General features: G+C 42.6%; 1 protein-coding gene across 1 annotated transcript; it reads right to left on the minus strand.

Moving 5' to 3' along the window:
* Positions 1 to 6031: 6031 nt before the first annotated feature.
* On the minus strand, positions 6032 to 94484 carry DNAAF9 (dynein axonemal assembly factor 9). Its single transcript, XM_063457592.1, has 37 exons — positions 94264 to 94484; positions 67209 to 67288; positions 66151 to 66270; positions 65913 to 66037; positions 65418 to 65514; positions 64127 to 64233; positions 62800 to 62877; positions 61623 to 61721; positions 59718 to 59773; positions 57681 to 57816; positions 56216 to 56297; positions 56021 to 56057; positions 51480 to 51567; positions 50739 to 50815; positions 50020 to 50064; positions 49395 to 49440; positions 45138 to 45249; positions 40681 to 40751; positions 39686 to 39736; positions 38852 to 38939; positions 38124 to 38227; positions 32951 to 33097; positions 28912 to 29003; positions 23995 to 24096; positions 23365 to 23482; positions 22205 to 22293; positions 20742 to 20900; positions 19674 to 19799; positions 18342 to 18379; positions 16689 to 16824; positions 15467 to 15553; positions 13364 to 13470; positions 12907 to 12981; positions 12429 to 12634; positions 12156 to 12221; positions 11318 to 11411; positions 6032 to 10613 (listed from the first exon to the last, which is right to left on the minus strand). Exons 1-37 carry the CDS (start codon positions 94329 to 94331, stop codon positions 10501 to 10503), a joined length of 3522 nt encoding a protein of 1173 aa, XP_063313662.1. The 5' UTR covers positions 94332 to 94484; the 3' UTR covers positions 6032 to 10500.
* Positions 94485 to 144179: the final 49695 nt, after the last annotated feature.

Consider the following 144179-nt stretch of genomic DNA (forward strand, 5'->3'; position numbering starts at 1 on the left):
ATTCACTAAAATGAGAATTCCAAGTGAATTACACATTTATGTCGAAAATAGCGAACTAGAAGCAAAAGCTAACTTGGTTCCAGTTGTGTTATTTTTACTCGGAAATACATTTTTAATTCTCACTTTAGTAAGTAGCTCTGTGAGTGACAGGGACAGCAAGATAACTCTATCCCAGGAAACTGTTGTAGGGTTCTTTAACTTTATTCAGGTAGCATTACATTAGCTGACATGTTTTTATATCAGGTGTGTACTAATAACGACACCACAAGCAGGGCTTCAACACCGTCCTAGAGTAATGAGTAGTAGGGCTTAAGGTAGATGAGAATAGAGAGAAACGAGAGGTTGTGGAGACAGTACAGAGATAGAAGAGGTGGGGAGAGAGACAGTGGAGGTAGCACGAAATTGTGAGCAAGGCAAAGTGGGTGTAAAGGGAGATATAGCTGTTGCTTATATTGCGGTCTGCTGCTATGTCTTGTTCTAACTCTTTACCTGACCAAGTCCCCAGTCCTCCACAACTATTTGCGTTCTATTATGGTTCTCGAACCAAAGCATGTTTCTATATTTCTCCTTAGGAATTGTGTTGTTCCAAGAAGAACCTCAGACATCTAGTGGAAAACTTTACCCAATGCTTCAACCTCTGGGAAAATGATAGCCATTTAAAAACCTCTGCCGTGACATTTACATCTTACTTCCAAGAGCTCTTTCCACCTTAGTCATAAGTGAGGAAGTTCTAACCTGAAGATACCGCCAATTGCGGTTCTCAGGCTTCAAGTCTTCCAATGTTCTCTCAGTTTAAAGTGTTTTACAAATAATGCCTATATTATCATATAGTATATTGAATGTCCTGAGCTCCTGCCTATATTTATACACCAACAGTAGTACCTAAACCTATAATCACTGGTAGAGGTTAACACCGTGAGGGAGTTTAAGCATGCCTGGGATAGGCATTAGAATATCCTAGATATAAGATAAGGCCAGGGATATTTAGAATAATGGGCAGACTGGATCGGCCAAATGGGTCTTTTCTGCCGTCACATTCTATGTTTCATTAAAAAAAGAGAACAATACAGCGTTATAAAGACAATCCAGAAGGAGATGGGTGCATTAAATAAATGACTGGGGCTGAATGGCTGCATCTATTGTTATAAACAAGCAAAACACAATGACAAATATAATAAATACTTATTGTTTTCACCTTGCGTAACCTTTTCAGCTATGTAGCCTCTCTGATGGCACGAAAAGACCATGACAGATATCTAGGGAACAAGCACAGAGTAAAGTTCCCACATCTCTCGTCCACATGCAGGACACTGAGACACCTACAGCTGAGCAGAGCATTTCGTGACATAGCACTTTGTCACTACACAGATTACAGCCAACCACCCGCGTACAAGGCAGCACTGGATGTACTGACAACAGGAGCCAAGGTCAAAAATAGGTCTTCACAGGACGCTAATCCTGTTGTTCACACATCTACATAATATAGATTAAAAACAGATCCCAAGAGAAGAGAAATTGTAAAAATACCATCTAGCTACAAGTTCAGACCTTATATGGTGAAGCAGAAGCACAGACAACTTAATGTAGTTTATGAAATATTATATATTTCTGAATGCCACCAGCATACAAGTAATTTGCCTTCTTCTCAGATAACTTAATTTCTCGTAATGAGCTGTGCTGTCGGTATTTATCTTTTACACAAGCAAACATGATAAAAACAACTAATTTTATTACATGCATCTCTGCTCTCTTCTTTCCTTGCATGTAATTTATAGAAACTGGTAGGAGATAAACTGAAAGTAGAACTCTCAGCAGTTTCCAAATCAGTCTCTACTTGGGAAAAATACTGATCATGTAGAACCTCGAAAGAATCTCATGAAAGATAATGTCGATGAATGTAGAGTGTACAACAATCCCAATCACCATGAGTCCTCGGTGACGGAGATTCTAGCAAATAGTAAATTAACTCATGGGTATCACTGCCCACTCACATCAGAAAGGACAAGGAATAACAGTCTTGGTACTAGCTCCCATATCCAATAAAAAAAAAAAAAATAGTGGGTATATAATCCTGCCATCGTGATTAATCAGGAAAAAAACATTGTAGCAAGTGTGCAAACAATTTTCCTTTTTCCAAATTAATAACCATGACCGCACTAACCAATACGTAATACCAAGGTAATTGCCAAGTTCAAAAAAAATTTTGGGGCCCAATCAAAATGTGATAACCTCTCTTCTCAAGGCTACATCCAAGGCCAGTTCCCAATACCATCTTTTATCGGCTTAATCCTATATCCCTCACCCCCTGATCCTGGCATTTTAATACTTTATCTCTCTTCACTTTCTCCATCCCCCTAACATTTGCATATCTCTCTCTCCACTTCTTATGAAACCTATTGTGTCCCCCTCCCCCCCCTCATAAGCCCAACTACTCACTATTCTAGTAGTGTGGCTGGTAGTAATGTGTTAAAGATGCCATGTTTTGATTAGCTGCTGCTTTGTAGGAAATGTAGTACAAGGATCCTCCAGCTAGTAGCTGGCCACCTTAAAACTTCACTTCCTGACCATCTTCATTTCAGTAAATAACCTTGGCTGGTAAGCTCTAGTTTGTTGGCATGAACAAGAAGTGCCTACGTGGACTTCCAACACAGCTTCTGTGGCATAAATTGTGGAGATAAAAAAAAAAGGTCAAGAACAAAAAACGTATCTTCCATTCTCTGAATGAAGGCTTGTTTATTAGCTAAAAAAAAACAAAAAACATATACATCGTTATGAAAAAGGGACAAGTGGAATAATGCTTCTGGACATGTAACGTAGAGGCAGACTTCATATATCCAGTGTAGCCATCAACAGCACTCATATCTGGAACTTAATAGAAGATGTACAAGGACTTATCTAGCCACTCGCCTATAACCTCCAAAATGTGACTTATTTGTTATAAAGAGGTCCCATACTAAGTAACCGGAGTAACTGGTATACCATTAATAAACCATACTTATGCTAGTCAGTAATCTACAATACGGACAGACTTACCGGAGACAGCAAACAAAAAAAACTAAAAGGAGTACAGGCTGCGTGATGCATTGAAAGGACTGCATGCTTTGGGACTCCAGAAATTAAGACTGCTAGGGAAGGAGCAGTCCTATTTATTCTAATTTCAGAGTTCTATTTCCTATCCTATCTGCTATAAACTGACAGTAAACCCATTAGTTTATACTACCATAGTTAGTAATCAGAAATATTACTAAATGTGGACTCGAACTTGGGGACAGTCAACACTGTGAATTGTAGGAGGCCAGTTTGTGATCTGTTAGGCCATCAGAATAGGACCATGCCATGGGAGGAAGATCAATGGGTGAGCATTATTGTACCCTTTGCAGCTCCAAAATAGGAATAATAATATTTCAGATACCTCAAAGGCGAAGTTCTCTGGGTACAACCTCAGGTTGAGATATTATTCAGAATGTGTAATTCATTAGAACTCTAAGAGCAGCTCAGAATTGAAAACAGGCTTATCACACAGAAAGACCAAACAATCAATAATGTCAGCCATTAAGTTCTCTTTTTGCTTATCTTCATATTTTATGGTTTACAAACCTGGAAATGTCATCCAAAACAACAGACTGCAGTGGGAACATACCAGACATTGTGGTTGATCAAAGTTGCCATGCGAGTACTGCCCATATTATTGGTGCCGTGCTGGTGGGTTTATAGGCGTCCAGTAGGGGCTGTAGGTGGCAGGTGAGTGTTGCATTTGTTGTGGGGTTTTGTGGTGGAATCTCAGTTAAAAATAAATTTAGTAGGCCGAGATTACCACGTGGCATGCGTACGTGCATATGCTGATGTATCGGTCGGTTGGTTGCACGAGGCAAAGATACGATCAGTAGTGTACGGAGCATGTGCAAGAATACCGGATGTAGTATTCCCCTCCTCCATTGTGCTGGACAAGCCATGCGGTCAAGCAGGAAGTTAATTCTTATTTGTTTTGATTGGTTAAGAGAATGTGCGGGTGGAGCTTAATATGGGAGGAGTTATGTGCCTATATAAGGAGCCTGCACTATTGTCCGGGGCTCAGAACTTGTTGTATTTTGGTGACATTAGTCCCTCTGAGTCCCGATCGGTGAACCGAATAAAGAATCTCTTCCTTCCTGAAGAAACCTGTGTCCATCTCTCTGTGCTTGGCTTCCGTCAGTTTCTCCGGTATCAGTTTAAGGGGATTGAATGCCATGTTTGAGAGAGTGCCCAATGTTGGTTACATTCTATTCGATATTATTATTGCTGGATTCTATTACAAGAAATAAACATAACTCTAGGATACTAAACAAGATGTTTTCCTGATGACATCTACAAGGAAATTGCTATTCCATGTCCATAGATAGATTTACCTTTCATACTGGAATCTAATTCTTTAATAAGCTCTAACAACTTCAATAATTTTTTTAGTTTTTTAACTCATTGCGAAAAATTTTGCTGAAATGTTTTATACAACCTGTGTATACTAAACTATATATAGATCGATAGGATCTCAATAGAAAAATAGGCCTACAATGACATTCAGGTTTCTGAATTCTATTCCTCCTACCCGTTGCAGCTCTTCATATATAAACTACTTTTGACAAATCTCTTTGAATTTATTTGCTTTGTCACATATTCTGTAGGAGTATACAGTATATATTCTTCATATATCCTAGTAGTTTCAAGTTGTCTGATGACCTGATACAACTCTGTAGGGTCTTTTTCCTTCCATGGTTGGGCTATTGCAGCTGTTATAATATGCTTAGCAAAGACTTTTCCCGGTCCCCGTACCTGATGGTGAAACCGGTTAAGCAAATTTCCGGGGACATTGGCATGTCATAATCCATTGTTTTGTGAATTTTTAAAAATGCTGGCATCTCCAAAAAATATGGATCTGTATATATTAAAGCTATACACTGTGAAACAAGATACAATCACAGTCACTTTTTGATTTGGTTCCCAGTGTCCTAAACGTCTTCAGACTTGAGCCATTTGTCCAACTCCTTGAGCCAAGTTTCTATAGGAAAAGTACGCTTCAGCTCTTTCTCCCAATTTAGCATACAGCTTAATTTAGAAAAGTTTACGGCTTCCTGTAAACTTCTATAACATATAGATAATAATTGTGTTTGCTTATTTTGTGAGAGGAGCACTTTTCCAAACTGGTTAATTAAAACTGTATTTTCTCATTATATCTTTAATCCTTAAATATGTAAAAGGTTGGAATTTAACAACCTCCGCCCCCCCCCACCTCCTCCCTCCCCCAACTGGTATTTTACAAATGTAAAACATTTGCCAAATTCAAGGAAGCACCACAGATAGACATAAAATATTTTATTGTTATTCAGAATTACAATAGAGTTAAAAGTGTAAAAATCAGATCTGCACAACTGCAAGTAAAAACATTTAAAAGTAATACAAAAATAAATGTAAAGGTAAATTTGGAACCATTTTCTATACTAAATAGCAATAAATATAATAGTTAGCAAACAAAAAAGCATCAATCACACAGTTCAGTTTTACTGAAGTTACAGTAGTGTCTGTGGAAAAAAAATGCCATTAAAATTAAACATTGCAAAACAAAACAAAAACAAAACAAAAAAAACCAGCTGAAACTCAGCAATAAAACTAAAATAATTTTTAAAAAAAATAAAAATGAATTTTGGCACACACTTCAGTGAGACATTTTTAGATTAGCATATAACAGTGAGAAAAACAGTTGGTTTTTCTCACTTGTAGTTTGAGGTACATCTTTCTAATTTAAACGACCAACGCGTTTCAGAGTCACAGTTTCTATGAATCTACTCCTAAGTTACAAGTGTCCCTTCTTGTGAACACCAGGACGGTGTCCTACAGGTTGGAGCTGTGCAAAATAAAAATCAGTAAGTAAAGATCATGGAAACTCGTGGGAACGCCTGCGTGGAATCAGAGTCAACCATTCGCTATTGAATTTTCAAATTTTTCACTAAAAACAATAACAGAATTATAATAAAAAAAAAAAACAAAGCAGCATAAAATGTTTTCTTTTTTTGCAGAGGACAGGAAAAAAATAAAAAAAATAATAAGGTGCAAACGTTCCCTTTTCCTGTTAAATTTGTCACATTGTTTTTCCCTCCCTATAACTTCAGCAAGTTTTGTCGCACTCACTCAGTGATAAAAACACAAGCTGCCAATGAGAAGGTCGGCAAAGCATTAAAACTCCTTGAGGACTCATTTAGCACATGGCGGTTTTCAAACCACTTTCGATGTCGTTACACTTTGCTACAAAGATAAAAGACACAGCTTAATGGCACTTGCTGTACTCATTAGAACACATTTATCTGAAAGTAGTCTAAAGATTTAAAAATTATTTTTTTACATAGTCATAACTAGGTAAATAATTAAACTCCAAACAAGTTATAGGAGACCTAGCAAGAGCACTATATAAAATCCTGCCTTACCGGAAAACTGGATACGAACGGTCTGTTCAGCATGGACCCACAAACATGGCCCCACTGATGTGTTTCTTTCAACTTATTTTCCCATGATGCTCAACCAGTGTGCATCATGGGACATTTAGTTAACACAAAAAATATGTAGTTAGACATTTAGGCAAATATGGTTTTCCAAGCCTAGCCAACTGCAGGTCCTTTTGTTCCAGTCAACTTCATTAATTGTTTTCTAGAGCTCAGTCCTCAAAGAGTTTGTGTTTCTGTATTTTTTTTTTTTTTTTACGTTTTCTTTAATCCTACAGATATAGAATGTGCTAAAAAAAAAAAAGAAAAAAAAAAAAGCTTATCGAAGGTAAACTTTAAACCCTTTCACCAGCACCATATTCTCCCTCCAAAGTGAGGGGCTAGCCATTACAATCAATGGTCATTCACAATATGTCTTCTCATGACACTTGAATGACACCTAATGCAAGGCACTGCTAACTCGAAAAAAATAAGTAGCATAATCACAGTTTTCTGTAATTCCTACCCAAAAAAAAAATCACAGCTCTAAAATGAGGTAAGCTAAATTGTATTTTGATTCTAAGTATATAAAATTTCTTCACAGAAGTATTAGCCGTCTGGTGAAAGGTTTTGTTTTTCTCTATTACAGCAAACAACTACAGAACGATTCAAGGTGCTTTTTTTGGGCTGCCTTGGTGATATTAACTCTACTCTTTAAAAACTAGATCACATATGCCATTTTAATCTTAAAATATAAATTTATTCATGGATCAATTCTAGACTTCTTTAAACTCTAAAGTATTACAAATCTTTAAAAAATGGCGTCTTCAACCAAAAGCTGCACAAAAATGTAGTTTTTAAAGAGTTCTGCATTGTAAACATAAGCTCTTTATAGATATGAGCTACTGCAGACAAAGCTGCACTCTATCCTAAATGGTATAGAGGTAAAGCAGGAATGAGCAACGGTCTTCGTCCAAGGACGGTGGTGAACTTTGCTAGAGGGTAGCAGGTGGTCCATGTAATTAAGGGCTTGGTCAACCTGTGGACCTCCAGTTATCAATGAACCCCACTTAGGAGGCCAGCTTTGCTCATCCCTGCTTTAGAAGAACATAGAAGACATACAACTTACATTTGGTGTCTTCCCTAATCTAAATAAATAGGAATAACTACGGTCACTGTATGGCTTGTTAATACGAATTCCTCCATTTAGAGATTAGCAGTGTTATAGAGTCAACATTGTGCTCAGAATTTGAGAATGCAGCGTCCTCTTTCCAAAATATATGCTTTTTGTCCGAGAAATTAGTCATCTAAAAAATAATCTAAGACAACTGATTATGCAGCTGAATCAATCAAAAAACATTAACGTTGGTATTAAATCAGAATAATCTACTGCGATAATTCAATCTGACCTTGCATGCATGCATCTTTGATCTAACCTAGACGCAGCTGTTAAAGAGTTAAAAATTAGGCTGCTATCAAATGTTTCTGCGGTGGTTTTTAGAACTTCTGCTAATCCCTATGTATAGCACGAGGCACTATATAAACGGCACCCATGCATAGATAATGCACAAACATTTCTAGTGAAATGCGTTGACTGGGATTTGAGACTACACACCAGTCTGTGCTCTAGTGATGCGCAAATAACGTCACACTTTTAAAATACTATTCTTCTTAAAAGTGATTGAGATTCAAAGCTGGCACAGATGGATCAAATGCACAAATGTGTATTCACTTATATTTCAACACCTGCTACTTCTCCCCAAACATGATGCCAACCCATTTCAACACTGGCATGCACCATGGCTTTAACATTAAAGGGGAATTTCTACCTTAAACATACAAAACACGTTAAAATATACAGTCTGCATTATTCGGGTAATTTAAAAGTAGTTTCCATGAAAGAAAATGACAATGAATCCAGCCCATGCAAATGGATTTTTGGAAAAATCTCCACCAATGACATTTGCGAATTTGGATATACAGCTGCAGACGTACAAATTGTGAACACAGAGACCTTGCTCTGCCTTTATTGTGATCAACACGAAACTAACTGTATAGAGAAAGAGACACAGAAAAAGTAAACGTGAAGATTGAGCACACAAAGATAAAAAGTAAGAGTCAAACGCTGGTAAAACAAGAGGCATAATCTGACAGAGTTATCGAATGAGAACACTCACAGAAGGACAAAGTGGGAAACGTAGAAAGATGACAAACACAAAGACATACCCATATACAAGGACACACAGAAAACTACAATCAGAATATCATGGCTCAGCATAAGACTTCCTTGCAAAACAAGGAAACCAAACTCCATTTTGGGTAGGACTCAATGTCATGCTGCACCAAAATAACGTATTCTTTGGATGTTGAAAACAACAATTAGACAGTCCATTTTAACATACTTTATATTGAAAGTCTAATGCATGGAAATTCCCATTTAAAAATCCTCACAATGTTCTAAACATATAAAACTATATGAAAATTATATTAAAAAAACATAAGTAATGAAAGGCTATGAGGCCCTATTCAAGGAAGCAGCAAGAACTACTTGATGGATCTCAGTCAACGAGCAAGTTCTCCAAGAAAATCATTGGAATTGTAAACCTCCACAACAACTGAAGAACAGCAAGTAAGCCCCACCTCCCACAAAGAATGAATCTATGTACGGGGCAAGGGATATCTCGCACTGTAACACAGACATTCCTTGAATAAAGCCACACGGGTGATTAATTCCACCTGAACCAGCACATTGTGGTAGACATGTGCTCCTTGTTACTGGCTTTCACCCTGAGAGCCAGTAAATATGGCAATTGGTGCTTCTAACTGATGGGGTGCCAGAATATCTCACAATCAATCCAAGATGGGAGCTCCCAGGCCAGTTACACATTATACGGTACATATTATTTCAACCCCATTTTTACCAGGGTATCCGGTTGATTCATTATAGCTACATGAGTTTCTCTAGATTTTATTGCGGTTTCTACCTGAATCTCATGTATTCTCAGGAATATTAGTCCTTGTGCAAAATGAATTCAGCAGGGGGGTGTCCACAATTTCCCTGCAAATCTCCCCATTACAGGTAGAAAAACAAACAAACAAAAATAAAACACAAAGGCCCTGTTTGGGCACCCCCCTTTATAGCATGTGATATTCCACTCTAATAGAGTTTATAACAGGCCTGTCTGGCACTACAGGCTATGGATATAAATAATGTATTAATACCGAACCAAACAGCCAATCCATTGTTCTCTTTATCCCCAAAGTGTCATGTTTGGATACCTTGGGGATACGATGGAAATGACTGCTTTTTACACAACCCTTCTCCGTTAGAACGTTAAATGTGTGTATACTCAGAATGTTAAAGAAGAGTTGCTTGAAATGTATCATAAAAAAATTATAGCTCAACAAAAAGGTGCACAAAATGACTGACTGAACATATAATTGTGGTCCCATAGTTAAATGTGATAGGAACATTATCCATGAACATAGAAAGTTGGGAACAGATGCGTATAAGTCCAGAGAGTTCCTGAAATTTCTCAAGAACAGCTTACTCCTCCCAGCTGCTAACCTACACATTTATAGAATGTAATCGTTTTAATTACCGCCGTCAATCCTTAGACAGTATTACATATTTTAGCAAACTCTGCCTATATATGCACACACGTCTGCACACCAGAAAACAAAAATGGAAATGGTGCAGGCGAGGAGATATTCGTAGATTGATAAAACTATTGATTTGCGGTTAATTAGCAAGATAGAAGAGATGCCGAGCTCTATACCAGTGGTGGATTGGTAGACTCCCACAGCGAGTGATTTGCCTATTGGCCGCCTCGGATCTAAATTTATTAGTGAAGTAACCAATTGTTTAACAACATAACAATTGCAAAAGATGTGCTACATAGAACAAAGAAACTCGACCAGAGACCAAGAATAAGAAATGTGTAAGGCTTTGTAAAGAACTCGTGGGGAATAGCTTCCTGCATGTGCTCATTTTTCTGTCACTGTGGGAATGGCACAAACGTGAATGAGTAAATGACAAGGGACCATGTGACCTTCAGAGCTTCTGCCCAAAAATGTCATAGTATTCTTGAAGTTCCAGTTCCCGGTTGTATTTTTCGATTTCTTGGTTTGCTTCATTTACATACTCGTATATAAACTGGTCCATTACTGAGTAAACAAACCATTAAGGAAATTGATTTAAGCAGAACTTTGAGAAGCATTTGGATAAGGGTATGTTCAACACAGAGTTTGGGACCAAATAGAGATTTGGGGAGCTCTTGTGACGCATTAAACAGAGTAAAGTTGTATAGGCCTCCTGTAATGTGTGAATCCAATAAAGATTTCTAAGCCTCGTGTAATGTATCCACTCAACAAAGGCATCTGGGCCTGTAAAATAAAGGTCAAGTAAAGGTATATTGGCCTCCTGTAAAACATAGATCAAGCCAAGACATCTGGGTCTCTTGTAATTAATATAACACAGGCCTAATAATCTGTAAGTCTTCAGGGGCTCAGGAGTGTTTATTACATATAGACCACGCTAAAACCTCTAGGCCTCTTACAATGAGGAAACAAAAGGCAATGGGCAGCCTTAACAGAATACATTCATGATAATTCAGTGTCAGAACATAAAACAAGAAAGGCCAAGATTGCCCAAGTTAGGCTGAACACTGGACTAGGGGGTCATTTATTAGGTATTTCTCCCAGCTGCTCTCTACCCATAAAAACGAGGTTTGTAATAATTAATATGAACTCCCATTAGCAGAGCTGTATTTATTTATTTTTCTTTCTAACCAAGACACACCGTTAATACCTTAAACTACGTAGCATTATAACTGTCAAAGACGATGAACATCTAATATTTGAAAGGATACATGGATGATAATCCATTTTTTCACCAAGAAAATTCACAAACTGTGTTCCATTGTAGAAGTATCCGCTAGGAAGGGGATCCAAGTGCCGCTTTGCCTGTCAATCACAATTGTTAAAACATCATTAAATAGATTTTAATCAGTGAACGCTCAAGTATATTACATTGATACAACATTATGATTATTGCCAAGCTGCAAAGCCTGGGAACGTACAGCAAATAAAGTAAAATAAAACAGATCTTTTAGTTAGCCTCTGTTTAAGGCATTAGTTAGGTAATTAATAATATATGCAAAGATACACTCCAGCCTGTAGGAGCCCTGGCAATATTTGCACATTAAAACTCAAAAAAGGGGGAACTGTCGTGCCCCAAATAACTTATGCTCATTAGATTGAGCATAAAATTCTATCCATACGTTGTGCTACCAGTTTTGCTAGCAAAAGTATAGATTAGATGAATAACCTATTTAAAATTAGGTATTTCTCCCAGCTGCTCTCTGCCCATAAAAAGCCACGGTGCATGTTTCTAGTGCAGGCTAGGGGTTATAGGAATGGAGCGACGCCGGCAACGAAGCCAGAATGCCAAATTCACAGAGGAGAATTGCCATGCTTGGGGCGTGTCACGAGCAGGGCAAACAAGGAAACAGAGTGGAGGTGGGCACCCACAAAGCGGCGCTGGAACGGAGGAAACGTGAGTAAGTCTCCATATTTTACTTTGAATACATCATGTATCTTTATGACATATGGTGGATACACTGTATATGGGAGCAATTTCAGGAAAGTGAGTTTCAGAAGCTTAAAATATGTGAAAGACATTGGCTCTAGCATTTTTATTCTGCTTACATGGATACTTCGGATTTCTTGCACAGTTAATGTTCCTCTTGTACGCAACGTTTTTTTCTGAGGTCTCTGCAAAAAAAAAAAACAGAAATGAATAATAATAGAAAGGGAACAGTAACCTTTTTAGTATAAGGTACATTTTCAAAACCAGACATCAGAAGCGGACAAAAGGTAGACATCTAAAAGCTGCACTCCAACTCCGATAATGCTTTCTCAACATCATTACAATCACGATTCAGAAATAACGGCCGGGTGTCCAAGACGCAGCGCTCCCACCTGCTTGGCGCATTGTCTCAGCCAATCCTTGACATCTTGTTCTTTGAGGGAGCAGCCAATGAAAACTAGGACGCATTGCGCATGCAAACTGCTCTCTCGCTGGTCTTGTCTCGAGTCGGAGGGAGGAGTTGGCCCGGCTTCCACTGGGACCAGACTCAAAGAATTGGGTAACGTATTATGGCAAACTTCAATCATCTGCTCCGAGTCTAGACAAGAAGATATCCAAAAAAATATATATTTTATTTACACTGATGGAATGAGAACACCTAACATTTTCTATTCTGTAAGTGTATGTGTGTGAAAATGGTGAAAGTCCCTTCAAGTTAAAACTAGAAACTTTCTACTGTTCTGAAACTTAAGAGGACCAAATGGTTCTTCTTGCAAAGTGCGGTTTAGCATTAGGCCCATGACTCTCACGAGAATCTGACTACACGTTTCATAACATTACATCTTAATATAGTGAATAAGTCTGACATACCTGAGAACTTGACTCTCCCCATAATGTGATATGTGTTTCCTGAAAATGGATAGGTTTTAATGGACGACTTGATTGCTGGTGGGAAAACCAAAATAAGAAGAGTTAATCCAATAAAATATATATTTTTTTTCACACAAAAGATTCAGACTTTCCTCTAAGGTGGTGTAGGGCTAAAGATTTGAGAAATATAACATAATGAATAGCATGCCAAGCCCACAAGGGGGTGATGGTGGGGCAAAAACAAAAAATAAAATAAAAGATATGTCAAATATTTGGGCTGTCTAAGAAGAAGGTGGACGAGTGCACGTAAACCGGTATTTTCTTGGCTCTCCAGCTGTTCAAACTCCACTCTGAGCACCATACGAAGGGCAGAATGATTAGAGTAGAGTAGTATGCCTATACAGAGCAATAACCAGCTTTAATGGTATGATCACGACAGACATATGCAGATGTTTACCTTTACATCGAGTCATAAACCTCGCCTTTTCCAGGGGGCGGGAAAACCAAACACTGATCTGATCCATCTTTGGAATAGCAGGCCCGGCTGCAAATGTTCCATCATACCTGTACACCAAACAAAAAGGGGCAAAAAAGCCTTATGAATGAAAGGTAGGTCAACCCCAAAGAAGGGGCTAAGGACCAAAATCAAACTCTCCATATGCTTTCACATTTTCAGGCAACTATGCTTTTAAGCTTATAACCAGTTTTCTTCACCTAGGTCATAGGAAATATGCAAGTGAATTAAAAGCATTTTTAAAATTACATTAACATAACAATCTGATATGTCCATTTTACAAAGTCCCAACATAAGGACAAGCTTTTAAGAACAATGGTGAATTAAAAGGGTCTTGGGTTGATAAGGGTGCACTATAGACACGGTGCTGCAATAACTCACATGTCAAGACAAGATTGGCTCCATTCATAAAAAGAAAATAAATGGAGCCATTTGGGAATATAAAAGCAGCCGCATGCACATCGACTGCAAACCCGGAATTTTTAATTCTAATTTTTAGATTTTAATTATAGCCATCAAACAGAAGTTAAAAAGGAGGATGGCGTTTCCTTTTCTAACCGAGACAACACTATAAAGGAAGGTAGAAGATCTGAGAGAGCAGAGTTACTAGACATTTGATAAAAAGTTAAGATTCATGTTTATGTTAACTAGTAAAAGGAGATGATTATAACCATCAAGCGATAAACATTCATGCAATGATTTACTGCTCATCAGCAATAAAGCTTTGGATTACTAATGCCTAAAACTTTATTGAATAAGGAGCTTCATTATAATAAACAATTTACGAGATTGCAGGGGGAGTACATAATATGTGCATAAAAAAATGAAATATTAAAAAAAGGTTTATTTAAAATCAGAAATTCCTGCACTGCTAACAGAGCAAACCAAACACATTCTGGGAACAAAAGAAAAGCACAATATTGTTTTAATCTCTGCCTTGACAAGCTTTATTGACTGAAACGTCTGAATATATTAACCTCCTATTTATTCACAAAATGTGAACTGAAATTGGTAAAGATAGACCACCATGAAGATGGCAAGATGGAAACAAAGGAGGACAGGGAACAGCATAATACAGAAGCAGAGAGGGCCAATGGTACAGCTGGTGAGGAAAGCGAGCAGTAAGATCCACTCAGTAACAAGGGGTACAAAGCTCAGGGACCAAAGGAACGGCTGAGGACAGCATGGGTGGGGGGAACGGGGATTTACAGTACTTGCTGTATTTTATTAATCTCAGCAATAGAATGGACAGCAGAGCAGTGGGTCACGAGATTAGTGAAGGGGAAGCTCTGATGGAGACTAGTAGACATGGGGCTAGATTATTCCGCCACTCCTACCCATTTTATCTCAAACAGAGAGCTGTGAAAAGTAGAGAATTGTCTCAGATTAACGGAGCAAAGGTTTCTGGTATGTATGTGAATCTGAGTGAAAAACTACAAACTAGCAGATAAAATATATAGTCCACGAACAACTGCAATCTCCTGTTTACCCATCAATGATAAAGGTGAATATCTGTCAAGAGTTCTTTGAGTAGATACTGAGGAACACGGACTAGTCTGCTGAGGTTTCATCACGACCATAGGTGATAGGAGGGCTTTAAATGTATTGATTTATGGATCCACAAGTCCCACTAATGCTTGACAAGTCCCCCCATTTCCATCTATCCATGGTGTACGAGGAGTTAAAATAAGATCACCATGTCCTACAAATATCTCGTATAGTCCCTGGCATAAACTGGGTCATTTCTGATCCTCAGCCATTGTTATGCCTAAGGGATGCCCAGTCCCCTAGCGCAATAAAACCCTGCCCTTCTTTATTTTCATAGTTTTGCTCAATATTCATTTACAGCAGCAGAGTTATTCCTTTAATTTGCAGCATTACTGTACATTGCCAATTAAACTGACATTTAGCAGAATATTTCTGCAGATGGAAAGACACGGGACACTGTGTGCTCTTCTAGCTTAGCAATGGTTGGAAAGGATTCAGTCCTACAAGGTAATGGAGAACAACATATAAATAGCCAATAGCTCTCTGAGCATCACTTACCACCCAGGGTGCATTAGATAACGTGCCCTTAGAATCTGGGGATTTGAAAAACTGCTTTCCGATAATATGAGTTCAATATCTTCATTTCTGTTAAGTAAAAACAGGTCGATACGTGTCCATTAATGGCCACTAGGCAACTCTCCCATAGGAATATTAACAGAAACGTGTGCACGTTTAACCTCAATTATCTATTTTAAATATTGTCTCACATCGTTATTACACTCTACAGAAAATATTAAAGCAATGGAGACCGCAATAATATACAAATCTATAAAAAGAAGAAGAATTACGTATAAACAATCTTTGGAGCGGAAGGATTCAGACAGAGACTTTACTAGACTTCATTTACGTACATGCAGTAACGGAACGTTTTTAACCTTCCAGTTATAAGTGTCTGTTGCAAATAACACACCTGGGGCCCTGTCGGCATGTATTGAGAACAAACATTCTGAGAAAGATTGTGGATATCTGTAGCATACTGAGCTCAGCTACAAACGTCCGATACATTATTCCATAGACACATCGGCCAATAATTTGGTTGACGCAATGATTAAATGACATTTCTTTAAACGGCTGCATTTGCCAAGAATACACTGTATGATAAAAGTGCATTTTAATTAAAGGTGTTCTAAGCATGATGCCAATAATTATGTCCTCAGACAATTTCCTGCAATTACAGCCCAAGGATAATAAATGTGCAGTGGGGTGCCCCAGTCATCATACCCAGACACAAGCTAAATTCTAAAAAATAGCCCCTGAGACAATGCTTCCATCATGAATTGATTACAAGTCCAATTCTCATAAATGGGTCCTGGAGCACACCTCAATAATTATGGCTTGATGAAAGCTCAATGCAAACAGCATTGCTGGATGAATGGAGAAGAAATAAAATCCAGACCCATTTGTTAGCACACCCAGATCGCAGTTTATCTAATGGTCTACTACAGGCATAGGTAACCTACGGCACTCCAGATGTTTTGGACTACACCTCCCATTAAGCTTTGCCGGCAATATGGGTGTAAAAGCATTATGGGGGATGTAGTCCACAACATCTGGAGTGCTGAAGGTTGCCTATCCCTGGTCTACTAACTTTCCAGGATATGCCGATAGATGCCTTGTACAATGTATGGACATCCTCAGTTACACCAGTAGGCTGATTGCCATCACAAAGTGCCACCATTCCCCTTACTAGGGATTCCATTATTTATTTGTTTATTGTTACCTGGTGACAATCCCCTTCTCCCCTAGAATGAAGGCCGCACCGGGGTTTACCGTCCGCAGGAGTTTCTGAAGCAGTAACAGGCTAGAATGCCTCTGCTCTGCTGTGAGACTGGTAAACACCACATTGCTCGCAATCCCTGGGGGACAGAAATATGAAATATTAATTCTTTAGAACACATCATTCTGCAATTAAGCAAATTCACATATTAAAGACGTGGAAAAGCATAAAAACGGTAAGGATTAATTTCTTACATAAACATTGCTGCAGCCCCATAGTTCCCATGTATTTTGGTACAATACATGCACCTCATGGGGTGACGTGTAAAGGATCCCAATAAATAATCATACTAGTATTGAATCATTTATAGCAAAAAGGGAATTTAAACCAGATTTGCCACTTTGTAACTTTTTCCTTTAAATTAATCTTTTTTTGTCCCTCTGTTTCTTTTTGATTTTATTATTTATTCTTTTAGTTTCATCTTAATTTTTTTAGTTATACGAAGGAAAAAAGTATGGACTCCTTTTTCTCATTGGCACTGCTAACTTTGGAAATGTTGGCGAAGGGCAGAGCTTAAGTAAAGTTTAACCCCTTAAGGACACTAGATGTGTGTGACATGTCATGATTATCTTTTATTACAGAAGTTTGGTCCTCAGGGGTTAAAGGACCACTATAGTGCCAGGAAAACAAACTCGTTTTCCTGGCTCTATAGGGTCTTTGGGTGTCCCCCACCCTCGTGGCCCTCCCTCCCCCGGGCTGAAGTGGGAGGAAGGGGTTAAATTCTTACCTTTCTCCAGTGCCAGGGACTTTCCTCCTCCTCCTCCCGTCGGCATCGGCTGAATGCGCATGCGCTGCAAGAGCCGCGCGCGCATTCAGTCAGTCCATAGGAAATCATTTCTCAATGCTTTCCTATGGACGTTGGCATCTTCTCACTGTTTAAAATCACAGTGAGACAGCCACTAGAGGTTGGATTAACCCATTTGTAAACATAGCAGTTTCTTTCTTTGAAACTGCTATGTTTACAGCAGGCAGGGTTAACCCTAGATGGACCTGGCACCCAGACCACTTAATTGAGCTGAAGTGGTCTGGGTGCCTATAGTGGTCCTTTAATTTCCGTTGCTAAACAAATTTACCCACAATCCATCAGTCAAAAGTATCCAACAGATAAATAACTGCAGACATCATAGACCGAGGAGAACAAAATGGAGTCACACAGGTATTAACATCCAGTGCAAGGAAGAAAAGATAATAAATATAAATAAAAGGCAAGTGGTAAAGAGGGGAATATTATCATCAAGATGCAAGGGGCAAGGAAAGGAAAATAAAGAAAACATATATATAAATGACATAGCTGCATTAAACGTTACGCGTTGTCTTCTACTGCCTCCTTACCAGAGTCAATTAATAAACTCGGAGGAAGATAAGAGGACACTGAGAAATGAGCTCTCAAACAAGTTTTTGCTCTGATGAGCCATTACAGAGACATTCTATACATACATATATTTATATCTCTCTAGCTGAAAAGTCGAGAAGTTCCCTCTGCGTGAGAGACACAGCAAACCCAAACAATCGTTTCTGCCCTAATAAACCCAGTAGAGAAACGTTCCATCTTTTCTAATACAAACAAAAATACTACAAATACAAATTGGTACATACCTTGCGAACACTGCTCAAGGGATTTAGGGAAGAGAAACCTAGGGGGAAAATAAATATATATACATATTATATACGCATGCTTAAATAAGAAACACAAGCAGAACGGTCTTGGTCTTAGCGTCCCCTACTCTATCCTTTGACTAGATTCATTTAACCGGTCAATAGAAACCGGTCTGAAAGGAGAGGATAAACCTATTCTCTGAGACGCTGGTAAGTTCTTCATACATTTACTGGCTATAGTGATAAAGACAAAAGGTTCCATGTTTCCCCTGCAATCATCGCATCTGTTCCTAAAAACGGCCTGCCTGGATCTGCACCACATCATTCACACGGAGTGCATGTAACAGGTGATAACAGCCTCATGCTGGCAGTCTGCCCATTCCTCGGTCATAAACGCATTCCTTCTGATATCCTCCGTTCCTCTGAAACACTGAAACACGCTGCATGGTTGTAAGGAACAACTGAAAGGACACTAAGCACCACAACTACTGCAGCGCACTATAAGGACATAGTGAGGGGGGCTCACATATCGTACAAGAAGCACCTTTGACTAGCCCACCAAGTTTTATAAAAGCAAAAAAATATATATATTTTACAAGCTAATAATGCCTCCTCACACACCAACCACCACAAAACATCCACATGGCTTCATGACACACACACACACACACACACACACACACACTGAAATGACTTTCTAAAGCCCTGGCTACGCCTCTGGCTCATAGTGGTTATGGTGCAAAGAGTCTGAAGGAACTATCCCGTTTGTGTCAAACCATTTAAGCAGTATGACAATATCTAGTGCTCTCCCAACACCCTGACTGATGTGGGGCCTCTCCCTGATCTTCTCTCGGGAGCTCAGTCTTCCTGCTCCCTCACGCGCGCAGTTTAGTGATGCCGGAATGTTGTCATATTCCGGCACCGCTACAGGGGGCGCGTGCGAGGGAGCAGTGAGGAGCAGGAAGACTGAGCTCCCTCGCTGCCGCCAGGGGGCTATCTTCCCCAGCCGGGTAATTTTGGCAGAGTAGGCACCAGCAATGTGGGGCAAGCAGGTGCCTACTCTGCTTTAGTAAGCATGGCAAACTCACGACTGTAAACTCTGATGCAAACCAGGAGGACTTTCTGCTTCAAACCACTACAATGAGCTGAAATGGTTACGGTGCTTAGATAGACCGTTTAATACACCACAATTATGAATTGTATTTACACAAGGGGCTGCCACGGCATGATGTGAATTGAGCCTGCTAGCAGAAGTTACAAATATCTATAAAAAAGATCTAACTGAATGAGAGGTCACCCCTATGACTTCTTCCAAGGTGCAAATCCCTTTACCTGTGTTCCATGAAGCAGCTCTGCGGATTCACACAAGCTGTGACCGTTCCAATGATGAACGTGGATTTAACCTGTGGGTCAGTGTGAGTTTGCAGTGCCTGTACAACATCCACCACATCAAAGTATCTATGAGAAGAGAGGAGATGCCAAGGTGACAATTAGATACAAGAACAGCTGTCAGCAGCAAGCTCAATGATTCCGAGAAAGCAGGCCAGGCAAGGTCTTATTCTTGGAGTGCACAGGTTTAAAAATAAGATCATGGTCCAAGGGAACAGGACGATAACCAACTATTTTAGCAATCTCAGATTAACTATACAAGACATTCTTAAAGGGATAGCAATGCACATCCCTTTATACACATACACGCCTTTTAAAGACCATAATGAAACATTTACATTCTGGTTGAAAAGTCATATGCCTAAAAAAAACTTAAAAAAATAAAAATATTTAATAAATTTCAGCAATTAATTAGGAGCCACACAGTCGCTTTATTTTAATACTTGGATTTATAGAATTAAGAAAAATTCCTAATCCTAAAATGTTACAAAAAAAGAAGAATCATATGACAGATGTCTGAACTAACAGACAGTAAATAGAATAAACAGATAATTAAACAAAAATATAATGTGGATGAGGCCTTTTTTAGACAGAATGTCTACAATGTCTACATTAGAAAATATTTTCTCTCAAGTTCCCCTTTTACCTCCGCAATGTGGCCAAGGAACATAGATGGTTACTGTGCCTTTAAATTAAAGGCAGCATCATACTATCCCTACGGACTGATGCGCTAAACATGAATAGCAAACCAAAGTGAAATTACTAGCATAAGCTTTTAAAATGATTTTTCAAAAAAATATTGAAATATCTACAAATATACCATAAACATAAACACCTAAAAAAAATAGCTCAGTATATACATATACAGGTATTTAAAAATATATATATATTAAAATAAAGAAAAATAACCGTATTAGTAAATGAACTCACACATTGTATTGCGATCTGCACAATAGGGTTCATCAAGCAGGTCTGCTTGTGTTCCGTGTTCTAAGACAATAAAGGACTCACCCTTCTAGTACAATAAGGAGCCTCATTTTCTTCCTTGAGTAAACAGATTGTCTGGCATTGCGGTTCCGCTGGGCTTCCAGGATATTTGAAAGGTATCGCTGAAAGTGAACTGCGCTAAACTCATCAAAACCCTCAGCCGGCTGGCGATATACCATCCACCTGTTGGAAATTAGGTCCATTTTGTTATTGCGATCGGGTCATTTTTTTTTATTTTATTAGTTCGAAGGATTTAAGGATTTTTAATTTAGCCTTTTTTGGGGCTGAAAAAAGATGATTTTAGAGAAAAAAAAAAAAAAAACAGACATCTGATGGCAAGTCTGATTTAAAAATAAAATGTTTAGGTAATTAGTTTATTGCTCCCCTCTCGCTGTTATTCTGGTGAGGGGTGTAGGTAGAATTGTATTTCCATGGGGGGAGGACAGACAGTAGGCCATCCTCCCTTGTGTCACTCATTTAGTTTAATCGCCCACACTTGCGGTGCATGGGGCACTATATTAGATTTGTTTGGGGGCTGGACATTTTTTTTTTTAGTGAGCAGCCTCTTGCTCCTACTCAGCATATCAAGTAGGGGCATTACGGAGATTGTATCCTCCCTTATGCGAATATGGGTGTTATATGATAAGCCTTTGATTGGACTGCTTGTGGCTACCGATGAAGTCAGATGGGGGTGTTGATAGAAGAACGGGGAGCTTCACCCAGCACTAGATGAAGGTAAATTAAACTTAAAAGGACACTGTAGGCACCCAGACCACTTCAGCTCATTGAAATGGTCTGGGTGTTGTAAACCTTTTGTACCTAGTGCTGCAATGTAAAACACTGGAGTTCCAGAGAACTGGAATGTTTACATTGCAGCTCTAAGTCTGCCCTCTGTGGATGTCCACTAGACGGCCACTAGAGGGCTTCCGGAATCGTAACGGACTTTTGGTCCATTATCTGACGATGTACTTATTCACGCTCTGCATGAGGACCTCCAGCGTCAGATTTTCCCTCGTAGGAAAAAAATTCAATGCTTTCCTATGGGGAGGTCTAATGCGTGCGTAGCATTTGCCGCGCATGAGGCTTAGACCCCGCTTGTTGCGGGAAGGAGGAGTGGGTGGAGCTTTGACCCAACGCCGAGGGACATCGGTGCTGGGATAAGGTAAGTAAATAACGGGTTTGTAGCCCTTTATTTACTGGGGAGCGGGGAGGCAGATCTATCGGTAGTGCCAGGGATACAGATTTGTATTCTTGGCACTACAGTATCCCTTTAAACATTGTTTTACAGCAATCAGGAGGGATGTGCCTACAGACTAATGTACAATAGGACATTATTCATTATTTAAAATATATATATATAAATAAGGGTTGGAGTAATATTTTCTTTTTGTAAAGGACGGCAGCAGAGGGAAGAAATTAGTAAAGATATTAAGCACAGAGAGCCAGGGTTACCGATATAAAGCAGACACAAACAGTAGTGCACTTACCTGCCACATTCCTTCTGAAATGACACAAGGAAGTCACAGAGGTTGTTACAGTGGCTGCCAGGCAATCCAGTTATAATAGAAATTGGAACCTAAAGGAAGTATATACATTTAATTTCTTTTCTTTTTTGACAATCTTTATTTCTCGTTTTTTTTTTTTCAAGATCAAGTGGGGATACAGAAGAGAGTAAAGGGTGGGGATCAAATGGTTTCAGGACACACATTAGCCATGGTTAGCAATTACATTTACATGTGAAGATATACAGAAGCTTTTTGACTCCAAGCGGTTGTCTGAGGTTGGATGGCAAGAACAACCTTTATTGGTTGTTACATTGTTTCGTGGGAGCATAGGTCATTTGTGTCATTGCACAGTGCCTCTCACTGTTTTTGTGGTTCTGTTGCATTTGGCATTAGGGATGAGCTTGACAGGTGTGGGACCCCAGCTGGATCGAGTGGGCAGCGGGCTGCGAACAGAACACGTTGGTGCACCCCCGTGTTGGGGTCAGGCATGTTATCCAGACAGACAGTCACAACCTACCCACTAATGGCCGGTCGCTGTGATCCACCTACCTTAGGTAGTAGTGCTTAGGTCGCTATGTCGTATTTTGTGTGTGCCCACTATGATGGGGTGTTGCCCGTGTGTAGGCTGGTCAGGCAGGGTCACCCAAGTGTCAGGGCCCACCGTAGTGTCCGCTATGTGTGTGGTCATGGGCTGTAGAGTATCTAAGGCATCTTGGATGCAAGCGACACAGCTTCCAGTGTTGGAAGGTGGGGACCGCAGTCTTTTTCCATAGAGTGGGTATCAGGGACTTTGCCGCTGTCAGCAGGTGTTTCGTCAAAGATTTCTTATACGTTTTTAATGTCATGCTTGTGTGGTACATTTAATTTCTATGTAACACTAAACGACTTTGAATGGACAAGGTAGAAGCATAGGTGGCGATTCATGATCCATCTGGGTTTAGTAGTTAGTGGAACATTCAAACCTGATGGAATGTCTGACTGTGAAGCAGGGCTGAACACTCACAAGGTGAGCCTACGATCCCAAGTGGGAACGCACCCTCTACAAACATGTTATCAACTAGTACCTTCATAATTAAGAAATCAATTTCGAAAAGAATGAAATAATCATGACTAAAAAGTTTATAATTGTCAACCTGTCCCACCTTCTCAATTTCCATGTTGCTCACTACAGTGGCTTCTACATTTTGTAGCATCACTGGAAGGTGGATCCGTGGCAGTGGTTCACGGCCCACGCTGCTGACTGCCAGATGCTGGAAGAATCTGTCAAACAAAAGAATGATTTACATACGTAATCTTATCATTCAAGTATGTGCTATGTTAAGCTATAGAACAGGACAAAAGTGGAACATGTTAAAAAAAATTTTTTTTTTTTTTTACTATTACATGGTAAAATACAAGTTAGAAAACAAAGACTTCAAGGCTGTAAGGTGAACGATACACAGGGACTATTTTTTTTGCTAGAGTGTAAGCTCCATCACATAGGGAGAACAAAACATTAAGGACATGTCTGCAGACTGTACATTCTAACATACAATAGCTAGATAAAAATAAGGACTAGACTGTAATCTCTAATTCTGCAGCAGTGTCTTCGCAGACCTTACATTAAGCTTCATGTATTGTCTGTTAAACATCAAATAAATAATGGTGCCAAATACGAGCCCTGCAAATACAAAAAACATGATGCCACAGCAGTCCAACACTTCTAGTGAGAATACATTTATTAATCTTTACAAACGTGCCGTTCCTTTAGGAGTTAAGAAGAAGACCATTACCTTTCCAGCCCTGGAAGGTTAGCGGATATCATTTTTAGATGGCTCCATCCATCAGCTGCAGGAAACGATAAAGCCTCAAATAGATTCTGCATATTCAAGTAACTACAAAACAAACAAACAAACATATCAAACCCAGTATAAACAGAGGAGAGAAAGGTTCACTACAAATCCTTATATTAAAATGCTCTATAAAAAAAAAAGAGAAAATAAAAATGTACTTAATTACTCTTTCTGTAATTTATTTTACTATGTTTAAGACAGAAACCGGAATTTCACACACTTTATACCCTTTTGGCTTGAATAAAATAATGTTGCTGTATTTTTGCCTGCCCAGTTCTGCACAGAAATATAAAACGTAACACCTCTTACAGTATAAATCATTGCAGTCTTGCCTTTGTCTTTACAGACTGGCTGCTTGTAATTCCGATTATCTAGTTACTTTCCATAGCGTGTAGATTAAATCTATTACAATATACGCTTTGCCAAGCTGAAGCAGTGGCTGAAATAGTTATCACCTGGGAATGTAATTCCCCCTAGTGTCCTATTGGTAAAACACCACTTTGACACATTTTAACAGTTAACTATAACATGTATATAAATAATAAAGCATAACCCCCACCACAATTGCCTTAACAAAAATTTAAATAAATTGGAAAAAAAAGTGTGTGTATGTATATATATATATATATATATATATATATATATATATATATATACACATACATATACACACACACACAACAAGGAATCCTTGTACTCGGGCTGTGTACCTTGATCCTTGTGAACTGAAACGTTGATTTTAATTGGATTACATGTATTTGGAATAAAGGAATTACATTTATCGAAAGCCTTATCTTTATATATATATACACACACACAATAAAACAAAACAGGGTTTTGCTTATCAGACATTACAGTGAAGTTTAGAAATGGCTTTCAAAAATACTTATGATAGGAGCATGCCTTGTGCTCTATTCTCTATAGCAAGATTTACACAAGTAGAATGATTGAATGAAGGATGTGTGTGTGTCAATTTGGCTGCAGGACTGCAAGAGTTAGGCCAAGCAACAGCTCTCTCATAGAGACTACTTACGTCACTGTGTGGCAGACACTACTAGCCAACATCAAGCGACAATGCTTAGTGTAGGGATAAACCGCTTTCTCATAGAGACTAGTTACATCACTGCGAGGCAGACACTACTAGCCAACATCAAGCGACAATGCTTAGTGTAGGGATAAACCGCTTTCTCATAGAGACTAGTTACATCACTGCGAGGAAGACACTACTAGCCAACATCAAGCGACAATGCTTAGTGTAGGGATAAACAGCTTTCTCATAGAGACTAGTTACATCACTGCGAGGCAGACACTACTAGCCAACAGCAAGCGACAATGCTTAGTGTAGAGATAAACAGCTTTCTCATAGAGACTAGTTACATCACTGTGTGGCAGACACTACTAGCCAACATCAAGCGACAATGCTTAGTGTAGGGATAAACCGCTTTCTCATAGAGACTAGTTACATCACTGCGAGGCAGACACTACTAGCCAACATCAAGCGACAATGCTTAGTGTAGGGATAAACCGCTTTCTCATAGAGACTAGTTACATCACTGCGTGGCAGACACTACTAGCCAACAGCAAGCGACAATGCTTAGTGTAGAGATAAACAGCTCTCTCATAGAGACTAGTTACATCACTGTGTGGCAGACACTACTAGCCAACAGCAAGCGACAATGCTTAGTGTAGAGATAAACCACTTTCTCATAGAGACTAGTTACATCACTGCGAGGCAGACACTACTAGCCAACATCAAGCGACAATGCTTAGTGTAGGGATAAACAGCTTTCTCATAGAGACTAGTTACATCACTGCGAGGCAGACACTACTAGCCAACATCAAGCGACAATGCTTAGTGTAGGGATAAACAGCTTTCTCATAGAGACTAGTTACATCACTGCGAGGCAGACACTACTAGCCAACAGCAAGCGACAATGCTTAGTGTAGAGATAAACAGCTTTCTCATAGAGACTAGTTACATCACTGTGTGGCAGACACTACTAGCCAACAGCAAGCGACAATGCTTAGTGTAGAGATAAACAGCTCTCTCATAGAGACTAGTTACATCACTGTGTGGCAGACACTACTAGCCAACAGCAAGCGACAATGCTTAGTGTAGAGATAAACCACTTTCTCATAGAGACTAGTTACATCACTGTATGGCAGATACTACTAGCCAACAGCAAGCGACAATGCTTAGTGTAGGGATAAACAGCTTTCTCATAGAGACTAGTTACATCACTGTGTGGCAGACACTACTAGCCAACAGCAAGCGACAATGCTTAGTGTAGGGATAAACCGCTTTCTCATAGAGACTAGTTACATCACTGCGTGGCAGACACTACTAGCCAACAGCAAGCGACAATGCTTAGTGTAGAGATAAACAGCTCTCTCATAGAGACTAGTTACATCACTGTGTGGCAGACACTACTAGCCAACAGCAAGCGACAATGCTTAGTGTAGAGATAAACCACTTTCTCATAGAGACTAGTTACATCACTGCGAGGAAGACACTACTAGCCAACATCAAGCGACAATGCTTAGTGTAGGGATAAACAGCTTTCTCATAGAGACTAGTTACATCACTGCGAGGCAGACACTACTAGCCAACATCAAGCGACAATGCTTAGTGTAGGGATAAACAGCTTTCTCATAGAGACTAGTTACATCACTGCGAGGCAGACACTACTAGCCAACAGCAAGCGACAATGCTTAGTGTAGAGATAAACAGCTTTCTCATAGAGACTAGTTACATCACTGTGTGGCAGACACTACTAGCCAACATCAAGCGACAATGCTTAGTGTAGGGATAAACCGCTTTCTCATAGAGACTAGTTACATCACTGCGAGGCAGACACTACTAGCCAACATCAAGCGACAATGCTTAGTGTAGAGATAAACCACTTTCTCATAGAGACTAGTTACATCACTGCGAGGCAGACACTACTAGCCAACATCAAGCGACAATGCTTAGTGTAGGGATAAACAGCTTTCTCATAGAGACTAGTTACATCACTGCGAGGCAGACACTACTAGCCAACATCAAGCGACAATGCTTAGTGTAGGGATAAACAGCTTTCTCATAGAGACTAGTTACATCACTGCGAGGCAGACACTACTAGCCAACAGCAAGCGACAATGCTTAGTGTAGAGATAAACAGCTTTCTCATAGAGACTAGTTACATCACTGTGTGGCAGACACTACTAGCCAACAGCAAGCGACAATGCTTAGTGTAGAGATAAACAGCTCTCTCATAGAGACTAGTTACATCACTGTGTGGCAGACACTACTAGCCAACAGCAAGCGACAATGCTTAGTGTAGAGATAAACCACTTTCTCATAGAGACTAGTTACATCACTGTATGGCAGATACTACTAGCCAACAGCAAGCGACAATGCTTAGTGTAGGGATAAACAGCTTTCTCATAGAGACTAGTTACATCACTGCGAGGCAGACACTGCTAGCCAACAGCAAGCGACAATGCTTAGTGTAGATATAAACCGCTTTCTCATAGAGACTAGTTACATCACTGCGAGGCAGACACTACTAGCCAACAGCAAGCGACAATGCTTAGTGTAGAGATAAACAGCTTTCTCATAGAGACTAGTTACATCACTGTGTGGCAGACACTACTAGCCAACAGCAAGCGACAATGCTTAGTGTAGGGATAAACAGCTTTCTCATAGAGACTAGTTACATCACTGTGTGGCAGACACTACTAGCCAACAGCAAGCGACAATGCTTAGTGTAGATATAAACCGCTTTCTCATAGAGACTAGTTACATCACTGCGAGGCAGACACTGCTAGCCAACAGCAAGCGACAATGCTTAGTGTAGATATAAACCGCTTTCTCATAGAGACTAGTTACATCACTGTGTGGCAGACACTACTAGCCAACAGCAAGCGACAATGCTTAGTGTAGATATAAACCGCTTTCTCATAGAGACTAGTTACATCACTCCGAGGCAGACACTACTAGCCAACAGCAAGCGACAATGCTTAGTGTAGAGATAAACAGCTTTCTCATAGAGATTAGTTACATCACTGTATGGCAGACACTACTAGCCAACAGCAAGCGACAATGCTTAGTGTAGAGATAAACCACTTTCTCATAGAGACTAGTTACATCACTGTATGGCAGATACTACTAGCCAACAGCAAGCGACAATGCTTAGTGTAGAGATAAACAGCTTTCTCATAGAGACTAGTTACATCACTGTGTGGCAAACACTACTAGCCAACAGCAAGCGACAATGCTTAGTGTAGAGATAAATAGCTTTCTCATAGAGACTAGTTACATCACTGTGTGCAGTGGTGTGTTTTGGGTTTGTGCTGCCCTAGGCACGACTAAATTCGGGCACCCCCAAAATCTAAATTTGCCCCCCCAATTCGTGTCAAGGCCATTTTTTAGACTGACAGACACATGCCCTCATTGATACACATAAAATTACATACACACACTGACACACCCATTCTCACTCACAGACACACACTTACAGCTACACTCACTCACAGTGAGGTGGACAACCCAAGAACATAAGGCAAACAAGGCATTTGTCTGGGAGCTTGGGGTGGCATTTTTTGGCGCCCCCTCCCCCCCCCCCCCCCCCCCGTTACATCACTGCGTGGCAGACACTACTAGCCAACAGCAAGTGACAATGCTTAGTGTAGAGATAAACCGCTTTCTCAAAAAGTATAGTACAAAACAGAATAAATATTTATTCAATTTAATAATGTATGCATGTAGATATGAATTTATGTAAAAATGTCCCGATGTCTAGAAAGACATATAAAAAAACAAACAAAAAAAAAAAATTATTGCAAATAAGTAAATAAATAAATAAATATAGTTACATTTTCCTTTGCTCTTCGGAGATCTGGTCTTCTCCAATTACTTTCAAAGCTACTCCTAGTGCCCTGGTGTCTTGCTGCCATTGAGAAAACACCTAAACAGAACACGCAACAACAGACGTCAGGCCCACATTTTAACACTATAAAAATATAAATACCAATAAAAATAAAATATGCGATTAAAAGACATGCACTGGATAGAACTCAGAAAGATGTAAAAAAAAGTTACAATAAAACTCCACAACAACATGATAAATACCATAATAAAAAGTTAAATTCAGATGCATATTAAATGAATCCCTCTGAAAGAAAAATCTCATGCACACATTAAATGAACTGAATAATCAAATGTAAAGATATAATACAACTCTATCGCATTAGACAGGAGAAAATAACAATGAAAGTGAAAAAAAAAAGTCAATTTATTTTTTAAATTTGTTTTCACCTACTGGCTGGTTAAGGATCTTAAAAGAGAAAAATAAAGTTATTGTACAATACATAAAGACAGATATGCAATAACAAAAAAAATAAAATAAAATATGCATTAACCCCCCTTCCAAGATACCATACAATTTACTGAAACATGGGGTGCATTGCTAGCACAACAACTGTAGATTTCATTTTTCTGTGTCTGAACAAATTTTTATTTATTCATTAATTATTTCAAAAAATATTGGGGAAATTAAATGCTTTCCACAACATACAGTATCCCTTACCTTATAATCTTTCACGCAGTATAATCTTATACTACTTTAAAAGCAAAAACACCCCCCCCCCCCTTTACATACAGAAGGTGTTAAAAATAAAAATGGTCAAATACCTTGTGTTTAGGTTGCAATAAGGTTGTAAGGCTGGTATTACTAGCAGTGTAGTTTGCTCAAAATGGCACCAGAATGTAAAAAGAACATCAGCACTTGAATATAATGCCTACATACACCAAGTACAGTTAAATCATATTTTTAAATAAAATATAAATTTATAAAGTTTTATGAACCCCGTGATAGTAAGAGGCATATGAGAGACCACATTAACTCCTCTCCCCTTCATGACTGTACGAATGGTGTGGTCTGTGAAGCTTGATAGGAGGGGGAGAGGCTGTCTTTTTAGAACATGTGTATATATTAAATTAAAGAGATTTAATATCCCACTTTACAAGCAGGTAATCATCCCTGGAGTATTAAGTTAAAGGGACACTATAGTCACCAAAACAACTTTAGCTTAATGAAGCAGTTTTGGTGCATAGCTCGAGCCCCTGTAGCCTCAATTATCTTCCATTTAGGAGTTAAATCACTGTTTATGCAGACCTAGTCACACCTCCTTGCATGTGACTTACACAGCTTTCCTAAACACAGATCTAATTTGTACACTTTGGTTGCTTTCAATTCATTTAGAATTTCTAATCCCCTGCTCTTTTAGTAGCCATAAAGATCTTGAAAGCGTCTCCTCTAGGAGATTAAAGTTCAATTTACAAAGCAGTAGATAAAACGTCTAAAGTAAGTTAACATCTGACTAAAAATTAAACCATTATATATATATAGGGGCTAGAGGCTCTTAGGGGATCCTCAGATGAGCATAACATTGGTTGGTGCTAAAGGCCAAATCTTATTTCTGCACTGACCGTGTGATCCCGAGCCCAACTCCGGCTATAATAGTGGGGGTTCATTTGGACCATATACCTAATCTAATTAGGCATTACTCCCCGGTTCTGCAGTAGGAGTTTATTTTTAATTAGTGCACAATATCTTTTTCTTGCACTACTTAAACACACCCCAGTGCTTCTTTTTGACCAAAAAGCACTGTGAATGTGGATATTCAATTGTGCAGACATATTTTTGTCTGCACTAGCTACATACTTATTCCGTGCTTGTATATATACACAGGGACAATGAACACGATCATATGTAACCAAATGTTTCTTTTTGGCAATCCACTGTTACATATGTATTAGATGCAGGTACCGCTGTGTTATCAAAGCATGGCTTATTGATCTAATCATCGTTGTATGAGGCTTATTTGTTCCTCTGGGACTCAACTCACCTTATATACACCTTTATTTGTACAGTTCTATTATCTTACAACTTTTGTAAAAAACACATGGTTTTTGCACACAACTAGGAGAAGGATCCTGGAAACTTTTGAACAGGACCTCCTTATCTAGACCTAGATTGTAGTCATATTCAGTGTGAGTTTGTTTTCCCTTTAGGATTGTTTACCTTTATGGTTTATTTTGTATATATAGTGACACTTTAGTGACAATCATTATTTTCTCCTCTTATAGCTATAGCTAGTACACCATTTATTTTAACTATACTATTAAAAGCTATATTTTATACTTCGGGGCACTCACCCTCCCTTTCTCCTCTTTCTCACTACTGCTGTAGTCTCCAAAGGGTTAACCCCCTATATGAGTGCATCCCCTTGCTTCCAATCTCCTTTTCTATTTTTAAACCATTTATTAATTCATGCAGGCTGTGACAGTCACCAGCAGGGCTGCATGGGTAGAAACAAAAGTGATTTAACTCCTACATAGCAGATAATTGAGCAGCGAGAGTGCAGGGACATGATCTATACACCAAGAATGCCTTATTGAGCTAAAGTTGTTTTGGTGCCTATAGTGTTCCTTTAAGTGAGGGTTTATGAGCTAAATTTCATTTCATTAAGTCGGTACATTTAGTGAATAGAACTGGAGAGGTTAGGCTTTACCAACTCCATCACTAGTTGGGCAGTAAGTTACAGTTTGTGAATCCTACAGACTAAGTACGTTCAATGGATGCTTCCAGTCCTGGCCCCCCATTAAACAACAAAAGTAAAAATAAAAATTAATCAGCAAGTGCATGAAAAGCGATTTATCTTTTTAGGTATCGAGAGAATATGGGAAGGAGGGCATTGGTCTGAATCATATTAACATCAGCAGGGTTTGTGATTGCACCTTATCTGGGAAGCTACAAAGCCAGAAATAAATAAGTAAAGCATGAGAACAGCATCATTTTCTGTAGCGATCATCCAATATATGACTGAGCACCATCCTGTATTAAGCATACAAAGCTGGCACCATATCAGTAAATATTAGCAATAAAATAATTAAAAACCAACAAGGACACGACATGACTCATCTATCATATAGCACAAAGGGCCAGTCCCCAATCATCAATAACATGCTGCACCAGCCTTCTTCCATGGGTTACTGCTCAGACACTGCCCTCTAGTGTTTATACAGGAGATCAACAAACGCAACAATGGCTGTAAATCTCTAACACTAGGCTGAGTAGTGTAGTTACATAAAAAATAATGAAGTACTAGGATAACTCATACAGTAGGAGAGAAGTAAGAATACCCTTGAAAGCATACTGCAAATGGTGCATCTGGATTATTATTTTTTATTATTTTTGTAATTATTCTACTTAAATCCCAAAGATTTACATAAAAAAATGTTAGTTCATTTTCCGGCAGTGTTGCAAAACGGCAGAACCATAAAAGAGGAAAAGAAGAGGTAAAACTTTTTTTGTTACCGGTAGGTATGTAAATAACTAATAAAGCTATATGCAATGCTTCCTCTTTATTAGAGAACTCACATTTTTAATACGTATTCATGTGCATACATTTAACATCTGGGTAGCGACTGACACAAAATGGGGAGGGGGGGGGGGGGGGAGAGAGAGGGAGAAGCGGCCATAAAACAGTGCACTAAACATAGCCTCCCCCTAAAAACATTTTTAAATTGGGAATTAGAGCAGCACGGTCACCCCCCTACCCCCACCAAAACAGGTAACTAATAAAGCATCCTGAATAGCCAGGAGGAATTAAGTAACTAATGATGAGGAGCTTTTCCTGGATATGCTGGCAAACCCTGGTCATTATATAGAGTTAGTTCTAATCTTTAAAATGGAGCAATAAAGCGTTTGGAAAGCATTTCAAGAACGTGCTTGTAAAGTGTCAGCCTGACTTCACATCTATTAATTGATCAGCGTATAAAGCGTCAGAAAATAAACGAGTTTACAGTTTAGCGGTGCAATTACTGAAGTCAAACTTCTGGAATAATTACCTGTGAGTAGAAAGCACGATAGCTCTTTGATTTTGGGAAAAGGGTGAACATGAGGGAGCTGCCGGGAGCAGTGAACTGAATGGGCAGATGAGGAAGCAGGGAAGCTTTAACGTCCACGATGAGGGCTGCGACCGTGCTGGCAGAGTCCTGTGAAAGCAACAAAGTTTTACTTTAAAAGGAAACATAACCGTTACATCATTTTGCTGTCACTATTGCCACCATGACAACAGAGGTCACAGTGAAAGGCTGGCTCGCCATGTTACCATTAAATAAAGAATCCAAACAATTCATATACTCCTAGTTTACTACATCCCAGGAGTACCCTGGCACCGCTTCACCTAATGAGGCAAACCTCATAGCCGGGTTCTGTTGTCACTGAGCCTCCTGTCACGCTGACTGAACCAACACCTGCAGAGCTGCCGTGACCATAGAGTGTCTCATGCACAGACAATCACTCATTGGCTGAAACATGCAGGGAATTAACATTCGCCAGTTTAGAACGCTCATTCTGGGACGGCTAATGATGGCTGCCGGGGATGGAGTACATCGTTGCTAGCAACAGAAAATGGCAAAGAACATGTAATATTACATACTGAAACACTGCATGTGTAGGGCTTTGTACCATGGCTACTTCAAAACACTGAAGTGGTCATGGTGCATGGAGTGATCCTTTAATTCAGTTTATCTAAGAGATAATTAAGTCTGAACTTGATGTAATTGATGTATCAAACACGGAAGGGAATTGTCACTTTATCTAAATCTGTAAAGATGAGCCAGACTGAGGAGACACAATGTTAAACTGCAGAGTGTTGGCAGTGGACCAACACGAACCTCTTTAAATTGGCTATGGTGTTTATATTAGTTACAAAGTTACACAGGCTGAAAAGAGACATATGTCCATCAAGTTCAGCCTTCATCACATTTGTTTTTTGCTGTTGATCCAAAAGAAGGCAAAAAAAAAAAAAAAAAAAACAGTTTGAAGCACTTCCCTATTGACCCCAGAATGGCAGTCAGATTTATCCTTGGATCAAGAAGCTATTACCCTACAGTTGAAACATTTTATCCTTGAATATTCTGCTGTTTGAACATCTGTATGGACTCTGATAAAACCACTTCTTCAGGCAGTGAATTCCACATCCTTATTGTTCTTACAGTAAAAAAAACCTTTCCTTTGCCTTAGACAAAATCTTCTTTCTTCCAGTCTAAATGCATGACCTCATGTCCTATGTAAAGTCCGGTTTGTGAATAGATTTCCACACAATGGTTTATACGGATATATTTGTATAATGTTATCATATCCCCTTTTTTTCTAAACTAAAGAGGTTTCAATTTGTTAACCTTTCTTCATAGTTAAAACGTCCCATTCCTTTTATTAATTTGATTCTTTTAACAAGCTTACAGTAATGATTGCACCAATGCCAATGCAAATATTTTAGATTTTAGTTCTACATAATCCAAGACCTTTTTTTAATCTGGGTTTTAAAAATCAGATATACTAGCCAAATAGCCACAGGAATTCTTCAAACATGGCTATTGCACATCCCAAGACATACAAGAGATTTTCACAGAAGTATTTAATGAAGGAACATTTGGGGGATAGGTTTTCCCAGATATCTTTATGCTGGTCTTGCTCTCACAGCTGGCTAAGCATATTATCATGTAAGAGTTACTGGATCACCTTTGGAAATCAACATGAGCCCAACATCCACTAGTGAAGGGTCAAAAGTCAGCTATCGTTTTAACAGAGTGCATCGATCGGCATATTTACACAATACCACTGCTTAGCCAGGCCGATTATAGCCACATGGCTGGCGTGGCACAGCACATGAAATAGGAGGCCATTTATTTACAAAAGCTGACACGGGATCCAGCATCCTGATCTATTCCTAGTCCTTTTTACAATATACCTTTATCTCCACATTTAAATAGAAATATTGGCACGCACTCAAACATCAGCAATTATATCCAAAACAACGAGACTCTTTGCTAGCTGTTAGGATGTAACAATAGGCGGAAGGTCAAAGCTGGAAAAAACAAGGGAAATGAATAATATAATTATACTATGATGTGCCATGCTATCTTTCAGGATATGGAAGGCATAAACCTCATTCTGTTTCTACTTTTAGCAAAGATTGATTTCCGAGCTATCAAAATGTCCAACAGAGGAGAAATAAAAGACAATGTAACTCTGAACAGCTTGTAAGCATAAAGCTGCAATTTATTTTTTGCTTCCAAGCACTCTGGCTAAGTTTCTTTGCTATTAGCATTGATTACGCCAACACTTTTTTAGTAATGTGTATGGTTTTTTCGAGTTTTTAATTTAGAATGCTCTATTAGACATTATTCACTGGGTCCCTTCCCTCTATAAATCTTTAAAGTAATGCCAAAACGTACCTGCAATCCAGTACTGAGCTCTCCCAGCACTGGATTCCACTCTCAGTCCAACGCCACTGATGTCCTCTTGTGGTCCAATAAAATTCTTCTCATAGAGAGGAATTTGATTGCGCTCCTCAGGTCAGAGCGCATGCTCGCTCATTGAACTGGGGTGGAAATGGGGAGAGTGGGAGGAAGAGAGTGGGGGTGGACACGGAGAGTGGGAGGAAGAGAGTGGGAGGGGACAGGGAGAGTGGGAGGAAGGGAGTGAGGATGGACAGGGAGAGTGGGAGGAAGGGAGTGAGGATCGACACGGAGAGTGGGAGGAAGGGAGTGAGGATCGACACGGAGAGTGGGAGGAAGGGAGTAAGGATCGACACGGAGAGTGGGAGGAAGGGAGTGAGGATCGACACGGAGAGTGGGAGGAAGGGAGGAAGGATCGACACGGAGAGTGGGAGGAAGGGAGTGAGGATCGACACGGAGAGTGGGAGGAAGGGAGTGAGGATCGACACGGAGAGTGGGAGGAAGGGAGTAAGGATCGACACGGAGAGTGGGAGGAAGGGAGTGAGGATCGACACGGAGAGTGGGAGGAAGGGAGTGAGGATCGACACGGAGAGTGGGAGGAAGGGAGTGGGGATGGACACGGAGAGTGGGAGGAAGGGAGTGGGGATGGACACGGAGAGTGGGAGTAAGGCAGTGGGGATGACATGGAGAGTGGGAGGAAGGTAGTGGGAGGAAAGGAGTGGGGATGGACGGAGAGTGGGAGGAAGGGAGTGGGGATGGACAGGGAGAGTGGGAGGAAGGGAGTGGGGATGGACACGGAGAGTGGGAGGAAGGGATTGGGGATGGACACGGAGAGTGGGAGGAAGGCAGTGGGGATGGACACGGAGAGTGGGAGGAAGGGAGTGGGGATGGACACGGAGAGTGGGAGGAAGGGAGTGGGGATGGACACGGAGAGTGGGAGGAAGGGAGTGGGGATGGACACGGAGAGTGGGGGAAGGGAGTGGGGATGGACACGGAGAGTGGGGGAAGGGAGTGGGGATGGACAGGGAGAGTGGGGGAAGGGAGTGGGGATGGGCACAGGGAGAGTGGGAGGAAGGGAGTGGGGATGGGCACAGGGAGAGTGGGAGGAAGGGAGTGGGGATGGGCACAGGGAGAGTGGGAGGAAGGGAGTGGGGATGGACACAGGGAGAGTGGGAGGAAGGAAGTGGGGATGGAGACGGAGAGTGGGAGGAAGCGAGTGGGGATGGACACAGGGAGAGTGGGGGTGGGCACAGAGAGTGGGAGGAAGCGAGTGGGAGTGGACACAAGGAAAGTGAGGGGGAGATGTAATAGTACAGTCAAGCGGGAATGGCAAGAGAGTTGAAACAAGGGAGTGTTATGGGCAGGGAGAGGGGACACAAACGTGGATGTCTGTTGCCAGTACACTGATCCGGCCTGCCGAATGTCAATTGTGTGAACAAGTTACATCTGTTGTGAGAGCTCTGGCCTGCTGGCATGTAATCAAAACACTGGCAAATATCTCTAGGTGTACATAGTTTTAAGCTGAAAATATAGTTTTGCATTGCAGAAGCCTGGATCACTATTTTCTTTAATGAACATAATAGCCGCTGGATGTGTCTCAATACATATGGGAAGAATATAAAAGGCGTGCTATTTATTACACCCCTTGTACATCACGATTCACACTGTAAGAAAGCCTGCGGCGTGTGGTTTGCAGAAACACGTAATTTATGGATATTACATCTCTAACCAGGAGAACCTCCTAGGAATCTGAATATCTGCACCCAGATGTACAGTCACACATTATTATGGGACCTTGCTAGCTTTCACATTTCCATGCCAAAGAATGATTTCACACCAAATTCCCTCCCTCCTTGGATGCCAAATGCTGTGCACCTTCCATGCTAATCTTACCAAAGGAGTCCGAGGGGAACTCTGGTGAATGTTGGAGGATCTGTAATTCAATCAAAAAGCAAGAAACTTTCCTTTTCTCAAATGTTTGAGAGACCGAAACTCAAAAACCCCTATATAAAAACCCTTCCCTCATTTTTTGCCTTTCTTCTCTATGCTTCAGCTTATCGTACTACATGCGGCTTTTCATTTTTTATTATCGTCTATTATAATTTGATATGTTTGTTATCGCACAATATAGTTGCAGTTTTGCTCCTTGCTTGGACTACAAGTGCAAGTCAAACATTTATGACAAAAACACAAAACAAATTATGTAGTTAAAGGACCACTATAGTGCCAGGAAAACAAACTTGTTTTCCTGGCACTATAGGGTCTTTAACCCCTTCACCCAGTGGGAGGGGGCCATGAGGGTGGAGGGGACCTAAACACTTACCTTTCTCCAGCGCCGGTTAAGAGCCGCGCACGAATTCAAGCAGTCCATAGGAAAGCATTTCCAGTGAGACAGCCACTAGAGGCTGTATTAACCCTAATGTAAACATAGTAGTTTCTCTGAAACTGCTATGTTTACAGCAGGCAGGGTTAACACTAGATGGACCTGGCACCCAGACAACTTCATTGAGCTGAAGTGGTCTGGGTGCCTAAAGTGGTCCTTTAAATCTTTCGGAGATCCCAGAACTAGAATCCAAAGCAATCAGACAAAGCTATTGAGAGGAGTATATCGGTTATCCAATAAATGATCTGGTCAACAAATGAAGATTTTTTGTATTAATTAACATCTACTAACAGGATTTTTTAAATACATGCTGTACGTTTTAAGTAAAAAGCAGTGTCTAAACATGGCCGTAAAACGCAACCATAGATAAGTACACACAGGAAGAGTACTTACTCCATCATAAAACTTTATGGAATTCATGTGATTCTTTGAGATTGTGACGGCCCCATAGGAAGGATGGAGGAATAAGATGCCATCAGAGAAGAAATATAGTTTACCTGAAAGAGAAAGACACTTAGAAAAACCATCCACATACACTAGAAGATATGATCTGACCTTCACATGCATCCTGAGAGCAGGCTGCCAAGGCATCTTTAATAAGCTGCTCTTTAGTCTTGGTCAGATTACTAGGGCTTGGACTCCAGATGCATGTGGATCCAGCCTCTTGCACACTTAGAGATATGTTCTCTAAACTTTCTCACTACTATATAATTTGTGAACAGATATTGGGTTAGAGAAATGATGGCTAAACCTAGCACAGAAGAGGTCTATGAAGCACATTTCCCACAATGCTCAATATAGTGGAAAAGGAAGTTCACACCATAAGCATCTAGGAGTGCAAGGACTGGCCATCATTGTTACTATGAGGCAAGCGCGTGCAAGGCTCTACACACATACTGAGAGATAGATAGATATATATAGAACAACTTACTAAATCTTTTAAGAGGTCAGCAGACAGATATTCTTATGGCTTACTAAATTTTAAAGCCCCTTTAAAAATAAAATCCTGCAGGACACCTGTTACCAAGACAACCAAAGCCTACCGCAACTTAGTATACAAATGTAGACTGCCCTAGATAATCCATACAGTGCCGTGGCATTCTAACACTGGAATTCCTCACCTTCCTCTGGACCAACGTGTACACTGCTGGAGCACATGTAAGCCCGATCCCCTCCTGCCAGGAATCTTCCAAGAAAAGACTCGTTCTCCTAGGAAATAAAAATGTAATATCACCATCACTTTCTGTGGGAGCCTCAGCATACAAAGATAGATACTCTACAGGATAAGCATAATGCGGAATGCAATATTCTATTCACAGGTACAAAGAAAAGGGTAGGATGGAGGATGAAAGACACAAGGAGGAATGATGAATGAACAATACATTTTAAAGCTGAACCGAGGACTTGGGGGTAGGGGGGGAAACACTGTCCTCCCCGGTGCAAATGTGGACATTCTCTGGTCAATATTTTCATACAGAAATCCTGTTTTTTTATGTTGTGCTGTTGTAAGATGATATTGCATGTATTCTATTTAGGGATGTGCTGTGGAGGAGAGATGGGTTACCAAGTTTGGTTGTCTCCTATTCTCGCCCATTCTACCTCTACCTATTTGACCTTTCGAAAGAAGACGAGGTGGTATCTTTAGCACTTGGCATTTGACATGTAGATGGGACAAAGTTATACACTGGCCACATGATAACATGAATTGCATGGTCTGTTCTTTAACAAAGGCAGTTGTGAAGTCAGAGTTAAACAGTTGTAGGTTCAATATATAAAGAGTAGACAGGGAATCTAGAGGTTATCGATTACGAGTAGCAACGATATGGAAACATTCACCAAGGGCTAAATTCCATTGGTTATTAGTATCTCAGCCTTCAATAGGAAAAAAAGCAATCTGGGTTCAGACAGAAGATGTAGAACACATCATCTTTGGGAATTGTAGAATCATGGCTCACCTTCACAGTGTTCAGGGCTCTCTCTGACAGTTTTACTTCATTATCTTCAATCTAAAAATACAAAAAGATTGTAAAGAAACATTTATACACGAATGGTCACTGCTGCTACATTCTTGCAAACAGCATATACAATAATACAATATATACTAATAAAACCAGCCACTGGGGAGTGATTTTTTAATGAACTCAACATATTCCTAAACCTGGACCTTTAGATGATGAGGATAAATGAATCTAAACTGCGAGCCAAAACCTATGGTATGTCCTAGATAGGGATCATAAATTAAAATGAAAGAAAAAGGGGGGCATATGCTTTACACAGAACTTCATAAAGCCAAAGTGCTTTAGTGGTCTAACCTGTCCCTTTCAACTAATTGATGCATAAACAGGGTCTATGAACTTATCTAGCATGCCAATAGATGCTTTAGGTATCCATAGTGTGTAAGGACGCTTTTTTATTTTTTTTAAAGGCCCTAAAAGTTACATACATATCAGATTGCACTGGGATTTCAATTACACAATTACCTTGTTTTTTTCACAAGGATTCTAAAAATGAAGACTGTGCACCTATTAAACTGGCTAAGGATCGCAGGGTAATGAGCACATTTAGTCTTCAGACAAAGGCATATTCATTATTTTTTTTAAGTAAAGAGTATATATGCCCTAATCTCAAGTAAAACCAATCTGCCAGATTAGTGGGAGTTACACTCCTGAACAGCAGCTGCCCCTATTTTAATAGCTGGTGCCTGGAATGGTAACTCCCACTCATGTGAGGCAGCACTAAGACGTGAATGTCCTAGTGCTGCCCTTACAACAAGGTCTTCTCCCTAGTCTTACACCTACCTAAACATTTTATAACAGCAAAGTGGGTGTACCATCCCAGGGTTCTGGAAGCATTTATAAACCACTCCACATTCGGTCTCAAGGTTTATTATGCAGTCTCCAAAACACAAAATCACAAAACAGGCTGCACAAATGCAGCATGCAATACTAACCAGCCAGGAGACAAATCTGGGGACAGAAGCAGTTAAAATGACGTAGTTATTGTCTGTAGTGACAGCTCCATCTGTAAGAGGGAAAACGAAAAACATGTATGTCATATGCTTTGATAAAAAGCCTTTTAAAATGTAAAGCAGTACTACACCTACATATTACAAGTCACACCCTGGGATAAGTCTTTGGACATAGCGTTTCTGAGAAATTATGCTTCCCCAAATCTCCCAGAATGCTTTGTTGGATATGCAAATGAGAATGGAAAGGCGTCATAAATCAGATTTCATCCTGCATACACCCATCACAATGGAGCACTGTATTAAATACAACTTGTAAACAAAAAAAGCATTAACAATGATGGAAAAAGAGCAAAAATCAGCCATCTTTGGTTAAAAAAAAAAAAAAAAAATTGCTCCATTGCTAAGGCTGCCTCCATAACTTGCATACAGTCAATAAGGCTGAACACACTACCAGCATTTCTGTTCAAGTTAAGGCAGGCGGCCATGTAGTATTGGTCAGGTACTGCCTCCATGCTGCTGGACAACACATGAAAAGTGCTGGATTGTAGTATGTATCATTCACAATGCAAGGCAAGAAATCAAACAACTAAACAAAGCACCTTTTAGAATTCGATGAATTGATTACTAAATTGTTGAATCAGTTTATTTCTATAATTTTACAGAAAAGTAACCATTTTATATGCTGTCCATTAGCAGGAACCATAGTTAGACGACTTAGGGGAAACAAATATATATATATACCATAATATAATAAAATGATTTGTGACGGTTTGTTAAACAGATAAAGGTGAGAACAGAAGCTTTCCCTGCTAATTCATTCAATTAAAGTGCTCTTGTCCTATCTATGACACAGGTGGGAGGTTAATGTCAAGCTGGAAGTCAGTTCCCTTCACCAACAGCCATTCTGCAAACAGGATAACAGTGCTGACAATGATAAGGTCAGATACATGCACACTGTGCTGCACAGACCTGTGTAAACGCGTTCTGCAAACTGATATGAAGCTCTTTAGAAATTTGTGGACGTTGCTGTTGAGGGAGGGCTATTATCTGTTCAGAAAATCACATACCCTGCTATTTTAAATCTGAGCGAAGCAATGCATCCTGGGACAAATAGATGACAGGGTGCAGGTGTAAACAGAGGGGGAGATGTATGGCTTTGTAAAATGCCTAGGGGATATCAGATAAGCAGATTTCAAATATAAACACAGCTCTAGAAGACACAACAGCCACATACCAGAAAAAGGAAAGGCAGCCTTCCTGCAAAGAACAGCAACAGGTTTATAGGTAAATGCTACCAGAACACTTGTCTACATTGCAGGGTTAAACGCGTCGATAATGGCTTTGAATTAAAGGCTTTTAAAAGTTTGAATTAAATGCCTTCCCCATAAAAAGGTGCGCCTCATCCACAATGCTCCTCTATAAGAAGCATTAGACTGGAAACGAAGCCGAGAAGCGATGGTTGCCGGTTGAAGTCAGGGAAGGCGGAGATGGCAGCAGTACGGTGGGAGTTTCAGTGCTGAAAGGGGGGGGAATATAAAGATGAACTAGGACGCTTTTAGGAACACAGGTTTGTTTTCGTAATGCTAGTGTTCCTTTAACGGTTGGAGTGCCATGCTACTAGCCAGACCTTATAATTTACTTGCCAATTCATACTCACCAGGGATGATTTTTTACAAGCCAGTGATAAAGTGTCACTTGCCAATGGCTAGTGGAGTTTTGAGCAGTGTTCTACTGTGGCTGAGAGTAACAGTTTATCATCCCTGCCATACAGGGATGTCACCCATTAGTGAGGCATTAAATACCCCTGAGAATGGCTGAATCCTGAAACCGAGCTATTTTTAAACCAGCGCCTGAAAAGAACAATCCCCGAGAAAGCACACGGCTGGCTCTCTTTGTGGGAAACCTGACAGTAAAAGAGGAATCGGGATATATTTTATTCTAGGTCAACACTTCCCAAGCATCGTGTAAAGTTAACCAGCGCTGTACCAGGGCGGAATGAATGATCTTGGGCGGTGTCTGGGGACTAAACAGTGAGTTGACATAGCTCATAAACAACACAAACAACGACATAGCTTCCCAATTTGGCTAATTTGCTCTGAGGTTTGCAACATTAAAATCACAACAACTTGCTGGGTATAGAGGAAACACTAAAGGCCTTTAAAGCGGGATTTCCAAAAATAGTCTATATACTAGCATACTATCATTATGATATACTTTGGCATAGAGGGTTTGACGGAGCATACAGTGGGACTGAACCGCATATTCTAACCCAACTGTGGTGAATTCACAAAGTCGTGAAAGATTTATTAAGTCGGCATGTTATCAGTGTGTATATTTTAAATATATTGAAAGTTTCAGCAGCATCAGTAATAAGAATTGAATACTCTGGGTACATCTCCAAATCCCCTTTAATGAAAGTTTAAGAAGCAGAGGCTCTATGGGCTCTCGGTACGCTGAGAAGCAGAGGCTCTATGGGCTCTCGGTACGCTGAGAAGCAGAGGCTCTATGGGCTCTCGGTACGCTGAGAAGCAGAGGCTCTATGGGCTCTCGGTACGCTGAGAAGCAGAGGCTCTATGGGCTCTCGGTACGCTGAGAAGCAGAGGCTCTATGGGCTCTCGGTACGCTGAGAAGCAGAGGCTCTAGGTACGCTGAGAAGCAGAGGCTCTATGCGCTCTCGGTCAGCTGAGAAGCAGAGGCTCTATGGGCTCTTGCTACGTTGAGAAGCTCTATGGGCTCTCGGTACGCCGAGAAGCAGAGGCTCTATGGGCTCTCGGTACGCCGAGAGGCAGAGGCTCTATGGGCTCTCGGTACGCCGAGAAGCAGAGGCTCTATGGGCTCTCGGTACGCCGAGAAGCAGAGGCTCTATGGGCTCTCGGTACGCCGAGAAGCAGAGGCTCTATGGGCTCTCGGTACGCCGAGAAGCAGAGGCTCTATGGGCTCTCGGTACGCCGAGAAGCAGAGGCTCTATGGGCTCTCGGTACGCCGAGAAGCAGAGGCTCTATGGGCTCTCGGTACGCTGAGAAGCAGAGGCTCTATGGGCTCTCGGTACGCTGAGAAGCAGAGGCTCTATGGGCTCTCGGTACGCCGAGAAGCAGAGGCTCTATGGGCTCTCGGTACGCTGAGAAGCAGAGGCTCTATGGGCTCTCGGTACGCTGAGAAGCAGAGGCTCTATGGGCTCTCGGTACGCCGAGAAGCAGAGGCTCTATGGGCTCTCGGTACGCTGAGAAGCAGCTGTATATCCTATGAATTTTACTACAACTGGTGTGGTGGCTGTGGTGTTTATTGTACCTCTCATGTAATACTTTTCTTTCTCAAAAAGGTCTATACCACATTTTACCTTCTGTGCATATTTTCTTTTTGTATCTCATGGAGAATTAAAGGGATCCTATAGTGCCAGGATAACAAAGCCGTTTTCCTGGCACTATAAGGTGAATAGGTTCCCTCCCCTTCAGCCACTTACCTGAATCCAGCGCCGATGTCCCTCGGCACTGAGTCAGGCTCCGCCCATGCTCCTCACCCGCCATCAGCCAGCGAGGGAGACCTAATGCGCATGCGCTGCAATGGCCGCGCGCGCATTATACCTCCTCATAATGCTTTCCTATGGGGAAAATCTGACGCTGGAGGTCTGTGAGGTCAGTTTGGATTCCGAAAGTGCCCCCAGTGGCTGTCTGGTAGACAGTCACTGAGGGCAGACTTAGTGCTGCAATGTAAACATTCTCTGAAATTGCAATATTTAACATTGTAGCACTAAGTGCAAAAGGGTCACAGCACCCAGACTAGTTAAATTAGCTTGAGTGGTCTGGGTGCCTTTAAGGGATAATTCCACTGTATTAAAAGTATCTGCATTTTTGTTTTATTATTATGTTCATGCTTCCATTGCTTGGTTTGTTTTTCTTGCTAAAAGCATGAGAACACATGTAGGTGCAATTAGGAGCGAAGTCAATCCAGGCAATGCCAATAAAAATACTCACACCCCTACCTGTCTCGTTAATCACTGCTCCAACACACGGGATTCAAATACTATGACAGGAATAGTCCAAAACATACTTTGTCTTGTAAAAAAAAAAAAATATATATATACACACCTAGATTAGATTTTCACATTTATAGTGTTATTCACTACAATGAGAATTCAAATGGAATTTTAGAATTTAGGGCCAAAAGAGCCAAAGAAGAAGACTTCTCCTAGTCAATAGGGCTGTCAGTTTGGCTGCATTTACCTTACATTTGAAATTCACTTTGAATTCCAGACAATTCTCAGTTTAGTGAATAACCCAGTAAGTGATGAGGAAGAGACAGACAGAAAGCAAGACTGATTTCCAATAATACAGGTTATTAAAAAAAATGAAAAGGAATAGTTTCTGTTGCGATTGATCCACTGTCAGAACTCCTAATAGATCAACAGTACGATTGGTGCCCCGAGACACATTTATACATACCTTTCTCTTTGACCAAGATCTGTGACTTCAGAAAAGACTCTGAAAAGACGACTGATCCCAAACACCCACGGCCACCATGCAGGTCGGGAATGTCATACACGGTCATACATGCCTGGATAAAAGGACAAACATTTAGTATCAGCAGGATATCCAACATGATTTCACCAACATCCCTCCTATCCAAAAATGTGTGAATAACTGAAAAGCTGATGTCAGATAATGCATTTCCTATTAGAGCTAGACATGCAGTTTCTTTAGTCTAACACAGAGCATTCTTCTTGTGTAGTGGTCAATTCGTTGCCCCTCTGCATGGTTTGAGGGACAGAAGATGCTAGCTTTAATGAAATACAGACTGAATATTTAAAGGGACACTATAGTCACCAGAATAACTACAGCTTATTGAATTTGTTCTGGTGAGTAGAATCATGACCTTCAGGATCTTTGCTGTAAACACGGTCTTTTCAGAGAAAATGCTGTGTTTACATTACAACCTAGTGATAACTTCACTGGCCACTCCTCAGATGGCTGTTAGAGATCCTTCCTGGGTCTAAAATGCCTAAAATGCATCCAAACATTCAGTGTTTCCTCCCTCTGCATTCAGACACTGAACTTTCCTCATAGAGATTCATTGATTCAATTCATCTCTATGAGGAGATGCTGATTGGCCAGGGCTGTGTTTGAATCATGCTGGCTCTGCCCCTGATCTGCCTCTTTGTCAGTCTCAGCCAATCCTATGGGGAAGCATTGTGATTGGATTAGGCTACCACTTCTGCTGATGTCAGCAGACAGCTTGTTTTTCTGAGGCAAACAGCATGCAGAGCTACAGCTTCAGTAAGATTTTGCTATTTTTAGGGAGGCTAGATGGTGGTTTTAACACTAAAGGGTCAGGGACACATGTTTGTGTTCCTGACCCTAAAGTGATCCTTTAAATATGGGGGCTACAGATCATTGACTGAACGGAGTGTGTACTATTTCAGGGTAACCTGGTCTTCTGATGGGCAGAGTAAAACAAAGTAAAAAAAAAACCAAAAAAAAAAAACCATAGAAACTATGTAGACAAACTTACAAATGAAAGATAGAAGTAAAATCATTTGTTTAATGTATTTAGAAATACATTACAAAACTGAATACACACATTTAGCTTAGTTTCCCATAACCTCTTTAACCTGCAATACATCTTGGAACATTTCCTAAACACAGATATATTCAGCTGGCCGTAGCAGAGGATCCCACTAAATGAATAAAGACTACTCTGTGCCAGACATGACAAAATGCTTGTACCTTTGCTTGTCAAAATACACTGAACCCACGTCCCAGGGTTTAACCACCATCCCACTCTCTGGGTGTGAGCCATATCCAGTATCGATGTGACACTGTAAGCATACGCTGGGCGTCAGATTGGAACATCCAGAGACCCAATCACTGAGCACAGATTGTTTAGTTATTAAACCACTAAACCAGCAACAACATGAAAAAGAAACTACTGAAAAAAGGCAAATACCGTTGTTTCATTTGGTGTGTGTTAAAGGGACACTCCAGGCACCCAGACCACTTCTGCCCACTGGAGTGGTCTGGGTGCCAACTCCCACTACTCTTAACCCTGCAAGTGTAATTATTGCAGTTTTTTATAAACTGCAATAATTACATTGCAGGGTTAACTCCACCTCTAGTGGCTGTCTATTAGACAGCCACTAGAGGTCACTTCCTGATTTCTAGCAAGGATTTTCCTTGCTAGAGCGTCGCTGGACATCCTCACGCTTTGTGAGGACCTCAAGCGTCGCTCATTTCCCCATAGGAAAGCATTGAAATTAGTTTTCAATGCTTTCCTATGGGGAGACCTAATGCGCAGGCGCGGCATTGCTGCGCATGCGCATTAGGTCTCCTCGGCCGGTGGGCGGGATCAGTCTTGCCCACCGGCCGACAGAATCAGTAGGAGGAGCGGCGCGGAGGAGGAGACAGCGACGACGGACATCGTCGCTGCCTCAGGTAAGTGACTGAAGGGGTGAAAACCCCTACAGTAACCGGGGATTGGGGGGTGGGAGGGAGAGGGTACCTCCAGTGCCAGGAAAACTGTTTTCCTGGCACTGGAGTTTCCCTTTAACTTCATGTGACTGACCGTCATACCAATCCTACTCAAATGCATTTGATAGGTTTTGGCCTCATTAATATCCTGTATTATTTGCATGCTTAAATCTTTATAGATTTGCATAAAACAAATAAAAAATGTTTTATAATAAATCTAGAAAACATTTTTTAAACTATAAAGATTGAGCATGCAAAAAAAATGTAAAAAAAAAAAAAAAAAAAAAAATAGGATATTAATGAGGCTAAAATCTATCAAATGCATTAAGGTTTTATTGGTGCCCGGAGTGTCTCTTTAACAGAGGCTTGTTCAGCATGAGGTCATATCCCGACGGCCAACACTGTGTAAAGGGCAGAGAGAGCATGGGACGGTCACGGGGGTTAATACCCTCACTTACAGGAAATGGGGAATGCCAAAAATAGAGGTTCTAATATAGACGTATTACCGGGCCTTAGAGTGGCCGGACATTATGTTAATAAAGAAGGAGACAAAGTCAGTAATAGCCAAGGTCAGGATAAAAGAAATACGGATATACGAATAAACAAGCCGGTCAGGATTCCAGAAATAATCAAAGTCCAATACAAGCCAAGGTCAATATCAGAAGAAAGACCTACTTTAAGCACTAAATGTGTATCAAGATGAACACCACGATAAGGTACTGAAAAAAGGGACTTAGATATACTCGGATTGGTCTATATCATCTCTGCAACTCCATAAAGTAAGAAAATGGGGACGCCTAGGTGACATGGTCACTTTAAGGGCGGATGTGACCGTTTGCAAATGTAAATTATATAAGGACGCACCATTTGAGCGGGCAGTGTCTGAATTCATACATGGAGTATGAAGCTGCGGCTGAGCAGTGAATTCGGTCAGAGCGAACCTATAGAAGGAGCATGTCGCCATATCGGGACGTATGTTAACATTCGTTATTTTAGGTTTCAGGCTGCAGAGTGTTCGGCTCACGAGACCAGAGGATGGATTTGGCTTGGCTTTGAGCAGCTAAGTAATGCTATAACAACAGCCTGCACTCTCACTTCTAAACATCCAGGCGGCTGCTGGCAATCTGTGCTGTGTGTTAGTGTTGGAAAAACAAAAATTGAATTTTGTGTGTAGGGGTCAGTGTGTGTGTTTATGGATGTGTGTGTCAGTGTGTATGGTTATGTGTTAGCGTGTAGCGTAACCACATACAGGCATCATACACACATCACATACAGCTATCAAACACCCCTCTCCACATAAACGCTTGACAATTTTGATAAAGGGTGCGAGGGAGAAAAGGTAGGTAAAGCTATGTTTTAACCCTGGTAGTGTTGGCCTGGTCACCTAAACTGTAAATAAGGTACTATAGCATTAGAAATATTAGAAGTATTCTTAATGCTATTGTGTTCCTTAAACTATATTGTTTGAGCTTCTCCAGATAACTGCAGTGCTTTCAGAACAGAATGGAATGCAGTGCAAGGAGTTGTAAATACACACCATCCTAAATCATTTCCCAGAGGGATTCCCGCAGCTGAACATGGGTAAGGGGTTAGAAGTTAGAGGAAGTACTGTTGCTATGGCTACTGTATGTTTGTAAAGGGGCCCATGCAAACATGTATCAGTGAAACACATCTGCTGCAAACAAGACACCATCAACATAGTGAATTGTGGTTTGACTTGTGATTTGTTAATGAAAGGGTGGTATCCAGGAGCTACCAATAAAAACATCTATACACTTGACGCAAGAGACATTTTTACCTCACGCACGAAAACACTTCAGAGTTAATTGTAAAAAGAAAAAAAAATTTGAGAGAAATTAAAAGATTTGTAAAATTTAGGCCAAAATGCTCCCAACTTTGCTCTTTTGGCATTGCATGTCCTTTACATAAAACATGTTAAAAAAAAAAAAAAAAAAAAAAAGAATTGAACAATTGGAAACGGTTGACAATACTGTGATCACTTGTTCCTTTTCGCAGACACGTGAATCTTGGGGAAGATTTTGGACCCTCTCTACACACCTTCGTAATAGTCTTCCTCCTGATAGGCACACCTAATGCAAACACTGCCCCGCTATACAATGAAACATAAAGACTGTGTGGGTTTCACCCTTTTTAAATAATACACAACTGTACTGCCCTGTAATTACATCCTGCCCAGTTATTGTTATATGAATGAATGAATTAAAGACTACTTACTGTTTGAACTAAATGCAAGCTTTCCTCAAGGTCCAACGGCACAATCCTATAGAGAAAGAAGACAAGCTAGTTCACTTTCTTGCCACACAGTTAAAACACAGACAACAATGTTGTGTTTGGAAACGGCAGAAGGTGCACACACAGACAACAATGTTGTAATTAACAGTATGCTAACCAAAATGCTTAAGACCCAAATCCCCATGTCATTGTTTGTATTTTTTTGTATTCTAGTCTGCGTTTTGTGTATATTATGCTTATTTATTCTCTATATATAACAAACATATGTGTTTGTGAGGTTTGAATAAAAATCCTGGCTCCTGTTTGTTTTGCGCTAGGTTCTAGATCATAGTGAATTTTGTCAAGTTAGATGAAATGAGATAATATTGTTCTTTTACAGTGAGTTGCATGGCTAGCAGTGTCATACAGTCACTTAACATGGCCCACACCATCTAAAACAATGCCTCTTTCAGTAGTTTCAACTAGTGGTAGGTGTTCGTATGGCAAAATGGTATGATCTAGAACTCTACTATATTTTTGAAAGAGAACGTTGAGGTTTTGATATAGAACATTAACAGGTGTTATAAGAGAAAAGTTAAAAGAGAAAAGTTAAAAGCTATCTGCGTACCTTCCTAAACTATTCACAGCTTCAATCTGAAATGTCACTTTAGACCTGGAAAAAGAAAAGAGAAAACATGGATATTTAATATAATCTGTTTTATATAACATAGCAACATGGGTACTGCCAATGTCCTATGCCAGCTCTGAAAGGAATACAGTAAATCAATAGCTTTGATGATTGAGATTATTATCTGCATTATAATATTCTAGCACTAGCGTACATGAAACAGGTATACAGGCTTTACCATAAACATGTATATTAAACCCACAGCTGCTCCAGCCAACCCTCAAGGTATCACAGTTTTCATTACTCCTATGGATGAGAATTGGCTCATCTCTGTCTTAATGGCATTGGGGATTGGTTTACGGGCAACTGGCATCACACACGTTGTAGCAGAGGAACTCACAACTGCAAGCCTGTCCTTGCCGACTTGTCTAGTGGATGGAGTATTCAAATCAATCTTTCAGCTCCAACATGCATACAGGGTATCACAGTAAAAGGGCACATGGATAAACGTGCAGACTAATGGACAATTGATGGCATACAGGGAGAGGTGAGACATCTACTTGAAACTAGTTTTATAATGGTGTTGAGGGACAATATTCATGCAGGACAGGAAAAAAAAAACAAAGAAAAAAAAAAAAAAAACCAGACAAATCACAACTACCAACACACGCTCCCTGAGCTATAAAGAGATAAAGATAGGTGCTCTAATTAGTTCTGACCTTAATGAAGATTTAATTTGCACAAGGTTGAACGAGTCCAGCCCTGTCCATAGTGTGTGCTCTGCAACTTCCTTTGCCTGGAAAAGAAAATATATTTAAACAAATCGATTTAATTCACAAGGTTGCATTCTCAAACATGTCCCAGTGTGAGTGAGACAGAGAAGGCCTAGCATTGTGCAGTCTGACAGGCTGTGCCACTGGAACATCAGCAGGAACTTTGCCTTGTGCAGGAGGAGGAGGATGTGCTAATAAGCAAGCATTGTACTAAACCGCTGTATGCGAATAATGCAACGTTAATAATAAGCATGCATGATATCATGGAAAGGTCAGATTGTGATCTAGATTGAGAGCACATCATCATTTTCTAGATCAGAAAAAAAGACACTATTAGAACAATATATGGGTAGCATTACTGCAGCTGATCGTTTTCTAGATTTTGAAGAAAGCTTCCATCATGCCAAAGACAGCAGTCACATTCTAGATACAGCTAAAAGCAGAAATCTTTTATGAGAGCATGGTATGGACAGAGACAGTGAACTACAATTAAACCTTAAAGCATTTGGCACGTGCATGCAACTTCACACGGGACTAAAAGAAACGATATATGCTAAACTGCCCGACCATGCAGATATAAAGAATATATTGGTGCAGTATCTAGGTAAATCTGATTGCACAAAGGTACATCCACAACAAAACTAGATAACATTCCGCAGTTATACAACAGGAATAATTCATCGATACCTTGGTTAAACTTGACGTCTGTACATAGCTTGCAATTCCAGCAAGGACAGCTTTGACCACAGCAGTATAAATCTGTGACAGCACCGAACTTTAAAAAAAAAAAAGAAGAAGAAAATAGAACATTGAACCAAACTTTTTCGAATGCATATAAATAAATAAATGGCAAAAAACAAAACACTTTGGTAAAGTAGATTGCTTTCATGATAAAATAAGAACATGGACACTAGTGTACTTTTATGTGTATGGCAATGCCAGCTTAAAAGGAACTCTCCCATCCCAAAAACTATTTCAGCTCATTGACCTTGTTATGGGGCAGGACTGTTCGGAGCAAAAGCTTTGCAATGGCACAGTCTAAGGATTTCAATGAGCAGAGGACGTTTGTGGACACTCTCAGCCTATTATCAGCCTCCAAATAAAAAAAAAAAACGTTCCTCATACTATGGCGGCCAGAGGATCGAATAATAATAATAATAACTTGTATTTAAAGCGCTACGTAATTTGTTGGCGCTATATAAGTATAATAATAATAAATAATATAGTGTCTTTCTCCCAGTGAGACTCAAAGCACATTTCAGCGCATGCTCTCGGAATCAGCCAAGTCAGCAGCTGAATAATAATAGATGTTATTACCCAATTGATGGTAATTATTGACCTCGAAAGGATGAAAGGCTGAGTTGACTGCCTGGATTTGGACCTGGGAGCTTGTGTTTTTGGACAGGCTCTGTAGTCAGGGAATTTACCAACTGAGATACCTCACCAGCATATAACAAAGCCAGGGGGTAGGAGTGTCCGGCACTGGGGGAACTTGTTCTGGGTAAAATGGTTTAACCTCTGAAATCAACATGGCTCCTGGACATGTCTTCCCCCAAATCAGCAACGAGCTTAATTTGTTATAAGGCTGGGAGTGTTCCTTCATGTTAACATTCAACTCATACACTACAGTAGGTAAAGTTGAATTGAAGTTGGTCACACACTCTGATCCAACAATAAATAGCAAGGCTCAGAGCACTCAGCATTTAGGGAAAATATGAATGCACACAGAACAGCCAGTATTATGAAAATAATTATAGTTTCATGCAGGTATATTCTAGCAATGTGGTTGGCACAATGTGTAGAAGTAGGGTGCCACGATCCCGTATGGCATGACCAATGCTCTAAGAGTATGGCCCAGTTAGACATCAATAAGCATAATGGGATAATACAGGAATCCATTGTAATGGAAGCTCCTGCTAAGCTCATATTATACAGCACTACCTTAGCGGCTTATTTAAAATACATAGAAACTGGGAGAGACTTCATTAATCTAAGGGTTTAAAGCGGTTATAAAATAATAATGAAAACATTCTCGTGGTAAATATAGACATAAAAGCAAATCTGTTGACATTGCCGTTACTAGGCAGGACACAGAGACACTCTCCATACAAACATAGCCTGTTGGTATATCAGCTAGTATTTTACACTCTGAATCTGCCTTTAAGACTGGCAGGGCTTTAACCAATCTATAGAGCACAGACATATTCTGATTCATCCGCCTTACAGATAAAACCTTCCCCAAGCCAAGTGGGTTCTCTGTCCACCGCCTGCTTCTGCTACACGTGCACAGATATAAAGGTCACCTGGTGACGTCCCCAGGGTTCACAACTACATTTTGGGCAGGTACCAAGTGCCTCCTCTGAGTGCCACAGGCAGCACTAGTGCAATAGATTTGGCATCAATGACCTAGAGACTGGCATACAAAACAAACACCACTTTACGGACTTAAGAGCTGACCTGCCACAAGCTCTAGTCAAAATGCTTTGCTCCATGGCATAAACATCCCACCTGCAGTAAGAATTATTTAAATAGTTGCTGCTGTTCATTATTTCACACCCTACACTCACTCTCAGCTCAGAGTGGCTTGGAACAGCAGTGTACTGGGCTATCGGTAAACTGAATGCATCCCTACTGTGGCCGTTTAAAGAGCAGTTTCAATCATCCTAATACCTGGAACTTGGGAGATAAACTACTTATCACATAACTCCCTGCTGGGCAGTGGACTGCCTTCATAGACCAGAAAGGCACTCTGACTGCAGGTTTCTTCTTGTAGCTACTGGCAAGCCGACTAAAGCGTTGCTCAGCTGGGAACCTCGAAGAGGGCTGTCTTTTATTTATAGGGAGTGGAAGGGGGGTAACTCTATAGTGTGCATTACACCCAATATTCTCCATTTATAGCACTCAAGCTAAAAACAAATAAATAAACATATACATATTTGTACTTTGGCGCTATTGCCAGTCCCAATGAGATGGCCTCCTGGCAGAGTGTTTGGCAGGAAGCACAATCTTTCTAAATATAAACTTGTTTGCTTGTATGAATTCCTCTTGTATGTGCCAAAACAATATTCCCAGAGTTTACTGACCTTCTACAGTCATAAAATATCTCCCTAAATGTATACAAAGAATTTGCTGTGACACAGCTAGGTCACCAGTTTACAACAGAATCTGTCCATAGACTGCAAATAAGAAATCATCACAAAGTGTCTGATCTACACCCAGATTAATCTGCGGTGGGTTATAACAATGTGTGAGCTATAACCCACAGTGTCGCACGGATACAGGAAGCTTTTAATACCTACAGCCCACTTTTGTATCTTTGTTGATGGTAAAATGTCCTTACCGCCTACCAGTGCCACAGTAACTAATTTTATAGCACAATTTTTACGTATTTTTAGGGTTAAAAAAATAATAAAATATGTACTTAAATTTATATATTTTTTCTATTCTACTTTTATTTTTCCCATGTGTGTCTGTGAGGTGCCGTGTGTGTGAAGGGTATTGGTTGTGTATGGGGGATGTGTGAGTGAGTCTCTCTCTCAGATGTGAAAAATCTCTTGCTGTCTTCCCATCCCTTCTTCTTATCTTTTTCCAGGGAGGGGGACATAATGATGCACTTTAGCCTGCACTCACTTTAGCCTGCAGCTCCGCAGGCTGCAGGATGACTCTCCTGCGAGCACAGCACTGTATCAGAGTGTTGCCATGGTAATGCGCTGCAACGCTCTGACCAGCCTGCTCGTGGGAAATACACAGAGTCTCCCAGGCCCTTCCCTCCCTCTGCTTGAACTAACCAGCGGGCCGGTGAGGGAGATCTTTGATCTCCTCACAGGCCCGATAGGGCTTACAGCAAGGCTGGCTCTGCATGGGCAGGCAGGGGAGATGAAAGGATCTCCCCTGCAGGCCTTAGTCCTCGGCCATCGAGGCTCACCGGGCATTTTATGCAGAACCCACCACCGCCCACCTGAAATCCCAAACAGCCAACTAGTGGGAGGTAGGGACCAGGTTGACAACCCATGATCTACCCCCAGAGTGATCTGGCATGGATTATAACAGTGTGTGGGCTATAACCCACAGTGTCCCACTAAGACAGGATGATCTACACCCAGAGTGATCTGCAGTGGATTATAACAATGTGTGGGCTATAACCCACAGTGTCCCATTGATACAGGACACCTTGCTATAGGCACATCTGCACGAGATTAACTAAACAGCCCAATGTCATTATCTTATTCACCCAAGGTTTAAATAGGAACAAATAATAAAGACCAGGAACCGTGCTACACAGGTGCAGTTTAGCAGATATACTGCATTGTTAACCTATCTTCACTCTGAGATATTGCTTCATCATTGGTTCCCAAGCTGTTGCAGATCTACAATTCCCATAATGCTATAACAATGTGAAGGTAGTCAGAGCATCATAAAATTGTAGTTCCGCAAAAATTTAGGATCTACCTTTTGGACACTTACAAGGAAAGGTTAAAGGAACTTAACATGTATAGCTTGGAGGAAAGACGAGACAGGAGGGATATGATAGAAACATTTAAATACATAAAGGGAATCAACACAGTAAAGGAGGAGACTATATTTAAAAGAAGAAAAACTACCACAACAAGAGGTTTAGAAATAATATCCGGAAGTATTACTTTACTGAGAGGGTAGTGGATGCATGGTATAACCTTTCAGCTGAAGTGGTAGAGGTTAACACAGTAAAGGATAAGATAAGGCCAGGGACTAATGATAGTATTTAGAAAATTTGGCAGACTAGATGGGCCGAATGGTTATTTTCTGCCGTCACATTCGATGTTTCTATGACACACTGACTATATTAAAAAAATAAAAAATAAAAAACTATAGCATATACATACTGCTCATTTCATTAGTACTGTAGACTGGTGCTAAGCTGTCCAGATAGATATATTAAATACAGCTATGCGGGTCACCTGCGATTATCTGACATCACTCATATTACACCAGAATGCAATCCATGTGAAGCATTAGGAGATAAACACTGTAATAAGGTTTCTTACTATCACTAGCCACAAACAAACTTCGATGATGTGGATTTTGCGTTTTACAATTGCTGCAGATTATGCTAGATTAACACACACAGATACAAACTGAAGTGGATCTTTTCAACCACAGGACTGACAGGTTAAACTTTAAACAAAAAAATCTGGAATAAGATGAGCCTTCATTTAGGAAATGTGGGGGAATGAGTTTCAAACACTTACACGTGTTCATTTTTGTTTTGAGCTTCATTATCTTTACCTGAATAGAAGAAAAAAGACAAACATAAGATGGACGGAGTGCTATGAATGCTAGGCACAGGGTTCTTCCTTAAACTAAACACGTACACATAATGGATTTGGTCATCTATGTGCATTCTACGAGAAGTCATTTCACAGCCTGGCATTATTCAAGCTTACCTAAATAAGGAACATGAGTGCTTCCAAAGAAGTAAGTTCTCGCACAAGCCAGAGGTCCTTTAGGAGACACGCACTGCGCCACCTGTAAGAGAGAGGCGAGATTCAATCCTTCAACACTGCAAAATATGCAGAGTCCCTAGGAAAACATCTCACAATGACACCATAGCATTCCATCCATCTAGATCTAGGGGGCTGTAACTTGTAGGGGCTCCAGCTGACTTGCTGGTGGGGGTCTTTCATTTCTGTCAGTTGAAAACCTCCACGAATGGTCAATTCTGTACAGGTTTTTAAACCACTTCAGGACCACAAGACGATCTATGCAGTACCAAGGAACGCCATGTGTTTTTTGATACCTGGGGGTCTCCTCTGTCAGCTGGGGCCAGAATTAGTTTACCCAGATTAAAACATGCTCTGTTCAAAGTGAGCGCTGCAATTGAAAGCCCCAATGTTACAATGCAGTGTGAGCAACCAGGACACCCATGTAATAACAGATTCCTGGGGCTCCCCTCTGTCAGATAGGTAATTTTTTAGTGGCCACAGACTGACAGGTGAGCTGCAAGAGTGAGATCGTCATGCATCATTTTCAATGGGGATTTAAATCCCCATGGATCTTAATGTAGTGCGAGTGTATATCCCTGCTTACACCTGAAACTCAGGTGTCAATAGAAAGTCTGCACTTTACTTGCATGCCGCTCTACCAGGAATGATTGCCTCCACCATGACAAAATCATAGGAATATGAAAATATGCAATATCTTCCTTGTAGCACAGAATAGGTCAGCTCCGATGCTCCAATTGATGTGTTCTATGGCCACCATGACGGCACTTCAGGCTAGAGCAGGGAGAGCTTCCACGATTCAATATACCAACAACATACTGTTTATTTTGCATGTTAAAGGGACACTAAGCACCACAGAACATTTAGCTTAATGATGTGGTTTTGGTGTATCGATCATGCCCCTGCAGTTTTCTGCAATTTAGGGGCTAAATCACTTTGTTTATTCAGCAAAAAGCCACACTTAACCTGGCCGATTTAGCTACCCTTATTGCACATTGTGTTTAATTTAGAATTCCTGCTATCTTCCCTACAGCAACCTCCTGTGTGAGATTTAAGTTCGATTAACAAAGCAGGAGAGAAGAACATTTAAAGTAAAGACACTGAAGAAAAGAAATAAAAAGTTAATTTTTTTGCAAGGAAGCAGTGTGAGTGTCAGGGGAGGTGTGACTAAGTTTGCATAAACAAAGTCATTTCACTCATAAAAGAAAGAATTGAGCAGTGACAGTGCAGATACATGTTCAATACACCAAAACTACTTAATTAAGCCAAAGTTGTTTTGGTGCTCAGAGAATCTTTGGTCTTCCTGCAGCTTCTTTATTTGTAATAAGCCATGAGAACAACAATCAGCTTTACAATGTTTTTCCAACCAACCAAAGCTACAAGGCAGAGATCAGAAGACAATTCATACCATGTGCTTAGCCGTGCTTCCCCCGGGGCCAGTATTTCTGACCAGGTGACCTTCTGATGGAAAGATGAGGCTGCCAGGCTTCAGGTTCTCTCGGGTGGAATGGCTGCTAAACAAGACGTATGGCTGCCTACAGGGACTGAAGGAAAACCACAACCTTACAAACCATTGTGCTACATGTGGATTGACACTTGACATTAAAAACATTTTCCAAAAACACCCTCACATTCTGCAGTCACAGACAATGTAGCAAACATCTTTCCTGCTCTCACTTACGTCCCCGAAATTTTTCTCATCTTTACGTTTCCATTGTCGCACTGTCTACACCAGGCTTCCTCAAACTCCGGCCCTCCAGATGTTGTTCAGCAACATCTGGAGGGCTGGAGTTTGGGGAAGCCTGGTCTACACTAGAAGCTTGGATGCAAGTTCTCAAAACCTACTTTATCAGTTTGTTTTATTATGCTTTTTATTCCCCCCCCCCCCCCCCAATCACTCTCCCTACAATCATACACAGCTCAGAGCAGCATGCCGTTACAGCTTTCTGTAGAGAGAGATATCACTGACAGCACTCCTAATCCTTTTAGACACTGGGGATTGCAGTGCAAGAATCTGCCTGGCTCAGAATTGTGGGAATTACAGATTACAACATCTTTAAGAAAGGGATCCTCCAACCACTCAAATCCTCAACATCTCTAGTCCTAAATCCCCCCTAACCCAAGTCGCTGTATGTAAAGAGCCCAGAACTGTAAAGACACTTTAAACTACAGTGCCTTACAGCTGTTGGAGCTAAGCACTCCTACGAAATCACATGTGAGGCCAGTAGGGGTAAAGTTAAAAAGTGCAATTTATTGTTGAAAATATTTGCTTAAAAAAGGAAACTATAGTGCCAGGAAAAAAAAGTTGTTTTCCCAGACACTATAGCCTCCTATAGTTCCCCACTCTCTCTAAGTTCCCCACAGCCACGTGGCGTGGTGCAGAAGGGCTTCAAACCCCCTTCTGTCACATACCCAATTCCAGCATTGATGTGTCCCTCGCCGCTGGCTCAGGCTCCACCTCCACTCCTCCCCCAAATGCGCATGGCTGTGCTCGCATTAGTATTTCCCTCATAGGAAAGCATGTATAATGTTTTCCTAAAGGTTTTGGGTGACGCTGGATGTCACTAGTAAAAATACATACTGTAGCGCTTATTAATATTTATTTATAGCCTGAGGACATCCAGCGTCATTTTATTAAACACTGCAATAATTTGCTTTGCAGGGATAGGGACCTGGAACAATGTGCCCAGACCACTTGAATTAGTTATATATATATATATATATATATATATATATATATATATATATATATATATATATATATCTATATTTATTTTTGTTTAATCTGTACATCATGCAGTTTTGCACTACATAAATGTCAATAATTTTGCAGTAGAACGGTCTGCGTTAACCAGCTGTTAGTATTTGGCACATTGAATACAGTGGCACGATTTCACAAGGAAGGAATAGAATGCATTTCCTGTGCTCAAAGGTCAGTAGGGAAATAAACAACGTCTTCATCCAAGAAGAATCTAGATTCTTAACCCCTTAAGGACACATGACGTGTCTGACATGTCATGATTCCCTTTTATTCCAGAAGTTTGGTCCTTAAGGGGTTAATGTGTATGTGAGAGCTGCAAAGAGTCACATCCCAAGACACTTCGTTGAAGGAAACCAGCAATAAATGTTAACAGTAAATATCCAAAGCACAGACACGCGAAATAAATTGCACCTACTCTGGTCACATTACGACGTGCGGTTCATTTGACACAAAGAAAAAAACAATATTAAAATCAAATTAAAAAGGGTTTCGAAGAAACGAACAAATTGATAGAGTAAAACATATTATATAAGATGGTGTCGTAGAGGTAGAGTACAATGTGTTGTAGGTACTAGTATATCATGGGAATAAAGAAATGAATCTAACATTGAGCACATTGCAGTTATTATGGTGCTTCCTGACTTTTTATTCATCCTGTATAAATGAAAGACAATCCCAATATACCTGTTATCAGAGATGTGGCTTGACAGCATCCCATGGCTGTAGTAGCTCCTGAATGGCTGAAAGAAAGATTTCCAGATTAGCATTTCTTTCTCAATTCCTGGGTTATTGAAAGGGACTGCAACAAATGGAAGCAAGAACCACCATGGTGTGTCCGCAGCTATAGTGGAATAAAAGCCTTAAAAGGACAACGGTCATAAAATGTTCACATCTTGGGTCACATTATACTGTTAAACCGATCAGTGACAACATTAAAATCACCTGCCTAATATGGTATAGGTCCCCTGTATGCTGTCAAAACAGCTCTGATGCGTCAAGACATGGACTCCACAAGACATTTAAACGTGTTCTATGGTATTAGTCACCAAGCCATGAGCAGCAGATCCTTTAAGTCCTGCAAGTTGCAAGGTGGGACCTCCATGGATTGGATTTGTTGCCAACACATCCCACAGATGCTCTATCAAATTGAGATCTGGGGAATTTTTAAGCTAACTCTTTGTCATGTTCCTCAAACAAGTGCTGAACATTTTTTGCAGTGTGGAAGGGTGCATTATTCTGCTGGAAGAGGCCACTGCCAACAGGGAACACCGTTACCATAAAGGGGTGTACGGTCTGTAACAATCTCCAGCTAGGTGGTACGCGTAAAAGTAACATCCACATGAATGCCAGGACCCAAGGTTCCCCAGCAAAACATTGCCCAGAGCCTCCTCCATCCTGCATTATTCCCATATTGCATCCTGCTGTCATCTCTTCCCCAGGTAAATAAGGCCATACGCTCCCGGTTATCCACCTGATCAAAAAGAAAAAAACGTGATTCACCAGACCAGACATCCTTCTGCCATAGCTCATGCTCATATCCTCATTGAAGGTGCTTTCGGTGGTGGACAAGGGTCGTCATGGGCACTCTGACAGGTCTGCAGCTACGCAGTCCCATATGCAGCAACTGCGATGCACTATGTGCTTTGACATCTTTTTGTCATGGCCAGCATTAAGTCTATTGGAAATTTGAGCTACAGTAACGCTTCTGTGTGACTGGACTAGATAGGCTCGCCTTTGTTGCTCACGTGCATCAATGAGCCTTGGGCACCCATAACCCCGACGATAGTTCACCAGTTGTCCTTCCTTACATACCAAAAACACCCTATAATACTTGCCGTTTGGGGAAGCTCTGACCCAGTCGTCTAGCCATCAATATTTGTCCTTGTCAAAGTCATTCAGATGTTTTAAGCTTGCCTATTTTTCCTCCTTCCACGTAATTCAAGAACGGACTGTTTCTCTTGCTGCCTAATATATGCCATCCCTTAACAGGTGCCATTGTAACAATATAATCAATATAAATGTTATTAATATTGTGGCTGATCAGTGCATCTGTCCAACTACTGCTCACCCTAACTTTCGCGCCGCACCGATTGTAAAACTCCAGCCGCAGGCAAGTTCGGCTGAGCAGCAGCTGGTCAGACAACAGTAGAGTCTGACTTTGTCATGGCTGCTCAGACAGATAAAAAGTGAAATATAAAACATATATATTAAACTGCATAAATAAAATATAATTTAGAGTCAGTAAATATAATAAATGACATAATCGCCAAAGTCTCAGAGTGTTGATTTGTGTAATGCCCCAGTAAAACTTACTTGGACTGTAAAAACACTCAGAATGGTTTATTCCAGACAAATCCTTGTGGAGAGGCATATATCAGATGTTTGGATGATATCTCCTTCCTAAACAAAGCTTTAAGCAGCTCTAATAAAGGCTATCCCTTCATGTAGTGCAGGTTTCCAGTTACTACATTGCAGCTATTCGGTTGAACTTTGATTTAATCCTCACCAGCCCTAAGCATGGACTTTACAATAGACTAGGAAGCACACAATATATAAATATTGGACACAGGTTATGACCACAGAACATACCTCTCCAGCCTGGCACTCTGACAGCTCCAGGACAAAAGGAACTTCTGTTTCGAAATTTGAGAACAGGTTTGCCCACTGATGCTCAAATGTGAGCAAGTCCTGTATTAAAATAAAAAATATAATAAAGACCATGTCATTATGAGCAGAGCACATAGACAAACAGCTTCCTATACAGGGGTAGGCAACCTTTGGCACAGATGTTATGGACTACATCTCCCATAATGCCCTTAGAGTCATTATGCTGGCAGAGCAACAGGGGACATGGTGTCCACAACATCTGGCATGCCAACGGTTGCCTACTCCATGCTATAGCAGACAGGCAATATGTGATCGCAATCTCCAAAGATAGCAAGTAAAGGCCAGTTCTCAGGACTGGTCTGCAGGTGCGATGAGTGGCTTGTCAGCTGCACCTACATAGAAAGCAATGACAGACCAGAATGGAAGTCTATACTGGATTCAATACATGACATCACACAACTAAAACACTAAAACGTGAAAACTTTAACTTTCATAAACACAGACAAAACAGGTCTGTTGGAAATGAAACAATAACGTTTTGATAATGCCCACGTAGTTATATCATCTAAAGAAAAGGAATGAGTGCTTTGACTGTTCCAGGTTTTATATAGCACTCACATACCTTAAACTAGGAAATTAATGAAGAGCACATTTCTGATTTGCTGGGAGTGTAATGTCACACATTCAATACATTCCTGAGAACAGTACTACCATAACAAGGACTTATATTTCTAATATTTAGAGCAGGACATTTATAAATCACAAGCCAAAACATGCATTTATTTTCTAAGCTGTGAAGGATGGGGATATGATAAAGCAATATATGTATACCAACATACACAAATTAGAAAACATCCTCAATTAAGCTTTTTCTCAGCTCACTTATTATGGGCTAAACGTGTCCTTATTTGACTGCTTACATTGCCATTGGTTTTCAGGGGGAAAGAAACAAGTGTCTGTATTTTGGCAACACTGCTGAGCAGAGATGCACGTGGTTTGCAGTTACAGGTTATGCTATTTAAATTGGGAATGGAAATCTGATTTCAGTTGCCTTGACTAATGGTGTGTATTAAAAGGGCATAGCAACAGCGGTTTATGCCATGTAAGAAAAGACGATGGTTTCCATTTAAATGTATATTTTTCAGAGTTGTGACTTCACCTCCATTAGCAACACCTCCAATGAAACAGGATCCATGATGCTGTAGGTCTTCCAGAGTAATTCACTTGCATCCATTAACTGTAACATAAATACACACATCATACATACCAGACAATAGCATTATCAACATAGACATTCAATCCCTATCGTCTGCTTCCTAGCACAGCCCTCCCTGACGTTTAGAAAATGTGTTGCATGCAATGTTGCCTTTTAAGTGAACAACATGCCACAACACACCATACAATAAGCTGGAACATCAGTCCTTACCCAACAAATCAGGAGGTTGGGGGACGGAATCTTCAACACTGGGTTCTAAGCACTAAGTGTCCATGTCACCCCCACCCTCCTATCAAATCTGTGAGACACAGAAATAAAGTACACAGAGAAAAAGAGAGAGGAAGAGCGAGAGAGAAAAAGGAAACACGTGAGAGAAATTATACAGGGGTGACAAATGCACTCCTCTTAAAATAACACACTGTGGTCTATAGCTGGAACAGAGACGCTGAGGACTCCACAGCAGCTTATTAATGAAAAACTGGATATTGTGGTGAATTAAAGGGACACTATACTCCCCAAAACAACTTTAGCTTAATGAACCAGTTTGATGTATAGATCATGCCTCTGAAGTTTCACTCCTTAATTCTCTGCCATTTAGGAGTTATACCACAGTTTATGCAGCCCTAGGCACACCACCCTGCATGTGACCAACACAGCCTTTCTAAACAATTCCTGTAAAGAATCATCTAATGTTTATACTTCCTGTATTGTAAATTCTGTAATTTCTTATATCATGTTCCGTTAATAGCTTGCTAGACCCTGAAGAAACCTACTGGGTGTGATTCATTTTTAATTTACAGAGCAGGAGATAAAAAATTTCAAAGATCTGATTGAAAATGAAGCCATTTTGTGTTCTTGCAGGCTGTAAGGTTTAGCTGCATAAACAAACTAAAAAGTGATTTTACTCCTAAATGGCAGAGAATTGAGCAGTGAAACTTCAGAGGCATGATCTATGCACCAAAACTGCTTTATTAAGCAAAAGTTGTCTTGTGACTATAGTGTCTCTTTAAACAAATCCATTGCTAAATGTATGCCAAATCACCCAAATCGGAAAAGGGTTTCCACAGGTTTTTCAGGTTAGCTATTTTGGCAAACATTTTTAATTCCCTTATCTTTTATCCACAATTGCATTCCAGTGAATAAGTCACACAGGGTTAGGAGCTAAATATTGAACAATGTTTTTACCATTACACACAGCCAGGCATTACACTTTGCACAAGTTGTTACTGTGACCTAAAGGGTGTCAAATAATACAGAGAACAAAACACACCTCATGTTTCATTGTAAAGAAACCACCGCCGCCGATGCCCTCCAAGGCAAATGCCTGCACAATGGGCCACTTTTCCACAATAAACATGTCAAACATTTGTAGATGACCTGCAAAGACCATCAATCAGTAAGCAAAAAAATAGAATCACAAATATTTAAGATTAAACTTAAATAAAAGAAAATATAAAATCATCAACCAACGAAGGACATTACAGTAAATTTGTTAAAAAAAACGCAGTGTGGTCATTAGAAAGCCTCATGATTCCATCTGGTCCATAACCGAATCCACCAATAATGGCATTTTGTCCAGTTTGGAGCACTGATGACAAGCACTGCTCTGCTCAGGTGGGCAAACATGCTGTACTATTTAACAAACCATGTAACCCAATAGGAATGTTTAAGGAAACCATCACAAATTAAAGGGTTACTATATTTTTCTTGCTGAGTTTTGTTTATGGTTATGCCCTACTGGACACTACTGATCTTGGACATTCTCTTATTTAATTTAAAAACATATTAGATTCTAACTTCCCTTGAACCCATCACCGGACAAGGTCTTTCTAGTCTTATTTCCAAGCCCCATCTGATGTAAAGCAGCTTCATTCATGGTCAAACCAAACGCTCCTCATTGAGAAGCATATAAATGGACCATTTCATTGTCTTAGAGTGCATGCCTACAGTTGAAAGGTTGTCATTTTGGGGCAGTTTCCTAAAAAACACAGACATCTATTGTCCCTACTCGGGGGGCCCGCTGAAATCTTCTTACCAAGAAGGGATATGGACTGACAAAGACCAAGATGATTGGATGAGACTCAAACGGTTTAATGCCTTAGAACAGGTTGCCTTAATATAAAAACACCACTTGTGGGATTTAGGATGTTATTTACACATCCAACTTAAAACTGTTACCAATAAAGCAATGTACACAGAGGGACTCTTTCTATATTACTGGTGCTGCTCCTTCATTCCCACTCCTATTTCCAGCATCCTGGTCCTCCAGACCAAGACAGTTTCCCTGACTTGTGCTTGCATTTAGGACAGATTTAATGATTAATATTACATTATCAGAAACAAAAATAAATGAAAATGGCAAAGTTTGAACATACAGGCGTCACTCGCAGGGGGGCTGGAGGGGGGAGATAGGGACCAGACTACAAGCACATGGGCACTATAGTGTTAGGAATACAGATTTGTATTACCAACAGTATAGTGTACCTATACTGTGGGAATAACATTCAATAGTCCTACTGTCTCTAATATACCACTTGCGGACAGACCCAGTGGAAGCTCACCTCGAGCACTGTATGGAATTCCAATACGGCTGCAGTCCTGAACCATATTCACAAAGCTGGCAATCTTAAACTCCTCTGCAGCCTCCTCATCTTCATACTACAAAAAAATAAAAAATAACACCACACTAATCTCGGCTGTCCTCTTCCAAATTTTATTATAATGTGCCAATAAGAAAAGTTAAAAGGTTATGATGCATTTTATTTGAACATTTGTTTACATAAAATAAAAATCTAAACATTTCTGGATGACTAGCCCATTTTAAATTAAATCACAGGGAAAAAAAAAAAAAAAAGAAAAGAAAAAAAAAATCATACGATATATATGTGTTTATATTCGCTTATTTGAGATTGCATTTAGCCTGTGTTTGTTATTAGTCTCTATGTTAGGATGTGAAGGGATCTCGTATTGTTGTGATACACGTGATTAAAACAGAGAATGTCGCCAGTAGACACTGCACACTATTCAGGAGTAATACAGGAGTAAGTCAGACTCACCTCGCTTTCTGACATGCAATGGAAATGCAGATTTCTCCAGCCAGCTACATAAGGCAGCAGATAAGAGTAGTTAACAGGGTTACAATACAGATGGACGCTGTCAGATTTAATTAGGAGTATAACATCTGTAACAAAACAGAAATATCCTCTGTTCAAGCATCTGCAAGCACAAACGCACAATGAAGAATCATTTAGCAGAGAACATGCAGAAACAGCTCATTAAGTGCCATAACCTCACCATCTAGAACCTCTTCTGGAAACACAGTTCTCTCAAAATCAGCGTTTCTTTGGCTATAGAGATCAAACAGCAGATAATTTGCGAGCTCCTGGCATCCCTCATTGTACCGGCTGTCAATTCCTGAGGAAAAGAAGAAAAAATAAATATATGAGAAGCACAAAATGTTATCCATTTTCTTGAAATAATTGCATGTAAACGTGAAAAAAAAAACAAGAAAAAAAAAAAAAAAACACACACACACAGACACACAGTGGCTAATTCATTAGTTACATCTATCGAGTGCCATGTCATGTCACTTTATTTAGAACAATTTCTATCCTGCGATGTCATGTGGCTTTAAGAAAAATAGTTTTAATGCTTCCAATACTAATGCGAATATACTATACTTCCAATACTAATGCTTTAATATTGTAATCAGTGATCATGCACTAGGCAGCCCCATCCTAAATCATTACCTTTTGGGCAGTCACATTAAAACCCTGGCACGCTAAGCTAGCTAGTAACCTCCAAAGGTGCGTCTCCAACCTAAATGCTCTCAGATCTCATCTCCTGTTCCTGACTATCTCTAGACTAAGCATCGCCCTCTCCACATTAAAAGGGACACTATAGTCACCCAGACCACTTCAGCTCAATGAAGTGGTCTGGGTGCCAGGTCCCCCAGGTTTTAACCCTTCACATGTAAACAAAGCATTTTCAGAGAAACTGTTTACATTGCAGGGTTAATCCAGCCTCTAGTGGCTGTCTTCCTGACAGCCGCTAGAGGCGCTTCTGCAACACTGGATGCGAAAATCGCATTCAGCGTGCAGAACGTCTATAGGAAAGCATTGAGCAATCCGCTCCACTTGGGAGCGAACGTCGACGGGGAGGAGAGGTCACCAGCGCCGAGGGAGGGGAACCCGGAGGGTGGGGGGGACCCAAGAATTATATAGTGTCAGGAAAAAAAGTTTGTTTTCCTGACACTATAGTGATCCTTTAAATGTGCGTGTTTTATCTGCTGTATATAACTCATTGTAAAGTGACCACCACAACATTTTACAAGTTCCAATTCAGTCACCTACCTAAAATGCAGAGAATGCCATCTGGACTGGATTTGTTGCTTTTAGTGAAGAGTTGCTGTATTTTTCTCAAACGACTGCAGCTGAAATTAGAAAAATCAAAGCGATCATCACCATATCTCTACAGAGTACTAAAAAAATAAAATAAATACATTTACACATCTTAATAGAACCAAGACTACCCATGGCACAGTGAGCGGTGCTGTACAGAAACCTACTACAGGTGTTATGGTTCACCAATAGACAGGCATTTCTGGTAATATTTTCATTAAAATCACAGATTAGATTACAGGGTTACTGAATAGATTACTTGTTTACATCAACCGGTTCTGTGATTGGGTCAACCCTGCATTCACAATATAGAATGGACTACGATTTAGTTCATAATTTAAGAAAAACATGACAACAACACTAAAAGAAGGCATGTGCACAGGCTATTAGTGTCTGCCATGTAGGTAATCAGGCACATGGGGGATTAAAGGGACCCTGTCATGTCATGCATGAGAGCGCTTTTAAGATGAAAAGGAAAACAACGAGTTCTGATCTTGCAACAATTATGCATTTTAAACGACTTCTCACATGTCACAATTACATGGTTTACTTAAGCAATCAGCACCTTAAAAATCTGTCTGGACACGCATGGAAAGAGTAGTCTCAGAACGGGTTTAAGTGCGGCAGAGAGGGTGCATTATTCTGCTTTGTTATTAAGAAGGGCCATTATCATTTAAGACCTTCATCTGCTTAGAGAACCCGAAACTCCTGCAAATGAGCTTTAGCACCATGAGAACCGAAACAACTGAGCTTTCTAGAATTACAAAACCAAACACAGCGTTTGTAACGATTTCCAACTGCTATGAAAACATGCTGATACATATAGTATGTCGGATGCATGAAAAGTGATTTAAAGTGCTAAATGTGGGACAGTCACCATGGAAACCAGTAGAACCTGCAGGTACATTGCCTTAGCGACTGCGCCCCTTTTACAGCACTATTCGAAATAAGACACTTTTCTACAAAACCCCCTAGATCTCAGTTGGCAAACCTAATCGACAGTTTCCTTTAACAAGGAACACAAGGTGATGTTACATATAAAGGAGAATTAGCATCTCTTCTTCCAACCCACTGTACGCATGAATAAATGTCTATTTGACCACTTGCCGTATTTTTGCTTCACCTCACTGAATGTAGGAGGGTGGAGAGATATTGTGCTCTAAGCGCACTATTTAAGACCCTGTTTGAAACACAGCAAGACAAGGTCTAGCATACAATGTGTAAGCTTTAGATCTCCCCCAAATGTCTGTAAAGACTGAATGAATAATAAAAAAAAAAATGAAAAAAAAAAAAAAAAAAAAAAAAAAACAACGTTAGAGTTTTAGGACAAACCTTTCATCAGGACCAGAGTGGTTTGTATTAAAACTACAAACATCGACAAGCTAAATAAAAGCTAACCGGGTGAATTCAAAGCAAATTTCACATTTAAGGCCAAAGTAGATGAATGGAAAGAATAGCAGACGGAGAGATTTTTTTTTTTTTTTTAGCTTGGCTAGTTTGACCTCAAATTTGAAATTCACTTTGAAACCTCACTTTAGTGAATGAATAACCCTGTACTTTTAAAAAGTCCCTAAAATGCTATCTTTTTGCATTCCTATTTATCTTGCGAGGCCACAGAGGGAAACTATAGAATTAAAATAATTCTGTGTTCCGAACGCTATAGTATTCCTTTAACAGTGAAAGCGCTAATCATGCAATCAGTGCCTTTTTTTTTTTTAGATAAATACGACTTTAAAACAAATAAGTAAGAATTTGTCCTAAACATTCAATTTGCATATCATACATTTTAGAAAGCCAAGGCAATAATGTTCATGGCTGTATGGAGTTATCTAATCAAAATGTACCTTCACCTAGTTCCCTGTTATTACACACATTATAAGGTCAGAGGAAGACAGATTGCACCATAATTACTGCATAGCTACAGCGCCGAAATATAATCATATGTCAGGAACAGGTCGTGTTAGATCTGTACTACATTCCATGAAAGATACTGCAATCAGAAAATCAGCAATAAAATAGACCATGTAGATACATAAACACAATGAACCCTAAACAAGGAAGATTACTTTCATTTCAGGGGTCTCACAGGCCATCTCCGGTACCCAGAAATACTAGAATGAGGACAGTGGGCACATCAACAATAAAATCGCTTATCTGCACGTATCTAGCTCCCCATGAGGCCCCCACAAGAGAAAATTACTTGGGCAGCCTGGTGTGTTTGACTCTGCGATGCCGGTTATAGGTCAAGCTGTATTCAAACACAATGGCACGAACCTGGGCCCCCCAGCAGTTATGGTCCAGCCCCTCCTCACAGTTCTGGCCCGAATTGATATTGATGATGCGGAAACAGGAAATCTCAAGAGATATCTGAGCTAGAGGCAGCAATACTAGTGCCCAGGGAACCTAGATACACGTTCGGTTTAAAACCCATTTAACTCTTAAAGTTACAGGACTCCTGATAGTCAGTATAACAGGCTGGAGGGACCAAAGAAAATAGTCACTGCTTTTTCACAAAATAGTTCCAAAGGAAGAAATTGGTTAATAGTTTGTGAGGGTAGAATAAAAGCTACACATGCTATGTACCAGCATGTTCCTACAACTAGTGTCCTGTCAGTATCAATTCAAGAATGATATTTTGTATCCAGGCTACTCATTTTAATACAGATCGTAATATTAATGGACACTATTCAGTCTGTACTGACACTATTCATTTACAAACATGCCACGTGCTAATACAGACACCATGAGATTCTGGTTCAGGGCACCTTTATACGCAAACCTCCTTTCAGTCAAACTGCTATCATTTATATAGCAATGGCAGCACAGTATCGGTGCAAACTGCTCTGTGCTTCACAGTGGTTCACGGCTAGCTCAATTTACCCTATATACTTAATTACTATTAGCAATCTGACCGTGAATATAATTGGCAACATTTACTGATGAATTTGTTACATTTCATCAGTTATCAGTTACCAGGGCATCTCATCCTTCCCCCATTTATACTATACATCCATCAGACGTATTTCTTGATAGCACAGACGTGTGCTCCTCGCATAATATAAATATAGTGCAACTCTAGAATGTTTACCTTTAGTTATCAAGCTATGCTTTTCATTTATATTCATTTATTTTAGATTTTTCAATACATTTTGTTTGTGTGTTACACTCTGGGTGATTGCCAATTTCTTGGCAGTTTTTAATACATTAAATTCTATTCAATAAATTATTTTTTGTTTTCATTTTTATCTTAAGCCTCCCATCGGTATCTCAGTAACGTATAGTACTTCTCGTGTGTTTCTAGCACCTTAGCACTGGTACACTACCTTTACTTTGTGTTTCCATTTCTACCATGGGTTACCCCCCTTCTTCCTCAGTGTACCAGAGTGAGCTGTACCCAATTTGTGTTTTGCTATGTTAACCTGCTCAAAGCAGACATTCACTACATAGAGATAGAGCTTTGCATAATGCTGGCCACGGATACAGAATGGATTGCAGTGATGGGAATTTATCTCTAAGAGTACAGCTAACCTGTTAGCTATTAATGGCTGGTGTGGAACTCTGCGTTTAAACAAACTAAACTCTTTGCTTATTCACTTGGGCACTGAATGCTAATCAGGAATGTGAACACAGGTCAAACATTTCCATTGCGGAACATGTATCAGAAAACGCTGGCTAATGAGCCAAGAAAGGACACGGCTGGAAACTATACTGAGGAACAATGTTTATATCATGGGCCCAGGCCAGCTGTCAATTTAAGTCAAAACCGTAACTTTATCAACATTTTGCACAATCTAAGTTACCGGTAATTATTAGTTATGAATGGTGCCATTTCTTTTTCCGCAGGTCAATTATTATTATTTTGTTTATTTTAAATACTGTATGCGGCACAATGGAACGAATGCCGCAAGCACCCATGGGGGAGGGGGAAGTCACACATTTGACTGCAGAAGCCCACGCCACCGTGAGTGCAGGGATAGGCCACCTTCGGCACTCCAGATGTTGTGGACTACATACCCCATAGTGCGCTTACACCCATATTGCTGGCAAGGCATCATGGGAGGTGTAGTCCAAAACATCTGGAGTGCCAAAGCTGGCCTATGCCTGGTCTAGTCTAAAGTCTGCCTTTTTCATAAAGAAGAAATAAAGGTTTATATTATTTATTAATAATATCGAGGCAGCCTTTTCTGGTATTCCCCAGCTGGGTCCGATCAGCAAGATATATTGGATGTTTAAACTTTAAAGTAAGTGGAATCACACTTCAACCTCCCGTTAAACGTTAACACACCCTCTACTAGGTAAGATGTGTTTAAAGAATTGTAGATTATGCTAACGTAGTGTACCTATAATCTTAATTTTAATAATGACAGGAGGCGAGTATTTTGCATAACTTTCTTTACTTTATGCCTCCAGCAGCACAAGTCAATCAGAAAACTTTAAACCAATCAGTAACCAGCATCACCTCCATATATAAAGCCCTGACAGTCACATGATTTCCTCTTTCTTTGATGCGAAAATAGTCCATTATAACGTCAGGGAATTCAAATAACAGCCCTGAGTAACGTGTAGAACATAACTTGGAACACGACTTGAAAAAAACCTTCCAGCTTTATCTTGATCTTGATCTTTATGATGGTTACTCTGAAAAGAACAGAAATACGTGAAAGGTGATGGAACCCAACTGATGTCCACATTAAAACCAGTACTATATGCATCTATATTTATATTACGTTAATATACTAAAACATTAAACAACCGTAGAATACTTTAATAATCGCCACGGCTGTAACACCCGTCAACCAGATAAGCATCCCATAAATATACTGAAATACCCAAAACTTATAATAAGACTGTGAAAATGGCAAACCAGAAAATTAGAATTTCCCAGAGTATAGGGGGGGAAACAGGGAGGGAAAATACTCGCCTCCTGTCATTATTAAAATTAAGATTATAGGTACACTACGTTAGCATAATCTACAATTTTATCACATGACAGGAGGCTTCGTATTTTGCATTTTTAAAGCTTGGTATGAGCGAAAAGGATGCGCGTGTGGTTGACGAAAATAAATATACGGATTGTTCATGATAACTGGCTTGTATGGTAGGTATAAGCCCAGCAGATGTCTTTAATGTGTCAATCTAAGAGTTGTCGGGATCTCCATATAACAAAACACCGCTATAACTGCACAATGATTGGTAAACCATCAGGAACAAGGTAAAATACGGACGCGAAAAAGGATTTAGTTCTACGAGACACCGTAGAGGTCCTTCCTTCTGGTGATACCGAAAAATCATTTTCGTCGAACTCAGAAAATCTAATACCCGACGGAAAAAATCTAACGTAACGTGATTACGGCTGACAGCTGACGAAGGGATAGGTTCGTGTTATCTGACTAGTTCCGAAAAACCCAATCGAAGTCTCACCACAGTGATACTTTAGCTCATGGTTCTGGACCGTATGCTACCCCGTGGAAAACGACCTATCAAAAAGTTCTTGATCGGCCGGAGTGTCGTGAATCGTACTATGCGCTGTCGAAATAAGGGAACGTATCCCGATAATGAATCGGTCGGATCGTTCCGATTGGCCCTTTGCGAAAATTATGAAACAGATTCAACATCGAGGTAGGTAGGGGTAATAAAAAAGATCGTAGTCCCTTTCCATACCCCAGTGAATTCCAAGTGTTCCATGTGGATAAGTTATTTCGGGGAACCTGTTGTCCATGAGTCCCATGACTCTAGTTGGCTGCGAAAGTCCCTTGACATACCAGTCAAGACATCAATCCACCAACTCTAGCCGCTCCTACATTATCAATCGATGATGTTCTCCCTTTGATCTGCCCAAAGGCAAGTTAAAACTGAAGGAGCAGAGGATGATCCCAATTAAAGACAATCATTCTAGGTGTCCTGCTTAGCTCCTCTACCTCTGCAGTGCGTACTATCGAAGTCCTTGCCATTCTGATCCCAATTTCATAGGTGTGCCCGGATCTCATGCAGTGAGTTTTCAGTCGATGTCTAGCCGGTAGTGAAGTGGTCCTGGGGAATAATCAAGGTACTATGGAGCCTTTCCGCCATATCCGTCGAATTTCCTTACGAAGGTCGCTATCGTTGATGCGGGAAAGGTGCAATCCGTCTAGGGTGGAATCTATTCCGAAGTAGAGGTGCGTAGTTACTCGGAACTGGAACCGAACCGACTCCTCTCTGTTCACTATGAATCCCAACAATTCCAGAAACTGTGCTACAGCGGATACCTTTTGCTCTTCCGTGCGTCCTGACCAGCTTCCAAAACTTCTTGAGGTACTATGTGAACCAATAGGTAAGTGTCCTTTCAAATCTAACCTTGCAAAATCCTATCGAGGAGTAGGTCTCCTACTAGATGTATACCTTCCTTCTTGAGATGTCGGTACGTCCCAAAAACCATTGGGTTGGTCTATGTTGATGATTGGGGGAGAGTCTCCTGTCTTCTTCTGTACTACTATTACGTGGACTTCGGTCTGATCGGGACATAGATATCCCTGCAGTGACACCGAGCTCCCTGTTGAGGACTATCTTGTTCGTTCCTAGATGACCTGGGCATTCCATCCTCAGCTTGTTTCGTACTTCTTTTCCCCTAAGCCAGAGGTTGGCAAGGTGTGCCCGGTGCTCCGGCAAACCCCTTTCGGATGATCCTGGGTGTCTGGTGGTACGCGAGTCAACCAAGGTTGTCCAGTGTGTCAAAGGAAACTTTTCTTGCTAGGCGGGTTCTGTCGCTTTTCCTCTTCCGATGGAGGCTCTCCATTCTCTTATGATCTCCAGAGAAGGGGGGGAAATGGATTCCTCGTCCCCTGATGATGGAGTCTGAGATGTTCCATGTGCAGGACGTTCTGAGCGACGGTTCCGCTAAGTCGGGGCGTTCTTTCCCTTTTTGGGGAAGCCGCGTTGAGCCCTTCCAATGGTGTTTAGGTGGTAAGGTGCCCGACTTGTTAGTCAGCCTCTTGGAGAGGACTTCTTCCCCCGGAGTTGCCCTGGCTGCTTTAATCTTCACCTGGAAATCGGTCGGTGAATTGAGGGAAATCCAATCTGTTGGTTCATACCCTTTCGGTCTGTGGAGTCATGGGCGTACAACAGTACGCTTATGGTCACTCAGCGTGCCTCTGTGTATAACCGGGGTCACCCACTACTTCGATTAATCGGTACCGCTTTCGCAGTATCTAGGTAGTGGCCTGAGAATGAGGACACCCTCCGTAGGGCCGGGACGTACCCGGGTATGGGAGGCGTGAAAGCCTCGTTATGTATAATCTAATGGTTCATCCTTATATGTCCTAGAATTGTGGAGTTTGGCGGTATAGTGAGTTCTTTCTCGGTTAAGGGAAAGTCGTACGGATCCTCCAATTGAAACAGAGGTGTCGGAACACATGCCTGTAGTGTACCCTGGTCTGTGCATACAATGCCAGAACATACTCTGAAGGTAGAAGCCCTAGACGAGGGCGCGGGGGATCACCCCTTCGTACCTATGCCACTAGCACCGGAGTAAGACTAGCCTAGAGTCACCCAGCGTAGGGGTCACCCCTGTATGTATGTCTCTTATGGTCTGTTGGGACCCTCTTCCGGTCTCTGGGGTACCTAAACAGGTGTCCGGTACGGTAATACATTTATTGCCACTAGTGGATCTCCACGTACAACTGGGGTTCCCCCAGAATTGTTTCCATCAGTACCACTTAGAGATTTCCTGCGAGTGGTCTGAGGAGGGGGTCGCCCTCAATAAGACCGGGATGAACGGTCAGAAATGCCGGGACGTAAGCCCGTGTATGGGGAGGTATTGTTGTCTCCAAATTATCCAAGGGGTCTGTGGAGCTTTGGCAGCGCCGTGAGCTCTCCTTCTTGGTGCTGTCGACCTACATGTATCCATTGTGTTCCGGTCTGGCATACCGTAACAGATCGTACTCCGTGGTTATCAGCCCGTCCTAGGGCGTGTGGATTAGACCCCAATATCTATATGTCCTTAGCCATTCCGGGTCTTGGCTGAGTTCTCCGACTTTTTGAGGTATGTCTTGACAGTCCTCCTCCTCCTAGGGCGAGTCCTCTGCCCTCCATTCGTCTATGATTTCTAATGACGGTGGGGATAATGGTTCCTCATCCTCTGATGAGGGTCTTGTGGAGGGGAGCGGTCCATGCCTTGGACTGGCGGTTCCGCTTCCTCAGTATATTCCCTTCACCTCTTGGAAGAGTTGTGTTGGAGCCCATCCATTGGTGTTTGGACGCCCCTGTCTCCTGCCTAAGTTGTGTAGGTTCCTTATCCTCTGTTCTTGATGGAGGCGTGGTGTCCACCATCTCCGGCGGTATCTGCATCATCCTTTTGACTAAAGCCTTTTTCCCGAAGCCGACCCCGCGGCAGTGATCATGGCCTGGAAATCCACCGTTGATGATGGAGGAGTGTCTGACACCATGGTAGCATGATTTTCTCCCTTCTGTGGGGAGACAGTTTATACGTCAGTGCGTATGTAACTACACAGTGGCTTCCACGTACAACTGGGGGACACCCAGGTACCATGTACTCAGCACCACTAGGAATTTGACTAGTGGTCTGTAGAGGGGTCACCCTCCTATCGACCGGGGTGAACGGTCATTAATGTTGGGACGGAGCCCGGTAATGGTCGGGACGGAGCCCGGTAATGGTCGGGACGTAAGCCCGGTAATGGTCGGGACGTAAGCCCGGTAATGGTCGGGACGTAAGCCCGGTAATGGTCGGGACGTAAGCCCGGTAATGGTCGGGACGTAAGCCCGGTAATGGTCGGGACGTAAGCCCGGTAATGGTCGGGACGTAAGCCCGGTAATGGTCGGGACGTAAGCCCGGTAATGGTCGGGACGTAAGCCCGGTAATGGGAGGTATCGAAGACCTCAGTACGCTTTGTAAGGAGTCATCCTTGTGTATGTAATTTTGTGGAATTTTTGCCACTGTGGATTTGCGTACTTCGTTATAAGCCCCTCATTGGGCATGGTGGTCACCCTTTGTAAACAAGTTTATAATGGTTTCTGGATAGTTCTTCGGTGTTTTCACCCGTGTGGATCAATCCTCATTGCCTTCTGTGAGTGATCGTCCAATTGGGCAGTGCAGCCTGAGCCTGATGGGAGTTGTTCTTGGTTCGGTGTAGTACAATCCCAATGGTAAGTTACCTGCAGTGGCCCCTGAGCACAGATTTGCAGGGGTTAACTGCAGTGAGAAGTGTGCTTAGCCTGATGGGAGTTGTTCCTGGTTTGGTGCAATACAATCCCAATGATAAGTTACCCGCAGTGGCCCTTTAGCACAGAGTTGCGGGGGTTAACTGCAGTGAGAAGTTTGCTTGGCCTGATGGGAGTTGTTCCTGGTTTGGTGCAATACAATCCCAATGATACGTTACCCGCAGTGACCCTTTAGCACAGAGTTTTGGGGGTTAACTGCAGTGATAAGTGTGCTCAGCCTGATGTGCAATACAATTTGAAGGTAAGTTAACTGCAGTGGCCCTTAGCCCAGAGTTGCAGGGGTTAACTGCAGTGAGAAGTGTGTTTAGTTTGACACATATATATTATGTGGCAAAAAAACTTTTATTTCCAACAGCATCCAAAATTTTAACACTTTACCTTTAAAAAAACCTAGTGCCAGTTCGTGGGAATCACGAACTGGCGAAATTAAGATGGCCGCCGAGGATCTCGCGGTATCGCGAGATCCAAGATGGCCGCCGTTCGCGCGCAAATTTTGCCGCTCGGTCCGCGAACGCGGACCGCGATCACGGCCCGACGGTACCGGTCGGCACCCCTCGTGCCCCCCCATCCACCCCCCAGCATCCTGGACCCTAATCAAGCCGGTTGGACCCGCGCGATCGCGGTAAAATGCTGCGAATCGCGAGGGTCCTCAGGCAAGCAGCCTGACATAACAGAGCCCTGAAGGGGAAACCCCAGGGTAGTGTGGATGAAAAAAAAAACGGACCGTCCAGGGAGAAGGGGATTGAGGGGAAGCAGGGATAATAGAGGGACAGGTTAAAGCCCCAGACAGGGGGTTAAAGACACAGTGTACAGTAGAAATTTAAAGGTATAAATACAAGTTAGAATTGCACTATAAACAGAAAGCATTTGAGAGCATAATACTCTGACCTGTGCCTTGGCTGGAAGCAGCAAAGAAAGAGGAAATCATGTGACTGTCAGGGCTTTATATATGGAGGTGATGCTGGTTACTGATTGGTTTAAAGTTTTCTGATTGACTTGTGCTGCTGGAGGCATAAAGTAAAGAAAGTTATGCAAAATACGAAGCCTCCTGTCATGTGATAAAATTATGGCTTTATCATTGCATCGTGCATGCCTTCTTTTTATGGTGCCAGGAGTGCCTTGGTGTACTCCCAATGTAAGCAATCAAACCGCTTAACTTACCTGGGGTCCACTGAGCACCAACCACCTATACAGCCTGTAACACCTGCAACAAGCTTCTGTTAACAGTGTTTATAGTGCAGTATATGCAGTGTTTATGGTACTTGCTTTTACTAGAGCAGTAAGAGGGCTGCAGTGTTTATGGTTCTCGCTTTTACTAGAGCAGTAAGAGGGCTGCAGTGTTTATGGTTCTCGCTTTTACTAGAGCAGTAAGAGGGCTGCAGTGTTTATGGTACTCGCTTTTACTAAAGCAGAAAGAGGGCTGCGGTGTTTATGGTACTCGCTTTTACTAGAGCAGTAAGAGGGCTGCAGTGTTTATGGTACTCGCTTTTACTAAAGCAGAAAGAGGGCTGCGGTGTTTATGGTACTCGCTTTTACTAGAGCAGTAAGAGGGCTGCAGTGTTTATGGTACTCGCTTTTACTAAAGCAGAAAGAGGGCTGCAGTGTTTATGGTACTCGCTTTTACTAGAGCAGTAAGAGGGCTGCAGTGTTTATGGTACTCGCTTTTACTAGAGCAGTAAGAGGGCTGCAGTGTTTATGGTACTCTCTTTTACTAAAGCAGAAAGAGGGCTGCGGTGTTTATGGTACTCTCTTTTACTAAAGCAGAAAGAGGGCTGCAGTGTTTATGGTACTCGCTTTAAGGTGCTTGAAACTGAAAGGTACTGGCAGTGATTTACAGGAGAAAAGAAACACTACCAGACGTGAACATTCTTATCAGTGTGTACTTTGCACAGTTTAGAGTTTACACCACATTCGTGACTGAACAGATTAAGATCTAGCCAATTCCAGGCGGTAACCTTCACAGTTCCAGTATGATCACTTTAATGTAAATTGTCAATCTGATCATTCCATTGGAGACTTCCATAATAAAGCATCCTGGGACACTATGTAACGAATTGGGCTGTGCTAAGCTCAGGGGAGTCTAGCTGCGTGTGAACCCAAGGAATCTCTCATGTTGACATTTTGGCTAAAGCACACTTCTAATGGCTGAGTGGCAGTCTGACAATTTAAGGTCTTCACGTTCAGAGATCCTCTTAAAAACATCTCATGGAGAAGAATTGTTTCTCTCATTCTTTGTCATTAATTACACCAAATGTTGCACTTTAACAGACTCTTAACTGCTGGCCAATCCTCCGGTGAAGTCATCAATTCTGAATACTTTTGTCCAATCAATTTCGTCTCATAGCGAAGCATCGATAACACAAAATGCATGAGCAATCAGTCCCTTCAGCAATAATTGGCATACTCCGCCACTCCAGAGCTGCCATGTGACGTACTGAGTCCAATGATGGGAACACACAGAATCAGCGTACTTTGAATGTGATCCTCCTGTTTGGTGTGCCGGGGTTTGGGGTTACAGTAGAAGGTGGGCTATAAGTATCAGAATCTACCCTGTGGGGGCCACCGTTTTCTCTCTTTAGTTCCAGGCATTTTAACAACAAGGAGGTGAATCAATGCTGTATTCTCTCAAATCAGGGAGAGCACAACACAGAGGATCCTGCAAGATCCGCTGTACACTTAATAAATACATAAAAAAAAATAAACATTACCACAGATATTACAAGCAGGCTGTGGAAAATGACAAAATGTATCAGTGGAAACTCCTCATTTTGTCTGACATCTTCTGACTGCGTTTAAATGTCATTAACATTCTAACAGTGATTGGCCACGTGGGCATCATGAAACATTCATGTGAAGTTACCTTTGCACTCTGTGTAGTTTCTCACTGTTGGGTGTGAGTGTAAAAATGCCAAGCACCCGATCAGATTGCAACAGAACCCAGTGAATAATTCCCTAAGGGACTTCTTAAATGTGAGGCGTAGAATAAACCAAACACAAATAATAATATCTTGGTGGCGAATGTCAACATTCAGAGCTGTGGCCAGCACCCTGCCAAGAAGCACCTGTTGAACTGGGATAGAGAGGATCTATTACGGAGAATATTTTGGCAGATACTGTGTGAATACTACATACATTCAGATAATTCTAATAAACCAGAGCTCATAATTAGCAGGAAGTGCACTTACAGAGCAGAATATACAGAAACCTGTAATGGAAGTGGTCTAGCACACAACATTATAACTTATCCACATGGTTCAAAACAGCTAAACAAAGTAAGACGCTATATTCAGTGTAACCTCGAGAGATGAAGGGTCCTGTGGACAGAATTTATTTAGAAGCCCAAGAACTCCATTGACTGGGAGGGAACGCGGAGAGTCTTCTCCCAGTTGATGAGGAAACCCAAGTTTTGACGTAGACGCAACATTCAGGAAAGAGGACGACAGAGCAGCGCGGAGTCATTATGAGCAGGTCGTCTAAATAGGTTATCAAGCGGATTCCCCTGCTGGAAAGTAGGGCGACCACAGTCTTCAGTAGTTTGGTGAAACACCAGGGGGCTGGAGAAAGATCGAAAGGGAATTACGTGAAACGTCACTCGGTCCCTTACCACAGCAACTGAAGGAGATTTTGGCAGTCTTCGGCAATAGGAACAGTGAGATATGCGTCCTGCAGGTTGAGTATGACCAGTCTTCCAACAGAAGTAGCAGCACAACAGAGCATGGGCGATTTGACAGAGTGTTCCCTCAGGAATGGTTTGGGAAGCACAGGTAAGTTTCCCCAGCAACAGGGATTGTCAATCCGCTTGCTTGCACTCTGGAAGGAGCAAAGGGAGAAAGCGCGGCAAGTTTGCCAAACCAAATATGGCTGACACATGACGTGCGTGTGAACTGAGCATGCATGAGCGGCAGGTGAACAATCCAGGTGCAGAGAGTAGGCGGGCCTGTCTCACCATGAGAGGAACCCTCAGAAGACAGAAGGAGTTGAAGAAAAACAAGTTACTGCTAACCCGGTGAGAAGGGGAAAGGGTGTAAACTGGGTGGGGGACCCCTGAGAGAAAGGCACCCTAAGGGCATAGGAAAAAAACACTGCCGCAGTACACTACATGGGAAAAACAGGTAACACAGAAACAGTGAAGCAAAACATACTTGTCCAAGGGAAAAATAAGTGAAAGTTAATTAAAATGACAGAACAATGTGAATTATACAGTACAATAAAAAGGACAGAGCAATGTTGAGTTACTGAGCTAAGGAGGGTGCAGCAATGAAAGTTACAGGCTGTGGTACAATGTTATACTTAACCCTTGCTAAAATTACTTGTTTTTTCCTATTGAATACATACAATCCTTTCTATGCTGCTAAGGAAATAAAGAAGAAGATACGTATAATAGAATATGACAGAATCCTTCAGCCACATGCATATATACATACACACCTTGGCGCACGAGGAAGGACAGGGGGAACTATAGTGCCAGTTTTCCGTTAAAGCAGAAGCGACAGTTCCATTTATCTTTTATCAAAAAACCCACAACTTTGCGGCTCCAACTTCACATCCCATGATGCTTTAGGTAAGCGTTTGCACGTCAGACTAACTACAGGACAAACGTCACATACTTTGTATATTCTCCAGCAGTGCCGTACACATGCATGCGCTGACTGGACAGCAATGCAAGAGTTAAAGGGACACTCCAGTAAATCCACAGAAAGGGGAGGAGGTCAAGGGATGCATTTAAATAATTCTGACGGTCACTGTGAGATGTGTTTATCTTTGGCTCTGTCCCACTAGAAAGGCTTCAAAGAGTCAAACTAAACATTGGCAATGGTTACTGCAACACAGTCTCTACAACAAACCCAGGAGCTGCGGCAGCTTTCCAGTAAGAAGCGGTCATGTATACATTAAACCCAAGGCGTATTCCTAATGACAGTAACCAGTCCATCCAAGCAGAGTATATACACAAATTCACGCCTGTTACCCTCGGCTACAGGAAACCATAATTAGAAAATATGCCTGTAAGCAATAGCATCGTACAAGGAGCTGAACTCAATAGATATTTCCCCCCCGCCCCAAAAACATTAATGGAAGATTTAAAAAAAAAAAAAAAAAAGGCATTAGTTTACACATCTGAAATATTAAAGCAAAATGTAATTTTACATATAAACATGTTATAAACATATAGAGATGGAGCACCAACATAGACCCCCAGCTCTAGATGAAAGTCCCCCCAATCATTGTCCTACAATCATCCTGGGTTAGACCTTTACACACAATTACACGTAACAGGCCCCATCCAACTGGAAATCCAGCTACTACCTGCCCTTTACGCTGGATTGGCTAATTTTTAAATATGCCATAATTAGACATTGAGGCCACTTAGAACCCCATAACCAATCAATATCAATTAAGGCATTTTGAGATCTGTTAGTGAATGATTTACCCCAAAGTACTCTTGAATCTTCATATTCGGTGTCATCACGCATAACAAAAATAAAATAATTATATATCTATAGTATTATTTGACAAGAGTGGGTGTGTCCAGTAATGCAATTAACAGGGAAAGCAGCAGAGTTCTATTTAATGTTAGAGTGTTCCTTTAAGACCTGTTTGGTTTTCAGTCAGATAAGCTGCCCTTCTCAATCAATTTGAAAGGCTGTAACCAGATAAAGTGAGGTTTTTGAGATGCTGGTCACTGGCACGCTATGTCAAGATTTGTGTAAGCACTGGCTCTTTCAGGACCTTAAAGGATCACTATAGTGTCAGGAAAACAAACTTACATCTGAAGGGTTAAAACCTGGGGGACCTGGCACCCAGACCACTTCATTGAGCTGAAGTCGTCTGGGTGACTATAGTGTACCTTTAAAGTGGCTAAAATGAGGAATTCAAATTGTCTGCTCCCATTAAAATGCAATCCACCATCTGTGAGTGGCTGTTTTGTGTGAGAGATAGATATATTGAATTAATATTAATTCTGTCTGTAATGGAAGTATTCTGGTTTCCTGGACTCTGTTATTTCTTGCCCAGACATCCCTCTTAGTTAGAACATGGTTAGCTTGAAGGCAGCTGGTAACAGACAGGAGGGGAACACACTGATCGGAATACTGCTGGGTATTCACACTGTGCTGTCCATTCTAGTCCACCACTTGTACATCTCCCATAATGCACTTACAGTCAGAGTGCTGGCAAAGCATCATGGGAGATGTAGTGCACAACATCTGTAAACCTGTCTAATTTATTGTCAAATCCCCCCCCCCTCCCCCTTTATAACATTGTACAGCGCTGTGGAATATGTTGGCACTATATAAACAACAACAAGATCTGGATTGCTGAAGGTGGTCGATCCCAGCTCTATAGTTTTCAGGTTTCCACCCCCCCCCCACTTTCTGCCCCCTTTCTTTTTGATCCCCTTCATTCACGGCCTGATTTCATTTTCACCCCCTTTCATTTAACTCTCCCTCCATTTAACACCCCCTCACAATGTCTGTTTACTTATGTCTTGGCATTCTGTAGTGTTGGATCTCAGGCTGGAATAAAATTAGGAAAGCCGCACACAGCTACTCGAGGTTGTTGACATCGTGGTCTTTTACCAGCCACTAGTCAGCTGGCCACGCTGACATCAGACAGCTCACTCACAGCCTGTCCCAGCTGTCTGCATTACATTACAAAGACACAACTGTGGGCAGGACATAGAATTTAAACTTTGGAACAAACAATGGGTCTTCTAACATTCCAGAACACCCCAGTATATGGAACATGTTAAACAGACACATAATATATATATATATATATATATATATATATATATATATATATATATATATATATATATATATATATATATATATAACCAATCTGAGAGGCAAGTACTTGAATAGTGAGCACACAACGTACCAATGTTTTAGAGGAAGATGTATAGCTTTATCCCACGCTCTCTAAAAGAAGGGGCCTGCTTGCAGCGACATAGATTTCTGTCATTATAAGCAATGATGTGCAAGGCAGAAAAAAGAAACCATAAACACAAAACATCTAAAATATCTTTGACGCTTACAGCAGCTCAGTCACCCTAGGGGGTCTTTACATATTTTGCAAACACCCCCTGTGGTGATATCGTTGCTTGGGATACGTTGGCCCAGGGGAGCAGAAGAAAGTTATACATAGTTGAAGATGCCCACTCCCCCTCCCAAGACTCTAACAAGTTCTTTCTTCAGCTGAAGAAGAGCATGTCTCACAATGAGCAAAACAAAGCCCGATTCCTACAGTCAAGACAAAAAAGTAATAGGGGAAGCTCTGGACCACTAAAGCACTTTAGCTTGCTGAATAGCGCGACCTCTTATCGTTTTACAAAAGTGCAGATTTCCATATAAATTGACACTTTTATAAATTAACCTGGGTACACCCCCTTAGCTGTCAATCACACAAATGGTCCTGTTACTTCCTGGTTGGTTATCTCAGTGGAACTAAACTCAAGTGGCAGCAGTTGCCCAGAGCACGTGCCTTACAAAGACTACTCATTGAGCTGCATTGGGAAGTCCGTGATTGGACAGCCACAGAAAGTATGGGCTGGGTTAGGGAGGGCTTGCAAAAGGCTAAAGAGAACATATCTGCAGATTTTGCAGGCAGTTTTTACATATACCCCAATGGGGGTGGGGGGCGAATAAAATATAAATAATGTATTTTTATAATTTGATGTATATCACTGTCCTGGTGTCCCTTCAAGTTAGGATTTACCATAAAACAAAGCAGTCCCTAATTTGTCCTATGAAATGCTAATAAATAATTTTTCACGGACAGAGCAGTTTTAAACGTTAACGATGGCAGCAGGGGAGGGCAACACCAATTCTACGTGACATTAAAGGCACAGTCTTAACATCAATACTACTACATGCTGACGTATAAAATAGCGTTATAGTAAGCAGAGGGTGCTGCGCCCTGGTTTTGGGGAAAACGTCTGGATTCCCACATCTTCAATGAAAATGTTGTCCATATTTGTATGGCACTGCAAGGGCTTGACCGTTATCGTTTGAGGCCACTTTCTAAATATAGGGATCATTGTTTATAATGTGAGCATGCAAAAACACAATCAGTGCAGCTTTCTGATCCTTATCACTGCTGCTATCACAGGAAAGCCCCTGAGAGTCAGCAGCTGACAGGGCGCCAGCCATTGTGTGACCTTTCAGTGCGCAGTAGCCAGAAGAGGAGGAGATACCACTAATAAGACATTTTTCTTGCGGGGGGGGGGGGGGGGGGAGAATGAGTGTGCGCGTGGTGGGGGGGGGATGAGCTCAGCCAGAGAGATTCAGAGCCTGTTAATTGATGACTTCCCCTCCATGTGCTCACATCTAGGAACAAACTCCTACTTCCAGCTCACTAAACACCAGATCCCTGCAGCATATTAAACACAGCCACTCAGACACTGTGGCTCCCAATTATCAGTTGTTTTTAAAAACAGTCATTAGTAGCACAGCAGGAGGAATTTATTAAAGTGCCATCAACAGTTTTGTGCCTTTTTTGGCACAATTTACTAATTCTATTGGGAATTTTCACCTGTTACATCTTTTGTGCCGTAACCATTCTGTCTGAATCTACACAATGTTTTAACCTTTCCATCACTTTTTCCGCCACTCTAAACATGTCATTCTTTCCTGAAGATCTGCCAATCAATCACTTCTCAGTACAGTGCAGGTGTGTGCAAATCGGAGCTGCCTGCATTGCTCAACATCAGGAACCAAGTTAGACTCGGACCTGGACCTCGATGTCAGGGTGAAAGCCTGTGTCTAGCCCCACATTGTAAAACACTGCCGTATCTCCAAAACATTATGGGAGCGAAATAACAGGGACAATGCAGCTGCTTATAGTGTCTTTTTAGTAAATACAAACAAAAGACACTTCTCAGGACACGTTGATAGGTCTCCCACAATGTGTTTGCAATATATAGCACTGGAGAGCCAAAAGAGAGACTCCGATGTAGCAGAAATTTCACTGAATTTATATAGCTCCATCAGATTCCATAGCGCTGTACAATGGGTGTACTAACAAACATGTAATTGTAACCAGACAACTGGACGTACAGAGGGGGTGGAGCTTGATATCAATTCCTTCGGTGTTTGGAAGACATCCATTGGCTGTGCATGTCCAAACAATGTTGATACTGAAATTGCCAATGCAGAATGGTTACTACTGCAATACTGATATGGACAGCTTGGGACCAAGTGGACCCTAGGGGGCTGATCTACACAGGTTAGACACAGAAGCGGTGGATGTCACGAACAGCATGCTGACACCATAATCACTACAGTTTAGCTTAGAATGCAGATTATTTCTGGCTCTATATAAAGAACACAGCTCAGTAAATTCAATAACCGGTGTCTAACTGTGTGTCTACATGTATTAGATATATTCATAAATACATTGTAGTGAACTGAAAACACAATAGAAAAACTATTTGGGCAAGTTTGACAGACAAGCAGATGCAACGCAAAATGAATAGGGAGCACAGATGTGCAATTATCGAAATAACATCATACAAAGACTGTGATCTTGAGATTTTTATCTGTACAGACATAGGTTTGGCAGACTATCGGGACAAAATATGAGTTATAAATAGCTCTACATTGTATATATATTTTCTCCAGCACTCAGAAGTGCACACAATAATGAATGGCAGAGCAGGTAATCGTTTACATTATGACAGCAGGAAGTGATGCATTGCACAAGCCTTCCTATGAATAAGTGTCTAATTCCTGTTTTAAGCAAAACTGGGATAACGGACGTCTGAAATTTGTGAATTAAATTTTAAAGCAATATTAAAGAAATGTTCACTTTTTTCAGGTATTCACAGTAAAAACACTACAGAGACAGATAGCATTCAAATTAAGTAGAGAGAACATGCACCCAAGACATGCAAAGACATCAAATCTCAGAAGGCGACTGGAGGAATCCGCTTGTGAGTACAAACACATACAACACTGGACAAGACAAAACTGTAGTGTTCACCAAAAGTCTTCTCACCCAGAGAATGTGCTAAAACAGTACACAGCAATGGTGACTTGCAGTCTGAAAGGAACCTCTTCCAGTCCACCAAAGTTACACTGGGAGGTAGGAACCATATTTTGCCATGCTTTATTATATTCTAGCAAAATAGAGGCTGTAGATCGTGAGAGAACGGTCTGAGAGTTCAATTACGTACCCATGCTTGCTAGCAGCCATTAGTGTGTGAGTCCAATGTGGACATGTAGAAGATTTAAGGTTTATCCACATTAGTGACTGGACTGTTTGCATTTTTCTGCTTCCTGCCCCCTTGCCTGGATTAACCCCTTAAGACCGCAGCCAAATGTACAAGTTGTGATCCAAAAAAAATGTAAACAAACCACAGAATTTTACTATATGTCTGTTCAACAATAATTTACCTCTTTCATACTAAGTGCACCCACACTTCTTATATATATCATTTTGTTCAGGGGAAACAGAGCTTTCATTTAATATCAAACATTCATATATGGAACTCCATTTTATATGAATAAAATCTAAAAAACTTGAAAAATTTATGAAATCTTGTTATTTTTCAATTTCAGCATGGCAATTTAACTGTTAATGTCAGAATACTGTTCGGTTTTCCTGCAATAAAACATACATATTTGTATTCAGAAATGTCTCACGAGTAAAACAGTACCCCCCATGCAAGGTTTTATGGGGTTTTGGAAAGTTACAGGGTCAAATATATGGCTTGTCCATTATTTTATTTTCTGCATAGAAATTTGACAGATTGGTTTGAGTGGCCTAGGTTGCCTTTAAGACCGTATGGCAGCCCAGAAATGAAAATTACCCCTATCATGGCATACCATTTGAAAAAGTAGACATCCCAGGGTATTCAAAATGGGGTATGGCCAGCCTTTTGTAGTAGCCACTTGGGCACAAACCCTAGCCAAAGTTAGCGTTTTTGGGTTTTTTTTTTCACATAAAATCTGTACTTTCACTGATAATATTATTGTTAGTATATAGTTTACTGCCCTGAAACACTCCTAGTTCTTTTCAGTGATGTCTCACGAACACCATGGTACCCCCCATGTATAGGTTTTATGAGGTTTGTATAGTTACAGGGTCATATATACGGCTTATCCATTTATGCTTTTTCACCTTGAAATTTGTTAGATTAGTTTGCAGTGTCCAGGCTGCCTTTGAGACCGTATGGCAGCCAAGAAATGAAAATTACCCCCATCATGGCATACCATTTGAAAAAGTAGACATCCCAGGGTATTCAAAATGGGGTATGCCCAGTCTTTTGTAGTAGCCACTTGGGCACAAACCCTAGCCAAAGTTAGCGTTTGTTTTGTTTTTTTGCATTTTTCACATAAAATCTGTACTTTCACTGATAATATTATTGTTAGTATATAGTTTACTACCCTGAAACACTCCTAGCTCTGTTCAGTGATGTCTCACGAACACCATGGTACCCCCCATGTATAGGTTTTATGAGGTTTGTATAGTTACAGGGTCATATATACGGCTTATCCATTTATGCTTTTTCACCTTGAAATTTGTTAGATTAGTTTGCAGTGTCCAGGCTGCCTTTGAGACCGTATGGCAGCCAAGAAATGAAAATTACCCCCATCATGGCATACCATTTGAAAAAGTAGACATCCCAGGGTATTCAAAATGGGGTATGCCCAGTCTTTTGTAGTAGCCACTTGGGCACAAACCCTAGCCAAAGTTAGCGTTTGTTTAGTTTTTTTGCATTTTTCACATAAAATCTGTACTTTCACTGATAATATTATTGTTAGTATATAGTTTACTACCCTGAAACACTCCTAGCTCTGTTCAGTGATGTCTCATGAACACCATGGTACCCCCCATGTATAGGTTTTATGGTGTTTTGGAAAGTTACACGGTCATATATACGGCTTATCCATTTGGGCTTTATTACATTGAAATTTGGCAAAGTGATTTTCTGGGCCTATATCACATTTGAGAGAGCATGGCAGCCTGGGTAATAACATTTCCACTATTATGGTATACCATTTTCAAAAGTAGGCACCCCAGAGTATAACAAATGGCATAATTTGAGATGTTTGGTCTAGCCATTTTAATAGAAATGCTAGGCCCATGTAGCGATTTCTACTTTGATTTTGGTCTATTTAATCAGATAAATAGCATTTTCACTGGAAATGTCATAATACAGATATTAGTTAGTGCACTAGAGACTTAGTATTTTGATTTAACACTGTCTTCTGAATATAACGGTACCCCCAAGTACTATTATTTCAGATTTTACTGATAAGTCACAGGGCGAAATATATTAGATGCCCTTTCAGCTTGTAAATTTGCCAAAATTATTTTCTGGGCCTATGTAGCTTTTCAGAGAGTATGGCAGCCTGGGTAATAACATTCCCACCGTTATGGCAAACCATTTTCAAAAGTAGGCACCCCAGAGTATAACAAATGGCATAATTTGAGATGTTTGGTCTAGCCATTTTAATAGAAATGCTAGGCCCATGTAGCGATTTCTACTTTGATTTTGGTCTATTTAATCAGATAAATAGCATTTTCACTGGAAATGTCATAATCCTGATATTAGTTAGTGCACTAGAGACTTAGTATTTTGATTTAACACTGTCTTTTGAATATAACAGTACCCACATGTACCATGTTTTCAGGTTTTTATTATATCACATGAATAGAACAGTACCCCACATACACTTTGATCTGAAGGCAGAGAGATCTTTGATATCACATAGAGAGTCACTGTGTGAAAAGTAAAAAAAAAAAAATATATATATATATTTTTTGTAACCCTTTCAGTGCTAATCACAGCATTAACCCTTTGATTAGTTTTTTATTGGGAAGTCACATTTCAAGTACTACAAATGTAGTATTTTGAGTTGTTTGGTGTAGCCACTTTAGAATGGCTAGCGTAAACAGGGACAGGCCAAGGTCAGGGGAACCCAGAAGTCAGAGTAGTCGGTAAAACAAGCCAATGGGTCGGTACAGGCAGCTAACAAAGCGTAGTCAGGACAAGCCGAGGTCAGAAATCCAGGGAAATGAAGCAAACAAACTGCCAAAGTCCCATACAGAGTGATTCAGAAGTTCAGCTCTGTATGGTAGACTTTGAAATAGACTGTTATGCAGAGGGCGGGTAGAGATGGGCAGGTTGGACAATAATAACTGGAGTCCAAACACGACACTTTCTTTGGGGAGCTTTTTTACTAGGGATGGGTGGGATTCGGGAAGGGAAGTGTTTGCCACAAAGTCTTTGGAGATCTCCTGATTCCAAAGTGGGATTGGGGGGCTGGGTAAATAACATACGGGACAAAAGGCTTAATGTGAATTCGAGGAAAGGGCAAGGCCTACCTATGACCTCTTTTGTATAGAGGACATAGGCATTGAATATTGCAATCTGGCTCACGTAGATTGCAATTTTCTTGTACCAGGTCCTAGTTTTTCGGTTCACCAGATAGGGCTGTATGCATTGGTCAGCCAAGTCTACTCCCCCCATAAACATGCTGTAGTCTACAATGCACTTCGGCTTTTGCAGATGCTCAGTGCTACCTCTCACAGACACTGGCACTGTACTTTCGTCATGCATCGTAGACAGCATGTATACATCCTTCCTATCTGTGAAACGAAGGGCAAGCAACTCATCCTGGCGGAGGGCTGAAGAGGAACCTCTACTACTTCTGCCTCTTGCCAGGGTTTGGGGGAAACCCCTGCGATTCTTCCTCACTGTGCCACAGGCTAGGGTTTCAAAGTAATATAAATTTTTAAATAACGGTACACTGGTATAATAATTGTCAACCCATAGCCTATATCCCTTATTCAACAAGGGAAGGATTAGATCCCAAACAATCTTGCCACTTGTACCCACAGAATCAGGGCATCCTGGTGGGTCAAGATGGCTATCCTTCCCCTGGTAAATGCGAAACGCCCATGTGTAACCAGTACAGGATTCGCATCATTTATAAAATTTAACGCCATATCGGGACCGCTTCGATGGAATATATTGCTTAAATAGCAGTCGACTTTTAAATTTCATAAGGGACTAGTCAATTGAAATATCTTTATCGGGGACATAATTTTCAGAAAATCTGTCTGACAGGAGTTGGATAAAGGGCCGAATTTTATATAGCCTGTCAAACAGTGGGTCGTTTCTAGGTGGACACAGTGAGTTATCATTAAAATGAAGGAATCGCAGCAGTTGCAGGTAGCGATCCCTCAACATAACCTCAGGGAAAAGAGGTGTAGCCAGGATGCGTTGCTTGCTCCAGTAGGACCTGATACTGGGCTTTTTAACAATACCCATCATTAGGGTTAAAGCCCAAAACCGCTTAATCTCTGCGACATCCGTGGGTCTCCACATATTCCTGCGACCATGATGGGACCCCGGATGTGCAGAGAGATACTGCATAGCAAACAAATTTGTTTGCTGAGCCATGAGCTCAAATATATCGTCTGACATAAAGAGCTCAAAAAAACAAATTGGCTCGCAGTCGTCCACTGTTACAGTGATGCCAGGTGTAACAGTGTATTTCTGGGGCCATCATATTTGGAGGCACCCAGTCTCCGCCTGGCATTGGGCTTGCTGAGCGTCCTCTTGTTAGTGGTGGTGGGGCACCATCACTTGAGGTCTCACTCAGAGGCTCAATGTCAGAGGCAGTGATAGTGTCACTGTCTTGCAGAGTGTCACTATCACTGCCTGACAGAATGGCATACGCCTCCTCGGCTGAGTAGCGACGTGCCATTCTAGGGGGACAAATTAATTAATTTATATACTAAAGTGGGTAATTAATTATCTACCTGCCTAACACCTACTACCCGCCCTCAAAAAATAATATAAATGTACTGATCACAGTATAGGCAGCTGCAATCAGTACACTGAAAGGGTTATTTTCAGATCTATAAAAATAACCCTAAAAAAGGTCAGTCTGATCAGAGAGCCCTCTGATCACAGTGATCACTGATACAGTACTGTACAGCAGATAAACTGTACAGTATAGTGATCACGGCAGCAGGGAAAGGGTTAAGGGAGATTTTGGTTGCTGCGACTGACACAAAGGGTCAAAGAAAATTAGAAATATTTTTTTTTTATCCCAAAAAAAATTAATAAATAAATGCCCTAATCAGGTTGATTACAGTAATATGCTGTGATCTGCACTGAAAGGGTTAAATAAAATATATTTTAAAACTTTAAAAAAAATGTTAAAACTTTGTTTTTCACAGGAGCTGCAAAAGCAACGATCTCTCTGCCTCTCTCCAATCATTTCACAGACAATCGTGACAGGGCTAACCAAAACGCAGGGAATTAATTTTACACCGAGATTGAAAAGGTAAAATCTAGCAAATGTATCCAAAGATCTGAGGCTTCCCCTTCTATCCCTGACAATTCCTGGTTTAGGACACAACACAGAGAACCAAATTTGTAAATCGGAAAATGGTTTGGATTTGACCTGGCGCTTGTTTACGCTGCACAACCACATGATTAAAGTCACGTTACACCAGAGTAAATTCAATTTACATTTGCTATGTAAAATGCAATACTGTACACCTCACCCTCCTGTGACCGAATGCCTTTGAATATATGTAAAGTATATCGTTTTATATGCCAGTAAAAAGTCAAAGAGAGAATATACAGGAGCCATTTCAATCCATTCCCAGTTATTGCAATGCCGTTTGCACATGCTACACAGTGTGAGCTTATGCATCAAGACGCAAACGATGTACAATAGCATAGGAGCAAAACTACAACTCCCAAATTGGTTTTAAAATGTAAATAAAATACAAATGACACCTAGAGGTGCTCCTAACCTCTCCCAAATATCGCCAGGTGACAGGCTACCTTTACACTGAGAACACAAAGTCATATCCGAGAATAAAATGGATCTGACATGGTTTCCAACAAGTATGCACACCTTGTGTGCCAAACTTTATCAAGGGATCTTTTCATATTACTTTTTATACTGCTGAGGTTGCCAGTCATAATTATATACGCCACATTAATAAAAAAGAATAAAATATTGTCACTATACACACTGTCCATATAATAATAGAATGTCACTATATACACACTGTCCATATAATGATAGAATGTCACTATATACACACACTGTCCATATAATGATAGAATGTCACTATACACACACTGGCCATATAATGATAGAATGCCACTATATACACACTGTCCATATAATGATAGAATGCCACTATATACACACTGTCCATATAATGATAGAATGTCACTATATACACACACTGGCCATAGAATGATAGAATGTCACTATATACACACACTGTCCATATAATGATAGAATGTCACTATACACACACACACACTGTCCATAGAATGATAGAATGTCACTATATACACACACACTGTCCATAGAATGTCACTATATACACACACTGGCCATAGAATGATAGAATGTCACTATATACACACACTGTCCATATAATGATAGAATGTCACTATACACACACACACTGTCCATAGAATGATAGAATGTCACTATATACACACACTGTCCATATAATGATAGAATGTCACTATACACACACTGTCCATATAATGATAGAATGCCACTATATACACACTGTCCATATAATGATAGAATGCCACTATATACACACTGTCCATATAATGATAGAATGTCACTATATACACACACTGTCCATATAATGATAGAATGTCACTATATACACACACTGTCCATATAATGATAGAATGCCACTATATACACACTGTCCATATAATGATAGAATGTCACTATATACACACACTGTCCATAGAATGATAGAATGTCACTATATACACACACTGTCCATATAATGATAGAATGTCACTATATACACACACTGTCCATATAATGATAGAATGTCACTATACACACACACTGTCCATATAATGATAGAATGTCACTATACACACACACACACTGTCCATAGAATGATAGAATGTCACTATATACACACACACTGTCCATAGAATGTCACTATATACACACACTGGCCATAGAATGATAGAATGTCACTATATACACACTGTCCATAGAAGGATAGAATGTCACTATATACACACACTGTCCATATAATGATAGAATGTCACTATACACACACACACACACACACACTGTCCATAGAATGATAGAATGTCACTATACACACACACTGTCCATAGAATGATAGAATGTCACTATATACACACACTGTCCATAGAATGATAGAATGTCACTATACACACACACTGTCCATAGAATGATAGAATGTCACTATATACACACACTGTCCATAGAATGATAGAATGTCACTATATACACACACTGTCCATAGAATGATAGAATGTCACTATACACACACACACTGTCCATAGAATGATAGAATGTCACTATACACACACACACACTGTCCATAGAATGATAGAATGTCACTATATACACACACTGCCCATAGAATGTCACTATATACACACACTGCCCATAGAATGATAGAATGTCACTATATACACACACTGCCCATAGAATGTCACTATATACACACACTGCCCATAGAATGATAGAATGTCACTATACACACACACACACACACTGTCCATAGAATGATAGAATGTCACTATATACACACACTGGCCATAGAATGCTAGAATGTCACTATATACACACACTGCCCATAGAATGTCACTATATACACACACTGCCCATAGAATGTCACTATATACACACACTGCCCATAGAATGTCACTATACACACACACTGTCCATAGAATGATAGAATGTCCCCGATGCGCGCTCCCGGCAGAGCCGTTCCCGATGCGCGCTCCCGTTACCTGGTTGCCGTAGAGCCGCTGTGATATCGCTCTCCGCTCCGGGATGACAGCGGGCGGCAGAGTGACATGGCGGCCGGTGTGCTGCGCTCTGTGCCCGGGCTGTGCTCAGTGTGCTGCCTGCCCGTACCGTGTGTCCCGCTATAGCCGCTCACTGCACCGGCTCCGCACCGCCGGCCGTTATTAGCCCGCTCGCCTCAATGGTCCGCCCAGCGCGCGCTCCCGAGCACCAACATACCGCGCGCTCCCGAGCACCCACCCCCGGGAGTCAATACAGCGCGCGTGCACAATAACTTCCTCTCCCACTGTGCACGCGCATATTATATGTACTGTGTAACAATAACCACCATGGGTCACAATAACACACACTGCTAGCTGAATAACATGGGTCACAATAACACACTGCTGTATAACATGGGTCACAATAACACACACTGCTAGCTGAATAACATGGGTCACAATAACACACTGCTGTATAACATGGGTCACAATAACACACACTGACTGCTGTATAACATGGGACACAATAACACACACTGCTTGCTGTATAACATGGGACACAATAACACACTGCTGTATAACATGGGTCACAATAACACACACTGCTTGCTGTATAACATGGGACCCAATAACACACACTGATTGCTGTATAACATGGGACACAATAAACACACACTGATTGCTGTATAACATGGGTCACAATAACACACACTGACTGCTGTATAACATGGGACACAATAACACACACTGCTTGCTGTATAACATGGGACCCAATAACACACACTGCTTGCTGTATAACATGGGACCCAATAACACACACTGATTGCTGTATAACATGGGACACAATAAACACACACTGATTGCTGAATAACATGGGTCACAATAACACACACTGATTGCTGTATAACCAGGGCAGTCTTTAATATGATTAGGACCCTGGGCAATGCATTTTCTTGGGCCCCCTGGGCCCTGCCCCTCCTATCCCTCCCCCCAATTACGCCCAATGTGCAATCACACTGACAGACGTACTGGCACATACAGACACAGACAGACATTAAAACATTCACAGATACACACTGACACACAAATATATACTGGCAGACATACTGACACACACACACACAGACGTATTGACACACACACACAGACGTATTGACACACACACACAGGCATACTGACACACACACACAGGCATACTGACACACACACAGGCAGACGTACTGGCACATACACACAGACAGACATTAAAACATTCACAGATACATACTGACACACACATACACTGACACACAAATATATACTGGCAGACATACTGACACACAGACATACATACATACACACACAGGCACATACACTGACAGATATACTGACACACACACACACACACACACACACACACACACACACACACAGACACATACACTGACAGATATACTGACACACACAGACACACAGACACATACACTGACAGATATACTGACACACAGACACATACACTGACAGACGTATTGACACACAGGCATACTGACATACACATAGACAGACATACTGACACACACAGGCCTACTGACATACACACACACATACATACATACACAGACAGACATACTGACACACACAAACATACTTACACACAAGCATACATTTAGCCACCCTCCAGGTTCTTACCTTTTCCTGGAGGGTGGTTTCCCTGGGGTCCAGTGGCAGGCTGAGGCAGATGGGAGTTTTCCTCTGGAACTCCCCTCCCTGCCATTCTCCACCCGCGCGGCTGTGCTCTCCGTCGGGAGGAAGTGACGTCACTTCATCCCAGCCGGTACAGGAAGGGGCCCGGTCGCACTGTTTAAGCGTCACAGCGCCAGACCGGGCCCCTGCTCACACATGCTCTCCGGGTGGCCCTTAGTGCACGAGCCACCCGGGGAGTCTCCTCAGCGTGCGGGCGCCGCACCGCCGGGTCCAAGGGGGGCTGCGCAAATCGCGGGGCCCACGGGGCAGCTGCTCTGGGCCCCCCAGGAGCAACTGGGCCCGGGGCAGCTGCCCCGTTTGCCCCGCGTTAAAGACGGCCCTGTGTATAACATGGGACACAATAACACACACTGATTGCTGTATAACATGGGACACAATAACACATGTTATACAGCAATCAGTGTGTGTTATTGGGTCCCATGTTATACAGCAATCAGTGTGTGTTATTGTGACCCATGTTATTCAGCAATCAGTGTGTGTTATTGTGACCCATGTTATTCAGCAATCAGTGTGTGTTATTGTGACCCATGTTATACAGCAATCAGTGTGTGTTATTGTGACCCATGTTATTCAGCAATCAGTGTGTGTTATTGTGACCCATGTTATTCAGCAATCAGTGTGTGTTATTGTGACCCATGTTATTCAGCAATCAGTGTGTGTTATTGTGACCCATGTTGTACAGCAATCAGTGTGTGTGTTATTGTGACCCATGTTATACAGCAATCAGTGTGTGTGTTATTGTGACCCATGTTATACAGCAGTGTGTGTTATTGGGTCCCGTGTTATTGGGTCCCATGTTATACAGCAGTGTGTGTTATTGTGTTGTTGTTGCTAGCCCTTTAAGGTCATAAATGTTAATGATGAGCATCTTTTTTTGGTTTATTTTAATTTTTATTTTGTTCTGCATGTTAGTGCATTATGTGAATTATAATACAATATAATAATGAGGGTCCCTTCCAGCCAGAAGAGTCCCTCTAACTTGCTCATTAGTATTCATTTATTCCCAATAAACTGGCTTTCCCAGAGCAACACTAGCAGGAGCCTGACGCCTGAGGGGTTAACTGTGCGCGACCCCGCCGCCGCGCACTGTGCTTGACTGCGCGCGCTCCCGCGGCCGCTCACGCCCTAACGGTCACCATTACAAACACTATCATCATCTACAAGCGAGAGTCCCAGGCAACCGCCGGTACCACTCCGTTATGGGGGGGGGGGGGTGAGAGCAGGGTACATCTAAGGTCAAACAGCAATCAGTATGTTACCTGATGTGTTTATAACCAGGGCAAGCATTTAGTAAATAACAATTAATAATGAGAAAGATTAGTAGGAAGATTAGAAAATACATTTTAAATTAAAGAAAGCTTATTGGTCCTCCCCTTGCTAGGACAGTACCAATCATTGAATGGCAACATATAGTTCAGTGTTCTCTCCAGGCAATTCCAAGTACCAGTCTGCATTGTCTCACATACTGTGTAATAATAATCTCCTTTTATTTCATTCTCTTTATAATGGTATCGGTTTCTGTGAAATAGTTTATTTTCTCATATGATCAGCACCTTCAGTGTTCATTTTATTATTATTTACACCCTGTTTACATTATATGCTTTCACATATCCGAACATAATAATCTGTTCCTTAGCTGGTTTAGCCCCTTGAGATCGCAGCCAAATGTAGTTGTGATCCAAAAAAAAAATGTAAACAAACCACAGAATTGTACTATATGTCTGTTCAACAATAATCTACCTCTTTCATACTAAGTGCACCCACACTCGTATATCATTTTATTCAGGGGAAACAGGGCTTTCATTTAACATCAAATATTTAGGTATGGAACATAATTTAAAAGGAATAAAATATATAAAAAGAGAAAATAAGATGTAAAATGTTCTTGGTTCTACGTGACATTTTAACTGTGAATGTCATACTATTTGCTTTTACTGCAATAAAATGCACATATCTGTATTCAGCAATGTCTCACGTGTAAAACAGTACCCCCTATGTACAGGTTTTATGATGTTTTGGAAAGTTACAGGGTCAAATATAACATGTTACACTTTTTCAGTTTTTTCACATTGAAATTTGCCAGATTGGTTACGTTGCCTTTGTGACTGTATGCAGAGGCGGCTCTCTAATTAGGCGGTTTAGGCGGCCGCCTAAGGCCTCGCGCTGGCTGGGGCCTCGCGGCCGCCTAAACCACCTGTGGGCAGAGTGTGTCAGGTCCTCGGTCAGTGACCGAGGACCTGACACCAGGAGGGGGCCCGGCGGCTTGCCTGATATGCCGCCGGGTGCGAGGCCCCTCCTGGCTGCCTGGCCACCATCGCAGACACTGGTCTGCAGCTCCGCAGTGTGCAGAGCTGCAGACCATGTGACTCGCGAGAATTGGCCAATCAGAGGGTTGCCGCGGGTTACCACGGCAACGCTCTGAAATCTCGCGAGACTACACGGTCTGCGGAGCTGCAGACCGGGAGCAGTGGCCACCGGACCACCAGGGAGCCCACTGGGTCACCAGGGAAATCAAGGTAGGCTCACCATCACCCCCCCACAACACTCTGCCTCACCCCCCCAGTCACCATCACCACACTCCGCCTTAACCCCAGCCTCACCACCCTCAGCCTCACCTCCCACCACCCTCACCATCACCCTCACCATCACGCCCACCACCCTCAGCCTCACCACCCCTAGCCCCCACCATCCTCACCACCACCCTCAGCATAACTCCCCTCAGCCTCACCCCCCACAACCCTCAGCCTCACCTCCCACCACCCTCACTACCCCTAGCCCCCACCAGCCTCACCACCACACCCACCCCTCTCGGCCTCACCACCCCACCCCCCTCGGCCTCACCACCCCCCACCCCCCTCGGCCTCACCACCCCCCACCACCACCCTCAGCATCACCCCCCACCACCACCCTCAGCATCACCCTCAGCCTCACCCCCCTCTCCCTCTCACAATCACCCCCCCTCTCCCTCTCACCCCCCCTCTCCCTCTCACCCCCCCCCACCATCACCCCCCCCTCTCCCTCTCACCCCCCCTCTCACCATCACCCCCCCTCTCCCTCTCACCATCACCCCCTCACCATCACCCCCCCCCTCCCTCTCACCCCCCCTCTCACCATCACCCCCCCTCTCACCATCACCCCCCCTCTCCCTCTCACCATCACCCCCCCCCTCTCCCTCTCACCATCACCCCCCCCCCCCTCAACCTCTCACCCCCCCTCTCACCATCACCCCCCCTCTCCCTCTCACCATCACCCCCCCCCTCTCCCTCTCACCCCCCCTCTCACCATCACCCCCCCTCTCCCTCTCACCATCACCCCCCCCCTCTCCCTCTCACCCCCCCTCTCACCATCACCCCCCTCTCCCTCTCACCATCACCCCCCCCTCTCCCTCTCACCCCCCCTCTCACCATCACCCCCCCTCTCACCCTCACCATCACCCCCCCTCTCCCTCTCACCCCCCCTCTCACCCTCTCACCCCCCCTCTCACCATCACCCCCCCTCTCACCATCACCCCCCCTCTCCCTCTCCCTCTCACCATCACCCCCCCCTCTCCCTCTCACCATCACCCCCCCCTCTCACCATCACCCCCCCTCTCCCTCTCACCATCACCCCCCCTCTCCCTCTCACCCCCCCTCTCACCATCACCCCCCCTCTCCCTCTCACCATCACCCCCCCCTCTCCCTCTCACCCCCCCTCTCACCATCACCCCCCCTCTCCCTCTCACCCCCCCTCTCACCATCACCCCCCCTCTCACCATCACCCCCCCTCTCCCTCTACCTCTCACCATCACCCCCCCCCTCTCCCTCTCACCATCACCCCCCCTCCCTCGCACCCCCCCTCTCACCATCACCCCCCCTCTCACCATCACCCCCCCTCTCCCTCTCACCATCACCCCCCCCCCTCTCCCTCTCACCATCACCCCCCCCCCCCTCTCCCTCTCACCCCCCCTCTCACCATCACCCCCCCTCTCCCTCTCACCATCACCCCCCCCTCTCCCTCTCACCCCCCCTCTCACCATCACCCCCCCTCTCCCTCTCACCATCACCCCCCCCTCTCCCTCTCACCATCACCCCCCCCTCTCCCTCTCACCATCACCCCCCCCTCTCCCTCTCACCCCCCCTCTCACCATCACCCCCCCTCTCCCTCTCACCCCCCCTCTCACCCCCCCTCTCACCCTCTCACCCCCCCTCTCACCATCACCCCCCCTCTCACCATCACCCCCCCTCTCCCTCTCCCTCTCACCATCACCCCCCCCTCTCCCTCTCACCATCACCCCCCCCTCACCATCACCCCCCCTCTCCCTCTCACCATCACCCCCCCTCTCCCTCTCACCCCCCCTCTCACCATCACCCCCCCTCTCCCTCTCACCATCACCCCCCCCTCTCCCTCTCACCCCCCCTCTCACCATCACCCCCCCTCTCCCTCTCACCCCCCCTCTCACCATCACCCCCCCTCTCACCATCACCCCCCCTCTCCCTCTACCTCTCACCATCACCCCCCCCCCTCTCCCTCTCACCATCACCCCCCCTCTCCCTCTCACCCCCCCTCTCACCATCACCCCCCCTCTCCCTCTCACCATCACCCCCCTCTCCCTCTCACCCCCCCTCTCACCATCACCCCCCCTCTCCCTCTCACCATCACCCCCCCTCTCCCTCTCACCCCCCCTCTCCCTCTCACCCCCCCTCTCCCCCCCCCTCTCACCATCACCCCCCTCTCCCTCTCACCCCCCCTCTCACCATCACCCCCCCCTCTCCCTCTCACCATCACCCCCCCCCTCTCCCTCTCACCCCCCCTCTCACCATCACCCCCCCTCTCCCTCTCACCATCACCCCCCCCCCCTCTCCCTCTCACCCCCCCTCTCACCATCACCCCCCCTCTCCCTCTCACCATCACCCCCCCCCCTCTCCCTCTCACCCCCCCTCTCACCATCACCCCCCCCTCTCCCTCTCACCATCACCCCCCCCCTCTCCCTCTCACCCCCCCTCTCACCATCACCCCCCCTCTCCCTCTCACCATCACCCCCCCCCTCTCCCTCTCACCCCCCCTCTCACCATCACCCCCCCTCTCCCTCTCACCATCACCCCCCCCCTCTCCCTCTCACCATCACCCCCCCCTCTCCCTCTCACCATCACCCCCCCCCTCTCCCTCTCACCCCCCCTCTCACCATCACCCCCCCTCTCCCTATCACCCCCCCTCTCCCCCCCCCTCTCACCATCACCCCCCCTCTCCCTCTCACCCCCCCTCTCCCCATCACCCCACCCTCTCCCTCTCACCATCACCCCCCCCCTCTCCCTCTCACCATCACCCCCCCCTCTCCCTCTCACCATCACCCCCCCCTCTCCCTCTCACCATCACCCCCCCCTCTCCCTCTCACCATCACCCCCCCCTCTCCCCATCACCCCCCCTCTCCCTCTCACCATCACCCCCCCCTCTCCCTCTCACCATCACCCCCCCATCACACCCCTCTCCCTCTCACCATCATTCCCCTCACCATCACCCCCCCACCACCCTCACCATCACCCCCCACCACCCTCACCATCACCCCCCACCACCCTCAGCATCACCCCCCTCAGTCTCACCCCCAGCCCCCCTCAGCCTCACCCCCCTCAGCCTCACCTCCCACCACCCTCAATACCCCTAGCCCCCACCACCCTCACCCCCCCACCACCCTCAGCCTCACCACCACCCTCACCACCCCTAGCCCCCACCATCCTCACCACCCCCCTCAGCATCACCCCCCTCAGCCTCACCCCCCACCCCCCTCAGCCTCACCCCCCACCCCCCTCAGCCTCACTACCCCTAGCCCCCACCACCCTCACCATCACCCCCCCCCACCCTCAGCCTCACCACCCCCACCACCCTCACCCCTCTCGGCCTCACCCCCCTCAGCATCACCCCCACCCCCCCTTCAGCATCACCCCCCCACCACCATCACCCCCCACCCCCCCCTTCAGCATCACCCCCACCCCCCCCTTCAGCATCACCCCCCACCACCATCACCCCCCACCCCCCCTTCAGCATCACCCCCACCCCCCCCTTCAGCATCACCCCCCACCCTCACCCCCCACCCCCCCCTTCAGCATCACCCCCCCACCACCCCCCTCAGCATCACCCCCCCACCACCCCCTTCAGCATCACCCCCCCCCCCCCACCACCCTCACCCCCCTCTCCATCACCCCTCCTCTCCCTCTCACCATCACCCCTCCTCTCCCTCTCACCATCACCCCCCCTCTCCCTCTCACCATCACCCCCCTCTCAACATCACCCCCCTCTCCCTCTCCCTCTCACCCCCCCTCTCACCATCACCCCCCCCTCTCCCTCTCACCATCACCCCTCCTCTCCCTCTCACCATCACCCCTCCCTCTCACCATCACCCCTCCTCTCCCTCTCACCATCACCCCTCCTCTCCCTCTCACCATCACCCCCCCTCTCACCATCACCATCACCCCCCCTCTCACCATCACCATCACCCCCCCTCTCACCATCACCATCACCCCCCCTCTCACCATCACCATCACCCCCCTCTCACCATCACCATCACCCCCCTCTCACCATCACCATCACCCCCCTCTCACCATCACCCCCCCTCTCACCATCACCATCACCCCCCTCTCACCATCACCCCCCCTCTCACCATCACCATCACCCCCCTCTCACCATCACCCCCCCTCTCACCATCACCATCACCCCCCTCTCACCATCACCCCCCCTCTCACCATCACCCCCCCTCTCACCATCACCATCACCCCCCTCTCACCATCACCATCACCCCCCCTCTCACCATCACCCCCCCTCTCACCATCACCCCCCCTCTCACCATCACCCCCCCCCCCCCTCCCTGTCAGACACACTCTCAGGCACATACACAGGTAGACAGTGCATCAATGTGTATATGTGACACTTTTTTTGTTAGTGGGGCCTCATGTTTGCGTTTCGCCTAAGGCCTCAAAGTCTAGAGCCGCCTCTGACTGTATGGTAGCCCAGGAATGAGAATTACCCTCATGATGGCATACCATTTGCAATAGTAGACAACCCAAGGTATTGCAAATGTCCAGTCTTTTTTAGTAGCCACTTGGTCACAAACACTAGCCATAGTTAACGTTAATATTTGTTTGTTTGTATGTGAAAAATGCAAAAACTAATTTGAACGCCAATTTTGGCCACTGTTTGTGACTAAGTGGCTACTAAAGACTGAACATACCCCATTTGCAATACCTTGGGTTGTCTACTTTTGCAAATGGTATGCAATCATGGGGGTAATTCTTATTCCTGGGCTACCATACGGTCTCAAAGGTAACATAACAACCAATCTGGTGAATTTCAATGTGAAAAAACTGAAATGCAAGCCTTATATTTGACTAACTTTTGAAAACACCATAAAACTTGTACATGAGGGGTACTGTTATACTCAGGAGACTTTGCTGAGCACAAATATTTGTGTTTCAAAACAGTAAAAAGTATAACAGAAATAATATCGTCAGTGTAAGTGCCGTTTATGTCTGAAAAATATCATTGTTGTACCGACGATATCACTGTTGAAATACATTTTACGGTTTTGAAACACAAATGTATTCAGCGATGTCTCCCGAGTAAAACAGTACCCCCCCCCCCCATGTACAGGTTTTATGGTGTCTTGGAAAGTTATAGAGTTAAATATAGTGCTGGCAAATTAATTTCTCTGGACTTTTGGCCTGGGTTGTCAGGCAGGTCCCGCAAATTGTAATTTATAAAAGGACCTAATTATGTAAAATTATACACGTGTGTGTGTATATACACTTCGATCATATTCTATATGTATATATTTTTTATAACTAACTTATTTTTTACAGGAGAGGGGCAGAGACCGTGTCAGCCAGTGATTTCACATCACTGGCTGACACACAGGATCAGTGACTGACTGTCACTGTGATCACCTCCTGCAGATCGTGGTAATTGGCCACAGGGGGAGTGCCTGGGTGGCCAGGCATGCCCCCCCCACCGCGATCTGCAGGGGAATCCTGCCTGTAGTTACATGTGTCAGTCAATAGGCTGACACATGGTAACTCTGATCGAAGTGACAGGCTGTCACTGCGATCATACTCTGCAGATCGCGGTTGCTGACCGCAGGGGGACCAGGCATGTCCCCTGACTGCGATCTGCTGCAGTGTAATGGCGCCGGCTCCATGTGTCAGCTGATTTCAAATTGGCTGACACATGGTGAATACCGATCACAGTGACAGCCTGTCGGAAGCTGAAGACCGCGGTCCCCAGGCATGCCCTCCGACCGCGATCTGCAGCGGCCATGTGCCGCCGGCCACGTGGGAGGCAAGACCACCCAGGGCGTTGTGTGTGTGATAGAGATATATATATATCGTGCATTTTCTACCCTCCCATATCGTTAGATAGTTCCTGTGGGTCAAATCTGCCGCTACTGCATACTCCCTGAATTAATACGGACACTGCCTGCTGGAATAGCGCATCTTTATTTGGTTTAAAATCATGTGACGTCACATCCGCCCTTAAAGTGACCACGTCATCTAGACAACTCAATTTTCTTACAGGACTCGCAGTGATGATGCGGACTAATCAGAACATGTGTATGCCTATATAATGCTTATCTGGGCCCTTATTCAGTTCCCTACCGTGGTTTCTGCCTTGATACCCATGTAGTGCTTAAATTAGGTATTTTTTCTGATATTGACCTTGGCTTGTATTTGTGTTTGATTATTTCAGATATCCTGACCGGCTTGTTTATTCGTATTTCTATTATCCTGACCTTGGCTATTACTGACTTTTTCCATCTTTATTAAAGGATCACTATAGTGTCAGGAAAAAAAAACTTTTTTTACCTGACACTATATAACCCTTAGGTCCCCCCACCCTCAGCGTCCCCCTCCCGCTAAAACCCCTTCAACCACTTTCCTTAATCCAGCACCGGGCTCCCTCAGCGCTGGTGACCTCTCCTCCCCCGCCTACGTCAGCTCCCGAGTGGAGCGTTATGCGCATGCAAGGCAAGAGCCGCGGGCGCTTTCAAACAGTCCATAGGAAAGCATTTCTTAATGCTTTCCTATGGACGTTCTGAATGCGATTTTTGCATCCAGAAGACCGCCACTAGAGGCTGGATTAACCCTGCTCTGACTACACGAGTTCCAGAACTAGCAAGGAGAGGTTTCCAGGAGTTTGCGGTTCCCTCAGATTCTGCGCGTTGGGTTGCATCCTGTAGTGACAGATGTTTATTTGATATATTATGTTCGTAAATATAAAATAAACAGGTGAGCTTATTCCATCTGCACTACTAAACATGTGACATGAGCGAATAATCCATCAAATCCATTGTTTTCTATTTTTTCCATGCGATGATTTATCCTTGTTCAGTACTTTATATAATCCAAGCTAAGGTGTTTATTTTGTATAGATCATGTTTATACCTGATCCCTGACACCTGACTCCCTGGTGTCACTTGACTCCTGATAGGATGCAGTTTACAAGGAGGGAGTATTGGGTTTCATGGAATGACTGAGTCTAAAGGGTTACTGCAACCACCATGACCACTTCTGCCTTTAGAAGTGGTTATGGTGGTAGGAATCGGTATGTGCAGCTTTTCTTTTTAAAACTCTGCAATACAGAGATATTGGTGGCAATTTCTGTGCTACCGCTTTCAGCCCTCTCTATTTCTATACATGGTAAATAGCTACTTGACATTTTGGATTTTTCTTTATATACAACATTGCAAATTCACCACCCTCCCATATCTTTAGAGAGTGTAGCGTTACTTACCTGCTCAATGCTGATCCACTCCTCAGGTCGTCTGGGCCGAATGTTCTACGTGGACACGCAGCCAGAGATCTTGCTCTACTCACCGATTCAGCCAAACCGCTCCTTCTCTAGGTTCGCGTCGGCTGAATCTTCCTCTTACCTGCTACTGCATGCTCCCTGTATTAATACGGACACTTCCTGCTGGATATATCGCATCTTTATATAGTTTAAAATCACGTCGTCACGGCTTACTGTTACGCTACTAGGGGTGATTTGGGTTGGAACTCAACTGCAGCTTGTAAACTCCCTAATTACAATAGTGAAGAAATGGAGAATCCTTAAGTATCAATACTGTAGCTTTAAGAAAAGAGAGAATCACTGGTAACTTGATTCAACCGAAGTTTTAATAAAGTGTTAAACTTAAATGAATTGCATTTAGGCAATAATCCAATAAGAAGAAGTGCGAGTAATCAACAACACAAAGTTCAGTATTAAGTATTTCTTCAGAGATGCATTAAGTAACATTAGTTCATGAGAATAATCTTCAATGGGAACAATAATCAAGTAGCTAAGAATATTTGCAAAGCAAGAAACAGTCCATGGTGAATAAGCATGATGGGAGTTGTCCTTCATGAGATTAGTAACTTGAAGCACTGAATGTAATTGCAAAGCAAGAAACAGTTTATAGTGAATAAGCATGATGGGAGTTGTCCTTCATGAGATTAGTAATTTGAAGCACTGAATGTAATTGCAAAGCAAGAAACAGTTCATAGTGAATAAGAATGATGGGAGTTGTCCTTCACGAGATTAGTAACTTGTAGCAATGAAGGTTTGAATAAGCAAGCATTAGTTCATTAATAAATGATATTGCAGACAGTTAGCTGAGAGATATACTTAAGGTTAATATGGGTAGTCCTCCAATAGTTCAGACATATGGTCCACTTGTAAAGTAGTAAAGTATCCGTTCTCCAGTAATCCTTTATGGCATGCAGCAATCCTTGCATTTGCTCAAAGGCTGGAACGGCTTGTCTGAGCTTGTGGAGAGGTAAGTCTGGTGGAAGTAGCTCCCAGTAGCTGAGCCTGTGGAGCCCGCGGTCTCGCAGAGGCAGCTCACACGTTAGCTCACACAATCAATCACCAAGCACCCTCTCTCTGGCCCAGTCTCCCTAAATACCGTCAGAGCTGTGTCAGAGGGGGGCGGGGTCCGGCTCCTCACCGCTGAGTGCCGAACCCGGAAGTGTTACTCAATGACACTTACCTGAGTTGGGAGTCCGGGAGGCAGAGATATGTGCTCACCCTTGCAAGTAAACACAGGCCAAGGTGGTCAGGTAAGAATTCACCTGGCCTGTGAGTCGGTGCATGGGGGCTGTGCAGGATACTTCTCTAAGTCGCAGTACAGGAACGGATAAAGCAGGCGAATCGTCGTGGGAAAGCCAAAGATCAAAGGGTGACAGAAATCAGAATAAACGAAATAACAAGCCAAGGTCAGGAGTAAACTGGAGAACACGAAACAGCAATATGAGTACCAGAGTCAAGGAACTGACACTGCCTTCTAGGAGATTCAGTGTTTTACACCTGGCTAATGAGACCATCTACAGGTGTAATTTCAATTAACCTCTAGCCCCCAGTGCTGGATACAAGACAGGGATAGACTGCAAAGGAACCAGGTTCAAATCCCCTGCTGGGCACTCCTGGTGTGACCTAGTCTGGATGTTTTGGTGGGAACCATGACACATGTGACGTTACATCCGCCCTTAAAGGAACACTATAGTCACCTAAATTACTTTAGCTAAATGAAGCAGTTTTAGTGTATAGATCATTCCCCTGCAATTTCACTGCTCAATTCACTGCCATTTAGGAGTTAAATCACGTTGTTTCTGTTTATGCAGCCCTAGCCACACCTCCCCTGGCTATGATTGACAGAGCCTGCATGAAAAAAAAAACTGGTTTCACTTTCAAACAGATGTAATTTACCTTAAATAATTGTATCTCAATCTCTAAATTGAACTTTAATCACATACAGGAGGCTCTTGCAGGGTCTAGCAAGCTATTAACATAGCAGGGGATAAGAAAATCTTAATTAAACAGAACTTGCAATAAAGAAAGCCTAAATAGGGCTCTCTTTACAGGAAGTGTTTATGGAAGGCTGTGCAAGTCACATGCAGGGAGGTGTGACTAGGGCTCATAAACAAAGGGATTTAACTCCTAAATGGCAGAGGATTGAGCAGTGAGGCTGCAGGGGCATGTTCTATACACCAAAACTGCTTCATTAAGCTAAAGTTGTTCAGGTGACTAGTGTCCCTTTAAAGTGAACATGTCATCTAGACCAGGGCTGTCCAATCTGCGGGCCCCCCCAGATGTTGCTGAACTATAACTCCCATGATTCTTTCAATGAAACAGCCAGGGAATCATGGGAGTTGTAGTTCAGCAATATCTGGGGGGCCGCAGGTTGGACAGCCCTGATCCAGACAATGCCATTTTCGTACTTTTAGAAGCCGCAGTGATGAAATGGATCAATCAGAACATGTGTAAGCCTATATCATGCTTGTTTGGTGCCTTATTGTGCCTTGATACACATTTGCCTTATCATGCTTTCCATCTTGATACACATTAAAGTAGGTCTTTCTTCTGATATTGACCTTGGTTTTTGATTGGTCTTCTGATATTGACCTTGGTTTTTGATTGGTTTTCTGATATTGACCTTGGTTTTTGATTGGTTTTCTGATATTGACCTTGGACTTTGATTATTTCTGGAATCCTGACCGGCTTGTTTATTCGTATATCCGGATTTCTGTTATCCTGACCTTGGCTATTACTGACTTTGTCTCCTTCTTTATTAACATAATGTCCGGCCACTCTGAGGCCCGGTAATACGTCTATATTAGAACCTTAATATGTTTGTGCTGTGGGCTAATTACACCCCCTGCACAAGTCAGCACGTGCTCCCTATCCCTTTAACCATCTGTATTCATTCTTATCTCAGCCGGTGAGAGCGTCCAATCAAATACTTAATTTGTAAACCAGTGCAGGGAGTCTTGCCCAATGCTGGGTTCCAGGTAAGTTTACACATTTTTTTTTATTAGAATTAGTTCTAACTTATTAAGTGAGGGAGGGGTATCAAGTCAGTAATGCCCAATAGGACATAACTGATTAACCCCTGAAAGACACAGCTTCAGAAGTAAAAGATCAGAGTGATGAAAAATTTCCATCATGTGTCCTAAAGGGGTTAAAAAACTTGGAAATAGCTGGAGTAAGGGGGATGATGGTGCTGTGAAGGAGAGAGGGAATATGTCCAAACAATGTAAACTTTATACTTTATTTATGTATTTTAGGACCCCAAGATGGGCCCCTGTAATCAGGATTGAATTAAACCTGACTTGTCATGAGCAGGGGGTCATATTTCGCCCCATAGACTGAGACTCCTGGTTTATATTAGCCAGGGAGTAATCTGCTACATAAGACAAAGTATGAATACATTTTATCACTTTTTATCTCTATTAGCTTACCATTTCTATTACATTACTGAATATAGGTTTGTAATGTTATACAATCTAGTAATGTAGATAGAAAATACATTACTGGTTAGTTTTCTAAAGTGCCCTGTTCTTTGTATCTGTTAAGTGCCAATGATTTGATGTGATTGTGGTGCTTTAAGTCTGTATGTTCAGCGTTTCAGAAACAAATGCAGCACAGAAAGAGTTAAAACACTTTGCTACTAAAAGTGTAATTCCTATGGGAAAGCTCGGATGCCTCCATGACACTCACCGCGCATGTACATCATGTCCCCAATGCTCCTCTATGAGGAGCATAGACTATGACCATCGTAGAGATGTCCCTCAACCCCCAGTGATGGGGAGCGATATCCCTGAAGGAGGATTTGGCTGCCAGGGGAACTTGCAGGCGCAGTTGTTGTAAGTACGAAGTAGCCGGGTCCGGGAAGACTCCTTGTATGTACCAATATGTGGAGCTACATGACCTCCATGTAAAAGATGCTCATAGCATAAAATTGTATTAACAGAAATATTTTATTACAGTAGCGGTTAGATTTGCATCATTCTGCAATGCGCTCCAGTGACCCGCATCATTCCAACTTCATTTTGAGCACGCTCCCTTCAAACCTGCATTATCTTATGGTGCTTAATCTGGAGTCTGTGAGTTCCATATAAAGTGGGGGCACTACAAACCTCCTCCAACAGTGTTGTACTATTATTTGTTCTTTTTTGTTTTAGATATCCAGCTGTATCCCATTTTCTGTATATTTTTATATCTGTGTGAGGTCACCATCAGGGAAGGGACCTTGGGAAGCTGTACTAAGTTAAGTAGGTTTTTCCATATACTGTCAGTTTGGGGTGTATTGGACACGTTTTTGTAGTGTGTGTATGTATGTGTGGGTAATAGAGTGTGTGTGCGCGCGCTGGAGATGCAGTGTATGTATGTGTGTGTGTGTGCGCGCGCTGGGGATGCAGTGTATGTATGTGTGGGTGATACAGTGTATGTGTTTTTAAAACAAGATATAGATTATTCCTGCCTCTGATTTATCTTTGGGCAAGGAGAGGGGACATCACTCCCCGGTGGTCCAGTGTGGAGAGCCGCAGGTCTGTCTGGCAGCTGCCAATTACAGACCTCATAAGCTCTGGACGCATAGTATCAGAGCGTTACTTTTGTAATCCATGTCAATGTTTGGAATTGCTCTGAGCATACGGGAACAATCAACAGGTCTGCACCTGGCAGAGGGTGAGAGAAGAGGCTCTCTTGGCTTCCCCTTCCTCCCTAACGATCTTTTAACTCCTCACTGTCCCATAAAGGCACTCACTGCAAATAAAGATCCAGGGCTGTAGTGCCCCACATTTAGGGTTCAAGCCCACCAAACACCATTATCGACACCATTCCACAATCTCTGACCCTGGCTTGTTTATCAATTCTTGCTACCTTTTGCTGTCCTAGACCTTGGCTTGTTCTAGACTTCATTTTGACCTGTTCCTCTGGTTACTATCTATCTCTCTCAGCGTTAAGCCTGGCCAGCTCTAGGGACCAGTAATATACCAGTTACAAATAGCAGTAGGATTTTGTGTGTAATTACTGGGAGTGGTTTCAATGATGTATGTGTATGATTGGTTGTTTTGTCCCTCCCTGTGGGTGGTCCTGTATTTACAAAATGGTAATAAAAACCAGGCTGGGTGTTCCAGCACCTGAGACCTCTTCTGACCCTCTAACTTGCAGCCTTGACTCATGTTTGTAGGGGACAGCTATAATCACTACAGGGATTGCTATGCTCTTCATACTCCCTTAGCTACTGAGTTATTGTAAGAGCTCTTGTTCCTGATCCTGCTTCGCTCTACAGAAGGAAGAGGTTCACCTACTGGAGCCTGGTCGTAGGTCCAGGGCGCAGAGCAGACGGCGAGATACCAGCCCAGCAGCGGTGGTTCGTGGAGTCTGCAGTACTTATGGTGGCTACGCAGTAGTTATGGTATCTACGGTGCTGATGATCCTTTGGTGAGCGCTAGGAGTATCCTTTCTACGGTCCAACTTCCAGCCAGCCTGGAGGCAACCGTAACAATACCCATGTCCCTTTCCTTTCCTTCCATTCCTTTCCTTCTTTTCCCTTTTAATTAAGTATAAAGTGGCTGTCACGGCCCCTGGCTCGCGGCTGCACGTGGTCGCACCCGATTGGTGTGACCACGCTGACAGGTTAGTGAACTTACCTGTTCAGCAGCAAGCCGGGAGCCATCGCGCTGGGGCGTCCGCCCCCTCCACAAGCGTCAAACAAAATGGCGCCGACCACGAGGTCACGGCCATTTGTAGCTCCACCTCCCAGGGTCACTCGAAAGTCGACGCAAACGCACGTTCTGGGGTCAGAGGCCAAGCTCTGACCAATCACAAAACAAGGAGGGGAATTTGAAACCCTGAAGTTCCCTAGTCCATTGCCCTGTCGTGATTTCAGTTCCTGGTTCCCGAGAGTGTTTTCCTTGTTCTTGTTATTTGAAATTCCCGGTATTTTGACTTTGACTTTTCCTGACTACTTTTATCTCTGGTTTCCCTGACTAGGCTTTCCTTATCGATCTCGTGTATTTCTGGCTTCCTTGACCTCGGCTTTCCCTTGACCATTCTCTGTCTTTCGACGTATGAACCCGGCCATTCTAAGGACCGGTTTACATTCTGTCTATCTTCTATAGTCTATGTAGATGTTACATAGTTTTGCGTGTTGGACCACACTGGTAGTCATGACAGTGGTGCGGTGGATTCTCAAAGTCAAGGGCTTGGGTGGGAAAAAACTAAAGTTGTGACCCCATAGAAATAAACGCTATTAACAGTGCATCCACTCTTTGCAAAAATGCAAGAATGACTATACTTATCAGAGGTCCCCAAGCTAAACTTTTGAACGCAGGTGCCCATGGGACAATAATAAGAAACAAGTGAAAAGAAATTCAGAGTTCTGGTGAGTCCAAAGCAGAGTAATGTCCTCAGCAAAGCGACCCTTCAACACCACATCCGGTTCCACACTGAAGGCTCTTTCAGAGGAAGGATCGCCTAGTCAGGAATGGGGCTCGGAGGGAACCTCCACAGACTCAGACCATTGTTTTGAAGAAGATCTCTGGATCATTTGGAGATGCTAAGTGTATTTGTTGATTATTGGAGATGGCCTTGTGCCCGCATCTCAGTCCCCATCTGTATGGAATTCCCATGTCACATAAAACTATTAAGTACTTCCTGTGCCATTGTAAAGTTAAAAAAGATAAGCCTATATATATATCAGGAGCTTAAGATTGTCAAAATGGATGTGTGGTGTCTCTGTAGCCGCTGCAAGTAATGTCCTTTTGTTGAGCATCTATGGTTTCTGGTATATCATTGCTGTTTCTCTACTGTGTATGTATGCAGTCAAAGGTGAGCTTGAAATTCTTCAATTGATCCAGCATAGCTGCCACTGATCCAGGTAAGCCATCACACAATTTTACTAAGGTGTCATACCTCCGCAGTCACATTTCCTAGGGCTGACACTCTGTAAGACAAATCCTCTACTTCTTGCCTTATGCACCCAAGCGATGTGTGAAACTTAACTTTAAACTGTCTTAAAGGACCACTATAGGCACCCAGACCACTTCAGCTCAATTAAGTGGTCTGGGTGCCAAGTCCATCTAGGATTAACCCTGCCTGCTGTAAACATAGTTTCAGAGAAACTGCTATGTTTACTTTAGGGTTAATCCAGCCTCTAGTGGCTGTCTCATTGACAGCTGCTAGAGGCGCTTCCACGCTTCTCACTGTGATTTTCACAGTGAGAAGACGCCAGCGTCCATAGGAAAGCATTGAGAATGCTTTCCTATGGACTGGCTGAATGCGCGTGCGGCTCTTGCCGCGCATGCGCATTCAGCCAATGACATCAGAAGAGGGAGGAGAGTCCCAGCGCCGAGGGAGCCTGGAGCTGGAGAAAGGTGAGTGTTTAACCCCCTTCCTCCCCCTTCAGCCCGGCGGTGGGGGCACCCTCAGGGCACTATAGTGCCAGGAAAACGAGTTTGTTTTCCTGGCACTATAGTGGTCCTTTAAATAGGGCTTTAATATTGCCCTGGTTAAAGTGGTTGTGTCATCATCTGAACCTGCAGCATAGCTATAGGCCTCTTGGTGTCTCTGGTCCACACAGGAGGAATGGTTTAAGGTCTGGGTGCTTAAAGAGAGAAATTAGTGCCTGTTTTTTGTATTTTAGACCTATTGCAATCTAGGTATTGACAGGGTAGTTTTTTTTTTTTTTATTAAGTTTCCAGTTCAGACAGGTAGATGTTGTATAATGAAATAAGTTGTCTATATGAGGAGCTTTGGGAACCTGCTTTGATCTGCCAACTTAGTCAGTTCAGCCCCCCAATAAAACTGTTTGGGGGTTTTTGATTGGAGTAACCCTTTAAGGCATTTTTTTTGCAATATCTTAAATGACCTCAAGGTGGCAGACGTGGCATAAGCAGAACCAAAAATTTGGAGTCCTAATCAGATGACATTATGGTTTGTTTTTGTTTTTAAGCTCTTTTATGGGTCTTTAAGCAGCCAATTTGGGCCTACCTCATTTTCAACTGACTTTTGCTTAAGAGCTGGTTGTAAAAATGCAGAGCTTCTCATATACGCTTTTCTAATCGGTATATCAATTTCATTCAACATGATTTGACATCCCCCCCCCCCCCCCCTTGTGTTGTTGTCCACCCCTGTGTTTCATCCCCATACCCCCTTGTTCCAATGCCCCCATGTCCTTTTTGTGTCTACATCTCCTGGTCCCGCATGTTTCTATCCTCATACCCCCTTGTTTCTGTTCCCATGTCCCCCTTGTGTACGTGGCCTCCCTCTGTGTCTCCAAGTTGCTCAATGAGTTTATATCCTTGTGCCGATGTCCCCCCTATTGTATCTATGTCCCCATCTGTGCAAACCTCCCCAATAACCTGTCTTTTGTAGCACGACCATGCATAGTGGGAGTGAAAGTCTTGAGGGCAAGCATGCTCTGTCAGTACTCATCATGTTCGGCACTAGGTGCTATGAGGAGGGGGCAGGGAAAGAGCGTCATATCCCTCGACAGGCACAGACGGCAGTCACCACAGACCTGAATAGTGTTTTCAGAGCATGCTTGTCCCCACACTACCCAGCCATGCTACATAAAACAAAAATGCTGTAATATACTACATAAAAAAAAAATAAAGGGAACACAATAACACATCCTAGATCTGAATGAATTAAATATTCTTCTGAAATACTTTGTTCTTTACATCGTTGAATGTGCTGACAACAAAATCACACAAAAATAAAAAAATGGAAATCACATTTTTCCTCCCATGGAGGTCTGGATTTGGAGTCACACTCAAAATTAAAGTGGAAAAACACACTACAGGCTGATCCAACTTTGCTGTATTGTCCTTAAAAGTCAAAATGAGGCTCAGTAGTGTGTGTGTGGCCTCCACGTGCCTGTATGACATCTCTATAACGCCTGTGCATGCTCCTGATGAAGTGGAGGATGGTCTCCTGAGGGATCTCCTCCCAGACCTGGACTAAAGCATATGCCAACTCCTGGACAGTCTGTGGTGCAACTTGACGTTGGTATATGGAGCGGGACATGATGTGCTCAATTGGATTCAGGTCTGGGGAACGGGCGGGCCAGTCCATAGCATCAATGCCTTCGTCTTGCAGGAACTGCTGACACACTCCAGCCACATGAGGTCTAGCATTGTCTTGCATTAGGAGGAACCCAGGGCCAACCGCACCAGCATATGGTCTCACAAGGGGTCTGAGGATCTCATCTCGGTACCTAATGGCAGTCAGGCTACCTCTGGCGAGCACATGGAGGGCTGTGCGGCCCCCAAAGAAATGCCACCCCACACCATTACTGACCCACTGCCAAACCGGTCATGCTGGAGGATGTTGCAGGCAGCAGAACGTTCTCCACTGCGTCTCCAGACTCGGTCACGTCTGTCACATGTGCTCAGTGTGGACCTGCTTTCATCTGTGAAGAGCACAGGGCGCCAGTGGCAAATTTGCCAATCTTGGTGTTCTCTGGCAAATGCCAAACGTCCTGCACGGTGTTGGGCTGTAAGCACAACCCCCACCTGTGGACGTCGGGCCCTCATACCACCCTCATGGAGTCTGTTTCTGACTGTTTGAGCAGACACATGTACATTTGTGGCCCACTAGAGGTCATTTTGCAGGGCTCTGGCAGTGGTCCTCCTGTTCCTCCTTGCACAAAGGCGGTCCTGCTGCTGGGTTGTTCCCTTGCTATGGCCTCCTCCACGTCTCCTGATGTACTGGCCTGTCTCCTGGTAGCGCTTCCATGCTCTGGACACTACGCTGACAGACACAGCAAACCTTCTTGCCACAGCTCGCCCAACAACCTCAGCCTAACCCCCCTCAACTCAGGAGGGACCTTAATTCTCTTGATCTCCAACAGTTGTCAGCTGACATTGATTCACAACTGCTGTCCATCCCTTCCCTCTCCTGTCCTTCACTGGCCATCTCCATATATAACTCTACTCTTACATCTGCCTTGAACACTGCAGCGCCACTCCAAACAAGCACCTTGAGGAGGACCCGCCCCCAACCATGGCATACTAAATCAACGCGCTACCTGCAAAGATGCTCCCGTTGTGCTGAACGCTCCTGGAGGAAGTCTCGTACCCAATCAGACTTTCTCCATTATAGATTCATATTGTGTTCATACAGTGCAGCCCTTGCCCTTGCCAAACAGTCCTATTTTTCCTCTCTCATTAGTTCATGTTCCCGCAACCCCAGGCGTCTCTTTGACACCTTTAATTCTCTTCTTCGTCCTGCTGTGGCCACCCCCAAAACTAACCTTACTTCTGATAACTTTGCATGTTACTTCACTGAAAAGATTGAACAGCTAAGGAAAGAATTCTCCCCTCCTTGCCTTTCTGTTTCTCAATCACACATAGATCATGCCTTTCCTACCCTTCAGACATTCTCCCCAGCTACTGACCAAGAAGTGGCTGCTCTTCTTTGCTCCTCTCACCCCACCACTTGCCCGGTCGATCCTGTCCCATCCCACCTTATCAGATCTCTCTCCACTTGTCTCGTGCCTTCTCTAACACACATCTTCAACTGCTCGCTCTCTTCTGGCATTGTCCCTGCTGACCTTAAACATGCCACTGTAGTACCTATACTAAAAAAAACATCCCTCGACCCATCCACCCTCTCTAACTACCGTCCCATATCCCTGCTCCCTTTTTCCTCAAAGCTTCTGGAAAGACTTGTCTTTACCCGTGTGTCTCATTTCCTCAATTCCAACTCTCTCCTTGACCCCCTTCAATCTGGCTTCCGCCCTCTCCACTCTACAGAGACTGCCCTTATCAAAGTCACTAACGACCTAATTGCAGCTGAATCCAAAGGCCACTACTCCATACTAATTCTTCTTGACCTCTCAGCGGCCTTTGACACCGTTGATCATGCTCTCCTTCTTCAAACTCTTCAATCGCTTGGTCTCTGTGACTCTGTCCTCTCGTGGTTTTCCTCTTATCTCTCCCAACGCTCATTCAGTGTCTCCTTTTCTAATGACACCTCCTCCCCTCGCCCTGTCTCGGTTGGAGTCCCCCAAGGCTCCGTCCTTGGTCCCCTTCTATTTTCTCTTTATACTGCCTCTCTTGGCAAACTTATTACCTCTTTTGGATTCCACTACCACCTGTACGCTGATGACACCCAGCTATATCTCTCCTCCCCGGACCTCTCCCCTGCCGTCCTGCAACGTGTCACTGCTTGCCTTTCTTCCATCTCTGACTGGATGTCCTCCCGCTTTCTGAAACTCAATCTCTCAAAAACTGAGCTCCTTGTCTTTCCTCCTCCTAATACTGATCCTCCTCTTTCGCTCTCCTTCCAAGTTTGTGGTACCAACATCAGTCCATCCTTGCAAGCGCGCTGTCTTGGCGTCATACTTGACTCTGGTCTCACCTTTGAGCCTCACATCCAGCATGTTGCCAAATCCTGTAGACTCCATCTCAAAAACATAGCCCGCATCCGCCCCTTTCTTGCACCAGATACTACCAAGGAGCTTGTCCATGCTCTAGTAATTTCCCGCATGGATTACTGTAACCCTCTCCTGATTGGTCTTCCCAAAAGCCGTACTGCACCCCTACAGTCCGTAATGAACGCTGCTGCTAGACTGATTTTCCTCTCTAGTCGTTTCTCTCACACCTCACCCCTCTGCCAGTCCTTACATTGGCTTCCTATATGCGATAGGAGTCAATTCAAGGTACTAACTCACACCTATAAAGCACTGAACAACTCTAGCCCCTCTTATATCTCCTCACAGATCCATAGGTATGTCCCTTCTCGGTCTCTCCGCTCTGCCCGTGACCACCTCCTGTCCGTTGTCCGCACTCGTATGGCCAACTCACGCTTGCAGGACTTCTCGCGGGTGGCTCCCTTCCTATGGAATAGCCTGCCTACCGCCATCAGACTCTCCCCTAGTCTTGCATCTTTTAAGAAGTGCCTTAAAACCCATCTCTTTAGGAAAGCTTATGGCCTCCAAGACTAACCAATACCTCACATACCTGTCTCTTGCCCTCTCCTAAAGGGCAGTCCACCTTATTTGATTGCAAATTCCTGTCCTAATGTGTTTTACACCCCACCTCCTATAGAATGTAAGCTCGATCGAGCAGGGTCCTCTTCAACCTATTGTTCCTGTAAGTTTATTTGTAATTGTCCTATTTATAGTTAAATCCCCTCTCATAATATTGTAAAGCGCTACTTAATCTGTTGGCGCTATATAAATTGCAATAATAATAATAATAATAATGTGCCATCCTGGATGAGCTGCATTACCTGAGCCACTTGTGTGGGTTGTAGACCCCGTCTCATGCTACCACTAGAGTGAAAGCACCATAAGCATTCAAAAGTGACCAAAACATCAGCCAGGAAGCATAGGAACTGAGAAGTGGTCTGTGGTCTCCACCTGCAGAACCACTCCTTTATGGGGGATATTGTGCTAATTGCCTATAATTTCTACCTGTTGTCTATCCCATTTGCACAACAGCATGTGAACTTGATTGTCACTCAGTGTTGCTTCCTTAGTGGACAGTTTAATTTCACAGAAGTGTGATTGACTTGGAGTTATATTGTGTTAAGTGTTCCCTTTATTTTTTTGAGCAGTGTATAAAGATTCTGGGTCCCTGCTGATACTGCACAGGTGGGACCCATAGAGATGACAGTATTAAGCAGCCCTAAATAGTGCGAATTGTCCTGCAGCGGCAATCACTATGAGTGCAGTGTCAGCGTGGAACAAGTGGCGTATGGGGACCGGTTATTGGCCAACTTTGCTTTGAAGGACTGGAGATTAAATCCTCTTCTCTTATAGCTACAACAATTGTAGGTTACAAATTGTCACTTTAGTTATTAGTGACTATCAGGTCTATTTACCAAAGTCAATTTCAAATTTACAGCTAAAGAAGCTGAACTGGAAGTATTTCTTTCTATTTCGGCAACTCTGGCTTTAAATGTTCTCAATAATTCTTACTTTAGTTAATAATGTATATGCAGACAGAGGGCCTCCTTACACCGTCAGCTATAAACACTTGCTTTTGGTGCTTGGAATGCCCTCTTAGAGGAACACTAAACCGTTAGCAATACAAACCTGTATACGGGATGCTTTAGTGTTTCTGTCCCTAATATTATTGCCCCCACCCCCTCATTCTGCATATAGTTAGAAAGCCTTTCTACTTACATTTTTTTCCTACATACCTCTCCTCCTCCTTCCGTAGCATCACTGAGAAGGCATTGCATCCTCTGCTGATGTCCCATCCATTGGGGACCGATACACATGTGTGAGAGGTGCCACAAGTCCATCACATTTCCCCATAAGAAAGCATGGAGTCAATGCTCTCCTATGGGACTGCAGACACATGACTACGTTTTAATTGGTTTCTGCGGCAGCAAGCGCCTCTAGTGGCTGTCTGACAGTTACTGGAGGTGCATGTAACCCTGCAATATTAATATTACAGTTTCTCCAAAGCACTCAGGACCACAGCACCCAGACCACTGAGATGAAGTGGGTGACTTTCGTGGCCTTTAATTTTAAAAGATACTCCAGATATATTGGATAGCTGACTTATTATGCTTATACCATAAAATACTCTATAACTATCACTTGCCATTAAACCCCTCTAGAAATATTACCCTTAACTTCTGGATTCAAACTAATATTCCAGGTCTAGATTGAATCTCTTTCTAGATTTTGGTATACGATCATACTGCAAGTGAATGTGTGCAGTTCGGATGTTATACTTTTAGAAGGGCCAGCATATTCTGCATTACTGTACAATATTTATTTACTATTTGTTTCTGTAACCAGAGACAAGTAAAGAACTGATTCGCTCTATTCTACTATTTAAATGAATTTATACTTATTCACCTTTTACAAAAACCTAGCCTTAATTAAACCAATTTTGCATTTACTTAGAACCACATAGTAATCCAATGATATACTAATTTATTACTGAACGCTGGCGCCATCTAGTGTTCTTTTTTCAGTCAGCTGTTTTGTGTGAATGCAGCTGAATACTTTTATAGAATTTCAATATAGCAATATTTTCCTAAATATCTTTGTGGTGAGAGTATATTTGTGTGAGGGATCTGTCTAAATTCTGAAGAAGAATATCGCTGCATAACATGAATAGCTGGTTAATTATTGGATTTTCTTTTTTTTTGTTTTTAGGTATTTAATGTATTCTAAATACTGCATGCACATTCATGACAGCCACTAGAGGTGTCCTTAGGGACAGGGCCGGCGCCACCTGTAAGGCGACCTAGGCAGCCGCCTAGGGCGCAACTTATCAGGGGGCGCCGGATCCCTCTCCCGCTGTGCCTCATCACAGGGCCGGTGCAAGGATTTTTGCCGCCCTAGGCAAAAAAAAATTTGCCGCCCCCCTCATATGTCCTGCCCACCATGTGACATCACAATGCCCCGCCCATATGCTCTGCCATATGGGCCAACGCCAGTCTTCACAAAGTATCTTTTATCTGAAAAGACAGTGTGTTTACATTAAAAAGCCTACAGGCACAGGCTATAGACACCAGAACCACTACATTATGCTGTAGTGCTTCTCGTAACTATAGTATCCATTTAATGTGAGGTAAATTAGAGATTAGTGCCACTAATAATATATTGGATTGCCTACTTACCACCAGATGAGGACAAGAGGCTGATGATGGGCTCAGTCTGGCTCCACAGGTCTGGTGTAGAAGAGGCTCTCTGGAGACTGTTTTTAACAGTGCTCACAACAATTAACAAACAGGAAGCAGCTCCATTTTTAGGGCCCCTTACACAGCTCAAGGTCTTGGCCCCCAGGGGGCATACGCCTACAATGCCCACCCATAAATCCACCTACATGGCCCATCCATGAGTTGGGGATTTTTTATGTGTGCAATTTGTGTAAGGGATGTAGTGTGTTTATATGGGATGTAGTGTGTGTTTGCGTGTAAGGAATGCATTGTATGTTTCTCTGTGTGTGTATGTGTGTGTGTGTAAGGGGTGCAAGGTTTGTTTCTGTGTATGTAATTGAATGCAGTAAAAAACTAATGGAAAGGTGTAATTAGAAACAAAAAATCAAATGGGCTGCAACATATAACTACAAGTGACCTAAATAGAGTCTAAGCTCAAAATCTGAAAAAGTATATGTGCGCTCCTAGAAAGTAAAATAAAAAATAAAAATAACACTTATAATACAAACGTATATTTAATGAGTAAAAAAGATCTTTATAATCAAGAAATCTAAAAAACATATGCAATTATGACGAACTGGATCTGTTGCTAAAAGGTGAATAACCAATAAAAGATCAAAATGGATACACAAATCCTGGTAAATAGTAAAAAATTAATTGAGTAGAAAAGTAAAGTAAAAAGACCAGGATAAACACCTAACAGATACTCGGTCGGAAAAATATGAAACAAAGTATCTGGAGGTGTGACCAATGCTAACAAATTAGTACACAGGACATAGGTATCACACAAATATAGGAATAGTACCTTGCCTCGGTGGGGGCCCCCACCGAGGTGTAGATGGGAAGGAATAACAGTGGCCACTGATTATGAAATAACAGCTGGAACAAACGTTGCACCGCGGTCGGGATCTTCAAAAAAGACCGCGGTGTAGATGGAAAGCACTCCTCCAGTGGGGCCAAGATTTATTCTCACGCTGGGTATGGTGTGCTGCACTGCGGTCGGTATCTTCGAAAAAGACCGCAGTGTAAAGCAAATCAACTCCCGACGGGAAACCGGCACACAACTACAACTTCCCACAGCAACAGAGCAGAACGTCCTGAAATCAGCTGCAACTCATCGACCTAACACCCCTAGGGGAGGGAGGGGGTGGGTAAGGACCACTGGGGTAGGTAAGGACCACCTGGGGGGGTAAGGACCACTGGGGGGGTAAGGACCATGAGGGGGCGGTAAGGACCACTAGCGGAGGGGAGGGAGGATAAGGACCACTGGGAGAGGGGGGGGGGATAAGGACCACTAGGAGAGGGGGATAAGGACCACTGGGGGTGGGTAAGGACCAGGGGGGTAAGAACCACTGGGGGGGGGGGAAAGGACCACTAGGAGAGGGGAGAGTAAGGACCACTAGAGGAGGGGGAGGAAGGACCACTAGGGGAGGGGAGGGAGGGTAAGGACCACTAGGTGAGGGGAGGAGGGAGGAAGGACCACGAGGGGAGGGGAGGGTAAGGACCACTAGGGGAGGGGTGAGTCAGGACCACTGGGGGAGGGGGTGAAGGAACACAGGGGGAACGGGGGTGGGAAGGTAAGGACCACTGAGGGAGGAGGAGGGGAGGACCACTAAGGGGGGTAAGGAGGGAGGACTTCTAAGGAGAGGGAAGGAGGGTAAGGACCACTAAGGGGGGAGATTACCACTAAGGGGGTGGTGGGAGTAGGGGGAGGTCTACTAAGGGGTTTGGGAGAGGGAGGACCACTAAGGGGGGGGGGGGAGAGGGGAGTGAGAAGACCACCAAGGGGGGACTGCAGAGGGACAGGGGGCCAAGGGAGAGCACTAAGTGACACACACACACACACACACACACAGAAACATACAATGCATTCCTACTCACACACAATACATCCCTTACGTTCTCTTACATAATTAATGCACCCCTTACAGACACACACTGCATTCAATTACATACACAGAAACAAACCTTGCACCCCTTACACACACACACACACACACACACACACACAGAAACATACAATGCATTCCTTACACGCAAACACACACTACATCCCTTACACAAATTGCACACATAAAAAATCCCCAACTCATGGATGGGCCATGTAGGTGGATTTATGGGTGGGCATTGTAGGCGTATGCCCCCTGGGGGCCCAGACCTTGAGCTGTGTAAGGGGCCCTAAAACATGGAGCTGCTTCCTGTTCGTTAATTGTTGTGAGCACTGTTAAAAACAGTCTCCAGAGAGCCTCTTCTACACCAGACCTGTGGAGCCAGACTGAGCCCATCATCAGCCTCTTGTCCTCATCTGGTGGTAAGTAGACAATCCAATATATTATTAGTGGCACTAATCTCTAATTTACCTCACATTAAATGGATACTATAGTTACCAGAAGCACTACAGCATAATGTAGTGGTTCTGGTGTCTATAGCCTGTGCCTGTAGGCTTTTTAATGTAAACACACTGTCTTTTCAGATAAAAGACACTTTGTGAAGACTGGCGTTGGCCCATATGGCAGAGCATATGGGCGGGGCATTGTGATGTCACATGGTGGGCAGGACATATGGGGGGGCGGCAAATTTTTTTTTGCCTAGGGCGGCAAAAATCCTTGCACCGGCCCTGCTTAGGGACAAATGTTAGGACTGCATTCTCTCAGAATATACAGTGTTAACACTGCAGAGACTGCAGCCATCAGAAGCTCTTTGCACCTGAACCAGTGTGAGAGTGCTTTTAAAGTCCTTTTTAATGTAAACACAGAATTGTCAGAGAAAAGGCAGTGTATACATTACAGCCTTGTAACACCTCTAGTGGCAGTCACTCCGACAACCACAAGATGTGCTTCCTGGGGCAGTGCTGCACACATGGAGCAGATTGTGGGCTTAGCCATCCACGAAAAGCTGGAAAAAAGGTGAGCAAAACCTCATCATTAGTTATATTTTAAGCCTACTCCAATTGTTTAGTCATTTAATTCCCACGGCTATGATCTAAGCCTTTTATCCTACTCTGTGTTAGAGTATGTAAATCTCATAAAACATGGGTTCAAATCTAAGACCATGTGCCGAGTGCTTCACATTTTCTTTGAGAAAAAAGGAAAAGATAATGTAGAAATCAGAGGTGTAGCCTGGAGCCTTGGGTGTGATCAGGTTTGCTTCACTAATTAAGGTATGGCCGCAGTGTGAGGTCAGGTAATAAAGCACTGTTCACAGATTTCCATATCAGTAATCTGAGAATTGAATCAGTGAAGGGATTGACATCATAGTGACGGCCCCTGTCTTGCACTCGCTGGTGCAGGCTATGGGATGGCAGTGGCTGGACATCATGAAAACCTTCATATGTGATTCATTATTACAGGAAAGTGTGCGGGGGGGGGGGGGGCTTTCAGCACTGACACATGGATTTTGTGGGTAGGCAGGTGTCTTAGGCAATAACCTTGCCCCCTCTCAAAAATGAGAGGCCAATGGTAGCAGATTAGCAGCCCTTGTCATATCATGGACTATTACGCAACTCCTTACCGTGAGCAATACACTGTCTTTGGGTGAGTGGAAATGGATAGAAAATACAGATTGTGTGAACAGCGCACACACAAACAAATATACAGCTTTATATTATAAAAGATACTAAAATAAACCATCTCAGCAAAACAAATATGGGGATCCAGTTCCACCATTTGGCCATAATGTGTTAAGCCCACAGCTACGTCACAGTACCCCAATATCGGTGGGTCCTACACTAATTTTAACAGGTGGTAATAACATGCTAACTGTAAGACTTACTGCTGAGACTGCTCAATTTATGCTTTTCAGTGGTCACCTCCAAAGGGGCACCCATAGTGGGTGGGTGGGGTGCTCAGCCCAATAGGAATCTGGTTTGGATTCCAAATCTACACAGATAACAGAGGAATTGGTGGCACACCCAGAACATGCTATAAACCACCTATATATGAATAGTTGATTTTGTCAATATTGTATCACATTTGGAAAATTATTCAATTTTTTGTTTTCCCATTATTACCATTTACATTGTATTTATAAAATTCCTTGTGTTAACATATTTAACAATGTCTGAATATGATTATGCAAAATAAAAAGAAAACTACTTTGCTTTGGTATTGGGTAGCGGGGCCTAGAAGTGTACTGACCTAATGCCTCATATATTTTACACTGTAACAATCACTAGTGTGTGTGTCCTTGATTTAATATTTTTAGATTAGCTTTTCAAATGATTTTTGGGAAATATAAAAATATACAAAATGTCATATATAAAAAAATATATCAATATATTAACAAAGTATAAAGAATTACTCACATGGAATTCAGCGCCACATGTTCTAGGAGTGCAACTAGCCCCCAGCACACAATTAAAAGTAACTCCGTATGTGCAGTGTTTCAACCTGTAGTGATGTGGTCATTGTGGTTAGAGTAACGCTTTACGTAACTTTAAAAGTTTATAAAAAAAAAAAAATATTAAATACTTTGCAAAGCTTATTCAAAAATGTTAGATCAAGGCCAATGTTGGGCAAGAGATATATTCTCGATAGTTATTAACCCCTTAAGGACACATGACATGTGTGACATGTCATGATTCCCTTTTATTCCAGAAGTTTGGTCCTTAAGGGGTTAAAATTGATAACTTTATATAATTTTTTTTATTAGATAAAATAGAGCCATATTCTCCATCAGTATTTCCATCTTTTTAAAATTGATGTTTCTTTATTGCAAAAATATTTATCATATTACAGATATGCAATATTACAAATACATTTAGGTAGAAATACAATACAGAGAAAGATCAAAATCATTGCATTCAACCTAGTAGCCATTAGATTAGTAAATTATGAGTAGAAAAGCAGGGATGTTCTATTCCTTCTTCGTTTATTCAAAAGAGAGAGAGAGAGAGAGAGAGAGAGAGGGAGGAAAGAGAAAAGAATAAATGTCAATCCATTTTAACCCCTTAAGGACCAAACTTCTGGAATAAAAGGGAATCATGACAGTCACACACGTCATGTGTCCTTAAGGGGTTAAATACGACTCTGCTTTGCCGGGCTCACTGTCATGCCTAAAGTCCTATTTGGCAATGAATTTACGATATATAATTTATCATAGAGATATAATTCATTGCTTAGTATGTTATTAAGCAGCTACTTACCTCCTGTGCCATGCCACCACGTCCATGATACAAAGTCCTGGGTATTACACTAATGTAATTTGCTTGATAGAGGAATTATCATAGCAACTACGTCTACAGTACAGTGGCAGCTGCTGTGCCAGGCAGCAGGAGAACCATTTTTAGAAGGGTTCTCCTATGTCTCCCCTGTCACTTATATCTCAATGTAACAGGCTATGCCAGATCTATGAAGAACATTAATTGACATTTGAAGAGAGGACTATAACTTTAAGAAATAGTTAGCAGTTTTATACCATGATGAATTCAGATGGTTTTGTATGCTGTTTTTTTGCAACCGACGGTAGTTACAATTTAATATCAGGGACCCAATATAAACATTAGCCACGTGTTTACAAATGTTACTGTCATGCATATTTATTGCACACAAACCTGTTATGGGTCACAGCACCGTGCAATGAATCACACACATGGGATAGATTTCGTGCATGTACTTTCACACATCAACGGTTTCACCGATCAAGGTCATTTGAAATAACAAATTTAAAATGAACAAAAGACGTGACTTTCAATTTTTTTTAACAACTTTTTTTTTTATTGTTTTTATTTTTCCACACTCAGAACAGAGAGAATCCTAGCAGAACACCTATACGCATTGCAAAGCACCCCATTACACGTAGCTAATGTTTTATTCCAATGTTAATCCCATCTAGTTCATTACTGTGCTAGGCAGCAACTACTGCAATGAGAATATTATTCCCCATACAGGCTGATGCAGTCTCCCAGGAAACTTGCACAAGGTTCTAAATGGTCTGTTGACTAACGACCAAGTTGTCAAGTGTGCACCCAAGGTGGGATAATCTATGATTTATCAGTGTTTGTACTTCTGAAATGCACTAAGCCTTATTCATCCACTGAACTGTGTCTTATTTACAGAATAGCAACTTGTCATCATTTGTAGTGAATTTGTCAAAGCATGTCCAGCTAACACATAAAGCAACGATATAAAACACCAAGTGAAATGCACATTTTATTGAAACAGTTTTTGTTAACTCGAGGGTTCTGATAGGGACTCCCTAAGCCATTTGTGGATATGGTGTCATTTATAATAATAATAATAATTATAATAATAATTTAGTTTTTGCCACTACTAGAAGATTGACTCTGCGCAACCATGTTAATAGGTAAAAAAAAAAAAGAGGATTTGGGGTGATTGGTGTGACTGCGTGTCATAAGTGATGTCGCGAACATAAAATTTTCGGTTCGCGAACTTCCGCAAATGTTCGCGAACCGGCGAACCAGGCGAACCGCCATAGACGTCAATGGGCAGGCGAATTTTAAAACCCACAGGGACTCTTTCCGGCCACAATAGTGATGGAAAAGTTGTTTCAAGGGGACTAACACCTGGACTGTGGCATGCCGGAGGGGGATCCATGGCAAAACTCCCATGGAAAATTACATAGTTGATGCAGAGTCTGGTTTTAATCCATAAAGGGCATAAATCACCTAACATTCCTAAATCACAATGGATATGGATTGACACCTGACATATGGATTGAGACCTGTCCTCAGAGACCCTGATACACACTTGACACAGAGCAGAATAGGGACTGTTCCCCCTACATAGGGTCACTTGGCAGATATGGATTGACACCTATCCTAAGGATCCCTGATACACACTGACACAGAGCAGAATAGGGGCTGTTCCCCCTACATAGGGTCACTTGGCAGATATGGATTGACACCTATCCTAATGATCCCTGATACACACTGACACAGAGCAGAATAGGGACTGTTCCCCCTACATAGGGTCACTTGGCAGATATGGATTGACACCTATCCTAAGGATCCCTGATACACACTGACACAGAGCAGAATAGGGACTGTTCCCCCTACATAGGGTCACTTGGCAGATATGGATTGACACCTGTCCTCAGGGACCCTGATGCACACTGGGGGGGGGGGCTACTGTCCTCCCCCCGCCCCCACCCCTGCGTGGTGGGTGGGGGCCATAAAAATAATGAGGGGGGACCTACTGTCCTCCCCCAGGCCCCTGCGTGGTGGGTGGGGGCCATAAAAATAATGAGGGGGGGACATACTGTCCTCCCCCAGGCCCCTGCGCGGTGGGTGGGGGCCATAAATCACAATGGGTTGGGGGGGACCTACTGTCCTCCCCCCCGCCCCCACCCGTGAGCGTTGGGTGGGGGCCATAAATCCCAATGGGGGGGACCTACTGTCCTCCCTGCGCGGTGGGTGGGTGCCATCAAAATAATGAGGGGGGGGGACCTACTGTCCTCCCCCCCTGGCCCCCACCCCTGAGCAGTGGGTGGGGGCCCTAAAAAAAACTAAGGGGAGACCAACTGTCCCCCCCAATACCCACCTTTGAGAGGTGGGGGCCCTAAAAAAACTAAGGGGGGGACCCACTGTCCCCCCCCAACCCCCACCTTTGAGTGGTGGGTGGGGGCCCTAAATAAAAATCCCCCCCCAATCAAAGGTGACTAGGGGTCACCAAGCCCCTAGTCACCCAGCCCCCCACCCCCCCCAGCCCAAAAGAAGTTACCCCCTACCTTCCCCCCTCACCCTAAAAAATAGTGAGTGAGGAATAAAATAACTAACCTGTAAAGAAAAATTCAACTTACCATTTGACGTCTTTTTTCTAAAATCTTCCTTTTTCAGCCCCCAAAAAAGTCCAAATAAAAAGCCATAAAAACCGACGCCCTGCAATTAGGCTAAGAACACTCTGATTGGCTGGTTTAAGACAATCAGAGTGCTCTTTGTTATTTTACACAGCGTGGGAAAATTCCAAAGAACTTTCCTACACTGTGTAAAATGACACAGAGCACTCTGATTGGTTAGATTCCAAGCCCACCAATCAGAGGGCTCTTTGTCATTCCAAAGAACTTTCCCACGTTGTGTAAAATGACACAGAGCACTGTGATTGGTGGGCTTGGAATCTAACCAATCCATATCTGCCAAGTGACCCTATGTAGGGGGAACAGTCCCTATTCTGCTCTTTGTCAGTGTGTATCAGGGATCCTTAGGATAGGTGTCAATCCATATCTGCCAAGTGACCCTATGTAGGAGGAACAGTCCCTATTCTGCTCTGTGTCAGTGTGTATCAGGGATCCTTAGGATAGGTGTCAATCCATATCTGCCAAGTGACCCTATGTAGGAGGAACAGTCCCTATTCTGCTCTGTGTCAGTGTCTGGGGGGGGGAGTATCTGCAGTAATACAGAGTGTCTGGAGGGAGTATCTGCAGTAACACAGGGTGTCTGAAGGGAATATCTGCAGTAACACAGGGTGTCTGGAGGGAGTATCTGCAGTAACACAGAGTGTCTGGAGGGAGTATCTGCAGTAACACAGAGTGTCTGGAGGGAGTATCTGCAGTAACACAGAGTGTCTGGAGGGAGTATCTGCAGTAACACAGAGTGTCTGGAGGGAGTATCTGCAGTAACACAGGGTGTCTGGAGGGAGTATCTGCAGTAACACAGGGTGTCTGGAGGGAGTATCTGCAGTAACACAGAGTGTCTGGGGGGAGTATCTGCAGTAACACAGTGTCTGGGGGAGTATCTGCAGTAACACAGTGTGTCTGGAAGGAGTATCTGCAGTAATACAGAGTGTCTGGGGGGAGTATCTGCTTGTAACATTTATATGCACTGAAAAAAAAAAAAAATAAATAAATAAATTGAAAAAAAAAAAACAACTGAATGCAGCTTCCGAATGAATCTTAAATGGATGCTGTCCGGGAGGTGGGAGGGTCTGCTGCTGATTGGCTGGAATGTGTCTGCTGAATGTGAGGTACAGGGTCAAAGTTTACTCAATGATGACGAATAGGGGGATATCGCATATGTTCGCCCGCCGCCGCGAACACGCTATGTTCACCGGGAACTATTCGCTGGCGAACCGTCCGGGACATCACTACGTGTCATTTGGTAAACATCACTCCCCATTCACTGTTTAATATTTATATTAACCCCAATGTCCCAGAAAATAGCTGTAAATCCTGAAGTCTGTGGGTCAAGCCTAGAGAATTCCCAAGATCAGAAATTGCATCAGGGTTATTCACTAAAGTGAGAATTGTCGGGAATTCACAATGAATTTCAAATTTAAAGGAACACTATAGGGTCAGGAACACAAACATATCTTCCTGACCCTATAGCATTTATCCACCCTCTGCCCCCCCCTCCCCCTTCCCCCCTTGCCTCCCTAAATATAGTAAGTCTGCAGCTGCTGGGTCTTCCCCTGATCTGCCTTCCTGGCGTGGCTAGCATCATCAGAAGTGGTGTTCTGAGCCAATCACAATTCTTCCCAATAGGATTGGCTGAGACTGACAAGGAGGCAGATCAGGGGCAGAGCCAGCACAATTCAAACACAGCCCTGGCCAATTAGCATCTGAATCAATGAATCCCTATGAGGAAAGTTCAGTGTCTGCATACAGATGACACTGAATGGCAGTACTGCTTACTGTGCAGCACTGCCCAAAGAAGCACCTCTAGCAGCCATCTGAGGAGTGGTGGAATGATCACTAGGCTGTAATGTAAACACTGCGTTTTCTCTGAAAAGACAGTGTTTACAGCAAAAAGCCTGAAGGTAATGATTCTACTCACCATAACAAAGTCAATAAGCTGTAGTTGTTCTGGTGACTATATAGTGTCCCTTTAAGGCCAGAGTAGCTGAATCAGAAATGTACTTGTTCCTAGTGTTCCTAGTGTAGCTATTTTGGCATTAAATTAGAATTCACTTTTAATTTACTATGTACTCCCCATAATTCTCACTTTAGTAAATAACTCTGCCTGTGTATCTAAATCCAAGGTAATTTCAAGAGTTTTACTAAGCATTATTTATTACCAATGTTTTCTTTCTATACACATATTATACTAATATATTTTATGTCCTTTAGTATTTTGCAGTTTTATTTTCCTAATTTTACATATGATTTGTAAGTGTTACAAAGAAGGGCCCCTTTAACAGATTGAAATCAGTGTTTTAATATAAGTACCCACTAGATGCTTTTTCAGATGCAATATTCTATACCTTAGGGAATTAGAAAAGGGCCCCCAACAACCTGTGCTATATGTTTGTTTGTTCTCTGTTTTGTTTTTTTACATAATGAATACTATCTTATTCCAGCGAAGACTTCGAAAACAGCTGAGTAGTTTTATTATTTCTCCTTTCTTTGTGTTGTATTTTCTGTTGTGTATAGTGACAAACCTCTTTATGTTTCGCTATTTCATTTAACTGAATATATATATATATATAATAATTTTTTCCAAATGGAAGGTTTCCTAACTCAGCACCATGGACAGGAGTCCCTTTAAAATATAACATAAAGTAGCACCACGGACAGCAGCCATTAATCAGCATATTACCTGACAGTGCAAAGAACGGTCTTATTTTAGTGCCCACCTAAAGTTAGGCGTTAATCAAGCCCTAAAAGAGCCACATTTAGAGTAAGCAGTAAAAACTAAATGCACAGAATTTGCACCCTCTGTGCTTTCTAAGTCTGCATGGATGTGGCACTGACTTTACATGCTCATTAGAGTTGGTAGAATGTCCCCATACGCTTTACATGCTCATTAGAGTTGGTAGAATGTCCCCATACGCTTTACATGCTCATTAGAGTTGGTAGAATGTCCCATACGCTTTACATGTGAATTAGGGTTTATTTTCTTGATCTGTGCAGGTTTTGCAGAATGTCCATTATTCGTCCATGAATTTTACATCGAATATGTGTGGACTTTGCTCAACGCAGCACTGTTGTTGTGCATTGTGCAAAGTGGCTGCTGCCTATAGTGGTATAGTGTATGGCAATAAGAATTAACATGTCACTATACGTTGTAAGCAATCACACACTTGCTGGGCACACTGTTGTAGGAACTGGGTTATCTGACAAAGTATTGGAAAAGAAAGCTGCGTATTGTGCGTAGGTTAGAATTAATATGATGCTTTGAGTTAAAAGCTACAACACATATTCTGGGGACACCGGTGGAAGAACTGGATTATCTGGCCGACCGATAAATGCACAAAATGCTCAAGAATAATGCCACGTAGTGTATGGCATTGAGGAAGAACATGTGACAGTGATTAAAAGCCAAGGCACGCTTGCTGGGCACAGTCTTATAAGAAATGGTTTTCCTAAAAAACAAGCCAATGCTTCCTAAAGCTCTGAGCTGTAGGTGACTGGCTTGGGCTTTACACTATGTTTGTGGGTTCATTGGGGGCATGTCATGCTTTTTGTGAGCAATCGAAAAGGTATACAAGGAAAGTGCGTAGAACAAATAATCATATCATTTTTGATAGATATTGCATGGCACAGGAAGAATGACTGATTTTAAATACTATTCTCTCCGCCCCCCCCCCTCCATCCACCCCTTCAGTCCTCCACATCAAGCCGAAACTCCACACTAAAAAAGGAATTCAGTATCCACTAATCAAATTATCCCTCTTTTTTCCATTAACATCCCTTGCTTCCCCTTTTTACTCTTCCATTAAATCACCTTTTTGCAATATAGGTTTAATATGAAGTTCATTTACTTTACTAATCCATATCACTATTGATGGACCGATACGTTTTTTTTCCACGCTATTAAAGTTTTGACAATATTGATAAGGCTAATAACAAAGTGCCGAAATGCTATTTTTACAATACTTATTTAAAGATCTTACAAGATACGGGATAATACAGAAAGGCAAGAGGAAACCCAATCACTAAATGTTAATTGTAATATCATTAGAATGTTCTTTTGCCATTAGAGCATCTCTCATTAATTAAATGTGCATATCGAACACATCACTTACCAATGGATTAATCAACTCTAGCAGGCACTCAAAAAAAAAAACCAAACCTATCAATTACTGACTCTAAATACTATTTTGTACAAACAGAGTGCTCTTCGCATTTGGGTATTCCATGCATGATCCATACGGTTACTGCAGACTCAAAATTGGCCTTTTTAGAATGGTGTGCTTGTTCCGCAATATATAAACTCAATGTAAATAGGTATAATTTTATTTTATACCCATTCATTTTACATATCCACCATGAACCAGATGTGAAATATTCACGAACATTAAAATCTACTGATAAGACTTGAACTGGTGGAATCTTTGAAATGTAAGAGGGCCAAGAAAGGGTAAAAAAACAAAGCCTGTATATATGAGTAAGAACTGGTTTAACCCCTTAAGGACACATGACGTGTCTGACATGTCATGATTCCCTTTTATTCCAGAAGTTTGGTCCTTAAGGGGTTAAGTAGGCACCCAACCTGAATTCCCCCGCACTCCCCTCCCCATACTCCCACTTCCTATCTTCATAATTACCCCTCTTACTCCTCTTTTCCTTTTTTCTTGCTTTTTTTCTGTGAGAACTCATCACAACTGATCTAACATTTCCATGCAAGATGTAAATAATTTGCATTACTAAAGGAGGTGGACATGTGATAACAGGAGCAAACGGATAGAAAATCGAATGAGCTCACGAAAAGGATGTATAGGGCGTGTCCTATCGATAAAATAAATGTTTGTATGGTAACTTCAGCCTCTTTATGTTTAATATACTTTTCCTTAATTCACCAGGGCGGACAGGGAAACAGTGACGTACTGTATGATAAACACACTCCATGTTTCAACGGTTAAGTAACGGTTTGAAAAGAGTGTTGGCCTACTGTTATTGAAAATGCGATCGAATACGGTCAAGAATAAAAAAAAAAAAAAAAAAGAAAGTAGGCACCCAGACCACTTCACCTCAATGAACGGAAGACCGGTAATGTTTTCTTGCAGTGTTAACCTGCCTCTAGTGGCTATCATACTGACAGCCACTAGAGGCGCTTCTGCGACAATAGTGGAGTAAAACCGGGCTATTTCAATCAGATGGTCTGAGAAGCAATCTGATTGATGCAGTACAGCATTTTGCCACTTATGCGTACTAGTCTCCCAATTAATTCATACGGGAAAGCATTGAGTAGGCTGAGATTAATGATCTCGATGATGTCAGCTAAAGAGTCAGTGCTTCACCGAGGAGACCGACGCTGCAAGGTAGAAATGGAAAGTAAACCCATTTGTAATCCTAACACCATAGAATTCCATTAATGTGTTTGGTTTTGAATTTGCTGTTCAAAATGAACTGTTACCATTTCTTTCTGTGCTTTGCTTGTACAGTTATTTTGTAACGTTTTATCATCTTACTCTATTTACCACTCTCAGCCCACAAAAGATATGTAAACGATGATACTTAATTAATGCACAGTTTTTGCAGTTCTACTTTATGCTGCTTGGTATTTTAGAAATTATTAAAGCATTTATTACTGTAGAACTTTTTCAAGCTTGGTTTTAAATTCTGCATTCTTTTGATCACGACATCAAAGTGTTGCATGACTGTACAACTTGTTCTTAAATAAAAAAATAAAATACTCAGAGTATTTCTTTTGGAATCACGGCTAGGATTCCTTATTACATTTTACATCTGGAGCATGTGATTGCTTTAGAAGAAGTAAATATTCTAGATCAAGCATGTCAAATTAGCGGCCAACAATGGATGTCTTTGCAGCCCGGCAAGCCGTGATTGCATGCTTAGTGTTAAAGCAGAGTAGACCCTGCTTTCTCCACATTGTAGGTGCCTACTCTGCTAAAATTTACCCGACCGGGAGGAGAGGTCGCTAGAGGAGCTCAGTCTTCCTGCTCCCTCATGCGCGCCGTCTGTAGTAATGCCGGGTGCCGGAATATGAGGTCATATTCCGGCATCACTAGACTGCGTGCGTGAGGGAGCAGTGAGCAGCGTTAAGGAAATCTCCAGATAGAAGACCCAAGGGATAAATACAATGATGTGTGTGTGTGTGTGTGTGTGTCTGTCAGGGTGTGTGTGTCAGTGAGTGTGTGTGTTTCGGTCAGTGTTGTGATGGCCACAGCTTGACAGTGGAAAATCTATAGGTGCACGGAGGCACGCCACGCCACGTCACAACGTGACGTCGACGTGCTCTACATTGACAGGGTTTCAAGAAGTAGTGGGAGGATCCGCTTGGCACAGGGTCAGAATGGCGCCAATTGGGGTATACCAGAGACCGGACTCCGGAGTCGCATACTGGCAGCGGCAATGTGAGTGGAGTCTGCTTGTTGGCTAGAGGGGGTTCTGGGATTTGGTATATGGGGGAGACTGGGATTTGGTATAAGCGGGGAACTGGAATTTAGTAGAGGGGGGACTTGGATTTAGTAGAGGGGGATGCTGGGGCTTCTTTTATACGGTACTTTTCAAAATAAACCTACGTTTCTATGAAAATTTATTTTTTTGCAGCCCACATAAACTTAAACCTTGTTTTTTTTTTGGCCTGTGCTAGACTTTGAGTTTGACATGCTTGTTCTAGAACATTCAGAAAAAAATGGAATTAGTTCATTAGAATGTTACTAGGATACCTGCTGGGGTTCTAAGATGGACATTCTTTCCAGCAAGCTTCTTTTGGACACAATTCTTCTTTCTCCTTGTCGCTATTCATTGGTAGTGAAGACACCCCTTGGGAAATTTGCAGCCCAAGGGGAGGGGTAAGAGTAAAATAACAAATTTTAAAGGAGCACTACAGTGCCAGAAAAACGAACGCTTTTTTCTGGCACTATAGGGTTAATAGGTCTCCCCCTCCCTCGGAGCCCCCCTCCCGCTGGGCTGGAGGGGTTAAAACCCATTCAGCCACTTACCTTAATCCAGTGCTGGGCTCCCTTGGTGCTGGTGACCTCTCCTCCCCCTGCTGACGTCAGCTACGAATGCGCATGTGCAGTCAGAGCCGCACGTGCTTTCAAACCACCCATAGGAAAGCATTACTCAATGATTTCCTATGGACATCTAGCGTGAGTTCAAAGCGATTTTTGCATTGAGGATCATGGAAGTGGCCTCTAGTGACTGTCAGGGAGACAGTCACTAGAGGCTGGATTAACCCTGCAATGAAACAGATATGTTTTCAGCTGCAGGGTTAAAACTAGAGGGACATTGAGCTGAAGTGTTCTAGGTGCCTATAGTGGTTCCTTTAAGAATCCATGTGAGGGGTAAACTTTCATAGATCCCTTCCATGCCTATACTGCAAGGCAGGGGTGCCTAAAAGGTAGATCCCCAGATGTTGTAGAACTAGAACTCCCATGATGATTTGTATGTCTTTAGAATGGCAAAGCATCATGGAAGTTGTAGTTTTAAACCATCTGGGGATCTACCTTTTAGGCAACTCTGCTGTAAGGTAATCTGCCTACCCGTGTTGTGAAGTTCTTTAAACAGTGCCATTTCAAACAGCTATTACTCTGCAATAACACAGATGGATGTTTGCGGTGGCGTAGTCTCACACAGATGGATGTTTGCAGTGGCGTAGTCTCACACAGATGGATGTTTGCGGTGGCGTAGTCTCACACAGATGGATGTTTGCGGTGGTGTAGTCTCACACAGATGGATGTTTGCAGTGGCGTAGTCTCACACAGATGGATGTTTGCGGTGGCGTAGTCTCACACAGATGGATGTTTGCGTTGGCGTAGTCTCACACAGATGGATGTTTGCGGTGGCGTAGTCTCACACAGAGATGGATGTTTGCGTTGGCGTAGTCTCACACAGATGGATGTTTGCGATGGCGTAGTCTCACACAGATGGATGTTTGCGGTGGCGTAGTCTCACACAGAGATGGATGTTTGCGGTGGCGTAGTCTCACACAGATGGATGTTTGCGGTGGCATAGTCTCACACAGATGGATGTTTGCGGTGGCGTAGTCTCACACAGATGGATGTTTGCGGTGGCGTAGTCTCACACAGATGGATGTTTGCGTTGGCGTAGTCTCACACAGATGGATGTTTGCGGTGGCGTAGTCTCACACAGAGATGGATGTTTGCGTTGGCGTAGTCTCACACAGATGGATGTTTGCGTTGGCGTAGTCTCACACAGATGGATGTTTGCGGTGGCGTAGTCTCACACAGAGATGGATGTTTGCGGTGGCGTAGTCTCACACAGATGGATGTTTGCGGTGGCGTAGTCTCACACAGATGGATGTTTGCGGTGGCATAGTCTCACACAGATGGATGTTTGCGGTGGCGTAGTCTCACACAGATGGATGTTTGCGGTGGCATAGTCTCACACAGATGGATGTTTGCAGTGGCGTAGTCTCACACAGATGGATGTTTGCGGTGGCGTAGTCTCACACAGATGGATGTTTGCGGTGGCGTAGTCTCACACAGATGGATGTTTGCGGTGGCATAGTCTCACACAGATGGATGTTTGCGGTGGCGTAGTCTCACACAGATGGATGTTTGCGGTGGCGTAGTCTCACACAGATGGATGTTTGCGGTGGCGTAGTCTCACACAGATGGATGTTTGCGGTGGCGTAGTCTCACACAGATGGATGTTTGCGGTGGCGTAGTCTCACACAGATGGATGTTTGCGGTGGCGTAATCTTCCACAGACCTATGTCCACGGTGGTTTCCATTGGCATCTACTGCACATTTTACGTGGCTGTAGAAAATTGGAAAGCCTGGCCGTCTAAATGAATCATTTTCTGCCATTTTTAGAGCCATCCATAAGACAGAATAGTTTTATCTTATGGGTATCTTTTAATTGCTCTCAATGACCGCTTTTCATAAAGATTTTAGAAAGCAGCTTTTCACAAAGATTTGATGAATTCTATAAATGGCAGACATATTTTAATTGCATTCTTAAATAGAGCTTCATTTAGTTAATCTATAAAGTTTTCTGTCGAAGTCAGCATAGATACAGAATATTCAGATATGGACAACCTAAACAGATCTTTATCTGAAAACCATTATGAGCCAGAAATAGACATTTGATTTATTAAATGCAAGACATGATTTGCTGGGAATTTGATCATATTAACACACAAATGTTTTGTAAGTTATTAATGTCCCCATCAGTCAGCATCAAAGACTTTTTGTTTTTCTGTCACATGAAACGTTGTGAACGAACAGAATTCACCACAGAAAAGGGAATAAACCAACCACAAAGTATTACTGTAAAGCTGCCAGTAAGTAGAAAATTAATTAAACAATATCCCCATTACATCTCATTTCTAGGTTACTGTGAATTCATTGTCAGATCATTAGCTCCTGTGAGAATTTAGAGATATAATCAATCATTATATACTTCACTGGCAATGATTCCGGCCATTTGTACCGGTCTACTGTTGTCACGGTTACACGATGACCCTAATTATAACAGCAATGAGACTATTCGTTCATTAATGAAGGATTAAATGTAATAAGGGATTAAACTCACATCACAACGGATACATTGAGACAATAACATATACCGATCCTCAAAGCGATACTATACCAAGCACTGGGTACTCATTCAAATTGTTGTTTTATTATTTAGTTTAAAATATGTATTGATAAAAGAAACCCTCCTACAGAAAGCCTCAAACAAAAGACTCAGACCCTTATCCCAATCAATGAAATGAAAAAAACTGACTATTTGGAATGAAAAATGTAGAAATAGGAAATGAATATAATGCTTTACATGACTAATAGTCTGAATGATAAACTAGACCAGGAGTAAGCAACCTTCTGTTCTCCAAATGTTGCAGACTACATCTCCCATGATGCTTTGCCAGCATTATGGCAGTAACAGCATTATGGAAGATGTAGTCCCAAAGATTGGTGGATATAGGAAATCCCTAGAAATAAGTCGTACTTAGGAAAAACAAGATCCAAACACAGTCTCAGCATACGTTAATATGATTAATAAACCACCCTCTCTTCCCCCCTGAAAAATCACCTTCGCGATACACATAAATATCCCCTGGGCATAACAACCTTCTTTATATTGCAGGAGAGGAGTACATTTGATTTCTGTGTAGAATCTCACTTCCAGTTCTCTATCACCAAATATGCCACTCATATAGCGTATTAAATCTCATTTACTAAACCTTTAGAGTAGAACACAATTATAAGTTGATAAGTTTAAAGGAGATTTATCAAAGCAAAATAGGTGGTATTCTGGGTACAAAGTGCTTAATATTGAGAGACATTCTATTGGTTTCCATGGTAATTGGTCTCTAGTTAGTGGTCTACCACAGTATACCACCTGGTTTTGTCTTGATAAGTTTCACCCAATGTAGCACTCTCACATTCAACAACCATTATACCTTTCAACTCAAGAAGATGAGAGAAAAATTGTATGTTTACCTAAATTTATGTTCTATGTTTCAAGGGTTTTTTTACCAAGGAAAACAGGAATCTACAGTAACAACCCTTTTTAGAAATGCATGTTAGCAGCGCAATCAGTCACGTAGGACTGAATTATAATTGTCAAGAAAAAGGAAAATGAAAACAGAGACCCCTTTTTTTTATTATTATTATTATTATTATTATTATTATTGCCATTTATATAGTGCCAACAGATTCCATAGCGCTTTACAATATTATGAGAGGGGATTTAACTATAAATAGGACAATTACCCTTGAGTTCTGCAGCAATATTCAGTAATAGTAGGGGACGAAGAAGTAGTCTAGGAATGAGTATCTAGCATGGGGAATGGAGTAGTGCGAATAATCCGCCAGGGTGTATTTCCCACCAGCAATCAGTTAAACGGTGAGGAGAAGGTTCCTAATCATCTGGATTGTTTGATCAGGGACAGCCGATGTGCCTGTTGAGGTGTCTACTCGTGGTTGTAGGGCTTTGTTAAAGTCACCCCCTTCTATCAGAAAACCCCCTACAAAAGTCATTAAGGTCTTTAGCGTAGCCTTCAGAAACCTGCCCTGTTGTTAGTTGGGTGCATAAATGTTGGCAAAAGTGTATCTCTGGCTTAGTGTCTTCCCTTTTATGAAGATGTACTGCCCACCAAAGTTGCACCGTGCAAATAAGAAATGGACTCGTAAATGAGGATAAGCAGTACCCCCAGATTTACCATAAGGGTTGTTCCCATAATAGCCCTTTGAGTAAATGTGGTTGGTCAGTTTCGGGGCAGAGAAACTAAAATGTTTCCTTAACATACACTACGTGGGCTCTCTGGGCCTTAAAGTCCCTCAATGCAAGCAAGCGTTTCTTGGGTGCATTCAGTGCCTTGGCATTGATATGCAAGCAAGCGTTTCTTGGGTGCATTCAGTGCCTTGGCATTGATAGACATTAATTTTAGATCTGCTGGTAGAAAGGGAGAGGTGGGGCCCACCATGTCCATCCTGCAGCTGCTGGGGGACAGAGCTATTTTACACTAAGCTATCCTGGGTCGCCGATCACGTTCAGATGAGAGTATTAAGAAAAAGGCTTACCACTGGTGTGTTAACAGTGATAATATTAATCAAATGGTATATGGGAAAAACTAGCTCGGGAACTTGGGTCTAGCTACGTGTCAGGGTCCCTTCTATGCTAACCAGGGTTGTTCCCCAGGGTACTCGTCTCACATGTTGCTGCAGGTCCTCTTCAGATGCCCCTTCCTGCGCCAGCCGTTTTCACGCTGGCCGCAATAGCTCCTCCCTTTTTGTGACGCGAAAAAGGGGTGGGTCGACGCAAATTACGTCATGTGCCACCAAAACATTCGAATTATGATGTTTTGGGGGCATGGCTACCGTCCTAACAAGCTACAGCCACAGTATAAAAGGGATTATTTGAGTTGGGTTCCTTGCCCTGTTGTGGTTCACTTTTGGTCCCAATAGTGCTATTCTGTATTCAGTATTTTGTATTCTGTATAAGTATTTTGTATAAGCTTTTGACCTTGGCTTTGCTTGTGACTATTCTGTTTGCTATACTCCTTGACTCTGCTTTGGCTTACTCGCTTGTCCTGATTTCTGTACTCTTTGACCTCGGCGTGAATTTGACTACCCCTTGTTCTTTTACGTTGGTCCGGTATACGTTACTTTGTATCTACATTCTGCGTGTTGGATCTCAGTTGTATCCTGGCACTACGTGCGTGTATGAGCAAGTGTAGTGAGAACAAAATAAGTAATATTGGTAGGGTCAAGGTTCCCACCCAGACCATCTGAGTCTGAGAAACTCTCCTCCTCTAATGTGATTTGTCACTAACACCATCCCTTTGAGGGGGGAGGGGGATAGGCTATAGGTTTTTTTACAATAGTCGGAAGAAAGCCTTGTAATAGGAAAGAACCTATGGAGAATTGTAATAATCCCAAATCATAAAAACATAGGAAACAGGGGCAGGCTGTATATCTGTGCTTCCCTGTTGGCTCTGTCAGTTGGTATGGTCATGATGCTGTGTCGCACAAAAATAGGGCTCGGCTCACCTCAGGTGAACCGGGTCAGCATGCGATATGAGCACTACTCCCTCAGCCGCAATTTGTTCCGTCATCCCAGATTGTCCAAATCCTCCACATGGAGGGCCAGGCCTCTAAGGTATTCCGCCTGATGGCCAGCCCCTTCACTGGTGTGTGTCTGGTCAGCCTGGAGCAGGTCACACGTGGACTCCAGGTGGCTCACATGGTCATTCAGGCCTTGAACATTGTCGCGTAGCGCCTTGATGTTAGCACGGATCAAGTTCTGCAGTGCTCTGCTGGCAGCCGCTTGATCAGCGTGGGTGGGTAGTGCCCAAAGAAAGGGTAACCAGTCCCTGTCCACTGGCATCGGGGCCCTGTGCTCCAGGGAGAAGCGAGGGGAGGCATCCCTTTGGTCATCTGAGGCCTCTTCCGACATGGGCTGAGATGCAAGGTCCGCTGGAGTAGAGGTCCACCTGGGTAGAGGTACTGGTGGAGAGATGGGGTAACCAAACCTTTTTTAGGTTCAGCAGCCTTCTGGGAGCCGGGAGGTCTATTAGTTTTCCCCATTTGGAGCCAGTAAGTAGGGATTATTACGCTAAATAACACGAGGCAGTGGAGCAGGAAACGTTTAGGCAGCCATCATCATCCAGAGCCAAGCGCCGCCCCGCTGTTTTAAGGTTTTTATAGTGTTGGCTTCAGTACAATCTTTGATGGCAAGTATTACTAGAACCAGTATAGCCACCAAGTTTAATGCCCTGCTTAGTACCATTACTATTTGGGTACCATTTTACGATCATCCCACCACCTATTAATCTAGCCCCCTGGACTTTATTTGCAGACAGATTTACTTCCCACTAAAACCATATATGTTCAGTGTGTTTGTTCTTTTCTCATAGAATCCAAACTAACCACGTTGAAGACTTTTTGTGGTTGGCAAAGGTCCTGTTATTTTAATATAAACAGTGGGGGAGCCTGATGAAGGAAAAGCAGGTGCTATTCTAGAGTAATGTGCTAACCACTGAGAGACATTTTATTAGTTTTCATGGTTATTGTTCCTTATTTAGCATTTTGCACCTGCTTTCGATAAATCTCATCCAGTGTTGTTTAATTAATAGTATCAGTGCAACCTACAACAAACGTGTTAAACTAATCTTCTGCCAAAACATGCAATGTGACGTCTAATTGCCCAACCACATACAGCTCTTTAAGTCCATATTAGCTCTTCATTTTGACACTTGTTTTTAATCAATCAGCTGGAAATCCCTTAAACAGTATAAAGGCAAAATGAATCCAGGTGTGCTTATTTATGTACATCCTGAAATATTCTAATGTGTAACATTACATTCAATTAAATTAATAAAATAATTAAAGTTAATAGGACAGTTTACATTTATAGAACAATTAAAATAATTAAACTACACACATCAGCTTTCAAATATCATGTTTCCTCAACACCCATAGAAGATTCAGATTGGCACGCACTTACTTATTATTATTATTTTTATTATTATTATTTAACTTGCCCCCCAGCCTTTGCAGTCTATTACTACTATGAATGGAATGTTCAACTAAGCCACCCCTTTCTTTTTGTACATTTATCCTTACTTAATTGCATGCAAACATTTCCTTATCCTAACTGATTGATGGTTTTTGCTATTCACGTTTACATGTATTATTTAATCGATTGAAACATTGGTCATGTCAAACTAACCTAATTGCATTCTATGAAGAAGTAGAAGTATAGGTGTGATCTACTTGGATTTTGCTGGGGCATACGATACAGTTCCTCAGAAAAGGTTCATTTTCAAACTAAAAAATTGGTCTAGATGAATATTCTTGTTCTTGGGTAGAACATTGGCTTAAGGATAGAGTACAACGAGTTGTAATTAATGGTACATTTTCAAGCTGGACAAAAGTGGTAAGTGGTGTCCCACAGGGTTCTGCTCTGTTCTGGGCTGTTTAGAGGAACCACTTATTTTCAGCATTTATAAAAGATCTTGAAAAAAGCATTGAAAGTCATGTTTTAGTGTCTGCAAATGACACAAAGCTAGGAAGGGTAATACAGTGTGAGCAGGATATTACTTTGCTGCAGAGGGATTTAGATAGATTGGGGGACTGGGCACTCAAATGGCAGATAAAATCTACTGAAGATAAATGTAATGTTATGCACTTTGGGGTAAAGAATGCACAAGCAACTTGTACCCTAAATCAGTGTTCCCCAACCCCCGGGCCGCGGACCGGTACCGGTCCATGGATCAATGGGTACCGGGCCGCCGACCAAGGAACTTTAATTCCTCCGCAGAGCATTAGCCCTCCGCCGCCCGAGGAACTAATTCCTCCGCAGAGCATTGCGCCCGCCCATTGTGTGACAATAGCGAATGAAAATTCGCTATTGTTACACTGATCCTCCTCCTGGCCAATCAGGGAGCGGGTCCTCCCGCTTCCTGATTGGCCGAAAGGCAAACCCCATGCCATTGGCCGAGGAGAAGGCGCTGCGGACTGAGGACTCGAGGTCGGAGACGCGGGGACTGAAGAGAAGCTGCCGTGAGGTAAGTGCACATACAGTGACAGTGTTATGTTATACAGTGACAGTGTTATGTGCTAAGCATGGAATAGTTAACCCCTCTAGTGATATATATTCATTTAAAAGCCATAGCCTTGGTTACTTTTTAATTTTACGTACTGCTGGTGAAACAATTGTTATATATGTGTATATATGTGAATATGTATATATATATGTGAATATGTATATATATGTGTGTATATATGTGAATATGTATATATATGTGTATATATGTGAATGTGTATATATATGTGTATGTATATGTATGTGTATATATGTATATATATGTGTATGTATATGTATGTATATATATGTGTATATATGTGAATGTGTATATATATGTGTATGTATATGTATGTGTATATATGTATATATATGTGTATGTATATGTATGTATATATATGTGTATATATGTGTATGTATATGTATGTATATATATGTGTATATATATGTATATACACATATATACATATATACACACATATACATATATACACACACACACACACACACATATACATACATATATAAATATACACATATATATACATTTTTACACATATATATACATATATACACATATATATATATATACATATATACACATATATATACCATACATACTCGAGTATAAGTCGAGTTTTTCAGCACATTTTTTTGTGCTGAAAAACCCCAACTCGACTTATACTCGAGTCAATGTCTGTATTATGGCAACTTACATTGCCATAATACAGACAATGGGCTGTGTAGGAGGGGGGCTGGCAGGGAGCGTTTACTTACCTCTCCTGCAGCTTCTGTCAGCTCCCTTCTCCTCCGCGCCGGTCCGGTCAGCTCCCTCTGCAAGTCCCAGTGTAAGTCTCGCAAGAGCCGTGGGGTCATAGCGCGGCCGCGAGACTTACAGT

This window comes from Pelobates fuscus, chromosome 6 (genome assembly GCF_036172605.1).
Source record: "Pelobates fuscus isolate aPelFus1 chromosome 6, aPelFus1.pri, whole genome shotgun sequence".
Taxonomy (NCBI): Eukaryota; Metazoa; Chordata; class Amphibia; order Anura; family Pelobatidae; genus Pelobates; species Pelobates fuscus.

Bases quoted from the DNA above. Each gene is read 5' to 3' on its own strand.
- DNAAF9 (XM_063457592.1), bottom strand. From the start codon at position 94,331: ATGTCACTCTGCCGCCCGCTGTCATCCCGGAGCGGAGAGCGATATCAC. The intron at 66,271-67,208 runs GTAGGTGACTGA...TCTTTTCCTCAG, and splicing joins TGGCATTCTCTGCATTTTAG to GAATTGACAGCCGGTACAAT. The intron at 13,471-15,466 runs GTAAGTGATGCT...TTTGGTGTACAG, and splicing joins TATCTAATGCACCCTGGGTG to GTATGATGGAACATTTGCAG.